The sequence below is a fragment of the Hyperolius riggenbachi genome, chromosome 7 (assembly GCF_040937935.1).
Source record: "Hyperolius riggenbachi isolate aHypRig1 chromosome 7, aHypRig1.pri, whole genome shotgun sequence".
In the NCBI taxonomy this organism is placed as follows: Eukaryota; Metazoa; Chordata; class Amphibia; order Anura; family Hyperoliidae; genus Hyperolius; species Hyperolius riggenbachi.
In genome coordinates, this window is record NC_090652.1 from 294616629 (window position 1) to 294760807 (window position 144179).

Consider the following 144179-nt stretch of genomic DNA (forward strand, 5'->3'; position numbering starts at 1 on the left):
CACAGTGTAGCAGGTATGTTGGGATGCAATAGCATGTGGCATCGTAACACACTGCATGCAGTGCGCTGCCCCAAAAGGCTTGCGTTAAGAGTGACAGTGAAGCATACTTTCTGTTGACTGTATGCTTCACTCTACTTCAGTGTATGCGACACAACTCACGGATAACGTGCGACGCAGCTTTTCCTTTGTGTTGTGTTCCTGCTGCTACAGGGAACACAACGGCCACTTTCAACGTTGCCCTTGGCTGCAGTAGTGTCTAAATCACACCTGAAACAAGCATGCAGCTTATTCAGTCAGATTTTTGTCAGAAATATCTGATCTCCATGCTTGTTCAGGGTCTATGGCTAAAAATATTAGAGGCAGAGGAACAGCAGAACAGCCAGGGAATGTGCATTAATTAAAATGAAATAAACATGTCACCCTCCGTATCCCTTTCACTTCAGGTTCCCTTTACCATACCTTTTTTTTTTACTTTATTTTTACCGAAAGTAGAATTTAAAGAGGAATTTTAACACAAATTGAACATGCATCCCAATCAGTAGCTGATATTCCCTTTCCCATGAGAAATCTATTCCTTTTCTCAAATATATCATCAGGGACATCATTATGGCTGATACTGTTATGAAAATCCCTCCCTCTATGTGATGTCAGGGCCATGGCCCTGACAGTTTCCTGTTTGTGAACCTCATTCATTCCCATTGTGGGAAATAACGTTGTTGTTTTTTCCAGTTGCCAAGCAAGCAGTGTCTCCTTCGGTGCATAGAACTCTCAGTTAACAAACAAAACAACAAACAAACACAGAACATTTATATCGCGCTTTTCTCCTGGCGGACTCAAATCGCCACAGCTGCAGCCACTAGGATGCGCTCTATAGGCGGTAGCAGTGTTTGGGAGACTTGCCCAAGGCCTCCTACTGAATAGGTTCTGGCTTACTGAACAGGCAGAGCCGAGTTTCGAACCCTGGTCTCCTGTGTCAGAGGCAGAGCCCTTAACCACTGCACTATTCAGCCACTAACAAACATTCCGTACAGATCACCTGGCAGAACTAAAGATGTTGCTGCCTAGGATTAATTTTATAATGCAAGTCAGGGAAAGGAAATATTTTACAACGGGCAAACACTGAATAAATAATGTATAAAGGAATATCCTACCTAATAATGATCGAGTGTCCCTGTCCGTGTGTAAGTGCTTTTGTGCTACTCCGCATGTCAAGCACTGACAGCTATTAGGACAGGACGCAGGGCGGATGGCTGAGCGGGCGGGCGAGAAAACGTGCGACCAGCGGGCGTGTGCGCGCATGACCGGCGGGAGCGCGCATGACCGGCGGGAGCGCGCGCGTGCAGAGTGCGATAATGACAGACCTAGAGCCCGTTTTCAAACGGGCTTAGGTCACTAGTTGTAAATAATTAGCAATTTTATTCATTAAATTATTTTCACTACAGTTCCTCTTTAACTTTAAATATAGGACAGACTTCAGAGAGGCAGTGGATGTACATATCTGAGATAAAATGACAGAAACCGCAGACTGCTTAGTAAAGATTTATTTTTGAGGAATGAGCTGGCAAATTTCCCTATAGGGGAAGTTCCACTTTCTTAAGAAAAATTCAATGCATTCAGTATTCTATATTATACTGTATGTATATCAAGGCATGATGGCAATCTTTACTTTAGCTTGCTGATCAACCTAGGCATTTAAAATGAGTAAATCTGCCCAATGAGTTTATTAGCACAACACAAGATAGACAACGCATCTCATGGGTTTCATAATGCTTCCTCGGGTAATTCAAAAATGCAATGGTCAGAAACCCAAAAACCGAATTGGTTGTCCTGTATTGTGCTAATAAATGCATTGTTCCAAGAAACTGGTTGCATGTGCTTGAGAGGTTTGGACAAGTTACTAAAGGGTAGAGATGTCACCTTACTAACACAGATCAAGCTAGTTAAAGCTATGGTCTTCCCAGTAGGTAACATATGGCTGTGAAAGTCGGACTATAAATAAGGTCATGCGTAGAAAAATGTATGCTTTTGAACTGTCGGTGTGGAGTAAGCTGAAAGTTCCCCGGACTGCTAGAAGATCTAATCAGTCAGTACTAAAAGAGCCAAAATTAATATGAGAAATGGAGGAAGCAGGCAAGCACATGCGCAAAACGCTCCAGGTCTTTATTGTGCGCTGTAGGCCGCGTGCACCCGGCCCAGCGCATTTAGGAGGCTCTAAGAGGCAGAATGGAGAACAGGGGGATCGGTGAGCATCAGGACAGCGCACCATACATGCCTGCTCCCCCGTTACTCATATTCATTTTGTCTCTGGTATCCTTGAAAGAGGAACTGTAGTGAAAATAGCAATGAATAAAATTCCTTATTTTTACAATAATAATTTATAGATTATTTAGTCAGTGTTTGCCCATCGTAAAATCTTTCCTCTCCCTGATTTACGTTCTCAACTGTTTCACTGGTGGTGGCATCTTTAGCTCTGCCAGGTGATCTGTAGGGAATGTTCATTACTGAGAGTTTTAAGCACAGAGGGAGATACTGCTTACTTGGCAGTTGGAAAAAGCTGTTATTTCCTACAATGCAACGAGGTTCACAGACAGACCACAGACTATGGTCCTGACATCACACTGTAAGGCCTGGAACCCACTGAAATCCGCAAACGCAAAACGCAACCGCTAGCGTTTTGTCTGAGCGGTTTGCAAGCGGATTCATGCGCGTTTTCGGTCGCGTTTTGCAACAGTGTATTTTTTTGCTCAGCGGTTGTGTAGCGTTTTGCGTTTTTATCCTGATTGGTCCTGTGAATTATTTTTCATTTTGTTACAGTGTGCTGAACCGCAAAACGCTAGCAAAACCGCTCAGTTTAGGTTTTGCTGAGCGTTTCCGCCAGCGGTTCAATACTTTACATTGAAGCGCTAACGCTCCCAAAATGCTGCACGTCCTGCGTTTGCGTTTCTGAGAAACGCAAACGCTCCTGTGGAAGTTGCCCCATCCATTAACATTAGCCCAGCGTTTTGGCAAACTGCTAGCGTATCGCAGCGCTGCCAAAACGCTGCCAAAAGCGCTCCTGTGGGTTCCAGCACTGGGAGAGGATTCACCACAATATCAGCTACACAGACCCCCCCCCCCCCCCCCCCCGATGATCTATTAGAGAAAAGGTAAATATTTCACATGGGAATGGTGGTATCAGCTACTGATTGGGATGACGTTCAATCCTGGGTTAAAGTTCGGCCAGACTGTTCACTAGAAGGGCTGATACTATTAAAACTCAAATACCTTGGTCAGATAATTAGAAGACTGGATTCTTTGAAGAGGTGCATGATGTTTGGAAAAATTGAGCAGAAAAGAAGGACTACAGAGGCTAAGATGGATAGACAGCATGGGCCGTATGCAATTCATTTTTTCTCCTGAGTTTTTACCTGGGTGATAGTTTTAAACTTGTCAATAAAATGCCTTTTAAGCCACCAGAAAGCAAGAAAATACTCAAAATAATTTTGACAGTACCTTTTCACCTACTTTTTAGTACTTTTTTTAGTTGAAAGGGCTGAAAAGTTATTTTAAATCTAAGGCTGCATTTCCACTTGTGCAGTGGGAATCGTTGCGGGAAAAATGTGCATGCTATGCGAATTTCGCATGCAGGTCTATGCGAATTTCCATGCGAATTCGTATGGGTGACGATGTATGCGAATTTAACCATGGCAGTGCTGGTGTGATTTTCCATTGTTTCTATGCGAATTCGCATGAAAATTCACATACCTAAACCACATGCAAATTTCCTATTAAATACATTGTATGCGATTCGCATAGCGGTATGTGGTACGCGAATTCTGATGTCTCTGTCGTGCACAGAAAAATGCAAAGGAATCCTGACAAGTGTAAACAGTCCCATTCACTTGTATTGCTATGCGAATTTGCATACGAAAAACGCATGCGAATTTGCGATAGTGGAAATGGGCCCTTAGATGAAAAATTATCTCCTGGGGGAAAAGTCAGGTGAAAACATGAATTGCATATGGCCAACCAATGGGGAGAAGAATTATGTATCCGGGCACCAGCCAGCAGTAATGCTCAAATCACACCTTTATTACATCCACCTGGAATTCCAATCAAACGGTATATACAGTCAGCCTAACAGCTGTTTCGCAGGAGTACCTGCTTCTTCAGAGGCAACATTGGCCCCATGTGTGACGCTATGGACATGCCTATGCAAACATCTGGCGTGTAAAAGTGCATATGGTCATGAAAAGTTGGAGTCAACTAAACAAGGAGGAGGAGAGCTTTAAAAATAAGCCAACATATACCTCACTTTTTAATCTGCTTTTTTATATTGTTTTAATTGTTTTGGTAGCCTCCTTACATAATTTTTATAGCCTCATGCTTATATTCTATCCAAACTTACTACATTATATTTTGTTCCTGGTTATTCTTTGTGTTTTGTTTTTTTTTTTTTAGTAAGGTCTAAACGCCCTTACCCACAACACGATTTTTCCAATGATTTTCCCGACGACCAGCGATACTTTGAGCGATGGTCTCCACGTTTTCACGATATAGGTACAGGCACGCGATCAAGCAAATGTTGTTTAGTGTTGCACGGCGATAATGACAGTCATGGTGGATCGGATCTTTAAAGTAGATCTTCCGTGTTCTGTTTTTTTTTTTTTTTTTTTAAAAAGTGTTTCACTTACCTGGGGCTTCTACTGGCCCCTTGCAGACATCCTGTCCCACGTTGGTCATCAAGGTTCCTCCGGTCCCCCCGCTGTGGCTCACTTTCACTTCTGCGCCTGCGTGGCCTTGCTCCAGCTCACGCTGCGGGGAGCATCTTGCGCAGGCGCAGGATGAGGTTTTCCAGTACTGCACCTGCGCAGGACGCTCCTGGCCACAGGAGCGCGAAGAAGGATGCACGCGGACAGGGCCACGCAGGCGAATTTGCCGTCGACTTGTAAGTCGGCGGTAACGAAAGTGAGCCGTGGTGGGGGACCAGAGGATCCTTGAGGACCAGAGTGGGACAGGGCAGGGGGCCAATAGAAGTCCCAAGTAATTAAAACTTTTAACAAAAAAAAAAAATTCCACTGAAGATCTATGCCTGACAATTCCGCACAAAGTACCGCAATCGCTTGACTTCCCATTCACACCCATCGTGTGACGCCCATACCCGCCGGCCGGAAGATGGATCGTGGGACACTCATTGACAGGGAGACGTCGCTGGATCCATCTTCCTCTGTCGGGTGGTCCACCAGCCTCTCGGGGAGGGGCGATATGACTTCCAGGAATGGAGGAGAGAGATCTGACTGCTGGTTACCTGCAGTGGAGTAGCTAAGGAGCTATGGGCCCTGGTGCAAGTTTTACATGGGGCCCCCCAAGAACTCTATACATAATTTATATGGCGTACCAAAACCTGCAGACGACAACCACAGTGTCAGAGGTGCAAGAAGGGGATGGGGAACAGTGCGTTAAGGATTATTGCTATTCAAAGCATCTATAGAAGTGACTATTACCAGCACAGGATCAATATAGAGCTAATATTGTGATAGATGGTGGACCCTTTGGGGCCCCTCTGGCTCAAGGGCCCCGATGCGGTCGCTAACTCTGCACCCTCTATTGCTAGGCCACTGGTTACCTGATCGGCGGGTCTTTAGAAATAGGCCCCTAAATGACAGACTTGTCCAGACCAGCAGCACCCATCCAGGTTTATGGCACTGATATAATGAACCTGGACAGAGCTGGGACAAGGTCCTTCAGCACCCAAGGCTGAGACCCCAAAGTGCGCCCCTCCAATCCTGCCACCCCAGCCATCACACGCTGATTGCTATTAGACTAAGAGGCACCACAGGGCCCACAACCTCCTCAACACCTTAATATGTAGTTATCTGGCTTGCAGTCACTGCCATGTATCCCCTTTTCTTATTTCTTTCTGCCTCAAACACAATAAGGAATGACAGCTGAATGAATTCTGCGCCCCCTCTTACACTGCGCCCTGAGGCTGGAGCCTCTCCAGCCTATGCCTCGGCCCGGCCCTGAACCTGGAATTTCCCTTTGAGCGATCTTGCTGTGACACGGCCAAACCACTGAGCTGCAGACAGAATAAACACTGGAGGGGGGCTCCACAGTGCTGTATAGAGATGGTCAATGACATTCTAAGAATTCTGGCTTGCATGCAAATCTACTGAAAATTGTACGCAGCTTGTAAGAGGGCCAATCAGAAACAACAGTAAATGTATTTGATTGGCCTAAATCTGCATAAAGTTTATATTAAATTTGCATAGAAGCCAAAATTATGATCATGCCTTTTGCTATCTCTAGTGCTGTGGAGGCCACAAACAGCTATTGCAGATGCTCTATCATTGACAACCTTAACTGCTTCAGCAGCATGGATGACGCTGCTATAGCCACACAGATGTGTCACATCCGTGCACTGAGCCGGGTGCCGTGCTCGATCGGGCACACTCAGAAGCACGATCCCAGTGGTCCTCAAAGCAGGAAGGATTGGTGGAAGGGGACATGCGTCCCCAGAGCCAATCCAAGCCTGCATTCCACCATAGGCGCCCATGTAAAGTTCACTAATAAATATGGGCGCCAAAGTCACCTGATAGCTGCCGATCGGACAGCCCACTATAGAAAGTGCAGTTATAAATATAAAAATAATGGGCTCCAGGGAACCTGCTATTTATAGCCGCAGTTTCTATAGTGGGCGGTACTGGTGCCTGTTATTTCAGGGGTTTCCCCAGAAATTCTTTCCACCGTGGGTGGCATGAAAAAGTAGCCGGGTGGGGCGAGATAAGAGAATGCAGGACCAGCGCTTCTCTGCACAACTCTGCTCACAGCATAAGAGGAGGTGAGCTGATGACAGCTGGGTGCTCACCAAAACTAGCCGGGTGGAGCACGAAAGAGCCTGGGGACAACACTGTATTTTATTGGGCAACTTCGGCACCCAAATTAACTGTTACAGTCACTATTAGAAGCAGTTTACATGGGCGCCTATGGCAATGCCCATTAGTGTTAGGAATAGATTGGGGAAGTTTAGTGTTAGGAATCTGTGTGCACAAAATAACAGCAATAAAATATCAGTAATTCTCCCGATATTCTATTATTCACAGTGGTAGGATGTCGATAATCTTACCGATGTTGTACTATTACCCACCGATGTTGTACTATTACCCACTATTACCCACTGTCCACCCTAACCCAACCTACCCACCAGCTATTCCTAACACTAACCAGCCCTATCTAAAAGAGCTGCAAAAATGCCATAGGCGCACCTTGAGAATAATGGATTGCTGTGCATCCTCATTTTAATCATAATGAGTTGTAGAATAGATTTCGATGTGTCTTATAGCTTGGGCCACTGTCACATAAAAATTAGGTAAGGACAAACACAATCCATCATTTAAAAAATGTCATTTTCAAAATTATAATCAAACTTAGGAAAATTTCAACAAGACAACATGAGCTGCTAGCTTCAAAACACCCACTTTTGAGTAGCTTTACTTAATGGTGACATTTGTGGCCTTTTTGATATCCTGGCTCTTCTGGGGATGTGCAAACAAAGAATGGCTCTGTAACAATTAATGTAAAAAAAAAATGGACTGCAAAAAAAACATAGGCATACTTTGAGAATCATGGATTGTTGTGTATCTAGTTTGTAATCAAATTACGTATATGTGACCTCATTTTAATCATAAGAGTTGAAGAATAAATTTTGATGTGTCTTATTGGTTGGACCATGAGGGTATATCACTGTTATTTTTGCAAATAAGGGCTTGCAATTATTGCTAGGGTACAATAAGAAGACAAGAATCACAACATAGAAAAATACACCTTTTTTTAAAATTATATATTATACCCATACATTGCACTAGGAACATAATGTTAATACTGGGATAACCAGGATAATGGGGAAAATAAAATCTGTGAGTTTTATGTATAGTAGCATTATTTATTTAAAAAAATATAGTGGACGGAAATGGAGAAATATGCTTTGGGCTCTTTCACATCAGACAATGCGTGCAGGGGCCGTTCTCCTGCACGCGTTGAATAGCCTGCGATGTGTCGTCGGGATGATGCTGTTCGACGTAATCAGCGGCGGTAGCTATTAAATCACCTGACGGGAAAACGCTGGCTCCCAACGATTAAAAGCTCCCGGGTGCGTTGAACCGCAACGCACTGAAACTAAGCGTCGGGTGTGAAAGGTAAAATGAAAGTCTATGGACTTTCATTCTACCTTGGTTAACGCAAAGTTTCGACTTTGCGTCAAAACGCAGGAAACGGGCTCTGGTGTGAAAGAGCCCTTAGAGAATAAAATAATTACTAAAAAAATATTACCCACAAAAAGCCTAATTTGTCCTAAAAAAAACAACAAAAAACAAAAGATCTAGATAACTTAGGTGTGATAAGTAGAGATGTGGAGAACGGTTCCTGAACCGTTCGCCGGCGAACATCTCCAAATCCCTGGGGCTTTTACTACTTCCGGGTCGCACTGACCCGGAGTAGTAAGCCTGCGCTGCTCGGCGGAGGGCGTCCTAGATGCCGGGCACTTTCTGCGCCTGTGCGTGACGTCATGAACGACGTCACGCTCATGCGCAGAGAGTGCCTGGCAACAGGAGCATGATCGAGGACGCGCTCCGCCGGGCAGCGCAGGCGTACTACTCCAGGTCAGTGCGACCTGGAAGTAGTAAAAGCCCCAGGGATGTTCGCCAGGCGAACAGTTCGCCGCATCTCTAGTGATAAGTAGTGATAAAGTTATTGGGGAATGAATGGGGTGAAAACAACCCACAGGCTGAAGTGAATAGAAAGGAATGTTGTGAAAATAATTTAAATTGCTTATTTATTTACAGAATTAATTTATTAGTCAGTGTTTGCCCATTGTAAAAATGTTTAGGCCCCTTTTACACTTAAAGGACCACTATCGCGAAAAAAGTAGGCAGTTAAAATGTCAAAGAATGAAGAAAATCCGCACTTCCAGCTTGTTGCAATGGTGGCATGTGCCTGGAACTAGAGTTGACAGCAAACAATTCTAATCTTGTATGAATAAAGAGGAGTCCGGCACCATCCGCTTGAATGCTCTTTAAAGAGAAACTCCAACCTAGAATTGAACTTTATCCCAATCAGTAGCTGATACCCCCTTTTACATGAGAAAAGTAATGCTTTTCACAAACAGACCATCAGGGGGCGCTGTGTGACTGATTTTGTGCTGAAACCCCTCCCACAAGAAGCTCTGAGTACTGCGGTACTTTTGGCAATTTGTTACAATGTAACAAGGCTCACAGACAGGAATTAGCTGCTTACAGCTGTCCCTCTAACAGCCAAAACAGCTAGGAGCAGCTACATAACCTGCCCACAGTAAAAATGTCACCATGTAATAAATGTCAGAATGTAAATCAGGGAGAGGAAAGATTTTACAATGAGCAAACACTGACTAAATCATTTATACATAATTATGGTAAAAAATGAAGCACTTTTTTTACTACATTATTTTCACTGGAGTTCCTCTTTAAACTTTATTGTAAGATCCGACATCTCAAACAGAGATATCTGACAATAAAGTTTAAAGAGCATTCAAGCGGATGGCAGTTAAAATGTGACAGATGACAAGTTTTGGGCCAGTCCAATCTTTTTAAGGGGGATTCTCAGGGCTTTCTTTGTTTTCAACAGCATTTCCTGAACAACAGTTGCAAAATCTAACTGACATAATAGTGTGCAAGTGATTAGGGAGGCCGGCTGGTATCTTACTATTTTGGCAGTTAAACTGCTGTTCACGAAATGCTGTTGAAAACAAAGCAAACCCTTGAAATACCCTATGAGGAGATGGATTGTCCCAAAACCTGTCGGTTCTGTCAGATTTTAAATGCCTACTTTTTTTCGCGATAGTGGTCCTTCAATCAGTTGGTATGCGTTAGTACGCGTTTTTTCAATAGAAGTGCATTGGGAAGAAGATTTCAGTTAAAACGCGTTAAGTGTGAAAGGTGCCATAGGAAAACATGGGCATTACTTTGAAAATCCGTTTTCTTTCAGTTATAACTGAGAGCAACTGATTAAGTGCAAAAGGGCCCTTACTCTCCTTGATTTACTGAATTGAACTCCTTGATTTAAATTTTCTGAAATTTGTCACAGGTGTTGGCATCTTTATTTCTGTTAGGTGACACTCTGCGGATTGTTTGTTTCTGAGAGTTTGAAGCTAGCCTGGTCTCCCAAAATGCTCTGGGTGGAGAATTCCGCATAGCTAAACAGCCTAGGCAAAGCATCACTGGGAGGGTGGGGTTACATGATTATTATTATTTAATATGTGTATCGTGCCAACATCTTTCACAGTGCTGTACAGAGTATATTGTCCCTCAGAGGGGCTCACACTCTAATCCCTACCATAGTCATACTGTATATCTATGTATGTATCACATAGTGTATGCATCATAGTTTAGGGGGAAACCAATTAATTTTCTGTATGTTTTTGGGACGTGGGAGGAAACCGAGGTGCCCGGAGGACACCCACACAGACCCAGGGAGAACATACAAACTCTGTGCAGATATTTACATATGAATATACAGCATTATACATGGTAGATATAGGAAGTGTTTCTGAGGCTAAAACCAGCATAATTACAGTAAAAGTGGGTATCTCCAATAATTTACTGCATCCTACTTTGTGTCACTACAGGGTCTCTTTAATGAAATGATTAACAATCAGAAGTCAGTTTTGTTGGAAGGAGTTTTGTTGAATGGAGGTGGGGGGGGGGGGGGGGGAGAGGCTACAGGCAACGAAGGAGCAAGCAGCATTAGTGTGCCCATTATTTATAGATTGGCTATGATCAATTGCTAAGCCACACCACTGGGGCAGCTAGGGACACTCTAAAGATGGCCATTCGATCCAATGCAACACTATGGGCCATCGATCTGCCGCCACCAGCCGATCGACCTAGATTTTCCATCCCGACCGATCGAGCAAATCGATAGAAATCGGTCGATCAGTCGATGGATCATGCTTCCTGCTGCATTGACTTCTAGTCGATTCGATCAGAGCGTTCGAATCGGCCCTATATATCGATGGCAGAAATCGACCAGTGTATGGGCCCCTTAAAGGAGTCATCAGGCAGTATTAAAGAAAATAAGTGCTACTTACCGGGGGCTTCCTCCAGCCCCAAGCTCCCAGCACGTCCCTGCGACGGAAGCCCCCGGTAAGTAGCACTTATTTTCTTTAATACTGCCTGATGACTCCTTTAAAGGCTGTTACACACTATGAGCGTTTTGAGTATTTTTCATCGCTAGCATTTTTAAAGTGCTGTAAAAACGCTTGTGTAATGAAACCCTATGTGAGCGATGAGCATTTTTTCCCAATTTCTGGGCGATTGTACTTTAATGCAAGGTTTAGGAAAAATCGCTTTGAAAGCCCTTTAAACAGCAATTTAGTGAGCGTTTTTCAAGCAAAATGAATGCAAAAACACAAATCGGTCTAAAGTTGCCAGGAACCGCTTAACAAAACCGCTCACAAATGCGCCCAGCGCTTGAGATTTATAGTGTGAACTAGGCCTCAACCAGGGCTGCCCATTGCAACGCTTGCAAGCCAAAAAAGTGTGGGCATCTCTACTCTAGATTCTCGTCTGGCATGACAGAGGAATATCTAACATGTGTACAAGACTTTTAGGCTAGTAAAGGGCAGAAATCTGTCTCTGAGGCCCGATGCTGAAAATATGCTGCCATCTGCTTAGTCCAAAGAAAAAAGTATCTGTTTAGGGTTCTTATAGACCTCTTGCAGACACATTATTTGCCCTGCCAATCAATGGCGCAACTGCAATTCATGGGGCCACCTAGAAAAACTTTGATGCCCCCCGTCCCAGGGGTGTAGCTAAGGAAGGGCAAGTGGAGACATTTGTCCCTAGGGCGCAGCGATTTAGGGGCACTCAGCAGCTGCTTGCCCCCGCTCGCTGATCATCTACCATGATTCACAGAATGAACAATTATCCTGCAGCCTTTTCCACCCCGCACCACCTGAGAAACTAGATACAGCAGTGGAGGAGAGCATGCCTGACTGGGAGAAGCCCCACCCCCTGCCCAAAAGATGCCCGCCCCCACCGGAGAAACTGAGCTGAGGATGATGTGTGGCTGGCAGTGAGAGCCGCTGGGAGTGTGGACCGCGCTGTCTACTCATGTAAAGGAAAGCAACTGGGCATGCGGCAGCCATTAGTTCCAGGTCAAAGGTCTTGACTAGACCGTTTGGAGGGCACAGGCGATCAGAGGAGGGCATTACAAGCACCGCAGGCCTAACCATAGGAAGGGGGCGCTAAACCCGTCTTTGTTCCCTGCTACGCCTCTGCCCGCTCTGCAATGTTCCCTTGCCTGGCCTTGGTGCCCTTCACGGCCTTGGGGCCCATCTCACAAAAGGTCATGAAAGAAGTGTGGCCATCATGACAAGTGTAGCCACAAAAACACCTGATCTGAGGAATGGACCCCTGTATTGCTTGGTAGATTAGGCTCCGCACAGCACTGGGCCGCCTGCTATCACAGGAGCTGCTCCCCTCTACCAATGGTGGGTGACCCCATGCTTCTGTATCCCAATACTATAGTTTAAAATGCCCAATAACAATACAATCTCCTGAACAACTGATAGTACGATCAATTGGGTTGGGCAGTGTTGGTGGTGCTGACTGACAACGAACAATCAATCTATCCACCATTTCATCAATTCACTTTTGGTAACGATGCAGCTGATTTGATCAAATTGTTATATTATGGTCCCTGATTGAGTGCATGAACGATCAGTTTTGATCGGATAGGCTCATCAATTCAATTGTTCATGAGATTGTACCATTAATGGGCACCCTTATACAGCTTTTATATAGATCTGACCAATCGGTGACAGGCATTCCTCATCAATGTCACTAATATAAACATGGGTGCTCCAGTACAGGAAGCAGGAGGGGGCGGGGCCACTTCTATTTCCTCTTTGTCTCGCTCCAATGAACAGAGCAAATACTGCCTCTCTACAGATGAGTAATAGCAAATAGTACAGAAATGTGACAAGATTAAATTACATTACGGCACAGATCCTGACACAGCATCGCACAGATTAGTTATGCCCGAATGTCACCGTTTTATGACACAAGATGCAGCTTGCAGCAGCAGCCCAGACAGTGACAGGACAAGGTTTCCCAGCAACAAAGGCTTCTTCTAAATTTTGCCTGCCCCTATATAGGTTGCTGGATGTGCCCCCCGTATTAGGTAGCCCTCCCTATCAAGTATAGGTAGGCAGATGTGCCCCTATTAGGTAGTTGCCCCATTATAGACTGACAGATGTGTCTGTATTAGATAGTTCCCCCTCCATTATAGACAGCCAGATGTGTCCCTATTAGATAGTTCCCTTTCCAGAGATGTCCTTATCAGATAGGTCTTCCCTATTATAGACTGCCAAATGTGTCCGTATTAGATAGGTCCTCCCCATTGTAGACTGACAGATGTGTCCATATTAGATAGGTCCTCCCCATTTATAGACTGCCAGATGTGTCCATATTAGATAGGTCCTCCCCATTGTAGACTGACAGATGTGTCCATATTAGATAGGTCCTCCCCATTGTAGACTGCCATATGTGTCCATATTAGATAGGTCCTCCCCATTTATAGACTGCCAGATGTGTCCGTATTAGATAGGTCCTCCCCTTATAGACTGCCGGATGTGTCCATATTAGATAGGTCCCCCATTATAGACTGCCAGATGTGTACCTATTAGAAAGTTCCCTCTCCATTATAGACTGTCAGATGTGCCCCTATTAGATAGCTCCCCCATTATAGACTGTCAGATGTGTCCATATTAGATATGTCCCCCCCTTATAGACTGCCAGATGTGTCCATATTAGATAGCTCCTCCCCTTATAGACTGCCAGATGTGTCCTTATTAGATAGCTCCCCCTTTATAGACTGCCAGATGTTTCCATATTAGATAGGTCCCCCCCCCCCTTATAGACAGCCAGATGTGTCCTTAGATAGCTCCCCCATTATAGACTACCAGATGTGTCCGTATTAGATAGGTCCCCCATTATAGACAGCCAGATGTGTCCTTATTAGATAGGTCCCCCCCTTATAGACTGCCAGATGTGTCCTTATTAGATAGCTCCCCCTTTATAGACTGCCAGATGTGTCCGTATTAGATAGTTCCCCCATTATAGACTGCCAGATGTGCCATTAGATAGTTCCCCCCGTTTATAGACAGCCAAATGTTGCTCTATTAGATAGTTCCCCCTTCATTACAAACAGCCAGATATGTCCCTATTAGCTCATCCCCATATCACTCACCGTAAGTCGGCCCTACATCTTGCAGCATGTCTGACTGTTTAATGGGAGAATTTTCTGCCTGAAACTGGTCGCATTGTTGGTCGGGCATGCACTTGGCCAAGCTAATTAAAAACACTATATGGGCAGATCGACGAAGAGATAGCTCTCTCTCTGATTGAATCTGGGTGCGCATTTATGTGTATGGAGGAAGGAGCGCAGAGCCAGTGGCAGACTCCGATAGACAAAGTACAGGGTGGGCCATTTATATGGATACACCTTCATAAAATGGGAATGGTTGGTGATATTAACTTCCTGCTTGTGGCACATTAGTATATGTGAGGGGGGAAACTTTTCAAGATGGGTGGTGACCATGGCGGCCATTTTGAAGTCGCCATTTTGATTCCAACTTTTGTTTTTTCAATAGGAAGAGGGTCATGTGACACATAAAACTTATTGGGAGTGTCACAAGAAAAACAATGGTGTGCTTGGTTTTAACGTAACTTTATTCTTTCATGAGTTATTTACAAGTTTCTCTTTGTTTACAGTGTTTGACATGTCGCCGAGATTAACACGTGAGGAGCGGATAGAAATTGTGTTGATGTCTGGTGAACGCAGTAACCAGGTCATTGCAGCAGATTTCAATGCAAGACACCCTACGAGACCACCCATCTCCCATGCTACAGTTAGCAAACTGCTTGCTAACTTTCGTGGAACTGGTTCAGTGTTGGATTTGCTAAAATGTGGACGGATTAAATCTGTCACTAATGAAGAAACATCAGTGGCTGTCCTAGCTTTATTCTGCAAGAGACCACAGCATAGCACTCACGGCATGTTACTGGAGAGTGGCATTAGTCGAACATCCCTTCGGCGGATATTAGCTACTCACAAATGGCACCCTTACAAACTCCAGCTACTGCAGCATCTCAACGAGGATGACCCAGATCGGCGCACTGAATTTGCAGAATGGGCAAAACAAAAATTGGAACAGGACCCTCAGTTTACGCAGAAGGTTTTGTTCAGTGAGGAGGCAAACTTTTATGTGAATGGTGAAGTTAACAAACAAAACCACCGCTATTAGTCTGACACTAACTCACATTGGATAGATCCCTCCAAGACTGTTGGAACAAAAAAAAAATTATGGTATGGTGTGGTATATGGGGTACAAAGATTGTGGGGCTATTATTCATCAATGGAAACCTCAAGGCCACTGGATATGCGAAATTTCTACATGATGATGTGTTTCCCTCTTTATGCACTGAAGCTGGCACGTTCCCTGAGTTTTTCCAGCAAGATGGTGCACCACCACATTATGGGTGTCAGGTCCGAGCATTCCTAGATGAACAGTTTCCTGGAAAGTGGATTGGTCGTTGTGGGCCAGTTGAATGGCCCCCAAGGTCTCCCGATCTGACCTCCTTAGACTTTTATCTTTGGGGTCATCTGAAGGCAATTGTCTATGCTGTGAAGATACGAGATGTGCAGCACCTGAAACTACGGATACTGGAAGCCTGTGCTGGCATTTCTCCTGCGGTATTGCTATCAGTGTATGAAGAGTGGGAAAAGAGGGTTGCATTGACAATCCAACACAATGGGCAGCACATTGAACACATTTTTAAGTGCTCAGAAACTTGTAAATAACCCATGAAAGAATAAAGTTACGTTAAAACCAAGCACACCATTGTTTTTCTTGTGAAATTCCCAATAAGTTTGATGTGTCCCATTGCCCTCTTCCTATTGAAAAAACAAAAGTTGGATTCAAAATGACCGACTTCAAAATGGCCGTCATGGTCACCACCCATCTTGAAAAGTTTCTCCCCTCACATATACTAATGTGCCACAAACAGGAAGTTAATATCACCAACCATTCCCATTTTATTAAGGTGTATCCATATAAATGGCCCACCTGTATACTGCACGGGGCACTAAGGGGAACATTTTACACTAGGGGTGACAGCGCTGGGAGTTCCGTCACTCCTTGGCCCTACATCTTGTAGCATGTCCAATCGATACATGCGCCCAATTTCAGCCTGTAATTGGTCACATCGTCGATCGGGCATGTTTTTTGCGGCACCAATTTTCATCCAATCCGATTAGAATCATCGATGTGGATGGACGATCGGCAGCCAAGTCGCCTGAAGTATGACTACCTTAACATTATTAACACAGCTGAAGGTGTGATAAAAGTCCAATGTCTCATTCCATAATAGGCTGTGTTATCAGTAGCAAAAATATTGTTTTCAGCAATATTTCAAAGTGTGTTACGAGCCGGGGAGACCAGTGTGCAAAGATTAAAAGACAACGAAGGTGACATGTGACATAATGAAATAGATTATGTATGTACAGTGCCAAGAAAACAAATAACTATGCTGTGCTCCTTTTTTTCTTTCTCTGCCTGAAAGAGTTAAAAATCAGCTAAGCAAGTGACAGATTCTGTCCGGGTTGGGACTCTGTCAGACTATAGTATAACCCTCACTGATTAGTAATTACAGCCATAAAATACATTCCTGTCAGTAAATGGCTTCTGAGAGCAGGAAATAAATAAAAAGGGTAAATAATTCATAGATTTGAGCTCTAGCATATGTCAATGAAGGTATCATCGAGCAGAGACAATGAAACAGTAAAAACCTAAAAACTAGATTTAAATATAAAATAAAACTGTGGGATATCTAAAAAAAAGTAATTTTTAAGAAAAGGAGGATGGATACAATTGTTTTTCTCATCAGTTTATTTTCACCTCGGATGTCCTTTAAGGCATTTGCCGCACATACAATGAAAATCAACCGAGCATCGCAAAATTTTGCATGCGTAAAAACGTACTACTTACAGCATACATTCGCACATTGGATGCAAATTCCCACTGACTTTCATTAGCTGTTCTGAAAAATGACCCCAAAAATTTGCATACGAATGCAAATTTTAATGTGAAAAACCGCATACGAAAAAAAGCATCTCATTTAGCCAAGGCTAAACATTTTTCTGGAACCAATTAGAAAAGTGTTAGGCAACGGTTACCGTCATTCCAACATCGTGTCCTGTTTTGAGCCCCGTAGAGGAAACAAAACCGCCAAACGCGACTGCCGCCAGACGCTACATGCAGCTCCTGAAAATTTTAAATCGCCTACAATATTTGCACAATTGCCAGCAAACGACAGTAAAGTCATTGAGATGTACTGATGAGCCGAAATTTCGCGTTTTCAGAATTACGACACAAATTTGTAATTATCAGAAAATATGTAAAATTTATAATTTCATAATACATAATTTTGTGTCTTAATTTGTTGTTTAATTTCATGTTTAATTTTGTGTGTTTTTGCGTAATTTCATAATATCTTGTAAAACAAGAAAATGACAAAATTACAGGTACACAAAATCGTAATTTCGTGTTTTACACGAAAATTCGCCCCAAAAAAATAGTTGAAAATTTTCATTATTCCAAACATTTTGTCATGAAAACGATCATAATTTCGAAACATATCGTAATGATAAAAATTCATATATTTTTATGTGATCACGATTTGTCCATTACAATCGTAATTATGAAAATTACACTAAATCTGAATTAGCACACGACGATCATTGCTAGAACGCCGCTCCCATTCACGCGTTGGTCGGTCAAAGCGGTAAACAACATCCCCAGCGCTGGCAGTCACTCATGTGAACTGGCCCTTAAGCAGGGAACACACTTGCAGGGGTGCTTTTTTTCCTGAAATTCCTGAGTTTCTGACATAGTGCATTAGTGCATAGTAAAAATTGCAAATTGTGCAAAAAAACAAACAAACAAAAAACGTGATTTAAAATCACGGGGGAAAAAAGTGAACGCAAAGGAACGCTAACAAAGTGCGTTTCCCGAGCAGGGCCACTGAATTCAATGGCCAGTGCAGCTGTGATTCCAGCAACTAAACCCTGCCTAAGCACCATACCTTATAACTAATGGGATAGTTTAATTGCTGTTAACATGCTAGAGTTCCTCTTTAAGTATAACCAGACAATTGTTCATAAGAAGAGGGGCTGCTTATAAACCTCCACAACAACATTCAAAGATCCCTCTTCAAAATGTTTCCAAGTGAAATTCGGCCAGTTCTGCAAAAAGAGAACAAAAAATAAATGTTCTGTTTCCCTTCACTGTGGTTTGTTGCAATAAAACTCTATGTAATACAAGTTATTTGAGGGCCACTGGCCAACGAAGTGCAGCCCAGGTGCCTCTGGTGGACTTGTGTGGTCAACAGACCCCTCTACCTGTCTTCAGAGGAGAGCAGAAGAAGGCTGGTCTCTGTGTCAGTCACTGCAGAGAGGGTAATTTGAAGAGGTGGGGAGTCGTAAGGGAAGTGTTACGAGGGTGGATCACACAGGCTCACACAGCAAGAGAGGACACAGTTGTGACAGCTTGTCTGAAACTATTATCCCAACACCAAGCCGACTGACATAGAGCTGCTGTGGACACGGGATCATGACAGTTTACAGGTTCACATGAAGAGTGGGACCTGGGCTTCAAAACAAGACTTGTCCAGAAGAATTTTACAACAAGGAAACAGAGGAGAGAAAGCCGGAGAGTGAAGAACTGTAAGTCTCCAGACAACAAGACAGGGAAGAGGAGGAGGAAGGGACAATCCTAAGAGAGAGATTTTAGATTCTCTTCTTCTGGATGGACACAGGAGACAGGTCGAGGGAAGACCACCAAGTCCAGGAGAGAGCAGTTTGACCAGGATACCAGTTGAGAGGAAGAAGCTTCAGCAGACAGAACAGTGATGAGGTGTAGACTCGGATATTGTTCCTGAACTCTTGGAAGTGTGCAAGGAACGAGGTATTGGACTATCCCGAAGGCTTCAGCCCCCTCAACGGAGGAAGATGAACCTTTGTGGAAGTGATCTGAAGATCAATGAAATTAGGCAACAGGGAAGAGAAGGGTAAAGGGACAAAGGAGGCACCCAGACGGACTAAGAGGCAAGATGGCACAGTGGCACCTTACCGGACTAGTCGCCATCCTGGCTGGACTCCTAATTCTCATCCAGAGGTAACTTTTTCTCATACTTATTGTACTCACATTATACAGAACTGAAACTTTTCCTGCAGTGTCTTGCAGAGAACAATCCTATCATTCTCAACTCCACCCAGAGGGGATTAACTGTCCAAAGCCAGCAGTGAACAGTTGGGTACACAGGTATGACCTGACCGCTGGCAGGGGACTCGGTCTGTCATCTGTACTACTCATGGCTCATCTGAGCTTCCCAATAATAGCTTCAAGGGGGAGGTTTGTGGAGGTACCACCAGCTCCAGCTTATCTGGGGGCATCACAACTGAATAAGGGCATCTGACCTACTCGATTTATTGTTAGATTGACAAATGAGAAAATCCAGGTCAGGCCCGTGTGTGAGGGTACTTTTACCGAATACATGAAAAAAAAAAATCGCAGGGGATTGCTACTAGTAGAATATAGCTAAGATTAGCAATATTCTTCTGCTGGATTTCGATAGTAAAATATCAGTAATCTTTACTGATATTTTACTATGGCTAAACCGAACCCTACTCTCACACAGAATATTTCACTACAGATGACTAAATTCCCCCCCCCCCCCCGCCCCTGGTGAATACCAAACCCTAACCCCCCCAGTGCCTCCTATCCCCCCATTCCCCCCTGGGTGTTACCTAACCCCAACAACCCCCCTTGCGCTTAACCCCCCCCCCGTGGCACCAAACCCTAACCCCCCTAGTGCCTCCTATCCCCCCCATTCCCCCCTTGGTGTTTCCTAACCCCCCTTGCCCTTAACCCCCCCCCCCCAGTGGCACCAAACTCTAACCCTCCTGGTGCCGCCTAACCCTACCCCCCCCCCCCCCATTCCCCCCTGGTGTTACTTAACCCTAACCCCCCTTGCACCTGATCCACCCTGGTGGCACCAAACCCTTACTCCCCTGGTGGCTCCTAACCATTATCCCCCATGTCCCCCATGATGGCCCCTGACCCCCTAGAGGTGCCCAATAGTTGGCACCACCGTGCGCCCAAGTTTCCTTTCCTTGACCCCAATCGCAGCTTTTTTAATATAATATTTTCCGTAAGTGCTCCTGTGCCCTTTTTTCCCCCTGATTTTACATTTACCATCACTAGTGACCCCAGCATGGCACTGGAGACTTATATGCACAGTAGGGCCAATTTTGGGCAAAAGTTTTAGCGACTGTGAGTGGAAGCTAGAGCACCCGAAATATTCTCAACAAACGCAAGGCGAACATATAAACACGCATAATATCCTTGGTGGCAATTAAACTTAAGTTAAGTTCCCTCAGCCACCGGGCTGCAATATACCACGCTGGCATGGCCTATGGCACACTATGCACGTCATATAGGTAGTTTCTGCAAAGGAGCTTGCAATCTAGTGGCTAAACACAAGCCCCAAGTCACAAGAAAAAATGGTAGTGGTGACATTCCAGGTCATGTGTGATTGTAAGGGCAGCGATTGATGACCGCTGTCTGACCCAGAATAAACCTTTCCAACAAAGTGCTGATTAGTGGGACATGCTGCGATCCTCACCCTTACTCAGCCAACGAACGGGAGCAGCACACAGACAGCGAGATCCAATCAGATGCAGCCAATTATAGAATTTCTGCATGTAGTTGTCAGCATCAATCAGTGCGTGTCGTGATTGATTCTAGCCCTATCCTGGTTTATCATAGGTTAAATCTTACATTGGCCATAAACGTTATCACAAAATGTATAACTTACTATACTACTAACGTTAGATTGAGATATATAATTATTTAGTATTTATAAAGTGCCAGCATCTTCCGCAGCGCTATACAGAGTACATAGCCTTGTCACTAACTAATCCCTACTTTAGTCAAAAGTGCATTGCAGTCTAGGGCCAATTTTGGTTGAAGCCCGTTAACTAGTCTTTATGATTTTTGGGATGTGGGAGGAAACCAGAGTGCCAGGAGGAAACCCACGCAGACATAGGGAGAACATACAAACTCCTTGCAGATAGTGCCCTGGCTGGGATTCAAACTGGGGACCCAGCGCTACAAGACAATCTGGAGAATCTGGAATTTACAGCGCCATGGAATATGTTGGCGCTCAGTGGCGTAGCAATAAACGTTGCAGAGGTCTTAACTGCATGGAGGCCCTTGGGCCAGAGGGGCCCCGTAGAGCCCTCTTTCAACTGCAGTATTAGCTCTTTATTTGTCCTGTGGTTGTAATGATCACTTCTATAAATGCTTTGAATGATCATCATTAATATACTGTTCCCCATCCTCTTCCTGCGCCTCTGACACTGTGGTTGCCATTAGCAGGTTTAGGTGCGCCGTATCAATTGTTATGTGTAAAGTGCTAATGGAGGCCTCATGTGACACTTGCACCAAGGCCCACAGCTCCTTAGCTATGCCAGTGTTGGCACTTTATAAATGAATAAACATTTGAATATATATTTTTATTTATGCTTCACCTAAGCAGGATGTTGAGCAGGAAGTCTGGTTGTACAATTCTACATGATGCTCTTTATTCACTGAAAGGGATTGTGATTGTACAATCATAATCTGCATGTTCATGGGGAGGTTGATTTTTACAATTGTTTTCACAGTCATTGTCAGACTGTACAATCCCCCTAGTAGACCCTAATGTTACGGAAGGCACAAAAAAATGGAAAAATCAAAAAAAAGGTTTGTGTGGGAAGGTTGTAACATGTGTAGCAGAAGCCGATTGGTCCAATGGTTGTGGTAGAGAAAAACGCTAGATAAATAACAGCTAACAAAAACACAATATTTTGTTAACACCCCATTCTCTGGCCATATATAAATATGACCGGACTGTTCAATTTCTGTCAGAGTTAATAGTTTTAATGGCATCTGATTTAAACCTATTTCTTGTCTTCAAATCGATGGATAACATTTAACTATTTTTGATTATTTAAAGGACACCTGATGTGAGAGGGTTATGGAGGTTATCAACTTTATTTCCTTTTAAAGGGAAGGTTCAGGGACAGTTGGTAAAAAATAAAAATCCGAATCCACTTACCTGGGGCTTCCTCCAGCCCGTGGCAGGCAGGAGGTGCCCTCGGCGCCGCTCCGCAGGCTCCCGGTGGTCTCCGGTGGCCGACCCGACCTGGCCAGGCCGGCGGCCAGGTCGGGCCTCTTCTGCGCTCCATTGTGCGTTCCACGCCGGCGCGCTGACGTCCTCGGACGTCCTCCGGGCTGTACTGCGCAGGCTCAGAACTACTGAGGGCACCTCCTGCCTGCCACGGGCTGGAGGAAGCCCCAGGTAAGTGGATTCGGATTTTTATTTTTTACCAACTGTCCCTGAACCTTCCCTTTAAGCAATACCAGTTGCCCGGCAGCCCTGCTGATCGTCTGCCTCTAATACGTTTAGCCATAGCCCCTGAACAAGCATGCAGCAGATCAGGTGTTTCTGACATTATTGTCAGATCTGACAAGACTAGCTGCATGCTTGTTTCTGGTGTGATTCAAACACTACTGCAGCCAAATAGATCAACAGGGCTGCCAGGCAACTAGTATTGTTTAAAAGGAAATATTGTACATATGGCAGCCTCCATGTTCTTCTCACTTCAGTTGTCCTTAAAAGTTAAAACCTTTTAAACAATACCAGTTGCTTGACTGTCCTGCTGATCATCTGCCTCCAATACGTTTAATCATAGACCCTGAACAAGCATGCAGATCAGATGTTTCTGACTGAAGTCTGACTGGATTAGCTGCATACTTGTTTCAGGTGTGGGATTCAGATATTATTGCAGATCAGCAGGATACCAGGCAACTGGTATTATTTAATAGGAAATAAATATGGCAGCCTCCATACTCCTCTCAGTTCTGGTGTCCTATAAGTCTGATTAGTGGTTAGTGGGTGACCACTATACACTTAAAATCTCAGAACAGCACTACTAAGGCCTTGAACCCACTACAAAACGCTATCGCTAATCGTAATCGCTAGCGTTTTGTATGAGCGGTTTGTAAGCGATTTGATGAGCGTTTTGGGTATCGATTTTAAAAAGTGTAATCAATCTGCCAGCGGCTGTGTAGACATTAGCGATTAGCTTTTAATTCTGATTGGTCCTTCCAATTAATTATAATTTTGTTACAGTGTGCAGCAATGTAAAAACGCTAGCAAAATCACTGTGTGTAGGTTTTCACGAGCAATTATGCCAGCGTTTATATACTTTACATTGCAGAAACGCTAACGCTAATCGTTAACACTCAAAAATGCTGCATGTCCTGCGTTTGCGATTTTTAGTAATCGCAACCGCTCCAGTGGAATTTGGCCCATCCATTAACATTAGCTGAGCGTTTGGGGAAATCGCTAGCGGTTTGAATCACTCCCTAAACGCTCAGAAAATCACTCTGGTGGGTTCCAGCCCTAACCCAGTATACCACGTGACTGCCCAAAACTTTCATACAATTTAGCACTGCCTATCCAGGGGAGGTTCCCAAAAGAGGCAGAACTTGTAAAATGCTTCTCTGTTAACAAAAATAGCAAACTATTGCTGCTTTTCATGTGGATATTCAGTAGCCTGTTGATAGTATTATAATTCAGCATCATTGTCATTATAGCTTGGAGTTTTGATCCTCAGATTGCTGAGTTTACTCTCATGGTTGCTATGACCGCAGTTTAGCCTTTGCTCCTGCATAATAAACCAGGACAGAGTGATGCACCCCTGGCTTCTCCTCTGAGTGTTATGTTTTGTCTAAACTATTTTCTCTGCTTCTTATGTGCTGCAGCTGTGATAAATCCTCAGAGATAGCTGAAAAAATAGCAGTGAGTTGAGAGAAGGGCATAGTAACTAATATTTCCTAACAGGATGAGTTAATCTAAAAAACAACAACAAATAAAACATAAAAAGCAGTGTAAGCAAGTTATGAATACTTACCTCCTAAGCAAAAACACATGAAAAAGTCAATTTATTTAAATAAGTCAATTTTGTGATCATCAAATTACGTGGTGTGCAATCTCACTTCATCAGGCATAGTGCTGAGAGGCGGAACAAGGAATTTTTAAGTGCTTTTCTAGAAGATAGCAATGTTTTTAAACTATACTTAAGGTGCGTACACACGCGACTATAGTCGTTTGAAAGATCGTTCCCCGATCATTTCGACGAAAAAAAGCAGCCAACGACCATTAAGTCTCACAACGGACGAGCTACATAGTTAAAAACGAACGATCTAGCTTGGCGGATTTTTTCCAATGACGATCGTTTGCAAAAGTAGTACATCGTTGGAAAACGGTTGTTCGTACTAAGTTTGACATTCGCATTTTGCTATTTCTCCATGGAACTTTTCATTTTTATGCGCAAGCGCAATAGTTGCTTTACGTGATGTAATGTTCGTTCTAACGATCAGATCGTTACACACCTTTAAAAGCTAACTTTACTTAGGTCGTTCTTTTGGCAATTAGAAGTTTGTTCGTCCTTCACAACGAACGATCGTTGTTGTATGTGTGTATGCAGCTTAAGACCCTGCAGCTGTGATTTATGGGCACCAGGTATAAGGGCTTAAAGGACAACTGAAAAGAGAGGGATATGGAGGCTGCCATATTTATTTCCTTTTAAGCAATACCAGTTGCCTGGCTATCCTGCTGATCCTCTGCCTCTAACACTTTTAGCTATAGACCCTGAACAAGAATGCAGCAGATCAGATGTTTCTGACATTGTTGTCAGATCTGACAAGATTAGCTGCATGCTTGTTTCTGGTGTGATTTAGACACTACTGAAGCCAAACAGACCAGTAGGGCAACTGGTATTGTTTAAAAGGAAACATATATGGCAGCCTCCATATTCTTCTCACTTCAGCTGCCCTTTAAATCCTAAGCAATAACACATGAAAAAGTTTACTTATTAAGCACCAAAAAATGTGTTTTGTGGGCAACCTCAAGTCATCAGCATGGTGGTATAGTGGTTAGCACTCTCGCCTTGCACCGCTGGGTCCCTGGTTTGAATCCCTGCCAGGGTACTATCTGCACAGAGCCTGTATGTTCTCCCTGTGTCTGTGTGGGTTTCCTCTGGGTATTCTGGTTTCCTCTCACATTCCAGTAACATACAGATAAATTAATTGGCTGCCCCCTAAATTGGCCCTAGACTACAATACATACACTACACGATACATACACAACAGGAAACATATGACTATGGTAGGGATTAGATTGTGAGCCCCTCTGATGGACAGTTAAAGGGACTCCGAGCAGTGCAGTAACTATGGAAACATGCATACCATTTTGAAGCTCTCTTTCTCCTCTTTCCAATGCTATATAAACCGCCACCCTACGCCTTTTAGTTTTCGCGATCGAAATCGCGCCGCCATCTTGGATTCCTTATTCAGCATTGTATTATGCAGGACGACACTTTCCCCAGTGTCAGCAGCTCCATTCAGCGCAATGCAATGAAATACAAGGAACCCAGGGGGATATAATTACAAACATCATGTTGGTAGGTGTGAGGATATAATTAATTAGTTGTGGGTATGCTTAAAGGATACCACAACTGACATGTGACATAATGAGATAGACATGGGTATGTACAGTGCCTAGCACACAAATAACTATGCTGTGTTCCTTTTTTTCTTTCTCTGCCTGAAAGAGGTAAATATCAGGTATGTAAGTGGCTGACTCAGTCCTGACTCAGACAGGAAGTGACTACAGTGTGACCTTCACTGATAAGAAATTCCAACTATAAAACACTTTCCTAGAAGAAAATGGCTTTTGAGAGCAAGAAAGAGATAAAAAAGGGGGAAATTCTTATCAGTGAGGGTCACACTGTAGTCACTTCCTGTCTGAGTCAGGACTGAGTCAGCCACTTACATACCTGATATTTACCTCTTTCAGGCAGAGAAAGAAAAAAAGGAACACAGCATAGTTATTTGTGTGCTAGGCACTGTACATACCCATGTCTATCTCATTATGCCACATGTCAGTTGTGGTATCCTTTAAAGGCATACGCACAGGCACTGCTCGGAGTCCCTTTAAGTGACAAGATACTATACTCTGTACAGCGCTGCGGAAGATGCTAGCACTATATAAATACTAAATAACAATAATCATCAGGTGCTGAATGGCGGTACAACGAGGGTGTCACTAGAAGGTAGACGTAATTTTGATTTTATTTAAAAACTATTTTGGCACTATGTCGTTGTGATTAAGGGGCATCTCAAATAGGATTCACATCTGTATTTGTCTTTGGTCTGCTTCACACTACTTGGGGAAACTGCAATGTGCTTGGTGATCGCCGGCAATTAGCAAAGCGCAGCGGCATCGCGATTTGGATAAAATTGCAATCCTGCTGCATGTAGCATTTTTTGGGAGCCAATCACCTTCAATGGAAATGTAAAAGTGCACATTCCTTCAAAAATCAGTGAGAAAATCGATTTGCAAAAATCACAATCACTAAGCGTTAGTGATTGCATCCCATGGTGTGAACGGAGACTATTGCATTGGGGGAGAAAATCAGAGGTAGGATAAAAATCTGATACGCTCCTGTTACCCATTAAAGGACACGAGAAGCGAGAGGGAGACGGGGGCTGCCATATTTATTTCCTTTAATCGATACCGGTTGCCTGGCGTCGTGACAATCTTGCTGGCTTCAGTAGTGTCTGAATCACACACCTGAAACAAGCAAGCTGCTAATCTTGTCAGATTTTGTCAGAGCACCTGATCTGCTGCATGCTTGCTCAGGGTCTCCGGCTTAGTATAAGGGCCCGTTTCCACGTTGGCGATTTCGCCGGCGATTCTGCAGAGTTTCCCCGCAAATGATTCGCACGGGGAAACTCTGCCATACGGGATGACGGGGCCGCGGCGGAATCGCTTGCGGGAGTGATTCAGCCATAACACCCCGCAGAATTCGCCGCGAAGGCTGCGAAACCCATAGCCGTGCATGGCACGGCTCATGGGATTCGCCTGCGATCCCGCCCACCCGCTCAGTGCCGGCGTGTGTCTACGAGACGCACGCCGCACTAGTGGAAACGAGCCCTTAGAGGCTGAGGATCAGCAGAACGGATAGGCAATGTCTATTGTTTACAAGGAAATAAATGTCAGCCTCCATATCCCTCACACTTCAGGTCTCCTTTAAACAACAAAACATTAAAAATAAAAGTTAAAGAAAATCTTTAAAAAAAAGCAGTTACCTGGGGCTTCCTTCAGCCCCCTGCAGTCATCCTGTGACTGCGCCGTCCCTCCGGGACCCTGCAGCGGCGACCTCTGAAAGCTGGCCGGCCACACACACCCTCATCACGTCTCAGTGCACAGCAGCGTTCTGCGCATGCGCAGTACAGGAAAATTGCAACTGAAGCGTGATCAGGGAGCGCACAGCTCGGGGCCATGCATGCACAGTAGCCTGCGCCTGGCCACAACCGGCCAGCTTTTAAATGGGTCGCCGCTGCAGGATCTCGGAGGCACAGGATGACTGCAGGGGGCTGAAAGAAGACCCAGATAAATTAACTACTTGAAGACCGCCTCACGCCAATGGGCGTGACTGCGGCGGCAGCCCCAGGACCGCCTAACGCCAATTGGAGTCAAGTCCTGGGGCTGCAGTTTCTCAGGGAATGGCCGCACGCATCATTCCCTGCCCGTTCACGGAGCGGAGTTCCGTGATTAGCCTGCTAGCCGCCGATCACACCTAGCAGGCTGCTTGTTAACAAAGGGGAAAGAAATCCCCTTTGTTTACATCCGTACAGCGCTGCGGTCCCCGGCAGCGATGTACGAGATTGGCAATCCGATCCCCGGCCTCTGATTGGCCGGGGATCGCCGTCCTCTCATAGGCTGATGCCTATGAGAGGCGGAACAGGAGGGATCGCCATCCTGTTCAACTCTCTGCACGGAGGGGAGGAGGGAAGGGGAGGGAGGGAGAGGGAGATAAACAGCCTAATACAGGCTGAGAAAAAAATAAATGTGACAGCAGCGATCAGACCCCTCCGGCAGCATGTCCCCATAGGGACAAAAATAGGAGGTGTGTCCGATCGCCATACTTCTTGGCTGGGCTGTGCAGGAGGCTGAAAAGCCTGCACAGCCCAGTGCTGCAAATAACAGCCTGGTCTTTGAGATGGTTTAATACTGCGGTCTTCAAGTGGTTAAACTGCTTTTTTTCAGGCTTACAGTGGTATGGAACTCAGCATTTCCTCTTTGTTCTAAAAGATTATGTACAGCATAAAATCTGCTGCTACCGCCGCCGCCGCTGCTGCTGCTGCTGCTACTACTACTACTACTACTAAAAATTTTAGCAGAACAGCATTCAAACTGTTGAACACAGCACTTTGTTCTTCAGTGGAAAGCTCCTTGCTTCAGAGGAAAGCTTCTGGCCTCATCCAACGAGGTTTTGTTTACATTCCATTGTCAGATACATTTAGTAGACATTGGCAAACTGTGGAAACTGAGCTGTACTGAGCTGAGAAGCAGAAAGAGCTGAAGAGTGATCACTAGATAGATTTTAATATATAAATACAGCAGGTATGCAAGAAAATGCAATGGCAGCTTTCAGAGCAGATAAACTGTAATTTGGGACCTTGTGATTTGTAAACAGACAATATTACTTGTACACAAAAGCAAATATGGTAACTGTATGGGTAATAAAATGAATGTTATGTCAGAGTTTTATCCCACTTTAAGTATCCCTTTAAAGACATGATTCGTGTATGTAGTGATTTTCTGCAGGCATGGATGGACAGCATCATGACTATCATGTAACCAGTGCGGATTCAAGCAATTTCACTAGCTGCCACTTCAAAGCTTTTCAGATACCTTGTTGAATCCAAACCACTAATTGTCCTCAATGACCACTCCAGCCAAAGCAATCCTCCTCCTCCTCGCTGCTCTCTCCCCATTCTTTCCATTGCAGCCTCTCTAGACTGCACATTGTCACAGCTGCAGGACAGGGACTCTCATCTGCGTCATGTGACCCTGTCACCCTAATCAGACTGCAGCATGGGCGGAAGGACTTAAAGCACATCCGTCAGCCTGTGGTAAATACAATTCCATTAAAGAAAAAAAAAAGGAGGTACAGGAAAAACGAGTGATTAAATCACATTTGAGGCGGTGAGCGAGGGAGACATTAAACGCCTTCACTGCCGCCCTGCCAGCGATTAACCTTTTAAACGGTAACATGGGAAACGACTGGCGTGGGAATTATGCCTGGCTGGTTCGTTTAAAGGGACATTCCGCCCAGAAAGGATATTTCAGCTTTTAGGCTGCTTCCACACAGGGACGTTACAGGCGCACGTTAGTGCGCCTGTAACGCTCCCCCAACGCACAGCAATGTAACACAAGTGGGCTGTTCACACTGCCCACGCTGCGTTACATGTAACGCTGCACGTTGTCGGGAAAGTGCAGCATGCTACGGCGTTACAGCGGCTATAGCCGCGTTAGACTGTTTGCACATGCTCAGTGGGGGGGCGAAGAGGAGGCGGGGAGAGCCAGCTACAGTAGCCGCGCACATGGCTACTTAATATGCACTGCCGCCGCTGATTGGCCGGCGGGACCACGTGATGCAGAGTGTCTCGCTCCGCATCACGTGGTCCCGCCGGCCAATCAGCGCCACCCTGGGAGACCTTATGCGGATAGAGCCGCCTAACGCGGCTCACTCTACCGTCTTCTCCCGCACCACCATGCGTTGCGTTAGGGGCACGTTATGCGACCATAACGTCCCCTAAAATGCAACGTCTTGGTGTGTAAGTAGCCTTAGTGGATGCTGATGGGCTGGTACCACTGATAGCCTTCACGTGTATCTTGCTAACTCCAGTGAATACAATTGTGCATCTAAACCCAGATTCATTCAATTCATCTAGTTAAATCTCACTAATATAAGTGCGGAAGTTCAGATGTTAGGATGTTTGTTACTCGATCACGCAGCAATGGCTGAGCGGATTTCAATGAAATTTGGCACACACATAGTACATCACCTGGAATAACATATAGGATACTTTTTATCCCCATAACCAAAAAGTGGATGGAGACAAATACAAATTTCACTGGGAAAATGTAAACTGCAGCCATTCTTACACTGTTAATGGCAGGGTTCTCAAACTTTGCACAATTGGTCGCTGGGTGACTGGGATTCATATTCAGAAAAGTGGGTGGAGCCTACAAAAGTCAATCAAAATTCACCTATTGATTTTCAAGGAGTATTTCATTGCTGCAATTCTTGCACTGTTAATGGAACAGGCCTCAAACCTGGTACAGTTGGTCATTGGGTGACTGGGGTCCAAATTCAGAAAAGGGGGTGGAGTCACAGCAAATCAGATTTGTTTCATTTCAATGCAAATTATTGATGCCAAAGACCGCAAAGCTCATAAACTAGGTCATTGAGTAATTAAATAATTGTGGGTTAGGGTTAGAAAAAGTGGCAGAGCCAAATCCAGCCATATACATACCCGGCAGCTAGTCCATAATAATAATATGGGAGGACATAAGACCAAAGGTAGCCACACACTATAAAATGATCTTAGGCTAATTTCACACCAGGACGTTGCGTTAGAGGGGGCGTTAAGGTCGCATAACGTCCCCCTAACGCAACGCCTGGTGGTGCTGGATCTGGACGTCAGAGTGAGCCGCGTTGTGCAGCTCACTCTGGCGTCAGTGATGCCGTGATGCGCACTCTTGTGCGCATGCGGCATCACGTGGTCCCGCCGGCCAATCGCCGCACAGAGCGGCCGCTCCAGGAAGTAAACACTGCACGTCACGACGTGCAGTGAATATTAATTAGCCATGTGCCTGGCCGCTCGCCGCTCCTCCCCAACATTACAGCGCATGTGCAAGCAGTCTAACGCGGCTCAGCCGCGTATAAAGTACTGCATGCTTGGCTTGTGACGCAGCGTTACTATGTAACGCAACGTGGGCACTGTGAACAGCCCCATTGATTTTTCATTACTGTGCGGTGGGCTGCGTTACAGGCTGCTCTAACGTGCGCCTGTAACGTCCCACTGTGAAACCAGCCTTAGAGCAATTTTATAAGAAACAATTGGTTATACAGGCAAATTGAAAGGTTTTTTTTTTATTTTATTTTTTTATTCATTTGAGAAATCTGATTGAATGCCTCATTCCCCCCCCCCCCCCCCCCCCCGATATAAGGTGATCAGGATTGATGCATTTTTCTGATTCATTTTTATGAAAATTGAATGGTGTAGGGTAGGTTGTCAAATTATTTAAAGACCCAAACTATTTTTTTTAGAGCTTTCAATCATTGATTCTCGTAACTGGGGAAAAATTTAAAACGTGTGTGGTACAATGGACAGATTTTTGAGATGTTATAATCAATCAGAAAAATTGATTGGAATTCTTAAATTGAAAAGAAATTTCAAAAGTTGTATGTTCTGTTGCCACCTTATGGCCATGGTGGGATTAGATTGTGAGCTTCTCACAGTCGGTGACATGTTTATGTACTAAAGTGCTACAGAAGATATCAGTGCTATACAAATACATAATAATAATAATATGGTAGGACATTAGACTATGACTATGGTAGGATTAGAGTGTGAGTTCCTCTGAGGACAGTCAGTGACATGACTATGGCTATCATTCATAAAGCATTCCCGCATGCGGAAATGCGTAATACCGCTGACTTTACCGAGCACTGAGCAAGTTGTGTATTCATAAAGCCTCTTTCTGCATGCGGAGCTGACATTCCCGTGCAGAGTGACAACTACTACTAATTACTGAATCTGAGAGAGCCTAAGCGCTTTGAGTCCTATGGGAGAAAAGCGCTATAGAAATGTTATTGTATTGTATTGTATTGTAACGTACTGCCTTCCGCCTGCCGACACCATTCTCCAGAAAACCTCTGCACTGCTATAGCACCAGGCACAAAGTTTATGAATGACCACCCAGAAGGCTAAACTACCGACGGCAGTATTCTCCCGCACGGGTTCCCCTTACCGACAGCCTGTTCATGAATGATGGCCTTTGTACTCTGTAATGTGCTGCAGAAGATGGCAGTGCTCTATAAATACATAATAATAATATGGTATGACATACTAGGACTATGCTAGGATTAGATTGTGAGCTCCTCCAAGGACAGTCAGTGACATCATTATGTACTCTGTAATGTGCTGCAGAAGATGTCAGTGCTATACAAATACATAATAATAATATGGTAGGACATTAGACTATGACTATGGTAGGATTAGAGTGTGAGTTCCTCCGAGGACAGTCAGTGACATGACTATGTACTCTGTAAAGTGCTGCAGAAGATGTCAGTGCTATATAAATACATAATAATAATATGGTAGGACATTAGACTATGACTATGGTAGGATTAGAGTGTGAGTTCCTCCGAGGACAGTCAGTGACATGACTATGTACTCTGTAAAGTGCTGCAGAAGATGTCAGTGCTATATAAATACATAATAATAATATGGTAGGACATTAGACTATGACTATGGTAGGATTAGAGTGTGAGTTCCTCTGAGGACAGTCAGTGACATGACTATGTACTCTGTAAAGTGCTGCAGAAGCAGGGCTGTGGAGTCAGTACAAAAATCATCCGACTCCGACGCCTCAGTTTATTGAAACCACCAAATTCAGGTACCCAAAATTGCTCTGACTCCAACTCCACATCCCTGTGCAGAAGATGCCAGTGCTATATAAATACATAATAATAATATGGGAGGACATTAGACTATGACTATGGTAGGGTTAGATAGTGAGCTCCTCTAAAGACAGTCAGTGACATGACTATGTACTTCGTAAAGTGCTGCAGTAATTGTCAGTGCTATATAAATACATAATAATAATATGGTAGGACATTATTAGTATTAGATTGTGAGCTCCTCTGGGGACAGTCAGTGACATGACTATGTACTCTGTAATGTGCTGCAGAAGATGTCAGTGCTATATAAATACATCATAATAATAATATGGTAGGACATTAGACTGTGAGTATGGTAGGGATTAGATTGTGAGCTCCTCTGAGGACAGTCAGTGACATGGCTATGTACTCTGTAATGTGCTGCAGAAGATGTCAGTGCTATATAGGCACACAATGATAACAATAACATTTTCCTGAATGGTAAAGTGAGCTAATCAGTAACACGCGGGACTGTGGGGAGTATTCACTAATGTTTACCGTGTGCTGACAGCGCATGTAAACATCAGCGGGCGTCACACGGTTCACATAACACGTCAGTAATGCACGTTATACCCACAACCTATGGCCTACTGACTCTCAGGAGACTCCCCAGTGGGGAGATCATAAGTCATCCAGCAAACCAGGACAGAATATCCGCAAAAAGAAATTCCATGATTAACATAGGGCTCCTTTGCGCACCATAAACATTGCGCATCCTGTAATATAGGAACACAGTGATGTAAAATGGCATCACAGCCTTCCGCGGCAATGTCACCCGTACAGTGCAGCATACAGTGCACTGTCTTTACGCTTGCACCATGTGTGTTACTCGGTTGCGCACTGCAGGCAGTGAGTTGTTTTGTTGGGATTCGTCGCACCGCACAATAAAACTACCAGTGTGAAAGGGCCTGTTAAAATATCATTGTATTGTGTTTTGATGCGATTATATTGTGTGGCGTGATGTAACACAGTGTGCAAGGAGCTAAGTGTTAAAGGACAACTGTAGTTAGAACAATATGGAGGTTACCATGTTTATTTCTTTTCAAACAATACCAGTTTCCTGGCAGCCCTGCTGATCTATCTGGCTGCAGTAGTGTCTGAATCACACCAGAAACAAGTATGCAGCTACTCTTCTCAGCTCTGACAATAATGTCAGAATCACCTGATCTGCTGCATGCTTGTTCAGGGGCTAAGGCTAAATGTCTTAGAGACAGATGATCAGCTGGAAAGCCAGGCAACTGGTATTGCTTAAGCTCTCAGGAGGTACGCAGATGCAGTGGCTGCATCCAGGGAGGGATTTGTTTTAACAAATAATGTTTTCTATTTGTTAGCTAGCACTAGGCTAGCTAAATATGTGTGGCAAGACCCCCGGGACCTCTCTGCCCCACCCCCCCTCGATCACCGCCGGCAATATTTACCCGTCCCCGATCATGCGAGAGCTAAAGCTTCAGCAATTAGCTTCACTGTCACTATGGCGACGATCAGACGTGATGTCATCGACGTCATGCGCAGTCCCGATCCTCCCCATAGCGAAGCCTGGAGCTGATTGGGAGGCTGCGCCATCGCGGGATCCCTGGGGGGTACGTATTGCGGCGGCGATCGGAGGGGACCAGAGGGAATTGCCACACAGTTAGCTAGGGAAGTGCTAGCTTAACAATATAAAACAGTTTTTATAAAAAAAAAATCCTCCCGGGGTGATGTGATCCCCTTCTGCGGCTAGCCTGACACTGTGTCGGGCTTACCGCCAGGGAGGTTAAAGGGAAAGAACTATGGCAGCCTCCATATCCTTTAAAGGACAACTGTAATGAGAACGATATGGAGGCTGCCATATTCCTTTCCTTTTGGTGTGATGTAACACAGTGTGCAAGGAGCTAAGTGTTAAAGGACAGCTGTAGTGAGAAGAATATGGAGGCTGCCATGTTTATTTCTTTTCAAACAATACCAGTTGCCTGGCAGCCCTGCTGCTCTATTTGGCTGCAGTAGTGAACTGAATCACACCAGAAACAAGCATGCAGCTAATCTTGTCAGATCTGACAATGATGTCAGAAACACCTGATCTGCTGCATGTGCGATTTCGCATGTGATATCCACATCCCTGGTAAACACAACAGATTCAAACATGTGTTCTCACTGTCTTGTACAAATTAATGAGGCTATACAGTACTGTACTTCAGCACTTTTCAAGCCCAGAGCATCCAAAAAGAAATATAGTCCTCACTTTTATTATTATTTAGTATTTATATAGTGCTGACATCTTAGCAGCGCTGTACAGAGTATATTGTCACTTAACTGTCCCTCAGAGGGGCTCGCAATCTAATCCCTCCCATAGTCACATGTCTATGTGTATGTATCGTGTAGTGTATGTATTGTAGTCTAGGGCCAATTTAGGGGGAAGCCAATTAACTTATCTGCATGTTTGTTGGGATGTGGGAGGAAACAGGAGTGCCTGGAGGAAACCCACACAGACACGGGGAGAACATACAAACCCCTTGCATATACTGCCCCGGCTGGGATCCAAAACCTGCGTTCAGGATTCTAAAAGTGGATAGGGAAAAAGTGTTTTTCAGTTCAGGACTTCCTTATAAATGTGTCCCTGCGTGTCAGCAGCAGGCGGCTGGCAGGCAGAGCGTGCCCTTTGCGTGTGACACCCTCCATACACACAGAGGTCACAGGAGTTTTACCCCGGTGACAAGTGTGCCCCCCAGTCATACAGAACCTATAATATTCACCAGCAGGGCCCTCCAGCCAGCCTCCCTGGGCAATGTGGAAGATCTCGTCTCACCGGGTATCCCGTCAATAGCAGCAGGCCGTAAAGCTGTCAGGCTGTAATATATAGGCAGAAACCGCCACACATTACTGGTTTCTCCAACCACTTCTTCTTAGAAGACACTGATAGTAGCACAATGCCATAACACAGATTCCAAGAGGCAGATCTAGTAATTACACGTATGCAATTCCTCGCCGGGGCTATATTTAGCAAAACAACAACAAAGAGGCCAACTAGGCACATGCCTAAGGCAACACTAATCAGGGGCAGTATAAAAACATTTTCACAACAATAAGGGCAGGTATCTTTGTTGCTTTCACTACAGGTGTATCACCATTAGAGTCACTGGGATGCTAATAATTCCAGTTTGCAAGCAAATTGCGTTCAGCTAATGATACATACACACTTGAAAGATAAATGAAAGATATCTGGCCAATTTTACCACCTTCCATTTAGTATGAGAGCCATACTCTACACAGTCTATTCTATGGAGCTGCACTCCCCGTCAGATAGAAATCTTTGCAAGATGCTGCACACACAGATGCTGTACACATTCAACAGATCAGTATCTGCAAAAGATCAGTTCCTGCAAAATGCATTCATAGTCTATGATATCTGCATTTTATCATACACACCTTGTTTAACTGACATTCATCTGCAGATCAGACAATCATCTGCAGATCTGAAAATCCATCCTGGTGGATCTGATCTGCAGATGAATGTTAAACAAGGTGTGTATGAGGATCTGCAGATATCATAGACTATGAATGCATTTTGCAAGGATGCATCTTTTGCCAATACTGATCTGTTGAGTGTGTACAGCATCTGTGTGTGCAGCATCTAGTAAAGATTTCTATCTGATGGGGAGTTCAGCTCAATAGAATAGACTGTGTAGAGTATGGCTCTCATACTACATGGAAGGGAGTAAAATTGGCCAGATATCTTTCATTTATCTTTCAGGTGTGTATGTAGCATTAGAATTGGGCTAATGCTACGTACACACATGCGACAACGATCGTTCGTTGTCAACGACGAACGAACTTTTAATTGACGAAAGAACGAACTAAGTAAAGTTAGTTGTAAAATGTGTGTAACGATCACATCGTTAGAACGAACGTTACACCACGTAAAAGCACCTATTGCGCCTGCGCATAAAAATGAAAAGTTCCATGGAGAAATAGTGAAATGCGCATGTCAAGCCTAGTACGAACGATCGTTTCCAACGATGTGCTACTTTTGCAAACGATCGTCGTTGGGAAAAATCCGCCAAGCTAGATCGTTCGTTTTGAACGATCTAGCTCGTCCGTCGTTCGACTTCATGGTCGTTGGCTGCTTTTTTTCAAACGATCGTCATTTGAAATGATCGGGGAACGATCGTTACAAACGACTATAGTCGCATGTGTGTACGCACCTTAACAAAAAGTGCATTTGATTGGCCAGTTGCACATTTCTTGTAATTTGCATGAAATTTCCTCACCATGCAATTTCCCCCACCCAGCTGCACCCACTTGTAAGGAGGCACTGTCTACATTCTGCCATGTGAATTCTGCGTGCAATTCTCTGCATTCTCCGCACGTCCAGTTATGCGTTTTGATATTTTGGGGTGTTTCGTCCATCGATCCGTTGTTGATTTTTCGAAATGGAGTTTTTTCACGCAACTGACATGAGTAAAATTTTCTGTACAATTTGATGGTAAAAATCTGATTGAATGATCATACCTGAGGACAATATTGTACAGTTATTAGGCACCTTAATTGTCAGGGAGCTTATTAATTAGAATCACATGCGTTTTCTGCATTGCACTGCGAAATCACACATAATGTACGTCTATGAGACGTACAAATATCGCATTGATATGCAAAATTAAGCATTTAGGCTGCTTACACACTAAGACGTTACAGGCGCACGTTAGTGCAGCCTGTAACGTTCCCCGAACGCACAGCAATGTAACACAAGTGGGCTGTTCACACTGCCCACGTTGCGTTACATTGTAACACAGCAAAGTGCTGCATGCTGTGCGTTCTCCGCGGCTAAGCCGCGTTAGACTGTGCTCAGTAATGTTGTGGAGGAGCGGAGAGCGGCCGGGCACATGGCTAATTAATATTCACTGCACTCAGTGACGTGCAGTGTTTACTTCCTGGAGCAGCCGCTCTGTGCGGCGATTGGCCGGCAAGACCACGTGATGCCGCATGCGTCCAAGAGTACGCATCACGGCATCATGGACGCCAGAGTGAGCTGCACAACGCGGCTCACTCCGACGTCCACAGAGAGCACCAGGCCTTGCGCTAGGTGCACGTTAAGCAACCTTAACGTAGCACCTAACGCAACGTCTTGGTGCGCAAGTAGCCTTAATGTTAAAGCGGACCTGAACTCAGAACTTTTTCTCTGCTCTAAAAGATAAGCAACAGCATAATAACCTTTAGGCTGCTTACACAGTGAGACGTTACAGGCGCACGTTAGAGCAGCCTTTAACGCAGCCCAACTCACAGTAATTCAACTGCAATGGGCTGTTCACAGTGCCCACGTTGTGTTACATTGTAACGCTGCACGTTGTAGTGAAAGTGCAGCATGCTGTGCGTTATACTGGGCTTTAGCTGCGTTACACTGCTTGCACATGCTCAGTGACTAGCCACATGGTTAATTAATATTCACTGCACTGTGGTGACATAACCTGGACTCGTAGTGTTGTCCGGATCATGAATGAATCGTTCATTTGATCCAGATCTTTTTTGTGAGTCGAATCATCCGGATCATCACAATGAAAGATTCCGTTCACAGGGGATGTCTGTCTGGAAGAAACAGGAACATACAGAATGTACAGTGCAGGAAAAGTCCTGTCCTGCTAGTCATTTCACCCAGTCTGCTTCCCTAGTAAAATGATTCAAATGATTCGGTTCAAAGATCCAGATCTTTTCAATGATCCGATTCGAATCATCCGAATCCTTAAAGGGGAACTTCAGCCTAAACAAACATACTGTCATTAAGTTAGATTAGTTATGTTAATTAGAATAGATAGGTAATTTAATTTTTTACCCACCCGGTTTTAAAAGAACAGGCAAATGTTTGTGATTCATGGGGGCTGCCATCTTTGTCATGGAGGCAGCCATCTTTTTGGTTGAAAGGAGGTGACAAGGAGCAGGAGACACAGTTCCAACTGTCCTGTGTCCTGATAACCCCTCCCAGCTGCACACGCTAGGCTTCAAATGTCAAATTCAAAATGTAAAAAAATTTTTTTGCACCAAAACAGCAGAACGAGAGCAACAACATCAGAAATCCCATCACGCTTTGCACAGCATCAGGGGAAAAAAGCCCGGGCAGTTTTCTTCTGTGCAGCTAAAAATGAGGCTTGGATAAGAGAAACCAAGTCCGGATGCTGTGAAACTGTTAAAGAAACACCAGGCCTTTTCAGTGCTGCTGAGTCGATTTTTAGTCCGGAGGTTCACTTTAAAAAGATCTGGACTTCCCATCACTATCCTGGAGCCGCTGTTCTATCAGTACAGATAGAACCAAAACAGCGCACCAAGAGCCTGACGTCAAACTTCAACACCACCATGCGTTGCGTTAGGGGCACGTTATGCGATCTTAACGTCCCCTAAAACGCAACGTCTTGGTGTGAAAGAGGCCTTAAAGAAAAATATTTATTTGTTACAGAAATACATATGCAGTGTGTCTGCTTCCTGCTTTCATAGAAGCAGACGTAGGGTTAACATCCTATGTTTACAAATTAGCTGCTCTGCCGTGGCAGAGGAAATTCCCGAGCTGACACAGCTGAGAGATCATATTACAACTTGTGATGAGTGACAGATGCGGGGGAATTAGGCTAAACTCTCTAAATACATACAAGCCTTGTTCACATTGCGTTCCGCTCACGTGTCCATCCGCGGTGGGCTTTTTTTGAGGCTTTTTTTTTTTCAATTCCTGGCGCTTGGGTTGGGCGATTCATTTTTGTGGTTAGCGGTTTCCAACACGTTTTTCCCGAGCGTTTTGGTAATTCACTCCCTGACGCAAGTCAGGAAGTGAACTCTTTGATCCGGAAAAGAATAAATACAATGTATTTATTCTTAAAAACTCTAACGCAATTGCTCCACAAAGCCGTTTTGTGAGCGTTTTGCGTTTTCTCTATACCTTGATGGCTCAAGCACCACTTTACAAAGCGGAACGCAAACGAGCCGCTCATATGTGAACTGTCTCATACAGAATCATTGTGTAAGCGCTTTCAGGGCGATTTTGAAAAATCACCTGCGCTTAAAAAATAACAAAACCGCCTGCAGTGTGGACCAGCCCACAGGGTGCATTTCTCGATGTTTATCTTTGGTCCTGTGCAAGAGTTCAGGTCCACTTTAAGAAAGCCATATACAGTATATGTGTCCAGGTAGCATTATTTATCTAAGATGAACCTGTGTCCATGTTACACCTCTCCCTTCCTTCCTTACTAACATGCCTGTCTGCTCGCTGCATTAACACCCTGCTTGGAGAACTGGACCTGTGACTGTCTGTCCGTGGTTTGTCCTGATTCATGTCAGCCAACTGTTGGTTGTAACAGGGAGTTAGTTAAAGCAGAGGGGAGAGTCTGTATGCCTGGCAGTGGTCAGCGCTATTGTGTGTTTTTATGAGCTCTGCTCAGTCATTTTAAGACTTTGGACTTGATTCATCAAGCTGCGCTGCTAAAGCTGTGCAGCTTGAGAGAAGCGCGAAAGGAGCTGCGGTAGTGTAGCGTAACGTGCGCTGGTAACTTACGAACGCTCCTTGTAACTTACGACCGCTCCACTCGTCCCACCCTGAGCCCCGTCTGGTCCAGTGGCTTTCTAGGACATGATTCTGGTGCTTTGTTTGTCTCAACCAACCACTGCCAAGCTTACTCAGAAGTACACACCTAGCCGCTCACTCCGCTCCTCCAATGAACTTCTCCTGACTGCGGCCCCCCCTCGAATCACCCGGTCCCATGCACTCCTCCAGGACTTCTCAAGAGCTCCTCCAACACTATGGAACTTCCTACCTCCCCCCATTAGGGCTGCGCCATCCTTCAACATCTTCAAAAAAAGCCGTCCAAACGCACCTTTTCACTCTGGCCTACCCCCCCCCCCACACACACACACACTGGTGCTCTAAACCCCCAGCTGAACTCTGATCCCCTACCTTTCGTGTCCCCACCTCTCCCTCTAGAGGTCTTTGGCAGGGTCCTCCTTCTTTTGTGTCCTACCTGATCATGCACCTCCATTACCGTACACCCATCCTATGGATCTGAGTGCACTCAACGTGCCTGATCTCCATGCTCCCATCCAGTGACTGACTAAGCATTACCTTGTACTTATACTGTGCTGTGTGATCTGGTCTGCATGTATTCCTGTATTGTCATATTGCTGTATGTCACACCTAAATATTGTCTGTAACCTAATCTAATGTCCAGCACTGTGTATTATGTTGGCGCTTTCTAAATACAATAAATAAATTAAATAATACAGACTCTACCCTCTGCTTTAACTAACTCCCTGTTGCAACCAACAGTTGTCTGACAGTTCCAGTTCTCCAGTTCTAATAAAATACGGAAGGGTGTTAATACAGTGAGTAGTGATGAGCAACGGATGAATTCTGAATAGGTTTTAATCGGAATTCATCCAGGTAATTAGCAAACCTGAGCGGGGCATGGGGGGGTTGCTCGGGAGGGTTAAACTTACCCAGTTGCCTTCTGCTTTAATCCGTCCCACGGCGTGCCCCATGCTGCATCCCAATTCATGGTCACGTGACTACCGCACTTCCTCCTTTCAGGTTGAAGGTTGGATGGATTAAAGCAGAAGGCTCCTGGGTAAGTTTAACCCTCCCGCTCCCTGAATAAAACCTATTCGGAATTCATCCGTTGCTCATCTCTAACAGCGAGCAGACAGGCATGTTAGCTGAGCAAAGTCCTGCGTGTTCCTCAGTACCTCCCTCAGACCACAAGTCACAGTGCCGATAAGTAGCATTTGGAAGGCAGGCCCATACAACTAGCCAAAGCAGAAAGCATCCACATTATAGCAGCCAGTATGCCAGTACCACTCACTTGCGCGGCTCAGCTAGTCCTAATGGAGGCATAAGCTGTGGCCAGCTGTTGGCAGTATGGAAGTATAACCGAGCTCCGTCAGGTGCGCTCAAAGCCAGGTAGTCAAGCTCCGAGCAACAAATGTTCCTGCACTGGGACACATCTCCAAGGATGCACTGACTCCCACCTTTGTGAGTCCTCAGCAACAGAGCAGTAAAGGATGCTGGCAGCGGCAGGCACGCTTACCAGTTTCGCCCACTGCACACGTGGGCTTCCTCAGGGTGGAAGTGATAGGCAGACCTCATTCTCAGTACGCCCACAACAACACCTCTAACTGTGTGATGTGATGGTCTGGTACAACAGCTGCACCAAGACTGGAAAAGAAGTCCTGCAGTGAGTTGTAAAAACAGCACAGGTCATTATCAGACACCTGTCCAGCTGTTTTCCAGGACGTGATCCCAGCGCTTTGATTGGCCCAATAGACTGTCTGTCACTTGACAGGCAGGCGAAAGGGCCAATCAATGTGCGGGGATCACGTCCTATAAAGCAACTGGATTTGACAGAGCTCAGGGCGGGACAAGTGGAGCAAAAGTTGTTACAAGGAGCGCACGTAAGTTACCAGCACATGATATGCTGCTCTACCACAGTATAGCATGCGTTGAGCTCGCGCTCATCTCATTAAGCTGCGCTGCTTTCGCTTTATTTAGAAATTAAGGTGTATTTTTTCCATTATGTGATTTTAAGCCCTTATTTGCAATTTTTTTATTCTAATATTCTTTTTGGCCACTAGATGTCTCCACACATTTTCCTGTCTGGCTAAAATTCAGCTCAAGCTGCAATCCAGCCAACAGGCAATGACAGTTACTGTAATTTAAAATGGAATGATTACTGTTGCTCGTTGCAACAGCAATCATTTCAACTTTAAACACTTAGATTGGGTTTAGGAACATATGTTCCTGTTCCCCAATCTGTGCGCTACCGAGGGGGGGCTGCGTCAGGGTTGCCACCTCATTCCTTTAAATACCGGCACATATGAATTATACATGCCTTGTGGCTAGTTAGATGCAGTTTAGGAACTGATTATGTGTGTGAGTAGCCCCAGAACCTGTATAACTTAGATGTGTTGGTATTTAAAGGGATGAGGTGGCAACCCTGGTCTGCATGTGCGCACATGCAAACAAGGATGGAAGCAAACAGACAGGGATGAGGATCTACGCCCCTGGGAGCTCATTGAGATCTTCAGGGACATAGATGCTCGTCCCAGTGGAGGGGAACTAGTTAATGTAATGCCCCTCTACACCCACATGAGTTCCAGTTGTCTACTAACCATTGTGTTGGTAGGCATCATTGAGTATTGTTTGCAATGGGTACTAGTCGTTTAGGAAGCATTATTGGTGGAAGCTGGTCGTTAGTGATGATCGAAATGTGCTAATTTCAATTACAGGGAATGCCACGTAAAAATTTGCAATCACAGTTACACATCATTACGATTTCAAAATTGAATTAATTTCGCATTATGTATTCTAGTCCAGTAAGAACTGCATCAGAGTTACTTTGGGAAACAGAAATGAGCAGAGAATGTTTTCATCTCGATTGTGAGACTGTCTAAGAGATCCTGCTGGTGAGAAGTTCTGAGAAGTGACTAACATGAGAGGATCAGCCCATGTCTTGTCACTCCTCATCACCCTCTGTGCCTTATGCCTTGTCACTCCTCATCACACTCTGTGCCTTGTCACTCCTCAACACTTTCTGTGCTTTGTCACTCCTCATCACTCTCTGTGCCTCATGCCTTGTCACTCCTCATCACTCTCTGTGCCTCATGCCTTGTCACTCCTCATCACACTCTGTGCCTTGTTACTCCTCATCACTCTCTGTGCCTTGTCACTCCTCATCACTCTCTGTGCCTTATGCCTCGTCACTCCTCATCACTCTCTGTGCCTTGTCACTCCTCATCACTCTCTGTGCCTCGTGCCTTGTCACTCCTCATCACTCTCTGTGCCTTATGCCTTGTCACTCCTCATCACTATCTGCGCCTCATTCCTTGTTACTCCTCATCACTCTCTGTGCCTCATGCCTTGTCACTCCTCATCACTCTCTGCGCCTCATGCCTTGTCACTCCTCATCACTCTCTGTGCCTTATCACTCCTCATCACTCTCTGTGTCTCGTCACTCCTCATCACCCTCTGTGCCTCATGCCTTGTCACTCCTCATCACTCTCTGTCCCTCATGCCTTGTCACTCCTCATCACTCTCTGTGCCGCATGCCTTGTCACTTCTCATCACTCTCTGTCCCTCATGCCTTGTCACTCCTCATCACTCTCTGTCCCTCATGCCTTGTCTCTCCTTATCACTCTCTGTGCCCCATGCCTTGTCATACCTCATCACCCTCTGTGCCTTATCACTCCTCATCACCCTCTGTGCCTTATGCCTTGTCACTCATCACTCTCTGTGCCTTATGCCTTGTCACTCATCACTCTCTGTGCCTTATGTCCTGTCACTCCTCATCACTCTGTGTGGCTTTTTAGACCTCACAGCTCTGTCCCTCATGCCTTGTCACTCCTTATCACTCTCTGTCCCTCTTGCCTTGCTAGACCTCACTATTCTGGTCCTCTTGCTTCATCACTCTTCTATCAGACTGGCAGGTGCAGGAGGACACCTGTTCATATTTTGCAAAGTAGTCTGAAATGATCATGAATGATTGGTTCAGGTGACTTAAGTGCAACTTTACACAACTCCTTCCATCCTGAGCATCTTCTCTCTGACCTGTACAACCATTGGGCATACCTCCCAACTTTTTGAGATGAGAAAGAGGGACACTTTAGGACATGCCCCTGGCACACCTAACCAAACTAGTCCTCTGTATCATCAGTAGTTTATTCTTCACTTTAACATTTGAAAATAAGAAATATATCAATCAATGGGAATAAAGTTTAGAGTCAGTTCAACACATTTATTTAGTTGAAAAGTACATATATTTACATAGATCTGTGCAGCAGTCCTGAAAGAGAGACAGATGGGGAAAAAAGAGGGACAGGGGTACAGGGTTCCCAAAGAGGGACTGTCCCTCTGAATGAGGGACAGTTGGGAGCTATGCCATTGGACACTAATGTCCTAGCTGTGTATAGAAACCACACAGGAATAAACATACATGAAGGTCTGGCGGGAGGCGTCAGAGTTTAATGAATAGGGGGACTCCCATGACCCATAATGTTCTGATCTCCACATTGTCCTCTCCTGGCAACATGATGCTTCAGGAAGGATGGGCAGAGGTAGACGTTACGGGGCACAGAACTGTCATTACGCCACAATAGGGAGTGCAGCCATTTTCAGGATTGTTACATCACAAAGGAAAGGAAGGCGGCGCCAGTTTCTGATACAAACAACAACATCCTTCCTATAATAAATGTATGATCCTCTAGCACTCTTGGCATACATCTACTGGGGCAGCAAGAAGGGCTATTGTATTTCATGGCCATTTCTGTATTACTGAGAGGAGTAAGTCAGCAGCTCATTACTGCCCCCCAGAGGATTCCTTCTGAAGCATAAGCATGTTTTCTCTAAACAGCCAAGAGTAATGATGGACTGCAACCAACCCCAACAGTTTATCTTCAGATGTCTGATTGCCTGCTGGAAACCTATTTGTTCCTTCTATTCACTTATTTGGCACATTCACAGTATTCACAATACTTTATAGGCAGCATTGACTCATTTGTATGCCTTCAAAGTTGATTACACCCACTGGCCACTTGATAGTGGTACAGCCTATTGACCCTTCCCACTTAAAGTGAACCTGAGTTGAAAATAAACTGATGAGATAAACAATTATATTTTTCCTCCTACTCCTAAAAATGACTTTTTTTTATTATTTTAGAGGTTTCTCTTTTATATTTAAACATTTACAAAATGGGTAGATTGTATTACTACATCTAATCAGTGACAGCCTAGTAAGTGTCCCAGACATAAAATACATGAACTACTGACCTTTTTATCTCTCTCCCCTGAGCTCACAAGTTGTATTCTGCCAGAAAAACTTTTATGGCTGTAATTTGCTTATCAGGGATGGTTACTATATTCCCGGCAAGCTACCGACAAGACGGAAACTGTCACTTCCATGCCTAGAAATTACCTCTTCCAGGCATCAAAATAATACACAGAAAACAGCCTGAGTGTTGATATGTTTTGCACTGTACATACAAGTTTATCTCATCATGTCACATATCGCCTCAGGTACACTTTAACATCATCACCCCCTTACATAATGCAGTACTTGGAATGAGTAAAGCAGCCCTTTGTTTATTTAACAAAATACAACTCTAACCTTCTGGGGACCACGAGCGTAAATCCTACACCGCAGTTATGGCTGCCTAACTCTGTAGGATGTAGGAATTATGCCACCTGCTGTTAGAACTCACGACGCGATCGCACCCAGCTATCATGTGACAGCTGACATCTCCCCTCAGTGATGTGGAGGCATCGTGAATCGCTGTCCGATCGTAGTGATCACTTTAAAAAGCAGCGGTCCTAGGGTAAGAAGAAGAGAACTAGGACTCACCTTCCTGACGTTCTCCCGGCGATTTTCGCTCCCTCTCAGCTCTGCCCGGCATCCCTGCTTGCTCTGGCTTTAATGTCGGGTTGATGATGTCATCAAGCCGGGACCTGGAACTTAGCTGCAGTGCGAGCAGAGATGCCGGGCAGAGGGGTGGAGCTGCCCATCGCTGGAGCTTGGAGGGTGAGTAATGGCTGCTGGCTACAAGGGAGACACCTATCTATATGGGGACACCCATACCTAGCTATACTGGGGATACCGCTGCCTGGTTATTTAAATGCCCCTCCCCATGCACGAAATGCTCTGGTCCTTAAGCGTGGTGGAGGCGCCAGTCCCCAGAAGGTTAATATAACATTGTAATTAAACATCTTCAGATGACTTCAGAGAGCTGAGTTAAGGGGCCCGGAGGCACCAATGCACTGTAACCTGGCATGCAGCTTGTAACCGGCCCCCAGCCATGATCGCCCGCTCGGGGATAACTGCATGCCCCACATAAGAGTCACTTGCCGATGAAACCAGATCTGGAGGTGTTTGCACCTGAGGCAAATCCTCTTCACAGAAACCACCAACCTCAACCTTTCCCTTAACCTTCTGGCTGCAATGAGAATAAACAACCGCAGAAAAACAAAAACACGAGGGAGGGAGGGAGCTTTCCACCTCAAGCTTGCTTGCCTAAACTCCTCCTCCACTCTTTTATATCTCTACCCCTCCACCAATCCACTCTCCTAAGAATCCCAGGAAGCTGATCACACTTCCGCCTAACTTTTAACCCTTTCGTTCCCGGGGCTGGCTACCATATCATGGTTGGACCTTTCTTATAACACTGCACTCCCCATTCCAGGCCCCTTCTTTATTAGGTATATCTCGCTAGTATTGGGTTTGACCCCTTCTGTCTTCAGAACGGCCTTAATTCTTTGTTGCATAGACTCAACAAGATGATGGAAACATTCTTTGGGGATTGTTGTCCATATTGACATGATAGCATAAAACGGTTGTCGATATGTCAGCTGCACATCCATGGTGTCAATCCGGTTCCACCACATCCCAAAGGTGCTTTACTGGAATAGATCTGGTGACTGTGGAGGCCATTGTAGCACAGTGACCTCATTGTCATGTTCAGAACACAACTCTGAGATGATATTAGCTTTGTGGCATGGTGCATTATCCCGCTGAGGTCATAAATTTATGGATAAGTCAGCTGTAAGGCTTGGCCAGCAATACTTGCAGTTCAGCTCTTATACCCCAATCTATCCCCACTGTCTACACCTTATGTTTGTCCCCGCTTGAAAAGGAGGTGAGGAAGTAACATCTGCCTGACTACTGTTACACCCAGGCCTTTAAGGGTGCAAAGTATAAGAGCTGAATGTAGAGCAAGTTTATAACCAACCAGAGCCAAAGATAAGTAGTCCAGAACAATCCAAGGTCATTCATGGGTATCAGAAGTATCGTAGTACAGAAGTGTTAGGCAATATCCAGGTCAATAGGGTATCCAAGGTCGGTCCCGGCAGCAAACAGGTGGTCAGGAAACAAGCAAGAGGTTGGTCCAGGCAGCAATAAGGGAAATCCAGGAAACAGGCAAAGGTCTATATCCAGGTAACAATCCACAAAGGTCAGAGATGCACACCCAGCTAGGAGCAAAGCAACAGCTATCACGGGCAATGAGCAGACAGACATTAGGATGTAAATGTCAGATCTGAATCATGGTGGAATGGAAAATGTGGTCTTCAAGTTAATAAGATCAGAATCAGAATCATTTATTTCACCAAGCACAAAGGAGGAGTTGTACTCGGCACTGGTTATGGCTTATACGGGTTTTGGGAGTGGGGGGGTGAATGGTTATGCTAAGGGTGGAAAATGTCCAAAAGCCAAAAGCCGAAGTGGCCATACTGCGGTGCCACCAGTTGCACTTGGCAATCATCAGTTTTCCCTAAGTAAACATCGAAGGGGGGGGGGGGGGGGGGGTTAGGATCCCGATTGCTGGCATCTGGTAGTACTGGCCAGATCAAAAGGTGCTGTATTGTTCATTGTGGTGTTCATCCGGCAGGATTGGTCAAGATAATATGGCTGTCACAGAAATGTCTGACCGCGGTGGCCCTTACTTCCGGATATCAATCTGATCAAGCATGTTTGAATACTAAGTCCGATCCATGAGAGTCCGACCCCCCAGCTTACAGGACACAAAGCATTTTCTATTAATATCTAATGCTAGGTACACACGATGCGTTTTTCCGTTCGATAGATAATTTCCGACATGTCCGATATTACTTCAGATCGTTTTACCACTCGATTTCTCATAGAAGTGAGTGTTAATTGATAAGAAAAGATAAGAGAATCAAGCGGGAAATTGAGCGGAAAAACTAATACAAAATCGATCGAATGGAAATCGACCGTAAAAATGCATCGTGTGTACCTAGCATTAGTATCAGATAACACAGGACACGTTCAGAGGACTTGTAGACTTAGTAGATAAATACATGTATTTTCCCATTTATAGGAGTCCTGAAAGGGGGACAATTGAGGAAGACGAGGTATCTGGTTCCCAAAAACGGACTGTTCCTCTGATAAGGGGACAGATCGGAGCTGAGCTAATGATGATATCATCGTGGTATCCCAAACTCTTTGAGGTATTTGGGAGGACACAGGGCGGCAAGGTGGAGTGAAACGGGGAAGCCTCCGGAGTATCCATAGACTTCCCTCTCCTGAGGAAAGCATTATTATTATTGATTTATAAAGCGCCAACATATTCCGTGGCACTGTACAAAGTAAGAAACAAACATGGGGTACATAATACAGACAATGGTGTACACTAATATACGAGATACATAATTAGTGACAAAATACAAAAAATTATACAAAATACAGAATACGAAATATATTGGTAATGACAGTGATAAAAGTAACATGATGAATAAAATGTATAATGATTTCCAAGACACTAAATGGGGAGAGAGCCCTGCCCTTGCGAGCTTACAATCTAAAGGGAATGGGGGGAAACAGGAGGAGGGGTAGTATACGATAAAATATACAGAGGCAGTGTGTTTTATGATACTTAATAGGAGTGCAATTTGGTCTTAGGACAAAGGGAAGTGGCCTAATGTAGCGCATATGCTTGTCGGAACAAATTAATTTTTAGAGAGCATTTAAAGGTAACAAAGGTTGGTGAGTGACGGATGTGTTGTGGGAGGGCCTTCCAGAGGAGGAGTGAAGCGCGTGCAAAATCTTGTAAACGTGAATGTGAGGAGGTGATTCTAGAGGAGGACAACAGAAGATCATGTGCAGATCTGAGGTTGCGATTGGGTTTGTATCTGAAAATTAGTGAGGATATGTACCGGGGAGAGAGAGATTGTGGAGAGCTTTGTAGGTTAGGGTTAGGAGTTTGAATTGGATCCTCTGGCTAATTGGTAGCCAGTGAAAATCTTGACAGAGAGGGTCAGCAGAGGAGGATCGAGAAGAAAGATGAATGAGACGAGTAGCTGAGTTCAATACTGACTGGAGCGGGGCCAGTTTGTTAGAAGGTAGTCCACAAAGTAGTATGTTGCAGTAGTCCAGACGAGAAATTATAAGAGCATGTATTAACATTTTCGTTGTGTCTTGAATGAGAAAAGGACGGATGCGAGATATGTTTTTGAGTTGGAGATGGCAGGAGCTGGTTATGGATTTAACTTGAGGAATAAAAGAGAGAGATGAGTCGAATATTACCCCCAAGCACCGAGCTTTGGGAACAGAAGTTATGGGAGTGTTATTAACATTTATTGTTACTTCAGGCAGAGAAGTGGGCAGAGGCGGTTTAAAAATTATTAGTTCTGTTTTACTCATATTAAGTTTTAGGAAGCGAGAGAACATGAAGGAGGATATAGCAGGCAAGCAGTCAGGAACACGTTTGAGGAGGGAGTTGAGGTCTGGGTCCGAGAAGTACAATTGTGTATCGTCTGCATACAGGTGGTATTGAAACCCAAATGAGTTGATTAAGTCACCAAGACCGTGCATGTGGATGGAAAAGAGGAGGGGACCAAGGACAGAGCCTTGAGGAACCCTGACAGACAAAGCATGAGGAGAAGAGATCTGATCTGAGTAGGAGACTGTGAAGGACCTTCTAGAGAGGTAGGAAGATAACCATGTGAGAGCGAGGCCCTTTATTCCTACATTTGAAAGTATTTATAAGAGTAAGGTGTAGTCGACAGTATCAAATGCTGATGACAGGTCAAGAAGGATGCGTATGGAAAATTGACCTTTGGATTTAAATGTAAGAAGGTCATTGGTCACTTTGATAAGGGCCATTTCCATGGAGTGGTTAGAGCGAAAGCCAGACTGGAGCTGATCAAGGAGGGAGTTAGCAGATAAACAATGGCTTAATTCAGTATCTGTCTATTTGTTTACAAACCTCACAGGTTTACTTTAAACTGGGCCGGTTCTAGATCACCATGGCCAGTCAAAGGGGGGGGGGGGGGGGGGGAGGTGCTGGCACTTGACCAGCCAATCAGAGTCACCCACTTTTCCTTTGCTAACTGGTGCCGTTGGTCTTGTGGACAGGACCACGGGCCGTCATTGGGCCAGTCACTGCACTTGATCAGTAGCATTGACCTATCAGATGTCACTCCTACTGGCCAAGTGCCAAATCACATGCCATAGCTTCCTCTCTAACTGGCCATGGTGATCTCTCGCCCTATAATGTCACAGGGAAGGACAGCAGGTGCAACTGGTCAAATGAGGACAGTGATTTAGGGATGCGCGGATGAGGGGGGTAGTGCCAGGAAAGTAGGCGGGAGAGCAGAGAGGAGGCAGGCACCAGGTGGCCCAAACTGTTTGTCCAAACACCGCATCACAGCCCCCTAGATTTTGCCATCTGAATCACGTGATTCAGGTGGCTTCATGGTAGGTCCGCCTCTGGCTCTAAACTCCCTGCATTGCTCAGAGCTGACCGGCAATAGTTTCTGTTCCTTTTCAGTCAATAAGTGTAGTTTCTCTCTTGACGTTCGTAAACCGATGAGTCACCTACCCAGAAATAATGGGAGCTTGTGCAATGTGCATCTCTCTCCCACCAGCTGGAGAGTCTGAGACTTGCTGCAACTGCCCGTCGCCTGTAGGAGAAGAGTTCCCCACATCTGTGCCCAGTTATGTTCTGAAGTTACCTCACTGCCATGTCCTCTGAAAGGGAAGTGCCACCGAACATTATACCCAGTTATGTCAAACAAGGCTTGGATTACTATAATATAATGCACACTCATCAGCTCGGCACAGGATGCACACTGACGTTATTTCTTGTCCCGTCTTAAAACTAATTTCTCTCTATCGGCAAGATTTCAGCTGACTTCACTTCCTCTTGCATCACTCGTGACAGGAAGCGAGGCGAAATCGCTCCAGTGTGGCACAGGTGACAAGAAACCTTTTTGGTTGGAGCATCTGCTAGATTTTTACTTGTAAAGGTTCTTTCCCTAAGCAGCATCTCAGAGGGACAGGGCTGGAGACACAGGGCTGTCTATATAACTCAGGGATGTATCTGGGCAATATAGCACCTATGGCAAACACTGACATTGGTAAACATTAGTCCCCAATATTGTTAATCAGAGATAGCCCCCAGGATAGGTCACCAGAGATAACCCCCGAGTATAGTTAGCCAGAAGTAGCCCTCCCAGTATAGGTAGTCAACCAGTTTAAGTTGCCCTCACAGCATAGGTAATGAGATGCGTACCCCCAGTACAAGTAACCCACCCACCACAGTATAGGTTGCTAGCGTTATCCCCGCCAAGTATAAGTAACCAGAGGTAGCACCCTAGTATAAGTAGCCAGAGTTAGTTCAGCCAGTATAGGTAATGAAAGGTGTCCCTCAGTACAAGTAACCCACCCAGTATAGTTGGTGGCAGGTGTCCCCCATTATAAGCAGACCTTCCCCCAATAAAGTTAGTGACAGGTCCAGGTTAGTGACATCCTCCAGTATAATTACCCTCCCCCCCCCAGTATGGTGGTGGCGTACAAGGAAAGAGGTGGCAGCCATGGCACGAGCCATGCCAATGTGATAAAAATGTCAGAATGTAAATCAGGGAGAGGAAAGATTTTACAATGGGCAAACACTAACTAAATCATTTATACATAATTATTGTAAAAATTAAGCACTTTTGTTCATTCAATTATTTTCACTGGAGTTACTGTTTAACTCTTCCTGTATTGGAAACAATATGAGACCCTTTTCTTTGCTACTTATGTTTTATTTCTCAGCTGAACTACACATACAATTACCGTAATTGGCCTCAATTCTGGTAGCTATGTAAGGTAAATATTTGTTGTAGGTAAAATACCTCATGAGGTATTTTCCTCTTTTTTTTTTTTTTTAGCAATTCTGAAAGATTTTTCTCAGTTTCCAAACATGAGGTAAAACATGAGGAAAATGCATAAAGTGAGGTAAAACATGAAGTATTTCAGCAGTAAGCATGCAGTAAATAAATAATAGAAGTCTTTAATTGTCTTCCATAAGTGAGGATAGTCTTTGGAAGATGTTTTTTTTGATGGGGGAAAAGTGTATTTGATTATGTAGCAACCTGTGAAAAGTATATTCCTTATAAAAAAAAATCCTGTAAATATTTGGAGTTTTATTTCTACTATTCTTTTCTATTACACAGCCTGAATAGGAATGACACTAAAACAGCAATAGGAACTCCACTAAAAACTGCATAATGCTTACAAATTGACTTCACCTCCAGGTACAGGCAGGTTGATCGGTATATTATGTGCTAACATGCCTCCTAATTTCCATGAGAATAGCTATTTTTGGTAAATTACCTCATGAATTACCTCATAATTTACCTCATGAGGTAAAACATGACTAAAACCTACCAAAATTGCTAAATGTCATTACCTCATGAGGTAAATTACCTCACATGAGGTAATTTGTTTGATAACCCTACCAGAATTGAGGCCAATTATCTCATAAGTTTATTTTCGCTTCAAAGACTTTAAAAGCAATTTCTCGGCCCCTGCGTTCTGTTTTCGCTGAATGATTTCTTTCTTCAGTGCCTGACAGGGAAGGGTTAAACATGAATCAGGGCAATTGAAACAGGTTTACAAGAGGGGACAGGAGAACGTGTCACGCTGCCCACTTCAAAGGCGAGCCGGCGAACCACAAGGCCGCTCCGCACTTTCATCCTCCGTGCTGCAGACCACAACCCCCCACCCCCTCCACGTGCCGCGCTACAGAATGGGAACTGGCTGCGGATGCGTGAACTTCTGGCCCCGTGCAGAGGGGCCGGGGAAGCCTGAGTGTAAATAAAATATGTCAGGGAATAAATTGGCAGGCAGGAAGTGTATCAGCGGCCGGGCTTTGATCAGGGAACGCAGGACGTGGAGGGATCACTGCCTATTTGCGCCTGGATTCTCATTTCATCTGCCGGGGCATGGACTGGGCTTTGATCTCAGGGCCATGAATGTAATAAAATAAAAAAGCTGGGGGTAAGGGGCGGGGGCACACTTAGGGGGCGCACGCCTGTAACGCGAGAGGCCGGCACATGCTAAACGCGACTCAGGTGCGAAAAGGAAAGAGGATTTCAGGTCACAGCAGAACATGGAACAGCAAGGAAACTGTGACTCTGCAACATAGATTATTATTATCATTTAGTATTTATATAGCACCAACATCTTCCGCAGCGCTGTACAGAGAATATTGTCTTTTCACTTAACAGAGGGGCTCACAATATAATCTCTACCATAGTCATGCATGTGTTGTGGAGTGTATGTATTGTAGTCTACAGCTAAATTATAGTGAAGCCAATTAACTTATCTGTATGATTTTGGGGTGTGGGAGGAAACCGAAGTGACTGGAAAAAACCCACACAGACACAGGGAAAACATACAAACTCAATGCAGTGCCGGTACTCGACCCAGGAAACTAACGCCGCAAGGCGAGAGAGCTGACCACTACGATATCGTGCTGTCCAGAGACACAGGCAGGACTCGATTTCTACAGAAGCTACATCACCTCTGGGGATGCTGTATGGGCGGCGGTGTAGTCATAGATACAGAGCCATGGGCCCCAGTGCAAGTTTTACATTATGCTAGGTACACACAGTGCAATTTCCTGTCATATCAATGGATTGGACCGATCATTTCTGACCTGTCCAATCGGCTCCCGACCAATAATGGGATTGATTTTGAGCAGTAGTGCATTATCGATCAGGAGCAGATCAGACAGGTCAGAAATGATCGGTTCGACTCGTCAATCTGACAGGAAATTGCATGGTGTGTACCTAGCATTAGGCCCCCTCAAACTGTCTATACATAACAACTGATATGCATAACACCTGTTAGACAAGCCTATCATTTGCTATAGGTAGCATTGGAGGCTCACTGCCATATCGCCTAACCCCTGTGTCTTCCTTCCCTAATGTCTCCATCCTACTACCCCTATATTGTAAGCTCACAAGGGCAGGGACCTTCTCCTCCTGTTTCTTATTCTGCTATAGGTTATCATATGAACATGTTCCATTATTGGTAATGTCTCAAACCACACATCAACTATGTATGTACAATATTTGTATTGCTGGATGTCATGATTGTACAGTTTTGAACGTCTCATGTATCTATGCGTCCTACTATTTGTTTTGTACTATATGCAGCATTAAAGTGGCACTTAAAGAGGAACTCCAGTGAAAATTATGTAATAAAAAAGTGCTTCATTTTTTACAATAATTATGTATAAATGATTTCGTCAGTGTTTGCCCATTGTAAAATCTTTTAAATCCCTGATTTACATTCTGACATTTATTACATGGTGACATTTTTACAGAGGATGTAGCTGCTGCATGCTTTTTTGGCAGTTGGAAACAGCTGTGAACAGCTATTTCCCACAATGCATACAGGTTCACAGACAGGAAACTGCCAGGAGTACCATGGTCCTCAGAGTTTCTTGTGGGAGGGGTTTCACCACAATATCAGTCATTCAGCGCCCCCTGATGGTCTGTTTGTGAAAAGGAATAGATTTCTCATGTAAAATCGGGTATCAGCTACTGATTGGGATAAAGTTTAATTCTTAGTCAGAGCTTCTCTTTAAAGCGGACCCAAACCAAACATTTTTTAATTCAAAATATTTAGTTGCACCATTCTGACACATACAAAGATAAATAAACACTCCTTCAAGCCTATGAGTATTTCAGTGCATGCTTTTCACCCTTCTCTTTTCATAGCTAGGGTTATACAGGTGGCAGCCATTAGCAATTCCTCCTTTGCCAGACACCTCCTACTCAACCAGTCTGCCGGATTCTGTCCCAGCAATATGAAAGGAAGGGAGGGGTTCCTCCAATACATGTAAAATATTTTATACATGTCATCATGCAGCTGAAAAAAGGCTGCTATTTATTATTATAATTTAGAAAATAGATTTTATTTCTGAAATCTTGTATTTTTAATTTGGGTCCACTGAAAAAAAAATAAAATAAATAAACAAAAAAAATCAGTTTTACTCACCTGGGGCTTCTATCAGCCCCCTGCAGCTATCCCATGCCCTCCGGTCCCCCGCCACCAGCTACTTTCGTTTCGCCGACAGGCCTGACCACACGTAGTCTTGTTTGCACTCCCGTCCGCAATAGCGTCCTGCGCAGGACGGTATTGCGGATGGGAATGTGAAGTAGGAGACGCTTGGCCAGGCCTCCACAGGGGCAGTAAGCCTGTCAGCCGAAAAAAGGAAGTAGCTGGCGGCGGGGGACGGCTGCAGGGGGCTGGTAGAAGCCCCAGGTGAAAATCAGATTTCTTGTTTTTTTTGCAGGCTTAACCACTTAAAGGGAAGGTTCAGGGACGCTGTGAAAAAAATAAAAATCCAAATCCACTTACCTGGGGCTTCCTCCAGCCCGTGGCAGGCAGGAGGTGCCCTCGTCGCGGCTCCCCAGGCTCCCGGTCTCCTCCGGTGGCGCGCCTGGCCAGACCGGCTGCCAGGTCGGGCTCTTCTGCGCTCCAATGTGCGGCTCACTGGTGCGCGCTGACGTCATCGGACGTCCTCCGGGCTGTACTGCGCAGGCTCAGAACTACTGAGCCTGCGCAGAACAGCCCGGAGGACGTCCGATGACGTCAGCGCGCACCAGTGAGCCGCACATTGGAGCGCAGAAGAGCCCGACCTGGCAGCCGGCCTGGCCAGGTCAGGCGCGCCACCGGAGGAGACCGGGAGCCTGCGGAGCCGCGACAAGGGCACCTCCTGCCTGCCACGGGCTGGAGGAAGCCCCAGGTAAGTGGATTTGGATTTTTGTTTTTTTCACAGCGTCCCTGAACCTTCCCTTTAAGGACCAGGGGATTTTCCTATCATCGGTGCTGCGTGGGCTCTCCAGCTCGCAGCACCGATCAGGATTAAGCCAGGGCGACCAGCCTTCCCCCCTTTTTCCCCACTAGGGGGATGTCCTGCTGGGGGGGGTCTGATCGCCGCCGGCTATTTCTGCTTAGCGGGGGGGGGGGATGTGGGAGGGGCTCCTCAAAACCCCTCTCCGCAGCCATTACCACCCTCTCAGCCCTTACCTGCTTCTCCCGCAGGCTATGGGCTGTCAGCCTATCAGATGCCGGCGATCCCCGGCCAATCAGAGGCTGGCGATCGCCGATCTCCTTTACGGCACTGCTGCACAGCAGCGCCGTATGATGTAAACAGCTGGGATTTCTTCCCCGCGAGTTTACATTTAGCCTGCGAGCCGCGATCGGCGGCTCGCAGACTGTTCACGGAGACACCCTCCGTGAACTGACATGGAACGATCGTTTCGAGCAGCCATTTCCATGGTAACACCACTTCGACCTGCCGACGCCTATCGGCGTTAGGCGGTCATAAAGTGGTTAAAGAGATTCTGTAACAACAAATTTCAGCCTTATTTCTTATATCCTATAAGTTCCTGTACCTGTTCTAATGTGCTCTGGATTACTGCATTACTGCTCTGGATTACTGCAGCCTTTTCTAGTTGCACTGTCTCTGTAATATATCTAATCTTCTTTTCTTTGTCAAGCTTTGTTGACCCAGAGAGGAATGCACTGCCTCTGCTGTGACAGAAGAAGTTATGCACGCCCCCTGCAGGCTCTGTGTGTGCTTTGTTTATGCCTCACAGACAGGTCTCTGCTCTCAATTTCAGCTTGTCTGAGGGGGAGGGAGCTGCCCATGCGGAGAACTGTGAGAATCCATGACTGGAGTGCAGATAATTCACTATGTAATAAAAACTTGTAGTATACATGATATATATATATATATATATATATATATATATATATATATATATATATATATATATATACATACATACATACATACATACATACATACATCACTTCCTGGTTAGCGGGCATGTTTTTAGTTTGCAAACACTGCCTAAAACTGGCGATTAAAAGCCAGGATCACGGTAAGGAGCGGCGGAAACGGCGAGGATGGAACCAGGAGATCACAGTGACTCGATTGGTATGTTTTTTATTGTACAAATCAGACAGTAGAGATTGTCTTCAAGGATCCCTTTAAGTAAAAAGTTGGTACGAATAATAAATATGGAGCACAAAAGTCTGCCAAGAACAGCCACAATCCTTACAGATTGTCGGGAGGCCTCCCTGCTCTAGTGCGAGGATGTAGAGACCCAACCAGCACACACATCCCCACCGCACAGCGCAACAGATAAAGAATATGTGCTGGAGGTGGGGGGCATGGGTGAAAAAAAAATTGAATTGGAAAGTGTACAGTCCATCCGTCCATCTTCTTGCTCTGTATTATATAGCTGACAACCTGCACAGTGCTTGAAATGCGTGGTTTGCACCCAGTGCAGTGGTGGTGCATGTCCAGGGCATCAATCAAAAAAAGGTACACGAAAATTTGGGTGCCCAGTTATGCCGATAGTAAAATATTTGTATTTAATACCGATATTTTACTATTAAAGTGTACCAATATTTTACTATGGCTAAACCTGAGCCTACTCTCACACAGAACCCTCCCCCCTGACAACTAATCCCCCCACTGCACAAACTACCTACCTCACACTTAACTATAATCCCCCCTTCGCACAAACTACCTGCCTGAAGCCTAACCCTAACTCCCCCCTGCACAAATTACATGCCTGACGTCTAACCATACCCCCCCTCCCCCGTACAAACTACCTGCCTGACGCCTAACCCTAACACTCCCTACCTTGCTGCAAAAGCTACCTGCCTGATGCCTAACCCTACCCCCCCCCCAACAAGCTACCTGCCTGAAGCCTAACCCTAAACCCTCCACTACATAAACTACCTGCCTGATGCCTTATCCCCCCCCCCCCCCACTCCACACACACACACACACAAACTACCCACCTGATGCCTAACCTAAGAACCCTGCCAACCCCACCACAAGAAAAAAAAACGTAGGTTCTCGACTGCCATCATAGCTGCTTATAGATATATTGGCATTGAGCTATAATTTAGGTGCCCCCAATACCCGATAAATAGTAATATTTATCGGGCACTTAAATTATGTCTCAATGCCGATATTTCTATAGGCACCTATGGCGGCACCCAAACTCCCAGTGCTAGAGGGCGCACAAATTGCCTGCTTTGGTCCAGGGGGCCTGTCATGGCTCTAATTCCTGCCACCTGTGCTGGTGTGCGCCCAGTGCGGTGGTAGTGCATGTCCAGAGGGCGTGTCATCGCGCTATTACCTGCCACCTGTGCTAGTTTGCACCCAATGCAGTGGTTGCACATGTCCAGGGGGTGTGTCATGGCTCTAATTCCTGCCACCTGTGCTGGTTTGTGCCCAGTGCAGTGGTAGTGCATGTCCGGGGGCGTGTCATGGCTCTAATTCCTGCCACCTGTGCTGGTTTGTGCCCAGTGCAGTGGTAGTGCATGTCCGGGGGCGTGTCATGGCTCTAATTCCTGCCACCTGTGCTGGTTTGTGCCCAGTGCAGTGGTAGTGCATATCCAGGGGGCAAGTTATGTCTCTAATACCTGGCACCTGTGCTAGTTTGCATCCAGTGGAGTGGTAGTGCATGTCTAGGGGTCATGACATCACTCTAATTCCTGCTACCTGTGCTGGTTTGTGCTCAGTGCAGTGGTAGTGCATGTCTAGGGGTCATGACATCACTCTAATTCCTGCTACCTGTGCTGGTTTGTGCTCAGTGCAGTGGTAGTGCATGTCTAGGGGTCACGTCATATCTCTAATTCCTGCTACCTGTGCTGGTTTGCGCCCAGTGCGGTGGTAGTGCATGTCCGGGGGGGAGGGGGGGTGTCATGGCTGTAATTCCTGCCACCTGTGCTGGTTTGTGCCCAGTGCAGTGGTAGTGCAAGTCCAGGGGGCATGTTATGTCTCGAATACCTGGCACCTGTGCTAGTTTGCATCCAGTGCAGTGGTAGTGCATGTCTAGGGGTCACGACATCACTCTAATTCCTGCCACCTGTGCTGGTTTGTGCCCAGTGCAGAGATAGCGCATGTCGAGGGAGGGTGTTATGTCTCTAATACCTGGCACCTGTGCTGGTTTGTGCTCAGTGCAGTGGTAGTGCATGTCTAGGGGTCACGACATCACTCTAATTCCTGCCACCTGTGCTGGTTTGTGCTCAGTGCAGTGGTAGTGCATGTCTAGGGGTCATGACATCACTCTAATTCCTGCCACCTGTGCTGGTTTGCACCCAGTGCGGTGGTAGTGCATGTCCGGGGGCGTGTTATGGCTCTAATTCCTGCCACCTGTGCTGGTTTGTGCCCAGTGCAGAGATAGCGCATGTCAAGGGAGGGTGTTATGTCTCTAATACCTGGCACCTGTGCTGGTTTGCGCCCAGTGCAGTGGTAGCGCATGTCTAGGGGTCACGTCATCACTCTAATACCTGCCACCTGTGCTAGTTTGTGCCCAGTGCAGTGGCAGTGCATGTCCGGGGGCGTGTCATGGCTCTAATTCCTGCCACCTGTGCTAGTTTGCGCCAGGTGCAGTGGTAGTGCATATCCAGGGGGTGTGTCATGACTCTAATTCCTGCCACCTGTGCTGATTTGCGCTCAGTGCAGTGGTAGCGCATGTCTAGGGGTCGTATCATCACTCTAATACCTGCCACCTGTGCTAGTTTGTGCCCAGTGCAGTGGCAGTGCATGTCCGGGGGCGTGTCATGGCTCTAATTCCTGCCACCTGTGCTAGTTTGCGCCAGGTGCAGTGGTAGTGCATATCCAGGGGGCGTGTCATGACTCTAATTCCTGCCACCTGTGCTGATTTGCGCTCAGTGCAGTGGTAGCGTATGTCCAGGGGGCGTGCCATGGCTCTTATTCCAGCCACCTGTGCTGGTTTTCACCCAGTGCAGTGGTAGCGCATGTCAAGGGAGGGTGTTATGTCTCTAATTCCTGCCACCTGTGCTGATTTGCGCCCAGTGCAGTGGTAGCGCATTTCAAGGGGGGTGTTATGTCTCTAATTCCTGCCACCTGCGCTGGCTTGCGCCCAGTGCAGTGATAGTGCATGTCCGGGGGGGCGTGTCATCGATCTTATTCCTGCCACCTGTGCTGGTTTGTGCCCAGTGCAGTGGTAGCGCACGTCCAGGGGGCGTGTCATGGCTCTAATTCCTGCCACTTGCGCTGGTTTGCGCCCAGTGCATGTCCAGGGGGCGTGTCATGGCTCTAATTCCTGCCACCTGCGCTGTTTCAGCCTGCTCTGTGGTACACATCCACCAGCTAAGGAATGATGTCTGAATGTAAGAGAGGGAGAGCGGAGTGTAATTATCCTAATGGGGCAGGCAGGCCTGGAGAGAGCCCCATAGCTGGAGGCCACAGCAGATGAAAGCTGGAGATGTCTGTAAAGCGTCAGGCAGGGACAGGTTGAACTGCAGGAATGACACTAAATTTACTAAACATTCCTGGTGACTGATGGCCTCTCGCCGATGAAACGGGGAAACAGTGACTTGGGCGCGATGACCTCATCCCCGTCCATTCATCCCTCATTTGTCCTCAGTCATATCTGTTGACTGGTACACAATACAACAATTCCCAAAGCCAGGTGCTTGTCTTTATAGCGGATAATAGTGTCAGCTGATGGGGACGTGTTTACCACACACACCTGTCAGTCACTGTAAGGCCCTGTCATGGGATCAGAGACTGTTATATAAACTGCAACGCAACTAGCTCTGCCGTCAGTGTGGCATTGGCACGTTTATGGGTTATGCTGGGAGTTATTTGCTTTTTAAAGAGAACCAGAGATGATCTAAACTAAAGCTTTTATACATACCTGGGGCTTCCTCCAGCCCCATACGCACGGATCGCTCCAACGCCGCCGTCCTCCGCTGCCTGTATCCGCCGGTACCGGGTCCCGTCATTTCCGCCAGTCGGCCGGCAGACGCGCCCAATTGTCCGCATCACAGGGGCTCCCTCCATATACTTACGCATGCGGCTGCCTACTGCGCAGCCGCATTGCGTAATGGTATGGAGGGAGCCCCTGTGATACGGACAATTGGTCGTGTCCGAAGTGACGGGACCCGGGACGGGCGATAGAGGAAGCGGAGGATGGCGGCGTGGGAGCGATCCAGGCTTATGGGGCTGGAAGAAGCCCCAGGTATGTATAAAAGCTTTTTCTATTTTTACTAATCATTCCTCTCTGGTTCCCTTTAATTATTTTTAATTATTTTAATCATGTAAATTGATTTTAGCACAATGCAGAAATGTGGCTCAATATAAACTGTAATAATCACACTAACTTAAAGAGAATGTGGAGTGGAAATAAAAATATAAACATATACTCACCTAAGGAGAGGGAAGGCTCTGGGTCCTATAGAGCCTAGGTTCTCAAAGTGTGGTACGCGTACCCCTGGGGTACTTCTGATGGGTCCAGGGGGTACTCAGGCTTGATATACTTAACCAAGAATAACAAATTTAGAGTTTTAGAAAATGATAAATCTTATTTAAAGAACACCAAATTAGTGTTTTAGCTAATTAAACGCAATAGTAAATGCTTGGAATTTGTTTAGAACCAATAATGTAATACAATTCAATATATATTTGCCAAGGGGTACTTGTGATAATGTTTACTATGCTAGGGGGTACTTGGTGAGTACAGGAATTTAAAAGGGGTACATATCAATAAAAGGGGTACATACTAATAAAATGTTGAGAAACACTGCTATAGAGCAATGGTCCTCAAACTAAGGCCTGCAGGCCGAATGCGGCCCCCTGACACTACATAGGTAAACACAGCCTGCTGCGCATCGACAGCGCGGCAATGATTTATGGGGCATAGCAGAGCGCAGGGGGAACTTAGGGGGGATTGAGATAGCAACAGAGGCTGGGCAGTATAGGCAGACCCAGCCTCTGTGTGCGGATATCATTCTTAGGAAGCCACCTCGGGTTCTCTTTAAACAGGAACTGTAACCCAGGATTGAACTTCATCCCAATCAGTAGCTGATACCCCATTTCCCATGAGAAGTCTTTGACTTTTATCAAATAGATCATCAGGTGGTCTGTATGGCAGTTTCCTGTCAGTGAACCTTGTTGCATTGTGGGAAATAACAGCTGTTTCCAATTGCCAGGCAACCAGTATCTACTTCTGTGCATATGTATATCTATAAAAAAAGAAAGTACTTTTGGCCTATTGCATTGTTAGGGGGGGGGGGGGGGGTGGTTATAGATAATGGCAGTTGGTGCTGTCTGTTTTTTTTCTCATGTCTGCCAGTAGTAAAGAGGATTACCTGCAGGCTGATTGTGGATCAAACAATATTAACAAATTACATGGCAAATATCAATCAGTTCTTTGATCTCTCTTCTATTTTGTAACTTCTCACTTTGCAATGTATTGATTTATATTTTTCCCCCTTTTCGCTAAAGTTTCTCTTTAAGAAAGAATACTTTCATGTTTTGTGTCCCGCAGGTCTCTGACGAATGAGATCCTAGGACTGAAGATACCACCAGAGCCGGTACTGAATGCCAACACTGTGTGCTTGACGCTGCCCGGCTTGACCCGAAACCAGATGGACGTCTGCATGAGACACCCCGACGTGGCAGCCTCGGCCATCCAGGGCATCCAGATCGCCATCCACGAGTGTCAGCACCAGTTTAGGGACCACCGCTGGAACTGCTCCAGCCTGGAGACCAAGAACAAGATCCCGTATGAGAGTGCCGTGTTCAGCAGAGGTGAGAAGGGGTGTCATTAGGGGCATAGCCATAGCTACAGCAGCCATAACTCCAAGAGCAGGTAGGGGCCCAGTTTGTCCACCTCATCCTGTGTCTGCCAGACATTTCCAGTGCTGCGGTTTTTTTTTTTTTTTAATATAATCTTTATTTTGAATAAAAAGGGTGGTACATAGTCTTTACATATCATATAATCCCGCGCAGGGGATCATTAGCTTGATATCAGGTGATTAGCATTAACAATAACCGTCAAGGCATTTATTGATGCTTTTAGCAAATATACTTGTTATGAGCTTGTTTTGCATCATCTTTTTCCATCTTAATCTTCCTTATATTGTATTGTAGGCTCTTCCTTATTATCTATTATGCCTGGTATTTTAGTTTAGGTGTTTCTGATGATGGTGTTGTACCCCCTTAGTATCTTGAGCATATTAATATAACTACTCAACATTCTACATCTACTAACTTGTAACAGAACTGTGGAATCCACTACCCAGGTTGTCATAGTGTTATTCAGTCTAAGTCGAGGTGTTAATTACTACTTAGATTGTCATTGCGCTAAGTTATAATATTCCGGAGACTCTTTGAAATCCAGCCATAGAGCCCATTTAGTGTAGTGCTTTCGGTATTGGTCCCTACTTGTCATGACCGTATCTTCTATCGCCTCTATCTCGTTAACTTTCGTGATCCATTCCCTTACCGAGGGTGGGGTAATAGATTTCCATTTCAGTGCTGCGTTTAAATGTTACTTTCAGATAGGGTGGTAAGGAGTTACCACTTCTTTTGAATTTATTTCTTGATTGTGTCCCCATCTGTGAGAATTTCCATCACTCCCTGTTCAGAAGGGTTGAAGCAGGGCCGGATTGTACTTTTTACCACCCAAGGCCACTATCACCAGCCACCCCCTAGCAAACAGCAAACCTTCACCAGATAAAACCCCCCTTTTAAACTCCATTTATGGGCCAAATTGATGCTTTCCGTTGTTTCATACTTTGGGCTTCCTCCAGCCCCACTCAAACCTTTGGCTCACTTGGCATCCTCCGAGTCGTCTTGATCTCCCGCTAGGGTCCTCTGAAGTTTCTCTGGTCGGGGCATACTGCACACGCGTGTGCCCCCATTGCCGGAAGCTGCACATGCGCCGACTGGCCCCGACTGGAGAAGCTTCAGAGGACCCTAGTGGCGGATCAAGGCAGCCCAAAAGGATAATGAGGGAACCAGACAGAGGTTTGAAAAGGGCTGAAGGAAGCCCCAGGTATGTATGAATTTTCCCCCCATCCCCATCTTAGGTTCACTTTAATGGTTAGAGTAAGGTGTGGATAGGGGGAGGTTAGTGTTAGGCATAGGTGGTAGAGGGTTTATGCAGTGGAGTAGCTAAGGAGCTATGGGCCCAGGTGTAAGTTTTACATGGGGCCCCCACAAGCACTCTGTACATAACAACTGATACGAAAAACCAAAACCTGCCAAGGTCAACCACAGTGTCATTTAAGGCATCTATATAAGTGATTTTTACAAGCACAGGACCAAGAAAGAGCTAAAACTGCAGCTAAGGGAGGGCACTACAGGGCCTCTCTGGACCAAGTGCCCCAGTGCGGTCCAGACCTCTGAAACCCCTATTGCTACGCCACTGGGTTTATATGAGGATTAACAGGTGCCCCTAATAAATCTACCCCCGCTCCGGGCACAGTATAAATGCTTTCAGATAAAAGTTGAACTAACTAATTTGAACTCATTGAAAGGGTTTCCACAGAATGAATTATTTATTGCTGAACAATTATGGTAATGAGAGACATGCTGTTCTTGGCAACCTTTCAAAACATATCATAAGCAAGGGAAAACTATTCAGAGATGAGCTGCTAGATGCGATAGAACTAAGGCGATACTTGTATTTAACACATCTCTGTTAATGTACAGAGATGCACGAGGAACTGAGATACGTGGCACAGGCCTCTGGGTCGGATTGGCATCTGTCCAGCCATCTTGTTTTCCTTCCTGGCCTGAAGAACTGAGATATATATCGTAAAGCTCTCTGGGTCAGCTTGGCATCTGTTCAGCCATCTTGTTTTCATTCCTGGCTTGAGGAACTGTGATGGATCCCACAGGCCTCTGGGTCAGCTTGGCATCTGTTCGGCCATCTTGTTTTCCTTCCTGGCCTGAGAAACTGAGATGTACCGCAAAGGTCTCAGGGTCAGCTTGGCATCTGTTCAGCCCTCTTGTTTTTATTCCTGGCCTGAGGAACTGAGATGCATGGCACAGACCTCTGGGTCAGCTTGGCATCAGTTCAGCCATCTTGTTTTTATTCCTAGCCTCAGCCAAATAACCCGCGGCTTTCCATCCCTGTGCGTTAGTCGGCCTGTGGCTGTCGACTTTGATGCTTCTCCTTCTCATCCTCTCGCCTGTGATCTGACAGTGATGTATGTGATGCTCATGTCAGCACACACAATAACATAGATGTCTGCTAGAAGATAAACGAGAGGCACAGGTAGTTCCCTTATTTACTCCTTAACCCCCCAGGTTAACCTTGACCCTCTGTTAAACAAATATCAGCCGCGTTTTGGGTTCATCACGCAGACTGTAAAATTCTTGGACGTCATTATTGGAAAACTGCTGCTGGGCAGGTTTTTAGGTCAAGACAAACAGGGCCATATCTTGTGAGCTTCAATAATGCTGAACATGTTCAGATCTTCAGCTGATAAATGATGAAAGTGCCGATAATTGCCCATCCTCCGAGCGAACGCTGACAGTTCATTCATAATGTCTCATAATCATCTGCTGTGATCCCCGACTTTCCTAAAGTGAACCTGTAGTCTCAGAATCAGATTATAGTTTGCAGTATGAGCAGGAACCAATGTCGCAGAAACTACCGTACTTTCTACTTTACTGGTGACCAAAACAAACAACGATCTCCAGAAACGACAAGTCTTTCCGACAAAATTTTCCCCTTTCTTGTAATACAGGAATATCATTATATCGTAAATGGGCGGTTCTTCCACAAAGCAATGTCAATCACGTGCTTCAGGGCAGCAACAAACAGAGGGCAGCAAGAGGCGGCTCCCCTCCACAAATCTCCCCCCCCCCCCCCCACCGCACTCCCTGTCTCCCCCTCTCTAGATGCGCGGTGCCGCTTCACTCATCTGCTCTCAGCATTCTGGCAATGGGATCTGCCAGTCAAGTGTCCTGTATCCATGGCTACAGCAGAGCCTCATGTGACCTGTTACATGCTGCTGGGACATTGTGCAACTGTGGCTGACTGCACGATATTTTCCCAACAGTTGTCTGAGAAAAATGCCCGATATCGTTCGCTCGCCGTTGTCATTCGGCTATATTATATTCACTTGATTGTTATGTGATACAGTGAAATCTGTTGTTTGTCAGACATTTCAAACAACTTAAGTTAAGTGTCTGTACTAGGCTTAAAGGAAAGGTCCGATGTGAATAAAAAGAAAAAAATCCACTTACCTGGGGATTCCTCCATCCCCTGGCAGCCGTCCTGTGCCCTCGCCGCAGCTCTGGTGCCTCCCGGTCACCTCCGATGCAGATGCCGACCTTGCCAGGTCACCATGTGGCTCACTGAGTCGCACTGACGTCATCTGGACTGTAATGCGCAGAGCTACTACAGTCCGGATGACATCAGCGCGACTACGTGAGCCGCACGTTGGAACGCAAGTAGGCCTCTGGTACCGAGGGGACTCCGGGCCACCGCTGGGGAGCGGAACTGGGGTGAGGGCACAGGACAGCTGCCAGGGGCTGGAGGAGGCCCCAGGTAAGTGGATTCTTTTCATTTTTAACCCCCACGGATGTGTCTTTTAACACTCAAATGTATAAACAAAGATGTTTGACCAACAAAATAATGGCCTATTAAATCAAATTTCAGTTTATATTGGGGTCACTGCAGCAGATTTTGGAAACTAAGATCCTCTATTTTTGCAACTGAACACAATGTTGCATTCCATCTTGTTTTAAAAGTACAGTACCTTTATCCAGGCCCCCCCTCCCCCTGAAGCCAGGCTCCTGACCACTCTAATCTGGGACCACATACGACGGGTCCTGGACCCTGCCCTGAGACACCGGCAAGGCCAACGGAGGAGAGGATGCCGTGCTGGTGCCCGCGTGAGGCTGGAGAGAAAGGGCCTACGCTCAGCCATTCCCTCAGTCCTCCTGGCAAATGCCCAATCCCTCCCAAACAAACTGGATGAACTGCGCCTCCTCTGTGACAGGAGGGACCTCGTCAGTAATACCCTGGCCCTCTGCCTCACAGAAACATGGCTGCATGAGGACATCCCCGAGAGCGCCCTCCTTCTCTCGGGTTTCAGCATCATAAGAGCAGATCGGGACCCTATCCTCTCAGGGAAAAAGAGAGGGGGCGGCATCTGCTTCTACATCAGCTCCTCATGGTGCCCCCCTCCAACGGTACTCGCTAGGAAGTGCTCTCCAGACCTGGAACTAAGGCTAATCAACTGTAGGCCGCCATACTCACCAAGGGAGTTTTCCTCCTATGTTCTTGCCGGAGTGTACATCCCTCCCGATGCCGATATCAAATCTGCCCTTCTCGTCCTAAGCGAGACCATCTCGCAGTGGGAGACATCCCTCCCGGATTCACTGTTCATCATCGCGGGTGACTTCAACAAGGCCAACCTGCGCCAGGAGATGCCACGCTATCACCAGCATGTAACCTGCCCTACCAGAGGTCCGAACACCCTTGACCACTGCTACACGGCACTGAAGGATGCGTACAAAGCAGTCCCCCGAGCAGCTCTGGGCTCGTCGGACCACTGTCTCATCCACCTTATCCCAACCTACAGGAGACGCCTGGAATCAGCTAAACCGACCATTAAGTCTATCAAGGTCTGGTCGAACGAGGCAAAACTGAAACTACAAGCCTGCTTTGAATGCACCGATTGGAAGGCCCTGGAAGCGCCAAACTTGGATGAATGGGCAGATAACGTTGCCTCATACATCAGTTTCTGCGAGGACTCTTGCGTACCAGCAAAATCATTCAAGCTGTACCCGAACAACAAGCCGTGGTTCACCAACAAGCTGCGGCAGCTGCGGAGTCGCAAGGAGGCTGCGCACAGGTCCGGCAACCGAGAGGACTATAGAAGGGCAAGAAACGACCTCAATCGAGAGATGAGAGCTGCCAAAAAAGAGTATGCTGAAAGAGTGGAACACAACCTGTGCTCAAACAACTCACGTGCCGTATGGAAGGGGCTGAAGGCCGCCACTAACTACAAGCCACAACCCCAGCAGGCGCCACCCAGCCAGACTCTAGCAGAAGAACTCAGCAGATTCTACTGCAGGTTCGAGAACCAGGGAGTACCGGAGGGGAACCCGGCTACTCCACCTCTGTGCCCGACAAACAACAACCTGCCCTCGGTGGTGAGCGAAGCCGAGGTCCTGCGCCTCTTATCAACACTTAATGCCAGGGAAGCCTCCGGCCCCGATGGAGTGTCCCCAGCCTGCCTGAAAACCTGCTGTCGGCAACTTGCTCCCATCCTCTTCGCCATCTTCGCCAAGTCCCTGGAGGAAGGTAAAGTCCCCACTTGCTTTAAGAGGTCTACCATCATACCTGTCCCTAAGAAGCAAGGGGTCTCCGATCTCAACAACTTTAGACCCGCAGCCCTGACGTCCGTAATCATGAAAACCATGGAGCGGGCAGTCCTAGCCTACCTCAAGCTCTCCACTTCACCCGTCCTAGACCCCTACCAGTTTGCCTACAGGGAAAACAGGTCCACCGGTGATGCGATCAATATCTGCTTGGAGCTCATCAATGACCACCTGGACAGGCCGGACACGTATGCTAGAATACTCCTCCTGGACTTCAGTTCGGCCTTCAATACCATCTGCCCACGCATTCTGCAACGGGACCTTGCGGCACTCGGAGTCCACCCAAGCCTACAACTGTGGATCACAGACTTTCTCACCAACAGATCCCAAGTTGTCAGACTAGGCGATATCCATTCTCAAGCAGCAATCACGAACACAGGTGCTCCCCAAGGCTGCGTCCTGTCACCACTGCTGTTCTCCCTCTACACAAACAACTGCAGATCGAGGCAGACTCCGTAAAGGTCATTAAGTTTGCCGATGACACCACCATCATTGGCCTTGTCACCAAGGACAACGACCAGGAGTACCGCCAACAGGTGGAGAGTATTTGCAACTGGAGCAAGGAGAACAGGCTGGTCCTTAACACTGCAAAAACTGTTGAGCTAATCATTGACTTCAGGAAGTCTGCCCCGCCCCCGCCCCCTATTTATATCGACGGCACCGAGGTAGCCAGGGTGCCTTGTGCCCGGCTTCTGGGTACTATAATTTCCAGTGATCTCAGCTGGAAGCCCAACATCTCTGCTACCCAACGAAAAGCCCAGCAGAGACTCTTCTTCCTCCGCCAGCTGAGAAAGTTTGGCATGACTCAAAAAATCCTAACCAGCTTCTACACTGCCACCATTGAGTCAATCCTCTGCTCCTCCATCTTGGTCTGGTATGCTGGGGCCACCGCCAATGGCAAGGACAAACTTCAGAGGGTCATTAGGTCAGCGGAGAGGATCGTTGGGTGCCCCCTCCCCTCTCTTGCCCTGCTACACAACAACAGACTGAAATCCAGGGCTCGGAGGATTGCCAATGATCCTTCCCACCCAGGCCACCACTACTTCAGCCTGCTGCCACTGGGCCGGAGGCTTCGGGCCATCTCCACAAAGACCACGAGACACAGGAACTCGTTCTTCCCCTCGGCGGTCAACCTCCTCAACGCCCTCCACATACTACCATCAATGCAAGCCCCGACGAGCTGCGGGGCGGTCTGTGCCATGGCGGATCGTTCAACCAACCCTCCAGACTAACCATCTCGGTGTCACACTAGGGACTGTGATGCTTAAGGATGTATAGGGAAATGCAATACTACGTATAGTGAAATTCAATTGTATAGAGCAATGCAATGTGTAGTGGAATGCAATGAAATGTAATGCTAACTCACGCTAACCGATGCCTCTACGGCTCTCTGCTATCTATCTATGTCTCTACCTATGTCTTCTCTCTAAGCCAGATGTATTGTGCCAAAAACAATTCCGGGCATGACCCAGTCATGCTTGGCGAAATAAAGTTTTTCTGATTTCTGATTCTGATTTCCTTTGAAACTGGTGCAGGGCATTTTGCTTGAAAGTGGACCTGACCCCAGACCTCCCTCTCTGCTCTAGAAGATAAGGAACAGCATAATAACCTTTAAAAAAAACTGTTTTGTTAACAAACAAACAAACAAACACAGAACATTTATATCGCGCTTTTCTCCTGGCGGACTCAAAGCGCCAGAGCTGCAGACACAAGGACGCGCTCTATAGGCAGTAGCAGTGTTAGGGAGACTTGCCCAAGGTCTCCTACTGAATAGGTGCTGGCTTACTGAACAGGCAGAGCCGAGATTTGAACCCGGGTCTCCTGTGTCAGAGGCAGAGCCCTTAACCATCACACCATCCAGCCACATTACAGCTGATACAAATCCTGCAATAAATCTGCAGTGGGTCTACTTCCTGCTTTCATGGAAGTTGACATAACATGATAACATCCTGTGCTTTCAAATGAGCTTATCTGCCATGGCAGTCAGCTGAGGGATACAAATACAACTTGTGATTAAACACACATACCTCCCAAATTTTGGAGATAAGAAAGAGGGAAATTTAAGCCACGCCCCTGTCACACCCCTAGTCACGCATACCATACGGATTTCATATGAAAAATATGTTGTTTTGCAATTCAAATAACACAGGCCTTTTCTATCCTGTTCTATTTTCTTTCATATTAACATTTGAAAATAAGAAATATATAAATGTAAAAACCGGAAATAAAGTTTAGAGTCAATTAAACACATTTTTCAGTAGATAAAATACATATATTTACATAGATATGTAAATGAGTCCTGAAAGAGGGACAATTGAGGAAGACAGAGGGATTTGGTTCCTAAAGTAGAACTCTCCTTCCCAAAGAGGGACAGTTGGGAGCGATGGACACAGATGAGGGGGGATTAGACAGGCTAAATTCTCTAAATACATACAGGGTGCATTTCTCTGTGTTCTCCTTCTGTCCGGTGCAAGAGTTCAGGTCCACTTTAAGCAATGGCGGCGCTTCGGACAATGCCTCTGCTTGGGTTAGGAGACTGACCGAGCTGTGCAGGAGAAAGGGAGGTGTGAAATAGGCTGGCGTTTGACTTTAACACTCCGCTATCACTTAAGCCAGACACATATTTGTGTTTCTCTGCTAATGGCAGTGAGTGTCTCCGGGGTAAAGTATTGGGCCCGCATCCTCCACCGGTATCCCGGTACAAAGTGTGCTGGTGGGGTCATCAGGCCTAATCGCAAGTGACAAGGCCTCCTCAATATTTAATCTCTTTTTCCCACTTCTTCCCCATCAGCTCAGCCGTGCGTGTGACTTGCTGATGAATTATTTGTGGCGTAGATATTTATACACACAGAAGAGAGTAATTCCTGAGCATTACATGGCCGCGTTACGTTTGTGATCTTAGCGTAGGTCCCTGAAGGGCCCGAGGACATGCTCCCCGGCTATTGCATAATGGCTGCTTCTGTTCTTTTGGTAGGCTAAACAAGAACTTCACGCAGAACCGATTTCATCTCAGTCCCTAAACAAAACTCAATTATCATTTGGGGGGAAAGGTGATTCCGGGCCTCTCGTTACCCAGACAGGAATTTCTACCGTGCTCGGTCACTTCTTGTTCTGTTCTGAACTGATGTCCGTCATCATCACCATGTGATGGAGGCAAGAGACTTATCCCCCCCCCCCCCCCCCATAGCCAGTATCCCCCTCGCTAAGTAGCTATAGATGTACATTAGACCACATTCCTCCTCCAAGTAGTTAGGGACCCCCATTAGGCAGATTCAGAGTGGTCACTGACCCACCCATTGTATATTAATGGGCGGCTGCATTACCTGATGACAATGCACTAAGGATGTGTAGGACCGGATTCACAACACAGCAGCCTATAGGCACAGATGTCCTGGCACCTTAGATTTCACCCTCCATGAACCTACAAACACATGCCGAATCGCACCGCAAGTGTGCTGGCTGGCCCAGCTGTCATCTTCTCTCTTAGTTTCCTTGCCCGTCATAGGTAGCTACAGGTGTCATTTAGCATTAGGTAGCCAGAGCTATCCTCAGTATTAGGTAACTAGAGGTGCCCCTGTCTGAAGGGATATCTCCTCAGTGGAATGCCAAGAGCTGGGTGAGTAACCTCTCAATTACACTCTGCTCATGACTCTGCATAGGTAAGGCAAGAGGGAGGCACCGGGGGATGAGAGGGAGCCGCCTTTCCATTAACAAGCGCCTGTAGACACGTGCCTACATCGCCTTATGCAAAATTCGGCCCTGAGGATGGGAATAAATGCCGAGGTACCCCTGGGAGGAGCTTGAGGTGCACCAGTAAGCCACAGCACCTAGTTTAAGAACCCCTGAACTAAGTGTTAACCTTCAGGCATGCAAGTGACATGGAAGTTTCTCTCTTGTTGGGTAATCATCACTGATAAGGAATTACTGCTATAAAACACTTTCCTAGCAGAGAAGAGGATCTGAATGCAGGGGCTAGATAAAAAGGTCAATAATTTATATATTTTATCTCTGGGAAACTTAATAGACTGCCATTGAGAAGAGACAATAAAACATAAATTCTACTTTGTAAATGTTTAAACATAAAATACAACCTTGGGGGAGCTGAGAAAGTCATTTTTAGGTACAGGAGGATAGATACAATTGTTTATCGCATCAGTTTACTTTCTCGATGTTTACTTTAACATTGACCTCAATAGGAACACTAATAACAGCTGATAAAGTAATTTCTCCAATGAAGCACATGCAGCGATAAAGTGGACTGATTGGCAGAAACCAGAATAAACATTATGCACAAGGAATAAAGCTTGTTAAAATATGTGAACTTATTTACAGCAAAGTCCCTAGTACCCGGCACCAGCAGGGATCCCCTGATGCTAGACACATGCTGCGCTTGCCGGTTGCTTGAGCAACTGGCCGAAAAAGCACAAAACCTCCCCCCCACTAAATAATCACCGAACCCCCAGTGACGTCTTCATAGCCTTCATATTGCTCCAAGTGGTTTTCTGGTGTCCTCCAAGGCACAAAAGCTGATGGATCACCTCCGCATCTGGTCACGTGACATGCCAGGAGCCATGCACAGACTCAGACTGGGCCGACAGAGAGATGGGAAAATCCCCGGTGGTCCCTCTCATATTTTAAAAATGGTGCCGGGGGTCTTTCTCCCCCCCCCCCCCCCCCCCGCAGTGTGTGCACCAAGCAGGAGGGGGTAGCAGCACAGAAAGGGGGAGCTTGCGGGCCCACAGCGGCAGAGAGGGGGACCCAACTCCACCCCTCCCTCACCTGGGTCCCCCCCCCCTTCCGCACTTCCCCCTCCAAAGTTTAGCACTGTATTATTATTATTATTTATTAGATTTATATAGCGCCAACATATTACGCAGCGCTGTACAATAAATAGGATTACAGACACCGATAACAGGGGTGACAGAACAATACAGGTAATAGACAATAGATACAACAATACAGGCAATAGCAATAAGATACGCAACACAATGCAGATAGTAGTACAATGCCAGATCATAAACTGGAGTGGTAGTGGTAAGAATTACAAGTTCCAAATTCTGGGTAAAGTGCACACAGTCAAGTATGATACACAAGGGGAGAGGGCCCTGCCAAAGGCTTACAATCTAGAGGGAGGGGTTGGTTACACGAAAGGAGAGGGTGCAACAAGAAGTTATTGGCAGAAAGGATTAGGACAGTGTTGAGTTGATGTAGGCCTCCTTGAAGAAGTGAGTTTTGAGTGCTTTTTTGAAGGTGTTGAAGGAGGGAGCGAGCCTGATGGGCAGTGGGAGAGAGTTCCACAGGATGGGGGCAGCTCTAGTGAAGTCCTGCAGTCGTGCATGGGAATGCGAGATGCGTGGGGTGGTTAAGAGGAGGTTGTTGGGGGAGCGAAGTGGGCGGCCAGGTATATATCTGCTGACCAGGTCAGAGATGTAGGTTGGGCAGGACTTGTGTATGGATTTGTAGGCCAAACATAGGATCTTGAAGCTAATTCTGAAGTGAATTGGAAGCCAATGAAGAGATTTGCGTAGGGGAGTCGTGGAGACAGAGCGGTGAGAGGAGTAGATGATTCTGGCTTCTGCGTTCATGATGGATTGTAGGGGGGCGATGCGGTTTTGAGGAAGGCCTGACAGGAGGGAGTTGCAGTAGTCCAGGCGGGAGATGATGAGGGCATGGACAAGGAGTTTGGCAGTGTCTGGGGTTAGGAAAGGCCGGATCTTGGAGATGTTGCGTAAGTGGAAATAGCAGGCACTAGCTACGGTTTGGATGTGGGAGGTGAAGGAGAGGGCTGAGTCCAGGGTGACACCCAGGCAGCGGGCTTGTGTGGTTGGTTGGATGAATGATTGTGCCATTGACAGTGACGTAGCAGCAGACGTGTGGGCAGAGAACACTCACCTCTTCCTGGTTTCGGCACTGGAGCTCTGTCACGTCCAGGCTCCCTATACTGGGGGCACCTATAACTTGCTACCTATGCTGGGGGCACCTATAGCTAGCTGCCTATACTGTTGTACTGTTGGGCTGGGCCCAAGGCTGAAACTTTGCTGGTGGGCCCTTAGTGTCCCAGTCCTAACCTGGCCATGCACAGAAACCGGAAGCTGCTAGGAGCCCTCTAGAAGCTACAGGAAGGCTACAAGACATCGCTGGAGCCTCGGTGAGTATATTAATGCCTGCAAACACCCCCCGAAAACCCCCCACAACAAACTCCCCGTTATCACTCGTTAGTTGAGACTTCCATTGCCTGAGTTCTGGATGCCTGAGTGGGGACTCTGCTGTTTACAGATGATTTGATAATAGTGTTATTTTGCGGGAAAGCTGAGACACAATTTATGTTTTTTTCCAGCCCAGTGCATCTCCTCCTTTCCTGATAGACTTTTATAGAGAGCCAGCTTGTATGTACTGAAAATGACATGCTACATTTTCTTTTGCAACCTATCTGAATGAAATAGCATTTAATACAGGTTCAACATATTTCACACCAGACCATTTCCTGGGCAGACAAAAGGTTCCTCGGCGTTGGTAGACAAGTCGGGATACGCGGCTGGGTCTCAGCGAGGCAGGTTCACCTTCAGTTGAGGAGGAGTTTTTAGAGGTGGGGGGAGGGGGGGTGCCGGTGATGGATAGGGGAGGCATGTTTGGGCCGGCCGGCGCTGGAATCAGATGGAAGCCCTTGGCTCCCTCTCTCCAATCATCTTCTGCGCAGGATGGTTAGTAAACAAGAGTCGATAAAGAGGATTAATGTAAAGAATGTATTCTAAAAGAGAGCTGCCAGGATCTGAAAAAACAACAAAATTCTGCTACGCCTGCTATCGAGCGGTAAGACGAGAAGTGCGGCTGGGCCTGCCGTCCCAGAAACAGCCGTAAAAGCAACAGTGAAACACTCATCCAATCTGTCATAAACCGCTGAAAATGACAGACACCAGGAACTCTCAGGAGAACCTGTCCAAACTTGAAGGATGACTGATAGGATCTACAAGTGGAGAATATCACAGGCTCTGCACACTAGCAGCACTGCAGGAACTATATATAGGGTGTTAGGGCCGTTTCACGGCTGGGTGAAAATGAAAAGAATGAGGAGGAAGCCCCCAACTCCAGTGAGTCCTGCGGTCACTCCCCATTACCATAATTTAAAGAGAACCAGAGATGAAGCACAACCTTGTATTTTACCTTAAAGGAGAACTGTAGTGAGAGGTATATGGAGGCTGCCATATTTATTTCCTTTTAAGCAATACCAGTTGCCTGGCTATTCAGCTAATCCTCTGCCTCTAATACTTTCAGCCATAGGCCCTGAACAAGCATGCAGCAGATCAGGTGTTTCTGACAAATTTAGACAGATATGACAAGATTAGCTGCATGCTTATTTCTGGTGTGATTCAGACACTTCTTTAGGCAAATAGACCATCAGGGCTGCCAGGCAACTGGTATTGCTTAAAAGGAAATAAATATGGCAGCCTTCATATCCCTCTCACTACAGTTCTCCTTTAAAAAACAGTGGGAACATGACAGTAAACACCTAATCTGCTCTTTGTTTCATTGTTCTCTGTTTAATCTGACTGTTATCACCTCTGATAAGAATCCCCGACTGAGCACTCAGTCTAGCTTTGCTACGGAAAGATTATAGCTGAGTCTGTCTTCTCTGGTGTCTTTTCAAGCCCAAGCCTGTCCCCTTGTGGCTCTGCTATAATGACTCAGCTATAATTATTCCCTGCAAAGCCAGACTGAATGATCAGTCTGGGATTCTTATCACAGCTGATAACAGACACTTTTAGCAGTGAGGATGAAACGGAGAGCAGGGTAGGTGTTTTCTCTAATGTTCTTACTCATATATATGGTAAAATACACAAGGGTGCTTAGTCTCTGGTTCCCTTTAAGGCGTAACTACTGGCGATGAAGCCTCTACAGCCCAGGCCATGGGGAACCCCAGTTTCTTACCAGAGTAGGATCATCCACTAGGTAACATGGGCAGGTGTCTGGGGCCCAGTGGGTGTCAGGGGGCCAAACTGCCACTTTACCTGAACCTTCTCCTATCTTAGTTTACCAAAAGGACCATAAGGAGGAGCCAAACGAGTAGCCGAGGGCGCTATTTCATCTTTCTCCATCTCTGCCTCTTACACTTCCTCCAGTACAGCTCCCATGCAGAGCAGGTGTTGTGTCCAGAATTGCTATGGATGGCGGAGTCATGGCGGCAGGGGCGTATCTACAGTGGTTTGCAAAAGTATTCGGCCCCCTTGAAGTTTTCCACATTTTGTCACATTACTGCCACAAACTTGAATCATGTGTATTGGAATTCCACTTGAAAGACCAATACAAAGTGGTGTACACGTGAGAAGTGGAACGAAAATCATACGATTCCAAACATTAAAAAAAAACAAAACTGCAAAGTGGGGTGTGCGTAATTATTCAGCCTCCTGAGTCAATACTTTGTAGAACCACCTTTTGCTGCAATCACAGCTGCCAGTCTTTTAGGGTATGTCTCTACCAGCTTTGCACATCTACAAACTGAAATCCTTGCCCATTCTTCTTTGTAAAACAGCTCCAGCTCAGTCAGATTAGCTGGACAGCGTTTGTGAACAGCAGTTTTCAGATCTTGCCACAGATTCTTGATTGGATTTAGATCTGGACTTTGACTGGGCCATTCTAACACATGGATATGTTTTGTTTTAAACCAATCCATTGTTGCCCTGGCTTTATGTTTAGGGTCGTTGTCTTGCTGGAAGGTGAACCTCCGCCGCAGTCTCAAGTCTTTTGCAGACTCCAAGAGGTTTTCTTCCAAGTTTGCCCTATATTTGGCTCCATCCATCATCCCATTAACTCTGACCAGCTTCCCTGTCCCTGCTGAAGAGAAGCACCCCCGAGCATGATGCTGCCACCACCACATTTGACAGTGAGGATGGTGTGTTCAGAGTGATGTGCAGTGTTAGTTTTACGCCACACATAGCGTTTTGTATTTTGGCCAAAAAGTTCCGTTTTGGTCTCATCTGACCAGAGCACCTTCTTCCACATGGTTGCTGTGTCCCCCACATGGCTTGTGGCAAACTGCAAATAGGACTTCTTATGCTTTCTGTTAACAATGGCATTTTTCTTGCCACTCTTCCATAAAGGCCAACTTTGTGCAGTGCACGACTAATAGTTGTCCTATGGCAGATTCCCCCACCTGAGCTGTAGATCTCTGCAGCTCGTCCAGAGCCACCATGGGTCTTTTGACTGCATTTCTGATCAGCGCTCTCACTGTTCGGCCTGTGAGTTTAGGTGGACGGCCTTGTCTTGGTAGGATTACAGTCGTGCCATACTCCTTCCATTTCTGAATGATTGCTTGAACAGTGCTCCGTGGGATGTTCAAGGCTTTGGAAATCTTTTTGTAGCCCAAGCCAGGAGCAAACCCAGGATTTTCAAGGGGGGGGGGGATTCCTGAAAGGTCTCCCTCAGCCACGCACAATACAGTATAATAATATGGTAGGACATCATGCTGGGCACACATAATGCAATTTCCCGTCCAACTGACAGGATCTGACAATTATTTCCTAAATGTCCGATCTGCTCACCGATCGACAACGGGATCAATCAGGAGTAGTTTGGATACTGATAATAATGAGGACAGCCGACATTGCTAATGAAGAGGAAAGTGAAACATTCACACAGCAGGGCACAGGGCTGTGTTCATACCTGGCTCTGTTAAGTTCCCCAGAGCTGCTCCATGCTCTGTCCACACACTACTGCTCCATCCAAAGTCAACTGTAGCAGGGAAAGAAAGGGGGCGATGCTGTGAGCTGCAGGATACCTGGAGATATAGTGGTGTCCTCAGACACTGCACCGGCCCTGGTCTGAGGGGGGATTCTGGGCAGCTGTAATCCTCCCCTGCGTTTGCCTATGCAAGCCTGCTTCAAATTTCTCAATAACTTTATCCCTAACCTGTCTGGTGTGTTCTTTGGACTTCATGGTTTTGTTGCTCCCAATATTCTCTTAGACAACCTCTGAGGCCGTCACAGAGCAGCTGTAATTGTAGTGACATTAGATTACACACAAGTGCACTCTATTTAGTGATTAGCACTCATCAGGCAATGTCTATGTGCAACTGACTGCACTCAGACCAAAGGGGGCCGAATAATTACGCACACCCCACTTTGCAGGTATTTATTTGTAAAAAATGTTTGGAATCATGTATGATTTCCGTTCCACTTCTCACGTGTACACCACTTTGTATTGGTCTTTCACGTGGAATTCCAATAAAATTGATTCATGTTTGTGGCAGTAATGTGACAAAATGTGGAAAACTTCAAGAGGGCTGAATATCTTTGCAAACTACTGTAGACTGGTGCAGTCCCTGCAATTGCAGGGAGGCCCAGAGCTTTGGGAGGCCCCCAACTACGAACTTTCCCTTCCTCCGATACAGGGGACTATGCTTCAGATCATCAATATTGGATCCAATCCAATATAAAAAAAAAAAGTGTGAAAAAAAGCTAAAAAGCCATGAGCAGCACTACTGTCCATAGCAACAAATAAAAAAGTAAAAAATATAATAAACAAGTGCTTTTTTTATATTGTACGCTTGGTAGCAGACACAGACACAGGTAAACACAGGGAGACACGTTTACCTGTGTCACGTTTCTGCAGGGTTTCCTGAGCTGCCATTGGGCAGCTCTCTCCCTGGCTGTGCCCCCCTGCCGCTCCCCCGCCTCCCTGCACGCTGTGAGAGACACACAGTCTCTACTTGCAGTGTCGTGACCCAGTGGTCACCAAAGTGAAAGTGTGCCATTGCAGCCCACGGGAGCGGCGGTTTTTGCAGCTACCTGATCTGCTCAGACGCCCAGATCAGGTAGCCTACTTTTTTTTTTTTGAGCCCACCTTGGTCTCTCTCTTTAAGGAGGATTATATTGAGACTGATGTCATTCTTTATTTGCTGCAGGTTTCCGAGAGAGTGCCTTTGCCTACGCCATCGCTGCAGCTGGAGTGGTCCACGCGGTGTCCAACGCTTGTGCTATGGGGAAGCTGAAGTCATGCGGCTGCGATGAGAAGAGGCGAGGGGATGAAGATGCCTTCAGAGCTAAGCTGCACAGGCTGCAGATGGAGGCCATGAACCGTGGGAAGGGCATGGTACACGGGGTGATGGAAAACATGCCGGTGGAGCCTTCGGGGCCACAGGACTCCTGGGAATGGGGAGGCTGCAGTCCCAATGTGGAATATGGGGAGAGGTTCTCCAAAGAGTTCTTGGACTCCCGGGAACTGTACAGAGACATACATTCTCGTATGAGGCTGCACAACAACAGAGCGGGCAGACAGGTGGGTGCACTACAACCTACTTTCACATGACTTGTATCAGTGTTCTGATTTCTACTCATTGTCTTAAAGCGGGATTGTCAGCCATAAAAGTCAATTTATCCACCGCTCTGTGTTTACTATGCAGTCTACAACCTGACCCTGCATTGCAAGCATTCCAATATAATCATAAGTGTTTCTGATGTAATAAATCCTATCTCAGTCAACCTAGTTTTATTATGGTACATTGCAGAGGAGAAGGAAGCTTGTTATCTACCCTTCCACATTCCTGCTCATGACTGATTGGCTGAGGGCAGTTCAGTGTGACATGAGGCTGAGAAGGGAAATACACCTCACCTCTCTGCAAAAGCTGCTGAAATACAATGTATGCTGTGCTCACGTGTGTTTACAAAGCAAGCTAGATATGACAGTGCAGTTGCTAAAGGAAAAAAAGAGTAAGGGAGGAAATTACATCATGATTGGCTTCAGTCAGAGGCAGTAAAGATGGAAAATGCCTGAAACAGTTTTCTCTTTATTTTCTACATAAAATTCACTGAAATCAAAATGTAGACAGTACAATACATACTGTATACTGTTATGTAAGTAGACCAAGTAGTTATCTACTTATATATTTGTTTTGGTTTTTTCCTGGGATAGTATGGCTGTCTCTGCTCCAGAAGGAAAAGACTATTACAAAGTTACTATTGGGAGATGTTTCCTTTAGGCAGGGTTAAAAATTGCATTTTATGATTTGTTGCACATGTAATGTTTTTCATGGCATTACATTTTATTTGTGATCCTATGCAAATTTTCCTTTGAGATTTTTCTGCATTTAAAGAGACTCCGTAACAAAAATTGCATCCTGTTTTTTATCATCCTACAAGTTCCAAAAGCTATTCTAATGTGTTCTGGCTAACTGCAGCACTTTCTACTATGACAGTCTCTGTAATAAGTCAACTTATCTCTCTCTTGTCCGACTTGTCAGCCTGTGTCTGGAAGGCTGCCAAGTTCTTCAGTGTTGTGGTTCTGTGATGCATCTCCCCCTCCAGGCCCCTCTCTGCACACTGCATGTGTATTATTTAGATTAGGGCAGCTTCTCTCTTCTCTCTTATCTTTTACAAGCTGGATAAATCCTCCTCTGAGCTGGCTGGGCTTTCACATACTGAGGAATTACATACAGGCAGAGCTGTCTACACTCTGCAGGAAGAAACAGCCTAACACTTCAGTAGAAGATAGCTGCAGGGGGAAAGAAACTCACAAATAATCTCTTGAGATTCAAAAGGAAGGGTGTATACAGCCTGCTTGTGTATGGATGTATTTTCTATGTGTGGACATACTGTACACCAACCTACTTCCTGTTTTGGTGGCCATTTTGTTTGTTTATAAACAAACTTTTAAAAACTGTTTTTAACCACTTTTAATGCGGCGAGGAGCGGCGAAATTGTGACAGAGGGTAATAGGAGATGTCCCCTAACGCACTGGTATGTTTACTTTTGTGCGATTTTAACAATACAGATTCTCTTTAAAATGCAGACGGTGGCTCTGTTTTGTTTTTTCTGTGTTATGTGTGATTCGTGGGTTAATGCAAGTCAATAGAAACACAGAAAACGTGCTTGTGATGTGGAAGTTACTTAGATCTATTAGACTGACTTCACTGGCATTCAAGGAAAAGCAACTTTTGTTTTAAACACAAACGCATATAAAAATTGCAAAAATGTGCAGGAATGTTTGTTCAAAAAGGAATGCAAAAATTGCAAACCCAAAATCTTGAATGTGGAAAATTGTGTGCTTGTTCGACAAGGACTAATGTTAACAGCACATTACATTCAGAATATCCAGGAGCCCTGATATTTTCACCTGTGCCAAATATTAACTAACTAACGCACACACACACACACACACACACACAGACACACACACAGACACACACACACACAGACACACACACACACACACACACACACACAGACACACACACACACACACACTGTACACACACACACACACACACACACACACACACACACACACACACACACACACACACACACACTATACCAAAATATGAGCTTTCCATTCCTTTTACACTTTTTGCATTGCATTACCTTTTCTGCATGCAGGGTAACAGAACAGCAAATAAAGTTTATGAGGCCCAGTACACTGAACGCGCCACGTTACACCTGAGGCTTCCGATTCGCCACCGACCTACTGCAAAGTCAACAGCGCATTGCCGTGCGACTTCCGCGGCAATGCAATGCATGATGCAGAAATGCACGGATGTACAGAACTATGCAAATCCAACGTGGAATCCAGCAATACCAGTGACCTACTTCCTGTCCAGCATGGAGTATGTCACTGGGCAAGGGGCGGAGACGAACAGTAAGCAGTGTGCGAGTTGTCAGAGCTCTGCACTGCACTGCAACGCGCTGGCCAGGTATAAAACCGGCCTTAAAGAGACTCAGAGATGAAAAGACCTAAAGATTTGATACTTACCTGGGGCTTGTGGTCTGCTGTTCAGCCCCGGTAACTGGCTCAGTCGGGATCAGTCTGGGTCTTCGGGACATGCACGGACTGGACCTCCTGCACATGTACAGTAGACCCGGACTGACGCGACTGAGCCAGTTACTGCAGGTGAATGGCAGACCGCGGGAGGACGGCGAGGGACTCGCATGTTTATGGGGCTGGAGGAAGCCCCGGGTAAGTATCAAATCTTTAGGTCTTTTCATCTCTGGGTCTCTTTAAGGTGGCCATTAACAATGCAGTTCAGCAAATGATCGACTTCCCGATCTGATCATTAGGATTGGAAGGAAAAAAATATTACTGATCGGATTAATTCAAATTGCGGATCAATGAAACTATCAATAAACTAATTGTTTGTTATCTTTTCATCTGGTGTTCCACACATAAGACGTTTGCCTCCACAGTCCATCATGACTGCCACAGTTAAACTCTGTACACACACTAGATGGAACTGTCTGGAAGTAGAACATGACCCCCTGCGTGTCACTTGTGTCCAGTGTCACTGTGTATGCCTCTTGTGTAGTCTGATTATGTGTCTGCACATACTTGTGCTGCAGGTGGCCACTGTACTATCAGTGAAGGAATGTGCAATTATCGCAAGGTCAGGTGCTCTTTAGCCCTGTCAAATCGCTTGACTGTAATTGCTAAGCAAACACAATGTATGGAGACTCTAAAGTGCTGCACACGTGTTACCTGTAATAGCTGCCTCTGGAATGAACGGGGGCCAGGTTAGGCTGGGGGCGCCATTCTGTGTTCATGTGATAGAATTTTATGATGCGTACAGTGAAAAAAAGGCACATGGAAATTTGGGCGCCCAGTAATCTCGATAGTAAAATATTGGTACTTAATACCGATATCTTTCTATTAAAGTGTAATATATTGGTATTAAATACCGATGTTTTACTATGGCTAAACCTAACCCTACTCTCACACAGAACCCTCCTCCCCATGCTTAAAGTGAACCTCCAGACTAAAAATCTACTCAGCAGCACTGAAAAGGGTTGGTGTTTCTTTAACAGTTTCACAGCATCAGAACTTTGTTTTTCCTACTAAAGTATCATTTTTAGCTGCATTTTTAGCTAAGCTCCACCCCATCAAAGAAAACTGCTCGGGCATTTTTCCCCTGATGCTGTGCAAAGCATTATGGGATTTCTGATGTTGTTGTTCTCGTTGCCTAGCAGCTGCAGTGTTCTCCCCAGAATTTTTTTCCAGCCGGGTGGCATGAAATAGTAGCCGGGTGGCATGAAAAAGTAGCCGGGTGGGTTGAGATGAAAATGCAGGGCAACTCTGCTTACAGCATAGGAGGTGAGCCGATGACAGCCGGGTGGTCACCAAATCTAGCCGGGTGGAGCACCCGGCTAAAAGAGCCTGGGGAGAACACTGCGCTGGGAAGAGTAATCAGGACACAGGACAGTTGGAACTGTGTCTTGTGCTCCCTGTCACCCCCTTTCAACCAAAAAGATGGTTGCCCCCATGGAATCACAACCATTTGCCTGTTCTTTTAAAACAAGTTGGGTAAGATATTATATTACCTATCTATTTTAATTAACATAACTAATGTAACTTAATGACAGTATGTTTGTTTAGGCTGAAGTTCCTCTTTAACCGTAACCACCCCACCGCACATAGACACCCTTCCTACCTGACGCCTAACCATAACCCCCCAAACTTCCTGCTTCCTACCTGACACCTAACCTCCCCCCTTCACAACCCTAAACATACCCTCCCCCCCAAACAGACACCCTACCTGACACCTAATCCTAACAACCCCCCTCCGCACAAACTTCCTACCTGGCTCCTAACCCTAATCTGCCCCCTCCCCGCACAAACTTCCTCCCCGCCTGCAGCTCCAGTATCGGGTCCCGTTACTTCGGCCAGTCGGGGCCAGTCTGCGCAAGAGGAAGTGCGCTCTCTACGTATCTCTCCAGCGACTGCAGCAGCATCCAGATTTATGTATAAATCTTTTATTATTATTTATCTCTGGTAAACTTTAACGGAACGCAGTTACATAAAATCAGACAGTAAATGCATCCTATTTTATCAATAGGATGCATTTACACTGTGCACACGAATGCACAATGCACCCGCCGGACTGCAAATGCAAAATTCTGACCTACTGCATTTTTCTGCGTCCGCAACGCGAAACGCCGACCGCAAGCTCGAATCGGAAGCAATGCAAGCCTATGGGAATAGGCATCCAGCCCCACGAAAAACACTACCTGCCTTGTAGAGATTCAGTGCCGCTGTCCTGGATCGCCCCGCCCCCGCTCATCCTGGTGACCAGCGAGTATAGGGCTTCCTGTTGGTTTGCTAAAATAACAATGGGAAACTCCTGCAACAGATAAAATGTTAATCGGTTCATGTGGACCAATGAGAATTGTCCCTGTTGCAAGGTAGGATCCATATGAGGTTTTTTTTTTCAACCAATAGGAAGCCCCATGCTTCCTGGTTACCAGGCGACCGACGATGAGAAGGGATGGCACGGGCGACAAGTACTGGCTGGTGGGTGACTGCACGAGTGGCAATGCAGCCAGTGTAGACGGCAGAAGCATATCCACTCACATCCTGAGCGGATGCACTTACCGCACCATTTACACATGTGCTGCATCTGCACTATAGTGTGAATCAGGCCTTAAAGAGAGTCTGAAGCCAATTACCTGTTTTTATTCCCCAGTGCTCTTCAGTAGTATGACCAAAGATGATTTGCCGCATCCCCGCGGCAGAACAATGTATTTAACCCCCAAAATCGTGGGACAAAATTCTATGACTCTCCAAGTTGTAGATTTTTCTGCCTGGTGGAGGCAGAGCTTTGCGCAGTAGCTCTGCCTCCAGTAAAGTCAATCTCGGCGGATCTCCGCCTCTTCCCACCCCGCTCAGTGAAAGAAAGAGCTACTGCGCTCAGCGCTGCCTTTTCCAGGAAATAACCAATGATTTTGCCCCGAGGATTTCGTTGGGGTTAATTACATCATTCTGCCACCGGAATGTGGCAAATCATCTTTGTTCATACTACTGAAGAGAACTGAGAAATAAAAACAGGTAATTTTATTGGTTTAAGTTCAGACTCTCTTTAACCACCTGAGGACTGCGGTGTTAAACCACCCTACAGACCAGCCCATTTTTCCCTAATTAGGCCCCTAGAGCTTTAAGGGCTCGCTGCAGGGCTGCATAACTCAGCACACAAGTGATCCCCCCCCCTTTTCTCCCCACCAACACTGCTTTCTGTTGAAGGGGTCAGATCGCCCCCAGGGTTGTTTATTTATTTTTTATAAATATTTATTATGTTTTATTACATTTTTTTTGTTTGTTTGTTTTCTCCCCTCTCTCCATCCCAGAGTCAGCCTATCACAGCGATTGGCTGTGATAGGCTTCAGCCTATCACAGTGGATCGCTCCTGTGTCCCCCAGAGGGACAGCCGAGTCACACGGCTGTCCCCAGTACCCAGCGCTGCCTTAGATCGCAGAGCTGTACAGCCTAATTAGATGTTTTGCCGTCTAACAGTCTCCAAGCGGCAAGCGGAGATGCGCGCATTGGCACGCGCGATCTCCTGCTAGCCCCATAGAAAGGCATTCACGCCAATCGGCATGGAGCATTCCTGGGGCTACCGCCGCGTTTATGCCAATCGGCGTGGAGCATTCCTGGGTCTACTGCCGCGTTTATGCCAATCGGCGTGGAGCATTCCTGGGGCTACTGCCGTGTTTATGCCAGTCGGCGTGGAGCATTCCTGGGGCTACTGCCGCGTTTATGCCAATCGGCGTGGAGCATTCCTGGGGCTACCGCCGCGTTTATGCCAATCGGCGTGGAGCATTCCTGGGGCTACTGCCGCGTTTATGCCAATCGGCGTGGAGCATTCCTGGGGCTACTGCCGCGTTTATGCCAATAGGCGTGGAGCATTCCTGGGGCTACTGCCGCGTTTATGCCAATTGGCGTGGAGCATTCCTGGGGCTACTGCCGCGTTTATGCCAATCGGCGTGGAGCATTCCTGGGGCTACTGCCGCGTTTATGCCAATAGGCGTGGAGCATTCCTGGGGCTACTGCCGCGTTTATGCCAATCGGCGTGGAGCATTCCTGGGGCTACTGCCGCATTTATGCCAATCGGCGTGGAGTATTCCTGGGGCTACTGCCACGTTTATGCCAATCGGCGTGGAGCGGTCAGCTAGTAGTTAAGAGGCACTGCAGTGGCATACAGTACAGTAGAATGCAGTAAATTATTGGGGCATCAGAAACACTTCCTATGTTGGTTATCCGGCACTGATGCCAAATTGTGTGCTTTCTGGTTGCTTGAGACTCAATGTTAAAAAAAATAGGCCTAGCTAATACAGTACTATACATCACTCTATATATAGTACATACCATGAACTCTGCATAATGTAAAGGGAATCTGAAGGGAAAATAAACGTATGAGATAATGATTTGTATGTGTAGTACAGCTAAGAAATAAACCATTAGCAGCAAAGCTATGAGTCTCGTATAGTTCCCAGTACAGGAAGAGTTAAGAAACTTCAGATGTCATCTGTGCAAAAGAGCCTCTCTGAGCTCTCGGAGGACCCAACTTGGGTGGCTGTTTTCTGGAGCACTTATACATCAAAGAAACAGTCAGTGACAGATTTAGATAAGATTTTTACTGCAGGGAAGATGAAAGGGTCATCAGCTCTGCTCTGTTTCATAGTTTAATATACAGAATGTTGTTTTGCAATTGCAAATATAACAGAATTATGCAATGTTATTAAAAAAAAAAAAGCGGTACTTATCCGTTAGCCGGGCGCATCCGGCAGGTGGCGACAAAACTCCACCAGAGTTACATCTTTCCCTACTATCCATGTCGGCCTGGAGGGGGAATAGTAATTAGCGCCACCTGCCGGATGCGCCCGGTTAACGGATCAGTACCAAAAAAGCTATATATCTAAAAATTAAAGTATGAGACTTTTCTTTGGTATGAATGTTCTATTAAATATCCGTACTACACATACAGATCATTACACCATACGTTTTTTTTTCACTTCAGTGTCACTTTACAATACAGTAATTGTAACTATATTAACTGTGGAGGAGCTATGGAATCCAGCCTTTAGGCAGAGCAGAATTCACAAACAGCCTGTGAGTACTTCCGGTGATTTGTGCTGCTTGGTTAAGACTGCTGGTGAGTTGAGTTCTGGATAACTGTGACTCTGTTGTATTATTGTATTGCTGCCCTACCTGTGATGCTTAGTCTAGGCTGATTAGATATGCTGCATTCGCAACCCCAGAATATTCTGGGAGACCTGGTATATTCTGTAATGGTCTCAGAATTCTCAGAAACAAACATTCCGCAGAGATCGCCTGCCAGTACTAAAGAGGCTGCCGCCTTGTGATAGAATTGCACTGGGAAAAAGTACCGTCCCATTTCAGCAGAGCATGTGACACTGCATTGCAGTCACCTCCGATGACCAGCGTTCCAGTTGAAGCAGAATGCGATGCTGGAGTAGGCTTGGGGACGGTGGGCTTTCTCTGCAGACCCTGCAGCTGCGCGATTGCAGCACCTCCAGCGTGTTGTGTCTGAGGATAAATGATGTTGGTGTTTTATCTGATTGTGACCCTTCTAATGCTCAGCTGCAGTCCCCCCTCTCATCTCGGCATCGTGGCTGCGCTCCTGTAGGGTGGGGAAGGTGTTTTTGGGAAGCCTCTGATCTTCTCTGTGTCAGAAGTATTGCCGTTGCTTTGTTGCTCTCTTCTCTGGTGTTTGAAGTTAATGATCGTCATCTGTAATTATCTAAACCACCTGTACAAGCTACTGTTGTAAATCACGGATCAGCAACCACCTGCGGGAAACGACACCCACGGGGGCCGGGGCTCTTGCGGATTCAAAGGGAAATTATTCATGCTGACAAGCTTTCTGCAGGGACAAAGTTTATATAAACTGTCATGCCTTAAAGAAGAACTTTACCGAAATATAGTAGAAGGGGGGAGAAGGGGGGGATATAAATCAAGTCACTGCTAAGTGAGATGTTAAAAAATAGAACACTAAGAAATGATTGATATTTACACTGTAATTGGCTCATGTTGTTTGATCCTCCATGAGCCTGCAGGTCATCATCTTTACTGCTTTACTACAGAAAAGGAAAAAAAAACAGAAAGCACCATCTGCCATTATCTATAAAAACACCCGCTAACAATGTGATAGGCTGAAAGGTTATTTAGGCACAGAGGGAGATACTGGTTGCATGGCAGTCGGAAACAGATGCCATTTTCCACAATGCAACAAGGTTCACAGACAGCAAACTGTCATGACCATGGCTCTGACATCACACTGTGGGAGGGGTTTCACCACAATATGAGCCACACTGACACCCCTGATCATATATTTGAGATAAGTAAAATCAGGCCCGGTCCGTTCATGATGCCAAGTGAGGCGACTTCCTCAGGCGGCGGAAGTCTAGGGGCAGCACCAGGCAGAAACAGGAAGTTAAGAGAGTGCCTGGCCAACCTATACTGGGGGCAACTGTATCTAGCTACCAATACTGGGGCACCTATACCTAGCTACCTACCTATACTGAGGGTATTTTTTTTGGGGGGGGGGGGGGCTCCCTGCAGCTATAACGTGTGGTGCAAACTGTCAGGTGCGGTGCGATCATTCCAATTGGGGGGGGGGGGGATATGCACCCTCACAAGTTTGCCTCAAGCAGCAAAAAGTTTAGAGCCGGCCCTGGGTAAAATATTTGAGATATTTGAGATTTATTAAAGATTTCTCGGGGAATGGGGTACTGATTGGGATAAAATCAATCCTGGGTTAAAGCACATCTTCAAAGCATTAGGCACCTTTTGCACATAACAGAATTCATGTGCGATTTACGTTTGTGTAAATATGCATTCCCCACACATCTAATGCAAGTCAATAGCATCGTATTTCAGTTGTAAGATTTCTCTGCAGAGAAAAAAAAAACGGTACTTATCCGTTAGCCGGGCGCATCCGGCAGGTGGCGCTAATTACTATTCCCCCTCCAGGCCGACATGGATAGTAGGGAAAGATGTAACTCTGGTGGAGTTTTGTCGCCACCTAGAGGATGCGCCCGGCTAACGGATAAGTACCAAAAAAACTCCTACATGTATGCTTTTTTGGGGAAATGGACATGGAATTCTCGTATATGTTGTACTGTATAGACTCGCGTATAAGCCTAATTTTTCAGCATAAAAAATGTGCTAAAAAGTTATCCCCCTCGGCTTATATGCGAGTCAGTGGAACAAAACTGATGGTGGAGCAAGTTTGCTACTGGCAGAGGAGCATAAGGATCGTGCACTAGTGATCCTGCTCTTACCAGCTGCCTCCCTGCTGTGTCCGTGCCCTTCATCCCCTACAACCTGATGTGCAGAGCAATGATTGGGGATTCTTCCTATGTGGCAATCGCTGTGTCTCTATGATGCCATCTAGTGGCTTCTTCAGACACAGATGTATGATCCTGGGGCACATCTGGCTGTGGGGAGGGGGGCTGACTTGTACTGGGGACACATCTGGCTACTGTGGATGGGGTCTATATTGGGGAGGGGGCTTATATACGAGTCAATCACGTTTCCTGGTTTCTAAAGGAAAAGTGGGTACCTCGGCTTATACACGGGTCGGCTTATATGCGAGTATATACTGTAAGTCAATGGAAATTGCAGTTGTTACGTGAAAAATTGCATCAATTAGTTACATTATGTAAATTAACTTTACATAACTTTGCATGCTGGAAACTCGTATAGAAACGTTATCAAACAAAAGAAGAATTGTAACTGAAAAATTGCAAAAAGCAGAATCATAAACAGTACAAAAAATGCAGAAAAACATACATTCCAGTAAAAAAAAAAGTCTTTAACCCCAAAATAATGTCATAAATCTGGCATACTTAAATGAACGGGTCATTGAGCAAAATTAATAAAACAGTTAAAACTTAAAAAGTAGATTTAAGTCATTTTTAGGAGACTTCCGTCTCCTAAAAATGACTTCTTAAGATATTCCACAGTTTTATTTTATGTTCAAAAGTACTTTAGATGCAATTGTTTATTTCATTAGTTTATTTTCACCTCGGGTGTCCTTTAAGATGAAATGGAGCCCTGGGCAAGATAGCACTTTTTGCCCAGCGCTGATGGTCACCTGGCTTTTTTAGCAAGAATTGCTGGGGGCTAGCTTCCACCAAGCCCCTAGACTCTGTCCAGGCCCTAGGCAGCTACCTATGGTTTCCTTGTGGATGATCCGGCTCTGCTAGTACTGGAAGCAGCCATCTTGCACAACAAAGGTTGAAATTTACTATCTGTAAAGCTTCCATGCACTCCCTGCACAGCAGCTCCTTTGCACAGCATGTTACTGTTAATTATACAGACTATGTACCTAGGTAATTTGCATAGCATGCGTTACCCTAGCAACTAGAAATGTTCATCTTTCTATCAGTTGAACTTGTACACAGAAGCTCTCTGATATCAATCAGCCTTTATCCCACAGTCAGAGATCAAACAACAATTTCCCCAGTCTGGAGAGTTCACAGTGGCTCAATGCAGAACACTGATAAGGAGAAAATGAAAGGGAACCCATTAACCCATGCATGGACAAAAAAAAAACATTTGCTGGAACACCTGATGCAACTTCCTGTCTGATCTACAGCAGAGTTCACCTGTAATCTATTCACAGCTCCTGTCAAGAGCTAATTAGAAAATTTGATGTAAATTTTAAATTCTTCAGAAATATGTGGTATAAAGACTTTTCATTGTGTGCTGTGCAAGTGTTCGGGTCTGCTTTAAAGGATACCTTAGCTATTAATTAATTTAAAAACAGCACGTGTAGCAAGCTGTCCTCATGCCCACTGCTACCCCTGTTTTTCTTTGCCCCCCTCCGTTATCATCTAAACAGGGCTGTGGAGTCAGAATTGAGGATTCGAAGTCGGAGAAATTTTGGGTACCTGGAGTCGGTAGTTTCAATAAACTGAGGAGCCTTTGTAAAATTTAGATTAAGGAGTTGGAGTCGAGGAGTCGGAGCAATTTTGGGTACCTGGAGATGGAGGTTTCATAAACTGAGGAGTCGTATGATTTTTGAACCAACTCCACAGCCCTGCGTCTAAAGGCCCCCCGAAGCTACTTGTGGGTCAGCCGGTGAGTCGGTTGGTGAGCAGTCTGCAGGCACGACCCGATGACGTGCATCCTTTATCACGTGCCCATGGAGCACTTTGTGCATGCTCACTACGTAGTCATCATGACTACGTAGTGCACATGCACAGAGAGCTCCTGGCCACAGGTGCGCGATCAAGGATGTGCATTGCCGGTAACGCTCTGCGCATATGCACTATGTAGGACGTGCATGGCCAGAAGCGTTTTGTGCATGTGCTCTACATAGTCGTGACGTAGCTTCAGGGGGCCTTGGTGGGGGACGAAGAAGAACGGGGGCAGCAGCGGGTTTAGTCTTAAGAAGTTCAGAAAGGATAGCATTGCAGTAGTCCAGATGGGAGATGTCCAGAGCAAGAACAAGGAGTTTGGCGGTGTCGGGAGTTAGAAAAACTGATTTGTATGACAATAACTAATAAAGGTATGTAGGCGCCGGTACGTAAAAGGAGAACAATCCCTGCTGCTCTGCCTGCTCAAGCTGTGCCCGAGTTGTGCTCTAAGATAACATTAATACAAGATCGCTGTGCATTCTGAATGCATAGACGATGGCTGACAAATGACTTCCTGGTACACCACGGCATGACAATGGCCCCCTCTTGACGACAAGAAAAACAGTTTGGAAAACATTAGCTGATGCCCTTTGATCTTCTAAACAGTGTCAATCACATGACAAGTGTGTCCATTGTTTTGTAAACAAACGGAGGACGCGGTTCAGCCATTGTTTGGAGGGCGGCTCTGCAGGAAGTGGGTGTTTGTGCGTGCCGAAAAGCCGGAGCCCACAAATAGGAGGCCCACGTTTATTATTCTCTCTTTGGGAGAATCAGTCTCCTGGCGGTTTATCTGTTGTCATGCGGACCTCCTGTTCACTCAGATGGCAAACATCTGCTTTGTTCAAAAGCCTCAAAGTATGCTAGGAAATATAGATGGAATGAAAACCTCATAATACAACTGTCCCGAAAAGGAGAAGAAAATAAAAATCAGAGCCAGAAGCGTAACTGCAGAAAAGCAGCATATGCAACTGCAAGGGTGCCCAAAGAGGTGTAGGTGTGTGTATGTCAACTGCTAACCTTCCCTCCCACCGATTCTCCAGATCAGGTGTTCTTGAGGCTACACATGTTATGGGGGTGAAGATCCGGATGGCCACACTTGTTTCATGACCCCTGTGAGATGGGCCCCCAGGCTGTGAGGGTCACCAATGGGGAGCCAAGGGAAGGCTGTGAGGGTCACCAATGGGGAGCCAAGGGAAGGCTGTGAGGGTCACCAATGGGGAGCCAAGGGAAGGCTGTGAGGGTCACCAATGGGGAGCCAAGGGAAGGCTGTGAGGGTCACCAATGGGGAGCCAAGGGAAGGCTGTGAGGGTCACCAATGGGGAGCCAAGGGAAGGCTGTGAGGGTCACCAATGGGGAGCCAAGGGAAGGCTGTGAGGGTCACCAATGGGGAGCCAAGGGAAGGCTGTGAGGGTCACCAATGGGGAGCCAAGGGAAGGCTGTGAACATTCAAAGTTTTGCTGGGGTGTGCAGATGATTTGCAGTTACACCCCTAAAGCCTTTGTTCAGACTACATACTGTATGTGAACTTGTCTCAGACAGATTGGCTCCGGAGCGGTCAGTCCACTACAGTGTATCAAAAATCGATGTCGACAGTAAAGGTGGCTACACACTTTTTGATGTTACCCGTCGATATCTGTCAGATTAGGTCACTATGATTGAATCTGCTAAAAACTGATACTGCAAACGATGCCCTATTGATTTCTGGCCAAAACGGATGAAATTGGTTGGTCGTGCCGGGAATCCTTAAACATAAGTATTGCGACTGTACTGCAATCCCTGGCCAAAGTGTTGCTTGCTACTGCTCTGTTGATATATATACATTTTTTACTACTGTTAAGAACCATATTTTCTGGTGTATAAGACGACCCCCAACTTTTCCAGTTAAAATATAAATTTTGGCATATACTCGCCGTATAAGACTACCCCTCTTGACTGTTGGACATTTGTATACTGTACTGTATGTACTGGTGCTATACTGTATAAACAGGTACAGGTACTAGTGCTGTACTGTATGTGGTACCCAGTATACAACAACCAGCCAATCACGGCAAGTGATGTGGTGAATTTGGACCCCAGTCACCCAATGACAGACTTGTAACGATTGGTGTCAGCACACAGAGAGAATCTGATTATTGCTGATCTGCAGTATAACCAAGAATACAGATGTATACCTGATTATTGATGATCTGCAGAATCACCAATAATACAAGTATGACTAACCTCTGGACACCTAAAAAAGTGTAAGTGTATTGGTGTAACAGTAAAAGGCTATCTCCCGTGGGGCGGGAGATAAAGACACTACTGCAGCCAGTGGACACCTGAGGAGTAGGTGGCCTCCTGGCTGTGCAGAGACTATCTCTTTAAGAGGAGGAGATGGAGATAGTGAAGCAGCCAGGCATTCCCTGATAGTGTAGGAATCAGACTGTACTGCAGCCAAGGATTCCCTGATGGTTGAGGAATCAGACTGTACTGCAGCCAAAGACTCCCTGATGGTATAGGAATCAGACTGCACTGCAAGAGGGACTCTCTGGAGAACAGAAGGCCCTTGCAGCTAACAGACACTTGGTGGAATAGTGTCAAAGATAATACAGATAGACTGATCACTCGAGGAATGAGTGACAGCCAGAAGGGTCAGACAGGCCAGGTCGGCAACACACGCGCATATGAGGTACAGAGACAGAAGACTGATTCGGAAACCGGGTACAGGCAAGGTTTGGCAACTGGTAGACAGATCGGCAGAGGTACCGAATCAGAAAGCAAGAGAGAGGTCAGGAAAGCCAGAGGTCATAACAGATATTGACAAGTACAATCCTAGTCTGAGGTGTGAGGTCCTAGGTCTCGACACCCAGGAACTAGTCTGATAAATAACACAGTATCCTATGCTTGGGTGTGAGGTCCTTGGTCTCAACACCCTGGAACTGGTCTAAAGTATAACACAGCAATGACACAGTAATCCTAAGCTTGGGTGTGAGGTCCTTGGTCTCAACACCCTGGAACTGGTCTAAAGTATAACACAGCAATGACACAGTAATCCTAAGCTTGGGTGTGAGGTCCTTGGTCTCAACACCCTGGAACTGGTCTAAAGTATAACACAGCAATGACACAGTAATCCTAAGCTTGGGTGTGAGGTCCTTGGTCTCAACACCCTGGAACTGGTCTAAAGTATAACACAGCAATGACACAGTGATCCTAAGCTTGGGTGTGAGGTCCTTGGTCTCAACACCCTGGAACTGGTCTAAAGTATAACACAGAATAATGACAGCGTAATCTGGCTAAGTGTGAATTCCCAGATCCTGCTGGTTCTAACACACTGTATGATCTGACTCAGGTCTGAGTGCTCACACGTAAGTATTCGCAACGGCAGACAACCAGCAACTGACAAGCAAGATCTATATATACTTGCAGTGCTGTGCAGCTTCGCCCGAGCCACTCAGCCAATCCAGAGTCCAGCTGGGATCAGCTAATCGGCCTGATGAGCTGATTCCCATTCTGCTGGTATAAATGTCCTGTCGCCTGGCGCGCGCACGCGTAGCTCTCCATATTTGTGCACTAGAAGGTCCAGACAAGCCAGACATGTGTTGCTGCGCGGAAACCGCCGGTCTGAACGCGGAGATAGCCGCCCTGTCACTAGACCGCGCGGCGGCATCTCCGCTGTTCATTACAAGACTGTAGCAAGTTTGAAGCCTCTGCCATTAACAGTGTAAGAATGGCAGCAGTTTAAATATTCCCCTTAAAAATCAATAGGTGAATTTTAATTGCCTGTTGCAGGCTCCACCCACTTTCCTGAATCTTAATCTCATTCACCCAGTGACCAAGTGTGCCAAGTTTGAAAACCCTGCGATCAACAGTCTAAGAATGGCTGCAGTTTACATTTTCCCATTAAAAATGAATGACTGAAAGTTGATTGGCTGTTTTATGCTCCGCCCACTTTTCCTGGATTTGTAACCTCGGTCACCAAGTGACCACCTGTGCCAAGTGTGGGGACTCTGGCTTGATTACTGTGAGAATGGCAGCCTTTTACATTTTTTCATTGACATGAATGAGTGAAATCTGATTTGCTGCTTATAGCTCCGCCCAGGTGTGCAGGGGGGACGCGAGACCCCCAGAACATATCATCCCAGGTAGTAAGGGATCTATATACCAAGTTTTGTTCAAATCGGTCAAGCCGTTTTCGAGTGATCGCGGCACATACACACATACATACACACATACATTCGGTTTTATATATATAGATTTATTAGATTTGTTTGTTTTTTTAAATCAAAATATGTTTTAATTTATTTATTTATGCTTCCCCCCTCCCTTTTCCTAACAGCCAATCAGGGCGATCTTCTCTCATAGACATTACCCTAAGAGAGGGGATCGCTTTCGGAGCCTCGCCAGGGGATAGCCAAGTGACACGGCTGTCCGCAGTACAGCGCTGCTGTAGATCGCAGCGCTGTACAGTGTAAATCTAACAGTCTGCTATCTAGGAGGCTTATGATGGAGCGGAGCATAAGCGCGCAATCCCCTGCAGAACACTCCCCCAGGACTTGACGCCAATCGCCATTAGGTGGTTCAGGGAAGCCACCTTGTGACCGCCAATAGGTGTTAGGCGGTCACCAGGGGTAGGCAAGGGACCCGGTGTAAGCATTGGGGGGGGGGCATCAAAGTTTGGCTGGAGGGCCCCATGATTTGTAGTTCTGCCCCCTTCTTTAAGGTGAAACATGAAACGTTCCATAAGTAAGCTTTGTGAATCAACCCCACAGTGCTGGGGGCGTGTGCAATTTGTACCGGGATCCATTGCTCTGCAACTACGCCACTGTCCCTGATCACAGCTAATGTACCCCCATGCACCACATTAGAAGCCTAGGAAGTGGGGAAAGCACAAATGTCCCTGATGTCATTGACCTCACCTGTGGCGATTGGGCAGCATGCATCACTGTTGCCCAGTGTAAGAAAACGTGGAAGAGCCGCCGCGAGTACTCAGAGTAAGGCGGCTAATTCCGCGTCCAACATGGCAGCTTGCGCGCATGGGCCTGCATCCACTAGCCTGACGGAGCGCGGAGAAACCGCCGCATGCCCAGTGAACAAGGCGGCGGATTCCGCGTCTGACGTGGCGGTTTGCACGCATGGGCCTACCACTAGCAGTATGGCTGAACGCGGGAAAACCGCCGCATGCTCTGACAGCGGTGTGGCTGGCCCCGCGTTTAAACCAGCAGATACATTACAACACGTCTGGTGTGGCTGGGACTGATAGTCCACACAGGTTCAGAAGGACGCACGCACGCGCGTGGAGAGGCAGAGCCTTTATGACAGTCAGAAGGGTGTCAGCTGATCTAGCCGATCAGCTGACAATTCTATCAGGTTTCATTTCTCTGGTGTCTAGCGTTGCGATCACTACGTGGTAGCATTCAGACCTTGTCAGTATCTGTGATATTATCTGTGTTATTATCTAGACCAGTTCCTGGGTGTTGATGATCAAGGGCCTCACACCTCAGTCTAGGGAAAACTGTATATTATCTGTGTTATTATCTAGACCAGTTCCTGGATGTTGATGATCAAGGACCTCACACCTCAGTCTAGGGAAAACTGTATATTATCTGTGTTATTATTTAGACCAGTTCCTGGGTGTTGATGACCAGGGACCTCACACCTCAGACTAGGAATTAGCTTTACCATCTAGTTGTACTCAGACCAGTTCCAGGGTGTTGATGATCAAGGAGCTCACACCCAAGACTAGGCATTGTTGATTATTTGTTATGACCTTCTGCTTTCCTGACAACTCTTCTGATCTCTGATTAGGTACTTCGCTATATCTGATACTCTGTTGCCAAACTCTGCTTGTCTTAGGACTCCGCATGTGTCTCCTGTCTCTGATCTGTCTGTCTGTTGCCGACCCGGCTTGCCAGACCTCGAGAGCTATCTCCTCAGTCTAGAGATAGCTCACAGACCTGTGGGTGACACCCTTCCTTGGTGTCACTCACACTCTGTCCTTCCTACTCCCAGCCTGACCCCTCCCTCGGGAGAGTCTCAGGCTTGCGGAAGGAACGTGTTACTGTGCAGTACTCCTTACTGCTGTGCACCTGCTCCTCAGGTGCAGTCCTCAAAGTATTACTGTTACACCAAACACTCTTATTACCCAGGTGTCCAGAGGTTAGAGATATATCTGATTATCGGTGATACTGCAGATCATCAATAATCGGGTATATATCTGTATTCTCGGTGATACTGCAGATCACCGGTAATCAGACCCTCTCTGTGTTACACCGATCGTTACACCCAGCCTCTATTATACAGCAAATCATCTGTTCCTCCCCCTCCCCTCTCCATATAACATTACTTTGCTTAGCTGGAAGTCAAGCAGCATGCCTGTACAGCTATCGTTTCTAAACTGTCACCAAGAACTATCACTAAAGGTGGCCACACACGATACAATAAAACAATCCGATTTTACGGCAATTCGATAAAACCGATCGGATCTCCCGAAACAATAGAAAGCTTTTTGTTTTCATTCGACTGAAAAATAGGATCGGATTTCCCGTTTTCTTCGATTTTTATTGATCCGGAATGCCAGATATTTTTCTTCAATCTTTCTAAAGATTGTATGGTGTGTGTTAGATTGTCAATTTATTAATATACACACCCTAGCAATTTTCTCGGAGTTTCCAATCATTTTTATCATAATTGGGGGCAAATTGAACATAGGTGTGTGGTACATTGGTCATATTTTTGAAATGTTACAATCAGTCAGAAAAATTTACTGCAATTCTTAAGCCCCATCTACACGATACGATTCTTTATACGATTCGATTACGATTCTATTTACGATCTGATTAAATCCGACATGTCCGATCGGGATTCGATTCGATTCGATTTGCCATTGTTTTGCAATAGCAAATCGAATTGAATCGAATCGAATCCCGATCGGACATGTTGGATTTAATCAGATCGTAAATAGAATCGTAATCGAATCGTATAAAGAATCGTATCGTGTAGATTGGGCTCTAAATTGAACAGATATTTAAAAGATTGTATGGTGTGTGTGGCCACCTTTAGGATCATTTCTGGCAACAATTATTTGATGTGTCTACATTGACTTTATGATGATTCTGAGTGGACAATCAGTTTTTATAGTTAGGGCTCGTTCAAACTAGAAATCGCAAAACATTAGCAATTACCGCTAGCGTTTTGCGGGTGTGATTTTTCCGCTATAAATGCGGAAAAATCACACAAATTAGTGTTTTGGGAGCGATTGCGATCTATACATGCTAATTCGATTGCTCCAGAATCGCGGCAAACCGATGCAGGTAACGCACTTGCGATTAGCGATAATCGCAAAAGCCCGCGATCATGGCAGTGAGAACACTGCCATAGGCTAGAATAGCGGTTTGCGGTTAGCAGGAATCGCGCGATTACCACTTAGGTGTGGACGGGGCCTAATGCGTTTACCACAAATTCTCTTGACACTTTTTAAAGCACACCTAAACAGAGGGATATGGAGGCTGACATATATATTTCCTTTTAAACAATGCACATTGCCTGGCTGTTCTGATGATCCCATGCCTCTTCATTTAGTCATAGCCCCTGAACAAGCATGCAGATCAGATGTTTCTGACTGGAGTCTGACTGGATTAGCTGCAGTTGCTTCAAGTGTGTGATTCAGACACTACTGCAGCCAAAGAGATCAGTAGGACTGCCAGGCAACTGGTATTCTAAATATGTCAGCCGCCATATCCCTCTCACTTCAGGTGTCCTTAATTTGTTGTTTCATGCTGCGATCGATAAATTGGTGATCGTTGCTTACGATCAATAACGGGAGAGATGCCAGGCTCCCAAAATGCATTCCAACCCTAAAGTTACCCAACTGGCTGCATAACTCCCCTCTGACCTTTCCCCCTTCTCCTCCCCGACCTCGCTGTGACCCCCCAGCTTCACCTGCGGGGCGCGTAAGTCTTGTTAGAAAACAACTTGTCAGAGGAGCTTTGGCTTTCATACCAATTTGCTCCAGGCTTGTTTCCATAAATCTTTAAGCCTTCCCTTTATTTGCCAGGACTTATATTGACAGTTGTTGCAAAAAAATGTTTTTCCTTACCCCTTCGCTCCCGGGAAGAATAGTTCAATAAGCGAAAGTGCGCGGCCGCGTCAACACACCTCATCCACTTTCAAGTTCACTCTGACTTCTCGGAGGAGAAATCCCACATAATCCCAGAAGCCAATAACCTATTATTGGGAAGGAGACTGCGAAACCTATAGACTTCTGTGTTGTTGCTGAAGACCGACCCAACTTCTGCTGACTTCTCATAGCAGTCTTTTTAGGGGTTTGTCTTCTGGAATTTGTGGCACATGCACAAGGGTGGTGGGGGGGGGGGGCATAGGGAGGGATGTCTGACGCAGCTCAGCTACCCATAGACCACCATATAACTTTCTCGCTTTAGGGACCTGGGCACCTGAATTGTAAAGGAATAGAGGGGGAAGTGGCAAGGACGACACTCAGTTTGGTATTGAGTTCAGATACATTGCAGTCAGGGCCAGATTTTTGGAAAGGCCACAAAGGCACGTGCCTTGGGTGGCTGCAGCCCGAGGTGGCACCTGAAAATGAAACAGGGGCTGCTACAAATGAAGGAGGGGGCTACATGGAATGAAAGAGAGGGGTTACAGTACATGGATGATACACATGGAAGAGGGGGCTGCACATGGAATGGGAGGAGTACTGCTGTACATGGATGTTGCACATGGAAGAGGGGGCTGCACATGGAATGGGAGGGGTGCTGCTGTACATGGATGTTACACATGGGGGAGGGGGCTGTACATGGAATGGGAGGGGCTGCTGTACATGGATGATGCACATGGAAGAGGGGGCTGCACATGGAATGGGAGTGGGCTGCTGTACATGGATGTTATACATGGAAGAGGGGGCTGCACATGGAATGGGAGGGGCTGCTGTACATGGATGTTACACATGGGAGAGGGGGCTGTACATGGAATGGGAGGGGGCTGCAGTACATGGATGATGCACATGGAAGAGGGGGCTGCACGTGGAATGGGAGGGGCTGCTATACATGGATGATACACATGGAAGAGGGGGCTGCACATGGAATGGGAGAGGGGCTGCAGCCCATGGATGATACACATGGAAGAGGGGGCTGCACATGGAATGGAAGGGGGCTGCTGTACATGGATGTTATACATGGAAGAGGTGGAAGAGGGGGCTGCACATGGAATGGGAGGGGGCTGCTGTACATGGATGTTACACATGGAAGAGGGGGCTGCACATGGAATGGGAGGGGTGCTGCTGTACATGGAGGATACACCTGGAAGAGGGGGCTGCACATGGAGTGGGAGGGGTTGCAGTACATGGATAATACACATGGAAGAGGGGGCTGCACATGGAATGGGAGGGGCTGCTGTACATGGATGTTACGCATGGAAGAGGGGGCTGCACATGGAAGGGGAGCCACAACATACTTGGCCTGGGGGCACAAAAAGTATAAATCCAACCTGGATTGTAGTCGAACTCATATATCGGCAATGGCAATGAACTAACTGTAATTATGACTTACGGATGTAAAACGTATGTTTCTAAAGAAGCCGTGTAGTGACATATAGTACAATACAGTAAAGTATTCAGGATACCCACTTTTATGCTATTTTTTCTGGTTACAGCATCAGAAATACTTCCTATTTCTATCAATTGCTGTATATTGGTATGTAGCCCCCCCCCCCCCCCTCCCGCCAGTGATGCTTAGCCTAGGCTGTTTAGATGTGTGGAATTATGATCCTCCCAGCCTGGGAGACCAGGTATTATTTGCACTGGCTTTGGAACTCCTGCACCTGACAGGACTAAAGATGTTGTCACCTGTGATAAAATGTCAGAATGTAAATCAGGGAGAGGAAAGATTTTACAATGAGCAAACACTGACTAAATCATTTATAAATTAATATTGTAAAAAAAAATAAAAAAAAAAAAATAAGCAATTTCATTCATTCTGTTATTTTCACTACAGTTACACTGAAGAGGGCAAAAAAAACATATGTATAATGAATTGGTTGTGTAGTACGGGTAATTAATAGAACATTAGCAGCAAAGATATTTTTATTTTCATTTATACAGCTTTTTTTTTATATAACACTGCACCCAGTGGTGTAGCTAGAGATTATGGGGCCCCATAGCAAAACTTTCATGGGGCCTTCAGATGTAGGCGCTCTTTAGCTATGCTACATACTCCTGCCCTATGGATATGAGTGAATTGGCAATTTACATTCTCATGCAATCCACACTGCATATCAGGGGCGTACCTAGAAATCCCTGCCCCCCCCCCCCCCCCCCCACCTCCCTAGGGCCCGCTCAGGGACATTTGTGGGGCAGGAGAGGTTGTAGCATAAGAGGAGAGCGTGGCCGCAGATCGGTGGGGAGGGGGGACATTCCCCCCCCCCCCTCACCTCGGGCTCTCCTCTCAGCGCTTTCCCTCCTGCAATCATTGGTGGCGGCGAATAGCGGCGGCAGGCTGAGCACATACCTCCCATCTCGCCGGTGGTCTTCCGATCTCTAAGTGCTTCATGTAACTTCCTGTGTAAACAGGAAGTAACATGTAGCTCTTAGAGATCGGAAGACCTCCGGCGAGAAGAAGGTATGTGCTCAGCCTGCTGCTGCTGTTCGCCGCCACCAATGATTGCAGGAGGGAAAGCGCTGAGAGGAGAGCCCGAGGTGAGGGGGGGGAATGTCCCCCCTCCCCATCGATTTGCGGCCACGCTCTCCTCTTATGCTACGACCCCTCCTGCCCCACAAAAGTCCCTGACCGCCCCCCCCCCCCCCCCCCGCGGCGGCAGGGGTCGCATTACCTATTGTTACGCCAGTGCTGCATATTGTTTATGGGCACTGATAAAGGGTGGAGGATCACAAGAAAGTTAATAGTGAATACATTGAGTACCACCTGGCCCCCCTCTGCTCCAGGGCCCCAGAGCAGATGCTATTGCTGTTATGGCTATTGCTACGCCCCTGATTGCACTGTTCCCTAATACCATTGCACCATTCTCTAATATCTGCAGTTTGCAAACTACACTCTGCTTTTTAAACTATGAAAAAGAGCAGAACTAATGACTCTTCATCCTTCGACCTTCTTTGCAGTAAAATCTTACCTGAAGTCGCCTTTCATTGTGTCTTTGATGTATAAAAGGTTCAAAAAATAGCACTGCTCTCTGAGCTCACTTAAGCTCTTTTGCATAGATAACAAGTGAAGATTCTTAACTCTTCCTGTCCTGGAAAAAATATGAGACTCATATCTGTGCTAATGTTCTGTTTCTTCGCTATACTACATACACAATTCATATCATAAGTTTATTTTCACTTCAGATTCCCTTTAAATTTCCTTATTTTTTAACACATTCTTCTCCTCTTCCTTCCTCAGGTTGTGTTGGACAACATGAAGCGGAAATGTAAATGCCACGGTACTTCGGGGAGCTGCCAGCTCAAGACGTGTTGGCAAGTCACCCCCGATTTCCGCATGATCGGCTCAGTCTTAAAGGACAGATTCACCATAGCCACCCTCATAAGGCCCCACAACAGGAACAACGGGCAGTTGGGGCAGCTGGACCACACTCAGGCCCCATACCGCCGGCGGGCCAGCATCCATGACTTGGTCTATTTCGAGAAGTCGCCTGACTTCTGTGAACAAGAGCTCCACCTGGACTCCGCGGGAACTCAGGGGCGGATATGCAACAAAACCAGCCCCGGGATGGACAACTGCGAGAGCCTCTGCTGCGGCCGCGGGCACAACATCCTGCGACAGACGCGCAGTGAGCGCTGCAACTGCAAGTTCCACTGGTGCTGCTACGTGGTGTGCGAGGAATGCCGCATCACTGAATGGGTCAGCGTGTGTAAATAATGGGTAAATGAGAACTACGGTAACCCAACGGGCTCAGAAACCTTCATGAGGTTCTCTTGGAGAGAATTATATTCCTTCCACTCACAAAGGGGGCTGTTTGGTGATATTGGTCTTTTAATGGCGGCCAACAACGAGGCTGGATAACACAAAAGCCAACCTGAGGAGATATCGAGGGCTTGGTAAGGTCCAGGAGCCTGGAAGCAACCAATTCCTCTAAACCGATGTCCTCACCTCCCCTCACCACACCTTACCTTAAAAAAACAGGTAGCCATCGGGGGGAACCAAAGCTACTTGAAGGCCAAGAGCACCATTTCACCTCAATCTGTTTCTGGCCAGCACTGGAGGTGACAGGTCCTCCTTTTTAGTACCAGACTAGAGAAAGTGGACTTCATGATCAGTGGACAAATGTGGACTGAAAATGTGGAATCACTCTTGATTCAGCTATGCTAGGACTTCACACTAGAAAAACTCCAAGCTGATGAGAAGAGGAGAAAAAGTGACTTTTGAGGATGAGATAAGATTAATTTAATGCATATTAAATTTAATAAATGAATGTAAATGGTAAGAGAGGCTGACATGGTCTTTAATTTCTCCCACTGTGACGGAAGCTCCAAGAAACAATGGAGTTTCTCATCCTTAAAGTACCTGAGACAATTTATTATTTATTAAGTGTATTTATAAAGCGCCAACATATTACGCAGCGCTGGTCATTGGTTAAGGTTATGGACAATATTTAGGGGTGACATACAGCAATAAGACAATACAGGAATACAAGAAAACCAGATCACACAGCACAGTATGAGTACCAGGTAATGCTTAGTCAGTCACTGGATGGAGCATGGAGATTAGGTAAGTCTAGTTCACTCAAGAGTTCACTTGGATTCATAGCATGGGTGTACAGTAATGGAGGTGTGTGATTAGGTAGGAGACACAAGGAGGAGGACCCTGCCAAAGGCTTACAATATAGAAAGAGAGGTAGGGACTCCGAAGGTAGGGGACCAGAGTTCAGCACCAGTGAGGCGGGGGGGGGGGGGTGCATTTTGCGGGCCTTCTGGGAGATGTTGAAGGAGGGGGCTGCCCTAATGGGGGAGATAGGGATTTCCATAATATTGGAGCAGCTCTTGAGAATGAATGCAGGAGGCGGGGAAGAGGAGGAAATGGGAGATTGATAGGAGGGAACAGCACAGCAAGCCTGCCTCTTCCTGTCAAAAGTAACATTTTTCAAGGGGTGATTACTGGAGGAAGCCCCATATCCTTTAAGGGGGGTGATTGAGGACAACACACAAAGGTATGTGGATCCAGTATGTGCTTACCTTAGGTAGTTTTGCCTGGGGTCAGGTGTGCTTCAAAGGTCATGGTAAGTGCAAGGTACAACAAGACTCAAGTGGCTTGTATCCTTTATTTATTTGCCCCTAATTTAAAGCCTCATTCCTCACACTAGTGTTTTCTCTTGATAAGTGAAGATAATCGGGTGCAGAGCTTGTTTTTATTTCTCTGTAACCTTCATGGTTAACTAAGTGTGAGATACCTGGTCACTTCCTGTGCCATAGACTCCATGTGCTATAGGCTGCAGTCTTCTCAGAGAGATTGTCTGTGCTCCACCCTCTTGTACTCTGAATAGTGAGGATGATGCAATATGAACAGCAATAACCCCACCCACACACCCCTGAAACTGAGTTACTGTACTCTTGCTTTTAGCTACATGATAAAAATGTCAAGACAAGATATTTACGAGCTGCTAAAACCTTATTTTACAAGAAGGTGAACTTGAATTAAAAAAAAAATATAAAAAAATAGATATTTGCATCAGTAAAGGGAAAATCCTGGATAGTCCAGAGGCTTCACAGATTCTCCTGGTGCCAACCGTTCTGTGGGTCCTTCTAAGCATATCCTGTGGCCACACTCCTGTCCATGTAAAAGCATTTTCCAACTGGGTGGGCATGTGTCAGCACAGTCCACACATACCCTGTAGAACCTTTCCCAGTCTGAATGACATCTCTATGCCCTCATTTTCAATCCATGTTACTTGGATCCGCAAAGCAATGTCTTGCTTGCTGTTAGAACCAAGCACGATGTTGTCTATATGAAGAAGGTAGCTGATGGTAGCTCCACTTTTGAACTTGTAGCCATGCACAATCCTTGTGACTATCTAACGGAGAAAGTTCAACTCTATCCAGAAAGTAATGGAGACAGTGCACCATCTTGTTATATGTTGTACTTGATTGACACTTGGATACTGATGCCTAACCCTAAGAACCCCTTCCTAAAGTCTAACCTTAAGCCCCCCCTTCCCGACAACTAGCACTAAGACTCCCTTCCTGACGCCTAACCCTAAAACCCTCCTTCCTGATGCCGAAACCTAAAACCCTCCTTCCTGATGCCTAACCCTAAAACCCCCCTTCCCGACACCTAACCCTTAAACCCCCCTTCCTGATGCCTAACCCAAAAAAACCCTCCTTCCTGACACCTAACCCTAAGACTCCCCTTCCTGACACCTAACCCTAAGACACCCCTTCCTGGCGCCTAACCCTAAGGCCCCCCTTCCTGACACCTAACCCTAAGACCCCCCTTCCTGACACCTAACCCTAAGACACCCCTTCCTGGCGCTTAACCCTAAGACCCCCCTTCCTGACACCTAACCCTAAAACCCCTCCTTCCTGACACCTAACCCTAACCTCCCCCCTCCTGACGCCTAACCCTGAAACCCCTCCTTCCTGACACCTAACCCTAACCTCCCCCCTCCAGACGCCTAACCCTAAAACCCCTCCTTCCTGACACCTAACCCTAACCTCCCCCCTCCTGACGCCTAACCCTAAAACCCCCCTTCCTGACGCCTAACCCTAAAAGTTTCGGTTAGATGGGCCTAGTGCCCGCAATTTATCAGGTGCCCACATTTCTGCTTTTGGTGCCCAACAGCTGATATTTTGCATTACCGCATATGGAGCACCCAAACAGTCCATTAACAGTCCATTAAGTCCAATGAGTTCTGGGTCACCATGAGCTTGCTGGTTAGTCTGTCCCTCTCGGTGTTACAAGCCCTACTCCATAGAGCCAAATTAATCCATGCCATGCACTGATGAGGATCAAACAATCTGAAACAGTCTGTATGCATGTTGGATTATTATGGCTCTGTACAAATTAACAAGCTGACACATCATTGCATTCCAGCGGTTCTGGAGGTGTGTTTAGCTTCTAAGGGTACAATGGTTAATTTGCATATATTCAGCAGTGGTGCTCTGGGAGACATCTCATGCTCACTCTAACCTGAATTATCGCAAATTCTTTCTGTTTTAAGAAAGCAAACTTTTGTTTTTCTTAACATTTTAGTAACGGGGCTTTTAGGACCATTGTAGTCCCTTACACACTCCAATGAGTTCTGGGTCACCATGAGCTTGCTGGTTAGTCAGTCCATTAACCACAGGCAGCCACATTTCCCGTCTTTTTGGTTGCTGTGACTTTTATGTGGATCCATGGCTCACTTTTTTTTGCAGTTATACATCAGTAGAACAGGCCCGTAGCTATACAGAGGCTGCTCTGATCCTCCTGCCTCATTACAGATAGACCTCAGGTCAGAGAGAAAGGGGTGTACAGAGCTCTTCACACCTGCTGGAAGGCCCTAAGGTGTATTGAGCACAGCACTGCGAGTACCTGGAGAGCTGAGTGACACATCGTCTGCCCTGCATACCAGAAATACTTTCAGGATATTACACAGGGCCCTATGCGTGTATACAAGCGCTCATCTATTTACCTTACCGCATAACGTGCTGATTTTGCAGCTGTTGTTGAAGTGGGAGGCTGGCAGGGCATGCTGGGACTTGTAGTTCAGGGTGAAGAGTCTGGACCTGTCGGCTGTGAAGCAGTGATCATCATTCTGATGCTTTTATCATCTTCAGCCTGTGTGCAAAGTGGTAAAAGTTAGTTTCTGTTGAAAACTTTCCACAGATCTGCAGTGGTGGAATTCTTCCATCTCTAGATATGTTTCACAGAAAGATTTCCCACTTAGTGTTCTGGTAGATCCGGGGCAATGAATTTACCCTGAACAAAGCATTCATTAGACTGCTCTGTATAAATTGAAGCATGCTGGGTATATAAAGCAGACATTAACTCTTTCACAGGAGAGATGGAAAACGCAGAGAAACCCACCCTGTGCGTGTTTATAGAGAACAGCCTAATTCTCCCTTCTCGGCAAGTAATGAGCCAGTGTTATTTAAGCTCCAGGCTGTCTGCTGAGTTGTGAGCTATGCAGGCAGAGAAAAAGATGAGAAATGCCGGCACTGTTGTAAACTGCTTGTTTATTCATAACACATGGTGCAACATTGTGGATTCAAATGTATGCATATTGAGAAGTAACATACCGGTTTGCTGGTAAAGCTGTGCGGTGGGTGCTGGGGGATGAGAGCCTTACGCCGTTTCGCGCAGGTGCGCTTCTACGGAGGCTGCCAAGTTGTGAGTTGTGAGCTAATAGCAAAAAGGCAGCTAAACTGAATTAAGTTAAAGAGGAACTCCAGTGAAAATAATGTAATAAAAAAGTGCTTCATTTTTACAATAATTATGTATAAATGATTAAGTCAGTGTTTGCCTATTGTAAAATGTTTTAAATCCTTGATTTATATTCTGACATTTATCACATGGTGACATTTTTACTGCTGGCAAGTGATGTAGCTGCTGCTTGCTGTTTTGGCAGTTGGAAACACCTGTAAACAGCCATTTCCCACAATGCAACAGGGTTCACAGACAGGAATCGGCCAAGAGAATTCTACTCAGAATTTCTTTGTGGGAGGGGTTTCACCACAATATCAGCCATACAGCGCCCCCTGATGGTCTGTTTGTGAAAAGGAATAGATTTCTCATGTAAAAAGGGGTATCAGCTACTGATTGGGATAATGTTCAATTCTTGGTCGGAGTTTCTCTTAAAGAGAACCTGTACTGAGTAAAAATATTTTAAAATAAACACATGAGGTAACTTCAAACGAACATTACATAGTTACCTTGCCATCAGTTCCTCTCAGAAGCTCACCATTTTCTTCTGACAAAAATCCCTTCCAGTTCTGACAATATTTTGTCAGATCTGAAATATATCAGTTGCTGTCAATAAAATATCAGTTGCTGTCAATAAAATATCAGTTGCTGTCAGTTATAGCTGAGAGGAAAACTGATGTACCAGGTAATGTCCATGTTTCCCTATGGCTCAAGTGGGTGATGTTACAGTTTAACTGTGTGCTGACCAGAAATCTGTTATGGGTAATGGCCATTTTCAAAATGGAGGACGGAAAATTCCTTTGATAACAGTGAACAAATAGGACGCGGGACAGGAGAAAGACACTGAGGAGTAGACTACATGGAGGGTAAGTATGACTTGTGTATGCTTATTTTGACTTTTAATTTTCAGTTCAGGTTTTCTTTAAAGCAGTAGCAGTGTTAGGCCTCTTTTCCACAGACAGTTAAACTGTGTGCTCAGCAAGCAGTTACCAGGCAGCAATGAGCAGTTATCAGGCAGCAGCAAGTAGTTGCCAGGCAGCAACAAGCAGTTGTGAGAGACATTTCACTGCTTATCAACTGTCCGTGGAAAAGAGGCCTTAGGGCTCATTCACACTTGAGCGGGAATCACGCGACTCCCGCTCACCGCAAACCGCTAGCGGTTTTTTAAAAAGGCTAGCCATTTAATCCTATAGTGGTGTTAGCATTAACCGCAAACGCGTTACACGCAGCATTTTGCCAGCGATTCCTGAGCGATCGCGATTATCATGTATAGAACCACTAATCGCGCACGCTCCCAAAACGCTACAGTGTTCAGTGATTTTGCGGAAAAATCACTCCCGCAAAACGCTAGAGGTAATCGCTAGCGTTTTGCGATTTTAGATGTGAACGGGGCCTTAGGGAGTCTTGCCCAAGGTGCCGGTTTAATGAATAAGAAGAGCTGAGATTCAAACCCTGGTCTTCTGTGTCAGAGGCAGAGCCCTTAAAGAAAACCTGTAATGAGAAAAAGTTCCCCTGGGGGGTACTCATCTCAGGTGGGGGAAGCCTCCGGATCCTATCGAGGCATCCCCCTCCTCCTGTGTCCCATGGCGGTCTCGCTGTGCCCCTCCGAACAGCGGGATGTAAATATTTACCTTCCCGCCTCCAGCGCAGGGGCAGTATCTGCTCTCCACTCCGAGATAGGTGGAAATAGCCGGTCGCTGTCAGGCCGCTCTACTGTGCAGGCGCAAGTCTCCTGCTCCTGCGTAGTAGAGCGGACCGGAGATCGGCTATTTCTGCCTATCTCCGTGCTGAGAGCCACAATAGCGCCCCCGCTGGAGCCAGGGAAGGTAAATCAGCGCTTGTCAGGCTTGTCGAGGGAGGATTGCCGGAGACTTCGGGGGAGCCAGCGCTGGACTGCCTGCAGCTACAGGGGAGGGGAAGCCTCATTGGGACCCTGAGGCTTCCTCCTCCCGAGGTGAGTACCCCCAGGGGAACTTTTTTGTTACAGAGTCTCTTTAAAGAGACTCTGTAAGAAACAACCCCCCAGGGATACTTACCTCGGGAGGGGGAAGCCTCCTAATAAGGCTCCCACCATCGTCCTATGCCTCAGGAAACCAGCGATGTCTACCCCGAAAATACAGCAGACAGGGATGTTGGATGAAGTGCAGACGCAGTAGCACAGTGTTCTCCCTGGAAATTATTTCCAACCGGGTGGCATGAAAAAGTAGCCGGGTGGGGCAAGATGAGAGAATGCAAGGTTGGTGTTTCTGTGCACAACTCTGCTCACAGCATAAGAGGAGGTGAGTTGATAACAGCCGGGTGGTCACCAAAACTAGCCAGGTGGAGCACACGGCTAAAAGAGCCTGGGGAGAACACTGTAGTGATGGCAATATTTACCTACCGCGATCCTGCTCCGTGTGCTACTGCACCTGCACTGGATCGCAGTAAGTAAATATTTACCTGACCGGTGTTCAGGGGCTGCCAGTGCTGGATCCCGGAGGGTGAGGAGGATCGGGGAAGCCTAATTAGGATCCAAAGCTTCCCTCCACCAGGTAAGTATCCCCCGAGGAGGGGGGTTCCTACAGATTTTCTTTAACCAGTACACTATCCAGCCACTTGAAATCTGTGTACAGTGTGTGGAAGGGTTCGATCATCATTCAGCTCAGATTGATCTGAGAGGGATCTATCTAATGGTGGAATCTAGTAGCCATCTATTAGTTTATGACCCCCTTAAGGGCTTGATTGAATTCCGTTTAGCTGCCTTTTCTCATCATTTATTTAATGATCCCCAGCGATCTTCTATCCCCTGGCTGACAAGCTGGCCGCGCTTCCTGTGTCTCCACCTATCATCATGACCGTTTAGGGCCTCCAGTGTCCTGCCTGGGCCAGGTATGTGGCTTGCATTAGAGATGGGTGTAATTTCACAGAACTCTGCTACATCAAACAGTAATTAGCTGCTTCAAAGGACCTGATGATTAACCCCCCCTCCCAATTCCCTCTTTTCTTCTGGGGATAATCAGCTGGTATTTACAGCCGAGCACCTGGCGTTTCGCTCGTAAGATGCGCTCGCTGGTCCGGCAGGTCTCTGGAGTCAGGCACGCTCCGTGCACCTGTCTATTGATGTCAGAATGCAGCTCATTTCTCCATGATCCCCCCTGTCTTACCCAGGAATAGACCGGCCCTCCCAGCCTCAGCGCTGCTTCATCTTTCTGTTTATCAAATGTAGTCAACAAAAGCATTGTGTAAGTAAGTTGCAGAAATGTTTGATTTTTGCAGTATAGTAAATCAAAGGACCTGCCAAGAGTGTCACTAGAAATCGCTGGGCCCTCCAGCCAAACTCCGGATACAGGATGGAGAGGGGAACTCACTAACCGCAGAGCCTGTGTTGAGGAAAATGTTTTCTGATTTTCCTGTAATGACCTCACCAGATCTCCTTCCGCAAGTACAGTATAATCTCGTCATAGTAAACTCTGATATGGTAAACATACAGGTGTAGTAAACTAAATGTCCAGGTCCCAGCCAAGCACGATTATAAGTACCGTATATGGGAGTAACACCTGGTATGGTAAACCTTGATATAATAGAACTTCTATTATCTATTATAGTAAACCTATTTTTTGGCCCCTGCGGTATTCCGTCTCTAGTGGAAAGGGGGCGGGCGCATGCGTCTTATGTCAGTCGAAGTCCCATGAGCCGTGGTCGGTGCACTGGCTGGCAGCCACTTGGTTTTTTTTTCCAACATTAAATTTTTATTCAAGATTTACATAAGGGAAACAAAAAATACAAGCAGTTGAAGAAAGGAACTTCTAGTCAACAACTGGCAGCCACTTGTTAACTGCTTGCTATCTGCACACTATTTTTGAGCCTGCGTGGATTAACGGAAAAGTACCAGCTGGTGAGACCTATGCTTCCTGTGTAAGCTGCTGTATGATTACTGAGGGAACTGTCAGTGATCTGTGACTTGCTTGTGCATGGCTGCAATGCTACAGTATCATCCAGGCTGCACAGAAATGTGGACAGAGGAGCACACTATCAGTACTGTACTGTACTACAATACTGTGATTGATGCTGTTCAGACACCGGGCATCCTATGCATATGCTCTCATTGCACTGTTTCCGCTTCCGCTGCATATGTGTCAATTTGTGAACCAGCCCTGAAAGGTGAAATAGTTTCTCAGAGTGACCAATCAGAACCCTTGATCCGGACAGCTGCTGCACTCTTGCACTAGTTCTGATCTGGTTTTCTGATAAATCTGCTCCTCTGTGTTTCCTGCCAGTGAGAGGCCCAGTGCACACCAAAAACCTCTAGCAGATCTGCAAATTGCTAGAGGTTTTTGAAGCAGATTTCAGAGCGATTCTAGGCATGTTTAGAGACGTTTTCTAAACATGCTTAGCGTTTTTTGGAGCATTTATGTTAGCAGATTACAAATATTGTTACAGTAAAGCTGTTACTGAATAGCTTCTGTAACAAAAACGCTCTGATCTAGCGTTTTTCAGAGTGGTTTTCCACTTTCCTATACTTTAACATTGAGGCAGAAACACCTCAGAAATAAATCAAAAAATGCTGCAGGACAGGAGTTTGCGTTTGTGGAAAAAACGAACAAGCGGTTTTCCCCCTGCAAGTGTTTAAAAAAAATGCTTCACAACGGCTCTGGTGTGCACCAGCCCAGAGATGGAGATGAACATTTGTGTGTTGCTAATAACAAACAGACTGGGAACGGTTCCCCCCGCCATCCTGCTCTGGCTATACAGTGCTCTTTCCTATCCCCTGAATTGTTGTGTGGCGATGGCCACTCTCTTCTGTCAGCGTCCCCGGGCAGCCTTGTGCCACCCATCCTCCCGGCGTGAGAACCGGGCACCGCTGCCAGGGTGAGCCGACAGGGACATCTTTTCTCACACACAACTATATTGTGCACAGGAAGGAGAAAGGGAAATGCAGTCCGGCCCTCCCATTCTGTGTACTCTGCGGATAGGTGTCCCCCTGCCTGAGTCCTCGTTGTTGCTGAGGAGAGAGAGGAACTCCCATGATGCATTGTGACAAATAGCCCCCTATGTACTGCTATATTCTGATGCAACTTCACCTTTGTGCAGCTTTCATTCCCTCACATTTACCATCTGATAGAGTTGTACATGTACGTGTGATGAAAATTGGTTGAGGTGGCCAATAACAAACTGCCTCAGCCAATAATCAGGTGTGTGAATAGTAGCCACCGACCTGCGATCGCCGCCCTGCAGGTGATCTGCCAGGCAATCAACTAGGCCGAGCAATGGCCGTTCCTTTTGTTCACGCTGCTCCCCCGCATTACACCACGCTCACGCCGCTCTGTCGTCCATCCTCGCATAGCAACAGGGCGTGTCGTCAGCTACACAGCTGACTTTGAATCTGTTGAGCACGGCCCGGCGATGTCGCCCGAGGGATCAAGTACCCACCTAAATGCTGGCCAAACAAACGGAATTTTTTAAAACGGTTTCCATAAAACCTTAGCAACATGTCTATAGCATGAGGGCACTATATTAGAATATAGCTGGATACACACCATGCAGTGGCATAGCTAGAAACTATGGGGAACCATAGCAAAATGTTGATGGGGCCCTCAGAACTAGGTACTCTTGAGCAATGCCACCTGCCCCTTCCCTATGAATATGAGTTAAACACTTAAAGTGAACCTCCAGACTAAAAATCTACTCAGCAGCACTGAAAAGGCTTGGTGTTTCTTTAACAGTTTCACAGCATTAGAACTTTGTTTTTCTTATCCAAGCCTAATGTTTAGCTGCATAGAAGCGAAGCTCCGCCTCATCAAAGAAAACTGCACAGGCCTTTTTCCCCTGATGAGGCAAAGCATGTTCAGATTTCTGATGTTGTTCTAGCAACTGGGAGGGGTGAACAGGACACTGTGTCTCATGCTCCCACCTCCTTTCAACCAAAAAGAAGGTTGCCCTCATGAAATCACAAACATTTGCCTGTTCTTTTAAAACCGGGTGGGTAAGAGATTATATTGCCTATCTATTTTAATTAGCATAACTAATGTAACTTAATGACAGTTTTTTTTTAGGCTGAAGTCCCTCTTTAAGGACCGCAGTGTTAAACCCCCCTAAAGACCAGGTCATTTTTCACTAAATAGGCCACTGCAGCTTCAAGGGCTTGCTGCAGGGCCGCACAACTCAGCACCCAAGTGATCCCCCCTTTTTCTCCCCACCAACAGAGTTCTCTGTTGGTGGGCAATTATCTCTCCCCCAATGATTTTTTCTTTTGTTTTTTTTTTATAAATATGTCCTTTTTGTTTACATTTTTTTTTATAAGCCTGCCCTTCCTCCCCCCGCCAGCCAATCACCGTGATCAGCTGTCATAGGCATCAACCTATGACAGCCGATCACTCCTGTCTCCCTCAGGGGGACAGCCGTGTCAGCGCTGCCTTAGATCGCAGCGCTGTACCTAGTAAATAACAGTCTCCAAGCAGCAATCACCGCTGGGAGATTGATGGCGGAGCTCCGTTATTCCAGCGGGGATGCGCGCACATCGGCGCGCGCGATCCCCTGCAATCCCCGCCGATCGGAGTGGAGTTGTCCTGGGGCTGCAGCCGCATTCGTGCCAATTGCCATGGAGCGGTCGGCAAAATAGGCAAATTACATTCCCATGCAATGTAGCAGGTGTATAGTTCTCGGGTTGAGAGATACAGTCAAAGGGTGGAGAAACAAAAGGAAAGTTAATAGTGAACTCATCAAGTTCAACCTGGGCCCCTTTTGCTCCAGGACCCCATAGCAGCTGCTTTGGCTATTGCTACGCCCCTGACACCATGGAATTTTCAGTTCAGATCTTATTTCTGATCGGGAAAATGATCCAATTTCAATAAAATATATATATATATATATATATATAATTTATTTTTTTTTATATATATATATCATACTGACTGCCAGCGACTGGTCCCAGCTCAAAATCGATCGCTTTCTAAAATCAGAAGCAGATTGGCCATGCTAAAAAATATCGATCATTGTTCTTGTTCGGGGTCTATGACTAAAAGTATTTGAGGCTCTCAAACTATTGTTGTTAAGGCACGTTATTGAGGAAGTGGGAATTAAGCCCACGAAATGTGTTGTCTTTTAGGTGAAATGTATTTCTTACCTTTCTTTTTATCTGTTTAAAGATTTTAAACACTTTGGGCGCCACTCATGCACCGTATTACCATATGTCACACTCCTGCGGAGGGTAAAGGCAGTAGTCTCTATATTGTAGATAGAGTGACAGAGGTCTTGAAAAAAAAAAAAGGGGCCAACACTGCAAATATTGACTCTTTGCATAAACGTAATACAATTGTCAATAAAAGCCTTTGAAACATGTGAAATGCTTGTAATTATCCTTAAATACACCACAGAAATAAAAAAAAAATAAGTGTTGAAAAACACTGAAGCAGTAAACTTTGTAAAAAAAACAGTATGAGGCCTAGTGCACACCAGAGCGGTTCTGCTGCGGTTTGCGATCCGCTTGCGGGTGCGGATCTGCTTGGGTAATGTATCTCAATGGGCTGGTGCACACCAGAGCGGGAGGCATTTTGCAGAAACGCATACTCCCGGGCTGCTGCAAATTTTGGATTGCGGATGCATTTCTGCCTCAATGTTAAGTATAGGAAAAACGCAAACCGCTCTGAAAAACGGCACTTCAGAGCGGTTTTGCAGGCGTTTTTTGTTACAGTAGCTGTTCAGTAACAGCTTTACTGTAACAATACATGAAATCTACTACACCAAAAACGCTTCACAAAGCCACAAAACGCTAGCTGAAACGCTGCAGAAAAAGAAGAAAAGCGTTTCAAAATCTGCTAGCATTTTGCGGATCTGCTAATCTGCTAGCGGTTTTTGGTGTGCACCAGGCCTTTGTGCCATTCTCTGAACTTTTGGCCATGACTGTAGATATAGGTGGGGACAGGGTCCTAACTACAGGGTAGCAGCCAAAGGGGGGCTCAGAGCTGTAAGGGGGCTCCAACTACTACCTCACTCCCCCTGATAAAGGGCTCCATCCATCAGATCAGGTGGTTTTGTGGCTACACTGGTTATGGGTGTGAAGATTACGATGTCCACACTTGTTTTATGGCTTTTGCAAGATGGGATCCCAGGCTGTGAGAGTCACCAGGGGAAAGCAAGTATAAACATTGGGTGGTCCCTTCAAAGTTTTGCTAGGGGCCCCCATGATTTGTAGTCGTTATGCCCCCTGGTGGGGTTTGCCTATGGAATAAGGCAGCTACTTTCCACTAGCGGGACTGCATGGTGCTGCCCATGGGCAGGGCTGACATCAGAATTGTCTGGGCCCCATACTGGGCAAATAAACTGGGCCCCCCTTACTCCCCTGTGCCTTCAAATGTCAAATCACAATCTGATAGGTAGCTTGTAGTGCTAGGTGTATTGTAGTGGCCAATGGGACCTCTTGGTGTAGCAGGCCTCCTCCACCTGCCATAATAGACTCACAAGAGGGCTGGGCCACAGCATTGTAGTCCCCACCCCCTGCATTTCCATGTGTCCTCCAGGGAGAGGGAACATACAGCAGCTGGCATCAACAGTGTTTGACCACACAGCTCATGCCGCGGAAGTGATTGACAGCTGGGCCCAGACTGTCTTGAGGCCCCATACAGCAGTACCTCCTGTACTGCCCTGAAGTCGGCTCTGCCCACGGGAGCGGAGGCTCATGGGAATGGAAAAATACTGCTGCACATAGGGCATTGCAAATGGAATGCAGGAATTTAGTCTTTATACAAGAGGCAGTGAAAAAAAAACACCTTGTCAAGATGATCCTCAGCGAAACACAACATGTCACACCGCTTTGTACAATGCGAAACCGCCGAGTTGGCAGAGGCGCCCAGCTCCTGGTTTCACCATGAGAAGTCGGCCTATCGGGTTTCTCTGCTCTATTGTTAGCAGGTTGGCAGCGGTGCACCTATGCAGGACGTCCCTCAGATGCCATGGAAACGTGCCCCGCACAAAAGGGCCCGCACCTTGCCTCAACATCTTTCTCACAGGCCCAGCGGCTGAACGGTGATGTGTGTCACTATTTGCAGAGCGCTCTAACTCAAGGATCGCACGCTTCCCGATACAAAGGGAGACATTGTGCTCCTTTCTCAGGGTGTTACAGGGAACGTGTATCCGCAGCTTTCATCCCAAAGAGCCGCGGCAAAGAATAAGGAGTGTCACTCATTGACAAAACCTAATTATCAATGAGATTTTACAGGGATTTACTGCCAAGTGTTCCACTGAACTTGCCGTGTGCCGCAGAGCCATAGAGGATCAAAGGCAGACGTATAACCGCAGGCCGCCCCGTCACTACCACTGCTACCAGGGAGGCTTTTACTGCAGCTCTCCTGACTTTTACTACATCTATAAACATGACACTTTCTATAGGACTACACAGTGTAACGTTATCATACTAGCGGTTCTGGCGCACATCACTAGCTCACAATGGGAAAGAGGGACAACATTTAAAGAGACTCTGAAGCGAGTCTCAATTCTCTTTTTTAACCTATTATTTCTCAGTTTTCAGCCATTATAGTAAAAAAAAAAAAAAAAAAAAGTGCTACTGTAGATAAAACCCACACATTTGCTCATTTGTCCCGGTTGCTACAACATTTAAAATATGTCCCTATCACAATGTATGGTGACAAGATTTTATTTGGAAATAAAGGCGTATTTTTTCAGTTTTGCATCCGTCACCAGTGGTGATCGTAATCAGGTACCGTAATTACGATTAAGAAAATGTTTGTGTCAATTTTCGCAATTTCGCCAATACGTAATTACGATTTGTACATTTAATTGTCTTCATATAGTCATTCGTAATTTCGCAATTTCGTGCCGATTTGGCAGTGAATCGCAAAGCATGCTACTGACACCAAAATAGCTACAAAAGTTAAGGAGAATAGAGGGTACAGGTCAAAAAAGAATTTTTCAAAAAGACCTTGGCCTCGATTCACAAAGCGGTGATAACCCAGTTATCACGCCTAAAAGACTTTAGGCGTGATGACCTTTTCACCACTGAGTTATCACCGATTTTTCCTGCTCTTCGCGCGAAGTTACCGCGCGTAAGCGCGTCCGCGCGTTCGGCGCGTGAGAGCGCGCGCAAAGTCCCATAGGGCTTAATGGGAGCTTCGCGCGAAGCGTCGGGTGTTGCGCGCGCACTTACGCGCGTACGTACGCGCGGCAACTTCGCGCGAGTTTCTACTTATCATGCCTAAAGTGACTTTAGGCGTGATAAGGGCCTTTTCACCACGGTGCTAACACTTTGCACCGCTTGGTGAATCGAGCCCCTTGTAGTTTTTGAGAAAACCGATATTAAAAATGCAAAGAAAAAATGTTTTTTAAACTCAGAAAAATGACAGTTTAAAAAACATTTTTCCTTTGCATTTTTAAAATCAATTTTCTCAAAAACTACAAGGTCTTTTTGGAAAAAAAATGTTGACCTGTAACCACTATTCTCCTTAACATATGTAGCAATTGTGGTAGCAATAGCATGTGTGGGGGCGTTGCTATTAACCACTAAAGTTGCCACAAAATGATGTGAACTTTCGTTAAAATGACGCAAAAAATGATGCGAAATTATGAAATATTACTATTACAAATGAAGTTAATTACGATTTTCCCTAAAAGTTTGCATTACGATTATGATGCGTAATTGCAAATTTTGATGCAAAATTTCGGCCCACCACTGTCTGTCACTAATTACAAGCCCTTATTTGCAAAAATAACAGTAATATAGCCTCATGACATACATATTACAAAAAAGAGTCCCTAACGTAACTGTTATTTTTTTAATAGTCTTTTTTATTTTTTAAATATGTATACAAATGTATTTTTTTTTACCACACAAAACAGACATCGCAGTACCACCACACTAACATTGGGGCCAGGGGTATAACTACAATTCAGGGGGCCCCCTGGCAAAACTTTGATAGGGCCCCCAATGTCCTTGGTGACCTTCACAGCTTGGGGGCCCATATTACAAGGGACATGAAACAAGTGTGGCCATCATAACCTTTGCATCCATAACAAGTGTAGCCACAGTGACTCCTGTTCTGAAGGATGGATCCCGTTTTGAAGGAAGGGGAGGTTACTAGTTGGGCCCCTCCCCCTCACAGCTCTGGGTCCCCCTGCCCATGCAGGGGCTGCTCCCCTGTAGTTACCGCTCTGATTGGGGCCCAATGGGGGTTGACAATGCAGCTTCTTGAACCTGAAGGTGTAACACTAGTGTGAATCAAGGCCAACTGGCTGAATGTATACTTATTTTGCCCTTATGCCAAGTATATTGTGGCTTCCCTTCCATGTACAGCAGCCCCTCCCATTCCATGTGCAGCCCCCTCTTCCATGTGTAACATCCATGTACAGCAGCCCCCTTCCATTCCATGTGCAGCCCCCTCTTCCATGTGTAACATCCATGTACAGCCCCCCTCCCATTCCATGTGCAGCCCCCTCTTCCATGTGTATAATCCATGTACTGCAGCCCCTACCATGCCATGTGCAGCCCCCTTTCATGCGTAACATCCATGTACAGCAGCCCTCCTCCCATTCCATGTGCAGCCCCCTCTTCCATGTGTATCATCCATGTACAGCAGCCACTCCCATTCCATGTGCAGCCCCCTCTTCCATGTGTATCATCCATGTACTGCAGCCCCTACCATGCCATATGCAGCCCCCTCTTCCATGTGTATCATCCATGTACAGCAGCCCCCTCCCATTCCATGTGCAGCCCACTCTTCCATGTGTATAATCCATGTACTGCAGCCCCTACCATGCCATATGCAGCCCCCTCTTCCATGTGTATCATCCATGTACAGCAGCCCCCTCCCATTCCATGTGCAGCCCCCTCTTCCATGTGCATCTTCCATGTACAGCAGCCCCCTCCCATTCCATGTGCAGCCCCCTCTTCCATGTGTATCACCCATGTACAGCAGCCCCTCCCATTCCATGTGCAGCCCCCTCTTCCATGTGTATCATCCATGTACAGCAGCCCCCTTCCATTCCATGTGCTGCCCCCTCTTCCATGTGTATCATCCATGTACAGCAGCACCTCCAATTCCATGTGAAGCCCCCTCTTCCATGTGTAACATCCATGTACAGCAGCCCTCCTCCCATTCCATGTGCAGCACTCCTCTTACATGTGTATCATTCATGTACAGCAGCCCTCTCCCATTCCATGTGCAGCCCCCTCTTCCATGTATAACAGCCATGTACAGTAGCCCCTCCCATTCCTTGTGTAGCCCCCTCATGTGTAACATTCATGTACAGCAGCCCCTCCCATTCCTCGTGCAGCCCCCTCTTCCATGTGTATCATCCATGTACTGCAGCCCCTCCCATTCCATGTGCAGCCCCCTCTTCCATGTGTATCATCCATGTACAGCAGCCCCTCCCATTCCATGTGCAGCCCCCTCTTCCATGTGTATCATCCATGTACATCAGCCCCTCCCATTCCATGTGCAGCAGCCCCCTCTTCCATGTGTAACATCCATGTACAGAAGCTCATTGGGCATCAGTTTCCCTTTTTCACGTGTTGCTCCCCCTTTTTAGCCTCCTCTTTCATATAAACCAGCCCCTTTTTTATGATCAGGGGCCCCTTTGTACTGCAGCCGCCCAAGGTCCGGGCCTTCGTGGCCTTTCCAAAAATCTGGCCCTGATAACAATGAAATATCCGGCAAGGAAATAAACACAGAAATAATGAGAATATGAGTGAATAAGAAGAGGTGGAAAGAGAGGATCCCGAGCCGGCCGAGGGGAACGCCTGCGCAGCAGCGAGAGAGACGTGTGCAGCCTGTAATTGTCCTGCCTCACAACCCAGCTTGTCATTACAAGCTGGCAGCATGACAGGTCCTCCCTGATCAGAGCCAGCGGCACAGGGGACTTTCCAGCAACAATAATAATTATGGCAGAAAGAGGCACCTTTAATCATGCTGGATAGAATCGGGTTTAGGAAACACACGAGGAGCGGCCAGAGATCTGTACAAAGCAGGTGTATGACTAAACGCGGGCAGGATAATACTACAAAGAGGGAGCTCCCACAATGCACTGCTGGACCAGCTCAAGCTGAGACTTGTAGTTCTTTCTCACAAACACAAACTAAATGTCAGAGCAGCCAGACGTGCAATAATTGTCTTCAGAAATCGGTATACAGACTGTGAGATTGGGTTCAGACACATCGGGAGAGATGATGCAGATTCACAAAACGTAAAAATCGCTTGGGCGCCTTGTACACTTATTTTTGCGTTGTGTTACCCTTTCTGCCTGCAGGGTAACGCAGAAGCAAAGAAAGTGTATGGGGCCCATTATACTAAATGCTTCTGATTTGCTGCCGACCTGCCGCAAAGTCAATAACGGGTTACTGTGTGACTTCTGCAGCGACGCAGTGGTGGCAGAATGCACGACGCAGAAATGTTACTTTTGCTGGTGGCTGCACTGCGGCGCACAACGCCACAAATACGACGGGAAAGCCGGGAATCCTAGTGATGTTCTTCCTGTCCAGCACTCCCTGTGCAAGCGTTCAGGTCCAAGGAACAATGATGGATCTTATCGTGACCTTGAGACTGTACTGCATGTACTCCTATTTGTTATTGCATGAAGAAACAGGAATATACCTGCGAAACGCGTTGCATGGTTGTCTGGAGTATATAAATAAACCTGTTGTTGTTAAAAAGCTGACAGTATCTTGTCTACTCCAAGGAGGCAAGTCCACCACCACCTCCTGAGGAATTTTAAACTTTTTAGTTCCTTTTATCCTGCTGGCACCTCTGTTCACTCTTATATGGATCTGTAAGAGATGGATAGTATATGACTTAAATGAGCCCTATCTAGGACAGAGCTGAAATCCTGGGGGGGCTTTGCAGAGCACGAGTTGGATGGACGATCCCGCCTTGTTTAGCGTCTCCAGGAAGGCTGCTGGTTCTGGTACATGGCAGCCCCATGGTAACTGGTTTATGTGCTATAATGATCCTTTTTTACGGGACTGTCTTAGGAAAGTGTGAAGTCAGTTTGTGGCGCCTCTCCCAGCAACTTTGCTGAGGCAGAAATACACAGTCCTTAATGGGCTGGAACTCTCCTGTGTGGATAGGAGCCCCAGAGGTCACTGCCAGCCTCTCCTGACACGGCTCATAGCACAGGGCCACAGACTACACCTGCCAGATAGATGAGCAGTGCAAGCAGAGTGTGCAGGGAAAGGATGTCTATGGAAATGTAATCTCCAACGACAACCGCATGTTCAACTATCAGAAACGCGAGAATAACAAAGTGCTGAAGTAACATGCAAAGCTGGACCGGAGAGGAGAGACACATTGGGCTGTGCATTGCAGGCATTGGCGCTACGCTTACCTCCCTCTGTTTCCTCCAGGATAGCATCTCCTCCCTGCTGGCCCGCATCATCTGATCCCCAGGATGCCGGGTATGTGTTGCACCTCCTCCCATAGCATCTCCTCCCTGCTGTCCCGCAGCATCTGATCCCCAGGATGCCGGGTATGTGCTGCCCCTCCTCCCATAGCATCTCCTCCCTGCTGGCCTGCAGCATCTGATCTTCAGGATGCCGGGTATGTGCTGCACCTCCTCCCATAGCATCTCCTCCCTGCTGGCCCGCAGCATCTGATCTCCAGGATGCCGGGTATGTGCTGCACCTCCTCCCATAGCATCTCCTCCCTGCTAGCCCGCAGCATCTGATCTCCCGGATGCCGGGTATGTGCTGCACCTCCTCCCATAGCATCTCCCCCCTGCTGGCCCGCAGCATCTGATCCCCAGGATGCCGGGTATGTGCTGCACCTCCTCCCATAGCATCTCCTCCCTGCTGGCTCGCAGCATCTGATCCCCAGGATGCCGGGTATGTGCTGCACCTCCTCCCATAGCATCTCCTCCCTGCTGGCCTGCAGTATCTGATCCCCAGGATGCCGGGTATGTGCTGAACCTCCTCCCATAGCATCTCCTCCCTGCTGGCTCGCAGCGTCTGATCCCCAGGATGCCGGGTATGTGCTGAACCTCCTCCCATAGCATCTCCTCCCTGCTGGCCTGCAGCATCTGATCCCCAGGATGCCTGGTATGTGCTGCACCTCCTCCCATAGCATCTCCTCCCTGCTGGCCCGCATCATCTAATCCCCAGGATGCCGGGTATGTGCTGCACCTCCTCCCATAGCATCTCCTCCCTGCTGGCCCGCAGCATCTGATCCCCTGGATGCCGGGTATGTGCTGCACCTCCTCCCATAGCATCTCCTCCCTGCTGCCCCGCAGCATCTGATCCCCAGGATGCCGGGTATGTGTTGCACCTCCTCCCATAGCATCTCCTCCCTGCTGGCCCGCAGCATCTGATCTCCAGGATGCCGGGTATGTGCTGCACCTCCTCCCATAGCATCCCCTCCCTGCTGGCCTGCAGCATCTGATCCCCAGGATGCCAGGTATGTGCTGCACCTCCTCCCATAGCATCTCCTCCCTGCTGGCCCACAGCATCTGATCCCCAGGATGCCGGGTATGTGCTGCACCTCCTCCCATAGCATCTCCTCCCTGCTGGCCCGCAGCATCTGATCCCCAGGATGCTGGGTATGTGCTGCACCTCCTCCCATAGCATCTCCTCCCTGCTGGCCCGCAGCATCTGATCCCCAGGATGCCGGGTATGTGCTGCACCTCCTCCCACAGCATCTCCCCCCTGCTGGCCCGCAGCATCTGATCCCCAGGATGCCGGGTATGTGCTGCACCTCCTCCCATAGCATCTCCTCCCTGCTGGCCCGCAGCAGCTGATCCCCAGGATGCCGGGTATGTGCTGTACCTCCTCCCATAGCATCTCCTCCCTGTTGGCCCACAGCATCTGATCCCCAGGATGCCGGGTATGTGTTGCACTTCCTCCCATAGCATCTCCTCCCTGCTGGCCTGCAGCATCTGATCTCCAGGATGCCGGGTATGTGCTGCACCTCCTCCCATAGCATCTCCTCCCTGCTGGCCCGCATCATCTGATCCCCAGGATGCCGGGTATGTGTTGCACTTCCTCCCATAGCATCTCCTCCCTGCTGGCCTGCAGCATCTGATCTTCAGGATGCCGGGTATGTGTTGCACCTCCTCCCATAGCATCTCCCCCCTGCTGGCCCGCAGCATCTGACCCCCAGGATGCCGGGTATGTGCTGCACCTCCTCCCATAGCATCTCCTCCCTGCTGGCCTGCAGCATCTGATCCCCAGGATGCCGGGTATGTGCTGCACTTCCTCCCATAGCATCTCCTCCCTGCTGGCCTGCAGCATCTGATCCCCAGGATGCAGTGTATGTGCTGCACCTCCTCCCATAGCATCTCCTCCCTGCTGGCCCGCAGCATCTGATCCCCAGGATGCCGGGTATGTGCTGCACCTCCTCCCAATAGCATCTCCTCCCTGCTGGCCCGCAGTATCTGATCCTCAGGATGCCGGGTATGTGCTGCACCTCCTCCCATAGCATCTCCTCCCTGCTGGCCTGCAGCATCTGATCCTCAGGATGCCGGGTCTGTGCTGCACCTCCTCCCATAGCATCTCCTCCCTGCTGGCCCGCAGTATCTGATCCTCAGGATGCCGGGTATGTGCTGCACCTCCTCCCATAGCATCTCCTCCCTGCTGGCCTGCAGCATCTGATCCCCAGGATGCCGGGTCTGTGCTGCACCTCCTCCCATAGCATCTCCTCCCTGCTGGCCCGCAGCATCTGATCTCCAGGATGCCGGGTATGTGCTGCACCTTCTCCCATAGCATCTCCCCCCTGCTGACCTGCAGCATCTGATCCCCAGGATGCCGGGTATGTGCTGCACCTCCTCCCATAGCATCTCCTCCCTGCTGGCCCGCAGCATCTGATCTCCAGGATGCCAGGTATGTGCTGCACCTCCTCCCATAGCATCTCCTCCCTGCTGATCCCCAAGATGCCGGGTATGTGCTGCACCTCCTCCCATAGCATCTCCTCCCTGCTGGCCCGCAGCATCTGATCTCCAGGATGCCGGGTATGTGCTGCACCTCCTCCCATAACATCTCCTCCCTGCTGGCCCGCAGCATTTGATCTCCAGGATGCCAGGTATGTGCTGCACCTCATCCCATAGCATCTCCTCCCTGCTGATCCCCAGGATGCCGGTTATGTGCTGCACCTCCTCCCATAGCATCTCCTCCCTGCTGGCCACAGCATCTGATCCGCAGGATGCCGGGTATGTGCTGCACCTCCTCCTATAGCATCTCCTCCCTGCTGGCTCGCAGCATCTGATCCCCAGGATGCCGGGTATGTGCTGCACCTCCTCCCATAGCATCTCCTCCCTGCTGGCTCGCAGCATCTGATCCCCAGGATGCCGGGTATGTGCTGCACCTCCTCCCATAGCATCTCTTCCCTGCTGGCCCGCAGCTTCTGATCCCCAGGATGCCGGGTATGTGCTGCACCTCCTCCCATAGCATCTCCTCCCTGCTGGCCCGCAGCATCTGATCCCCAGAATGCCGGGTATGTGCTGCACCTCCTCCCATAGCATCTCCTCCCTGCTGGCTCGCAGCATCTGATCCCCAGGATGCCGGGTATGTGCTGCACCTCCTCCCATAGCATCTCTTCCCTGCTGGCCCGCAGCTTCTGATCCCCAGGATGCCGGGTATGTGCTGCACCTCCTCCCATAGCATCTCCTCCCTGCTGGCCCGCAGCATCTGATCCCCAGAATGCCGGGTATGTGCTGCACCTCCTCCCATAGCATCTCCTCCCTGCTGGCCCGCAGTATCTGATCCTCAGGATGCCGGGTATGTGCTGCACCTCCTCCCATAGCATCTCCTCCCTGCTGGCCTGCAGCATCTGATCCCCAGGATGCCGGGTCTGTGCTGCACCTCCTCCCATAGCATCTCCTCCCTGCTGGCCCGCAGCATCTGATCTCCAGGATGCCGGGTATGTGCTGCACCTTCTCCCATAGCATCTCCCCCCTGCTGACCTGCAGCATCTGATCCCCAGGATGCCGGGTATGTGCTGCACCTCCTCCCATAGCATCTCCTCCCTGCTGGCCCGCAGCATCTGATCTCCAGGATGCCAGGTATGTGCTGCACCTCCTCCCATAGCATCTCCTCCCTGCTGATCCCCAAGATGCCGGGTATGTGCTGCACCTCCTCCCATAGCATCTCCTCCCTGCTGGCCCGCAGCATCTGATCTCCAGGATGCCGGGTATGTGCTGCACCTCCTCCCATAACATCTCCTCCCTGCTGGCCCGCAGCATTTGATCTCCAGGATGCCAGGTATGTGCTGCACCTCATCCCATAGCATCTCCCCCCTGCTGGCCCGCAGCATCTGATCCCCAGGATGCCGGGTATGTGCTGCACCTCCTCCCATAGCATCTCCTCCCTGCTGGCCCCAGCATCTGATCCCCAGGATGCAGAGTATGTGCTGCACCTCCTCCCATAGCATCTCCTCCCTGCTGATCCCCAGGATGCCGGTTATGTGCTGCACCTCCTCCCATAGCATCTCCTCCCTGCTGGCCACAGCATCTGATCCGCAGGATGCCGGGTATGTGTTGCACTTCCTCCCATAGCATCTCCTCCCTGCTGGCCTGCAGCATCTGATCTTCAGGATGCCGGGTATGTGTTGCACCTCCTCCCATAGCATCTCCCCCCTGCTGGCCCGCAGCATCTGACCCCCAGGATGCCGGGTATGTGCTGCACCTCCTCCCATAGCATCTCCTCCCTGCTGGCCTGCAGCATCTGATCCCCAGGATGCCGGGTATGTGCTGCACCTCCTCCCATAGCATCTCTTTCCTGCTGGCCCGCAGCATCTGATCCCCAGGATGCCGGGTATGTGCTGCACCTCCTCCCATAGCATCTCTTTCCTGCTGGCCCGCAGCATCTGATCCCCAGGATGCCGGGTATGTGCTGCACCTCCTCCCATAGCATCTCCTCCCTGCTGTCCCGCAGCATCTGATACCCAGGATGCCGGGTATGTGCTGCACCCTCTCCCATAGCATCTCCTCCCTGCTGGCCTGCAGCATCTGATCCCCAGGATGCCGGGTATGTGCTGCACCTCCTCCCATAGCATCTTCTCCCTGCTGTCCCGCAGCATCTGATACCCAGGATGCCGGGTATGTGCTGCACCCTCTCCCATAGCATCTCCTCTCTGCTGATCCCCAGGATGCCGGGTATGTGCTGCACCTCCTCCCATAGCATCTCCTCCCTGCTGGCCCGCAGCATCTGATCCCCAGGATGCCGAGTATGTGCTGCACCTCCTCCCATAGCATCTCCTCCATGCTGACCCGCAGCTTCTGATCCCCAGGATGCCGGGTATGTGCTGCACAAGTCCTGCTTCCTCTCTGACTGCAGCGGCGCCTCATGTGACCCGGTAGAACGTAACAGGTCACATGAGACACCACTGTAGCCATGGAGATCACATCACTAGAACGCTGAAAGCAGGTGAGTGAAGCGGCGCCACGCATCTAGGGAGGGAGAAACGGGTAGTGCGAGGAGGGGGACATTTGGGGAGGGCAGCCACCTCTTGCTGCCCTCTAACTGTTGCCACCCTGAAGCACATGATTTACATTGCTTCATGGAAAAACCACCCCTGCAGGTGGCAACATCTTTAGTCCTGTCAGGTGCAGCTCTGCGAAATGTTTTTTTTTTCCTGAGAATTCTGAAGCCAGTACAAAATATACCTGGTCTCCCAGTATGCTGTGGGAGGAGCATTCAGCACAGCTAAACAGCCTAAGCTAAATATCATTGAGGGCGGGGCTACATACCCATATACAGCAATATAATGATAATAATAATACTAACATTTGTATAGAGCTTTTCTCCTGTCAGACTCAAAGCGCTTGAGAGCTGCACCCACTAAGGGCGTGCTGAATAAGTCACCCAGCAGGGTTAGGGAGTCATTATATAGCTTTAGAAAGTGTTTCTGAAGCTGAAAGCAGGAAAATTACTGTAAAAATGGGTATCCTGAATAATTTACTGCATTCTACTATATGTCACTACAGGGCCTCTTTACTGCATTCTACTATATGTCACTACAGCGCCTCTTTAATTCGCCTTCCTTTTTATTATTTTCAGTTGCCTGCACAGATTGATTTACTAAGGATGGATGGTGACTAAGCTACTCACACTCTCACCTTCATAGACACTGTAAAGGCTGAACAAGAGCGCAGGCTCAAATCATTACATAATTCAGGCGGCAAAATCTAGGGGGCAGAGATTGGACAAACAGTTTGGGCCACATGATGCCTGCCTCTGCTCCACTTTCCTGTGTGCCTTCCTTGCACACACACTACCCTCCTCATCCACGCATCCCTCAATGCCTATCCTCATTCGATCTGTGACACCTGCTGCCCTTCCCTATGACCTCATAAGCAGGTGAGGTGTCAATATGTGCCTTTTATCAAGGCATGCCACGATAAAACCCCATTACCGGTGAGAAATCACAATGGACAGTCAGACAGGAAGCTTTGGCACGCGACCAATCGGGGTGGCATCAGACTGGCCAACCACAGCTGCCCACTGCTCCATTTCTCAACTGTTGCCGATGGTCTAGCACAGTGATGGCTAACCTTGGCACTCCAGCTGTGACAAAACTACATGTTTGCAATGCCTCATGGGACTTGTAGTTCCCCCACAGCTTCGAGTGCCACGGTTAGCCATCACTGGTCTAGCAGGTGGGACCATGGTACCGTTATTAGGCCGGTCACTACACTTGATCAGTAGCGGCGATATCGCATAGGTCACATGGCCGGAGAGGGGCGTATCCTCCTACGTTTGCTTCAGGCAGAGGAAAGTCTAAAACCGGCCCTGCCTGTAGTGCTAGTATGGGCGACCCCACAGGGCTCACATAGGGGTGCTACAGAGCCACAATCAGCATTAAGGTCAGAAGTGAACATTGGAAAGCTTTGACATGTCACTTGGTCACAGTATTTGTTTAGGGATATGCAGCTCGCGGTTCACTGACCAGCGAGTAACCAGCTGTCATAGTGGCTGGCAGGTGAAGTCAATATTATGCTGAACTGCCAGCTATAAGTCATAGCTGCCATAGCTGACAATGCTGGGCCCAGCGCCGCCTTCCCCAGAGAGCAACAATCATCTCCCTCTGTAAACAGGAATCCAGCCACCAGCCAAATGAAGCCTTGGATTTATAGATCTGGATATGATTACAGCCCAACGGCAGGCGTACATTTCCCCCGTCCTGCGCAGGCGGTCGGCGGCAGAGATTGTTTCGATTCATGTTCCTGGACTCACTGATGTCACATATTTCACTTTGAAAGGGAACCCGTTTCCAAATTCTAAAGCTGCGTCCAAAAGTAACACCGACTAATGTAAAACATTATTTAGGGCTCTGTTATCTGAAGCAAAAAAAACCCAAAACGTATGATATAATGAATTGTATGTGCAGTACGGATAATTCATACAACATAAGTAGCAAAAGAATATTTTTATTTTCAGATATATAGCTTTTTTTTTCTTTTTAAATAACATTGCATCATTCTGTCATAGTTGCAGTTTAGAAACCACACTCTGGGCTTGATTCACAAAGCGGTGCTAACTGTTAGCACGCCTGTGAAAACCCCCTTAGCACGTCTAAAGAAGCTTTTCGCGCATAAAACTTTATGCGCGCAAAACTTTATGCGCGTAAAACTTTACGCGCGTACTGCACAGAGCACAGGGCGCACCGCGCGAAGTGCCCATTAAAGCCTATGGGACTTAGCGCGCGTAAAGCTTTGCGCGCGTAAAACTTTACGTGCGCAAAGTTAGCGCTCGATCTGATTGAGAAATCCAGTGCTAACCTACTTAGCACCCTGGTTAGCGCGTCTAAAGACTTTAGACGTGCTAAGTAGGTTAGCACCGCTTTGTGAATCAAGCCCTCTGTCTTTTAAACTATAAAACAAAGCAGAAATAATGGCCCTTTGAACTCCCCTGCAGTAAAACCATATCTCAAGCTGTCTCTTAAGGCCCGTTTCCACTAGGAGCGGCGCGATGCGGCTAAATAGCCGCATTGCACCACAGGTGTCCTGAAACACATGCACGGCAATGGAAGCGTTTCCACTGCGTGCATGTTGTGCAGAGCGGTGCGGAGTGATCCGAATATCTGCACCATGCTTTGATTCTCGCACGGCCGCGACCGCCTGCCGCCGCGTCCCATCTCTTCAATATACTTCCGCATCGGGAAATGCGGAAGTGACGCGGGCGGCAGCGGAAGTGATGTGGCTAGGTAGCTGCATTCGCATCACATTGCAGTGGAAACCGGCCCTCACTGTTTCTTGGCTGTTTCAGAGAACAGCACTGTAGCCACCCAAGTTGGATTGAATAGCTTAGAGAAGCTCTTTTGCATTGATAACAACTGAAGTTTCTTAACTCTTCTTGTACTGGAAAACACTTTGTTACTATTGTTCTATTTATTATGTGTACAACACATACAATTCATTATTACTTACATTTCAGGTTTTCTTTCAAGGAAACCAGAGCTCAGTAAAAGAAAAAGATTTATACATACCTGGGGCTTTCTTCAGCCCCACCCGCCGTCTCCAATGTCTGCAGCTCCGATACCGGGTCGCCGCACTTCCGTCAGTCGGAGCCGGTCTATGCAGGAGAAGTGCTCTCTTTGCGTATCTCTCCAGCAGCTGCTGGAGAGACACATAGAGGCCGCACTTCTCTTACGTCAGACAGGTGTTCCAACATTTTAGCATACCCGACAGAATAGCATACAAATACTACTGAGCATGTGCAAAGTCATGCAGGGCATACATTAACCCCATAATACCCATCAGCAGCATTAACCTTTTCAACCCCAGTTAGCTGTCTGTGTGCTGATGTGCAATCTCCACTATCCAAGTGGACATAGAGTTAGAATAAAAAGTTGTCCGAGCGAAGCGAGGACCGACCCCGCAGCCCAGCGAGCGAAGCGAGCGGGCAAGGGGACACTGATTCTACTAACAAGGGGTATATCACTTTAAATGTATGCTGTTTTGTCAATGTATGCTAGTTAGTTGGTACACCGGCTCCGACTGACGGAAGTGGGGGGACCCGGTACCAGAGCTGCAGACATTGGAGGACGGCGGGTGGGAGCTAATCCAGTCAGACTTCAGTAAGGGCCTGTTTCCACTACACGTAGATTGGATGCAGAAAAACTGGCTCTAATGAAAGCCTATAGGCCTGTCTCCACTAAACGCGATTTTTCTGATGCAGATTTCCCATAGGCATTCATTGTAGTCACTTTTTCTGCAGGCCCTAAGAGACACCTGATCAGCTGCATGCTTGTTCTATGGCTAAAAGTATTAGAGGCAGAGGATCAGCAGGAATGCCAGGCAACTAGAATTATTTAAAGTAAAGCTGAGGTGGCAGAGTGGAAAAAAATATACATACCTGGGGTTTCCTCCAGGCAAACCGCTCCCTTGCCGTCCTTCTGCGCTGTCTGGGTGGTCCACAATTCGCCCCACAAAGTCCTCCCGTTTGTGGCATACCGCGCAAGTGTAGAACCCTCCCAGCTATGGGAGCGCGACGGTGGACCATGCATGACCAGACGGAGCTTGCCCCCAACCAGGGCTGTGGAGTCAGTCCAAAAATCCACCGACTCCGACTCCTCAGTTTAGGATTCCACCGACTCCGACTCCACGACTCCGACTCCTCTAATTTGCATATTACAATTTTGTTGATTAAAAGTATGTAACATGAAATTCGTCTCTTAACTGCCAACGCTTAGGAATTTTACAAGACAACTGAAGTGAGAAGGATATGTAGACTACTATATTTATTCCCTTTAGACTAAAACTAGTCCTTGGTAAGAGTACTTGTAAAAGGTACAAACCGGAACAAAGAACATCTATCAGGCCCTAGGCAATGTAAGTGTGGGTACATGTAAGAATGATGTGCAGGTACTCTGCAGGGGAATGAGGAGATTCTTCCTCTATTACACATTCTTCATGCACAATCTGAACAAGGTTTATGGGTGACAGACAACACCTCTGTGTTCAATGTGCACAGCATTCTCAGTGGATTCCCTGCAGCTCTGTGGGGAGTGCATATGTAGAGTATAGTACTACTGTGTAACAAAGTAAACCTGAGACAGATGAAATTAAAGTTTTATACATACCTGGGGCTTCCTCCAGCCGCCTTCAGGATAATCAGTCCCTCTATGTCCTCCTCCACCACCTGGATCTTCTGCTATGGGTCCAGGTACTTGAGCCAGTCAGGCGTAGTGCGCATGCACACACTCCGCCACCAGGAGCGTACTACACCTGCGCAGCACTATTGCGCAGGTGCAGAATGTTCCTGGCTGTGGGAGCGGCATGCGGCCGGACAGCGCTGACTGGCTGAATTACCAGGACTCATAGCAGAAGATCTGGGTGGTGGAGGACAGTGAGGGACTGATTAGCCTGAAGGGGGCTGGAGGAAGCCCCAGGTATGTAAAAAAACGTTACTTTTCATCCGTCTCCGTTACCCTTTAATTTGTAGTCACCAAACCAAATTTTAATAGCATATCAAATTATTTGATTTCATCAGCAAAGGGAGTGCATACATTTGCATAAATCAGCATCAATGCAGAATTATTTCCATCTCGTTGACCATCTCTATTAGTGACACGGCTACACATCAGGCTTTATTCTTACAGCATAGATGTTATTTAGTGTATATAAGAGATTCCTGTGTACACATCATATATACAGTCACAATCAGATATGTATATCTGACCTTAAAAATACGGGGACTGCTTTATTGAAGCAGCACAAGTAACTAATTTTGATTGGTTTATTTCATTTTTGTGGACTAAGCACAGCTATTACTGTATATATACTGTATATATACATTATATTTAATGACTATTATCTGAGAAATAGAACATTTTATCATATTTTCTATTTTAATTACAGTTACAAATTCATTAGGAGTCGGAGTCGGTGCATTTTTTCCCGACTCCGACTCCAGGCACCCAAAATTGCCCGACTCCACGACTCCGACTCCACGACTCCGACTCCACAGCCCTGCCCCCAACTGGAGAATTTTTTGCGGGGGCCAATGGCGGACTATCCAGGCAGCGCAGAAGGACAGCGAAGGAGCAATCGGTCTGGAGGGGGCTGAAGGAAGCCCCTAGTATATAATCCCCTCCCCCCCCCCCCCCACACACACACACCATCTGGTACTTATCCGTTAGCCGGGCGCATCCTCTAGGTGGCGATAATTACTTTTCCCCCTCCAGGCCGCCATGGATAGTAGGGAAAGATGTAACTCTGCTGGAGTTCTATCGCCACCTAGAGGATGCACCCGGCTAACGGATAAGAACCCACCATCTTATATACCCTGTAAAAGGAAATAAATATAGCAGCCACCATATCCCTCTCACTTCAGATGTCATTTAAAAAAAAAGTTACAGGTTCACTTTAATGTCTGAGTCTATCACACTGGGCTTTATTCATAAAAAATTTGTGGCGAAAAAACTCTTGGAGGGAAAATACCACAGCGGTATTTTAGACTTCTGGGTGGTAATTCATAAAAATATTGCCAACTGCGATGCAAGTGCGGAGATCTCCCGCTGAAGGCTGTCGGTAAGCTGTCGGAAGGCATGCGGAAACACTTCAGCTGGCAGAGTCCCTCCGTGCACTGCTCTCTCTGGGAGGTCTGTCCCATTCACTTGTATGTAATCCACAAAATCAGAGGAAGTGGTATTTCCCGTCCACATACCGCTTCCTCTAAACTTTATGAATGGCCATTTTGTTACTTTTTTCTAGATAAATCTAAAAAAACACTGCAGAAGGCAAGAATGTCTCGCTCTGCTGGGGGATTGTAGATTTTCATGCGGGAACAGCTTTTATGAATGCCCACTTTGCTAAATGGACGGGAAAAGCCGCTGTTTTTAGCGGAAAACTTGCAGTAACGTTTTATGAATAGAGCCCTTTAATGTCTGAATGTAATTTTAATTTCCTCCAGCATTGCCTTCTATCATGTGTATATGGAGTGAGACTTGAGCCCTAATCTGTGCCTACTCCTTCCTTGCCTCACTACATACATACACACTAGCCTATGGAAGGTTTGAAAATTATTAATATAGATTATGTATGGCCAACACTGATTTTGCTGTCCTGAAAATATCCCCTCACCTCTCTGCTCACCCTTCACTGCTGCCATCTCTGTCTGAGAGCTGTACTCACATATCTCAGACATACAGTCTGGCCTGTCCATGCTTCTGTGACTATCACTTCCTTCTTCCTGCCCAGGAAGGAGGCGGGGCATTCACAGGAAGTACATGGTAGCCAGAGAGCCATGAGCAGGTGTGACCTATAGATGACAGGTAAATCCACTAAGCTTTCTCATAAAGATATTAGAGCTTCTGTACAGACTCACTTGTCCAGTGATCCAACATCCTAGCATAGGTTTTAAAGCAGCATACATTTACAGGGTTATTAGTTGCCCACCAAGGGAGGAGGTTATTAGTTTACTCGGAGAGGGGGTTATTACATACATGATACATCCCAACTTTTTGAGATGAGAAAGAGGGACACTTAAACCACACCCCTGATCACGCCCCCAACACACCCCTAGTCACGCATAGCATAAAGATTTCATAATAAAAATATGCTGTTTTATAATTCAAACCACACTGGTCCTTTCTATCCTGGTTCCTTTTCATTCATATTAACATTTTAAAATTAGTAATATATCAATTTAAAAGATGGGAATAAAGTAGAGTCAATAAAACACATTTTTTAGTAGAGAAATATATATATTTACACAAAAAGAGGGACAAATGAGGAGGAAAGAGGGACAGTTGGGAGCTATGTAATTAGGTCATACTAGTAAACATGTATGCTACTTTGATGATACATCCTAGTTTGTTGGAACACGGGCACGGCACAGATGGAGTTCAGCTGATAGGTTGACACCTCATCCATTTCAATTCCTCTACATATGAATTATACATTCCTTGTGGCTAGATAGATGCAGTTTAGGCACTGATTATGTGTGAGCAGCCCCAGAACCTGCATAACTTACATGTGTTGGTATTTAAAGGGAGGAGGTTGCAAACCTGGCTGATACCAGATATGTGTACAGTGACCAGATCTTTCAGGGCCCAACCTGGGAATGGTGGGGGGGAGGGGGGCTGCATACCAAGATACATTATACTTATTGTTGAAAAAAAAAAAGTTAAAAAAATGACACATCGATACCTTATAGGAACCTAAAGTGAGAAGCATATGGAGGCTGCCATATTTATTTTCTTTTTAAACAATACCAGCCGCCTGGTGTCCTGCTGGCCTGTTCGGCTGCAGTAGCGTCTGAATAACACCAGAAACAAGCATGCAGCTAATTGTCAGATCTGACAATAATGTCAAACACCTGATCTGCAGCATGCTTGTTCATGGGCTATGGCTAAAAGTATTAGAGGCAGAGATTCAGCAAGATATCCAGGCAATTGGTATTGCTTAAAAGGAAATAAATATGACAGTCTCCACATTCCTCTCACTTCAAGTGTCCTTTAAAAAACTACATATAGGTTAAAGGGATACTGTAGGGGGGTCAGGGGAAAATGAATTGAACTTACCCGGGGCTTCTAATGGTCCCCCGCAGACATCCTGTGTTGGCGCAGCCACTCACCGATGCTCCGGCCCCGCCTACGGTTCACTTCTGGAATTTCAGACTTTAAAGTCTGAAAACCACTGCGCCTGCGTTGCCGTGTCCTCGATCCCGCTGATGTCATCAAGAGCGCACAGCGCAGGCCCAGTATGGTCTGTGTCTGCGCAGTACACTCCTGGTGACATCAGCGGGAGCGAGGACACGGGCGTGCAGGCGTAGTGGTTTTCTGACTTTAAAGTCAGAAATTCCAGAAGCGAACTGGAGGCGGGGCCGGAGCATCGGTGAGTGGCTGCGCCAACACAGGATGTCTGCGGGGGACCATTAGAAGCTCCGGGTAAGTTCAGCTCATTTTCCCCCGACCCCCCTACAGTATCCCTTTAAGTAGGCAGTCACCCAAAAAGCAATATGAGCAGGAGAGTTGCCAAAACCACAGAAGTAAGCATCGTTGCATAACTTTCAATTTCAAATAAGAATGGGTTTTGCAGCTAAGATCCCGTTCCCAATCACTGAGCTCAGAGTTCTGAGTTCACGGGCAGCATGGTGGCATAGTGGTTAGCGCCCTCACCTTGCAGCGTTGGGTCTCTGGTTTGAATCCCAGCCAGGTCAACATCTGCAAGAAATGTGTATGTTCTCCCCGTGTCTGTGTGGGTTTCCTCCGGGCACTCAGTTTTCCTCCCACACCCCAAAAACACACAGATAAGTTAATTGGCTATAGACTACAATACATACATACATAGACCTATGCCTATGGTAGGGATTCGATTGTAAGCCCCTCTGAGGGACAGTTAGTGAGAATACAATATATACTCTGTACAGAGCTGTGTAAGATGTCGGCACTATATAAATACAAAATAATAATAATAATATACCTAAAGGGGGCTCACAAGTATATTCAAGAACGGACCTTCAGCTGCAAAGTTAGGGCATGACATGCAGCGATTCTCTCTGCTGTAATGGCTTGCCGTCCAGGTGGCACTGCGGTGTGAATCTGGACGGCATGGCACGGCTAGGATATTTCGGCTGCAGCTTTGGCCAACATCGCACACGCAAGCAGAATGCTGGAGCCTTTGCATGCACTCCACCTCGCACCCCCCTAGCCTCCAAGCTTGCTGCTGCCACCCCCTAAGTCGGCAGCATGCATACCTCCCAACTTTTTGAAATGAGAAATAGGGACACTTAAGCTACACCCCCGATCAGGCCCCCAACACACCCCTAGTCACGCATACCATAAAGATTTAATAAGAAAAATATGTTGTTTTATAATTCAAACCACACTGGTCCTTTCTATCCTGCTTCATTTTCCTTCATATTAACATTTTAAAATTAGTAATATATCAATTTAAAGAATGGGAATTAAGTTTAGAGTCAATCAAACACATTTTTTAGTAAATATATATATATATATATATATATATATATATATATATATATATATGTATATATATACACAGGTAGTGCAGAATTATTAGGCAAGTTGTATTTTTGAGGAATAATTTTATTATTGAACAACAACCATGTTCTCAATGAACTAAAAAAACTCATTAATATCAAAGCTGAATATTTTTGAAAGTAGTTTTTAGTTTGTTTTTAGTTTTAGCTAATTTAGGGGGATATCTGTGTGTGCAGGTGACTATTACTGTGCATAATTATTAGGCAACTTGACAAAAAACAAATATATACCCATTTCAATTATTTATTTTTACCAGTGAAACCAATATAACATCTCAACATTCACAAATATACATTTCTGACATTCAAAAACAAAACAAAAACAAATCAGTGACCAATATAGCCACCTTTCTTTGCAAGGACACTCAAAAGCCTGCCATCCATGGATTCTGTCAGTGTTTTGATCTGTTCACCATCAACATTGCGTGCAGCAGCAACCACAGCCTCCCAGACACTGTTCAGAGAGGTGTACTGTTTTCCCTCCTTGTAAATCTCACATTTTATGATGGACCACAGGTTCTCAATGGGGTTCAGATCTGGTGAACAAGGAGGCCATGTCAATAGTTTTTCTTCTTTTATACCCTTTCTTGCCAGCCACGCTATGGAGTACTTGGACATGTGTGATGGAGCAGTGTCCTGCATGAAAATCATGTGTTCTTGAAGGATGCAGACTTCTTCCTGTACCAATGCTTGAAGAAGGTGTCTTCCAGAAACTGGCAGTAGGACTGGGAGTTGAGCTTGACTCCATCCTCAACCCGAAAAGGCCCCACAAGCTCATCTTTGATTATACCAGCCCAAACCAGTACTCCACCTCCACCTTGCTGGCGTCTGAGTCGGACTGGAGCTCTCTGCCCTTTACCAATCCAGCCTCGGGCCCATCCATCTGGCCCATCAAGACTCACTCTCATTTCATCAGTCCATAAAACCTTAGAAAAATCAGTCTTGAGATATTTCTTGGCCCAGTCTTGACGTTTCAGCTTGTGTGTCTTGTTCAGTGGTGGTCATCTTTCAGCCTTTCTTACCTTGGCCATGTCTCTGAGTATTGCACACCTTGTGCTTTTGGGCACTCCAGTGATGTTGCAGCTCTGAAATATGGCCAAACTGGTGGCAAGTGGCATCTTGGCAGCTGTACGCTTGACTTTTCTCAGTTAATGGGCAGTTATTTTGCGCCTTGGTTTTTCCACACGCTTCTTGCGACCCTGTTGACTATTTTGAATGAAACGCTTGATTGTTCGATGATCACGCTTCAGAAGCTTTGCAATTTTAAGAGTGCTGCATCCCTTTGCAAGATATCTCACTATTTTTGACTTTTCTGAGCCTGTCAAGTCCTTCTTTTGACCCATTTTGCCAAAGGAAAGGAAGTTGCCTAATAATTATGCACACCTGATATAGGGTGTTGATGTCATTAGACCACACCCCCTTCTCATTACAGAGATGCACATCACCTAATATGCTTAATTGGTAGTAGGCTTTCGAGCCTATACAGCTTGGAGTAAGACAACATGCATAAAGAGGATGATGTGGTCAAAATACTCATTTGCCTAATAATTCTGCACTCCCTGTATATATATATATGTACATAGAAAGCAGGACAAAGTCCTAAAAGAGAGACAAATGAGGAAGAAAGGGGGAGAGGGCTCCCAAATTAGTTGAGGAAGGTTCTGTGTGAGAATAGGGTTAGTTTGGGTTGCATTTTCTGATACAAATACATTGAAATCAATGGTTAGGAAACCTTCTGATTGCTATCAGTATAAATTATTGCAACCGGTTGCAAAATATTATAAAGTTGCAAACGTTTTCACCACACCGGCCCTGCTCAAAAACTGCCCTCCAGGATTAACTTTAACCTGCCTGGCGTTCTATTAAGATCGCCAGGGAGGCTGCGGGAGGGGTTTTTTTTAATAAAAAAAAAACTATTTCATGCAGCCAACTGAAAGTTGGCTGCATGAAAGCCCACTAGAGGGCGCTCCGGAGGCGTTCTTCCGATCGCCTCCGGCGCCCAGAATAAACAAGGAAGGCCGCAATGAACAGCCTTCCTTGTTTTGCTTCCCTCGTCGCCATAGCGACGAGCGGAGTGACGTCATGGATGTCAGCCGACGTCCTGACGTCAGCCGCCTCCGATCCAGCCCTTAGCGCTGGCCGGAACTTTTTGTTCCGGCTACGCTGGGCTCAGGCGGCTGGGGGGACCCTCTTTCGCCGCTGCTCGCGGCGGATCGCCGCAGAGCGGCGGCGATCAGGCAGCACACGCGGCTGGCAAAGTGCCGGCTGCGTGTGCTGCTTTTTACTTGAGCCAAATCGGCCCAGCAGGGCCTGAGCGGCAGGCTCCGGCGGTACTGGACGAGCTGAGCTCGTCCAGACCGCCCAGCAGGTTAATATGATGTTTATAGTGTTCTAGAACCAAAAGATGGACGTTCTCTTCAAGGCCCATAAGAAGACCAGTCCCTTCTAGCTGAAGGCAGTTTAAGAGGAACATAATGAATAACATTTTTTTTTTAATACAATATTTGTTATAGATTATTTAGCCAATGTTTGCCTACTGTAAAATCTTTCCTCTCCCTGATTTACATTCTGAAGTGTATCACTGGTGGTGACATCTTTAGTTCTGTCAGGTGACCTGTACGAAATGTTCGTTACTGCGAGTTCTAAGCACAGAGGGAGATGTTGCTCGACATTTGGAAAAATATGTTATTCCCCACAATGCAATGAGGTTCACAGACAGAAAACTGTCAATACCATGGTCATGACATCACACTGTGGGAGGGGTTTCACCACAATATCAGCCACATAGCCCCCACCCCTCCCCCCATGATCTATTAGAGAAAAAAGATTTCTGGAGGGAAAGAGGGTATCAGCTACTGATTGAGATGAGGTTAAATCCTTGGTTACAGTTCCTCTTTAAAAGGGATATAATTAATAACAGTCACTTGATAATTAGCCATCCCTGACCCTTATGTTGGGCCCATTAGACAGGTGCTGTTTTCATCTGAGCCATAACGGTGGTTGTTGTACCTGCTCAACCTGCTAACCAGAGAGCAAATGTTAGAAAGCAACAATTTTGCAGGTAGCTAATGACAGGCTGCACAGAGCAGACCATAAAGCAGACCTTAATTACACATATTCACATCACAGCACAACACAAAGTTTTTTTGACTCTATCTAGTGGCCAATAATATTAATTACATGACACGCAACTTCAGCGGCTAATAAGGCGGTGCAAAGATCAAAGATAGCAGAGCAAAAGTCCGTTATGCTAATTGCGACCAATTATACATCAGCTTAGTGTACAGAGATCGTGGGGAGAAATGTTTCTTATTGGTTGTTATGAGTTATGGATATCTGGCTTGGTAAAAGGCTTGGCCCATTCACGGTGTGTGTGTTATTTTAATGCAGCATTTATGTATGACTGTTCACTGTCCATGTCAAAGTATGGGTAGTCCCCGGTTAATAAACGAGATAGGTGTAATTTGTCTTCTTAAAACAGAAGGAAATTTGCAATAATTCAGTTATAAGTGAACATATGTGGTTACCCACAATGCTCTACTAAATATGCAAATTATCCCTTTTCGCCCTTGTAAGCCAAGCAAGCATCCAGAACCGCTGGTGTATAGAAAGCCTATAGCTTTAAGTTTTACACAGCCTTATCAAACCCACATGTAGACAGCCTGTTTCTGACTTTTGGTCCTCATCAGTACATGGCAGGGATTGATAAAGCTGTATAAAATAAATAAGATAGGGGACTGTGGGTTCGTTCTTAACCTAAATCTGTCCATAAGTCAAAAAACTGTGCCATCTCTGTCCCCTGTACCCCTTTATGCCCCCCTGTTCCCCCATATCCCCCCTCTGTGTCATCTCTGTTCCCCCATGCCCTCAGTGTTCCCCCTCTGTGCCACCTCTGTCCCCCCATGTCACTTCTGTCCCCTGTACCCCTCTATGCCCCCCTGTGCCCTCATATCCCCCCTCTGTTTTACCTCTGTTCCCCATTCCTTTAGTGTCCCCCTCTGTCCCCAACCCCCCGGTGTCAGCCCTTTTCCCTCAGTGTCCCCCTCTGTGCCACCTCTGCCCCCTCCTTGTCACCTCTGTTCCCGCATACCTTCAGCTTCCCCCTCTGTGCCACCTGTGCCCTCCCCTCTTTGTCACCTCTGTTTTTTTGTGCCTGCAGTGTCCGCCTCTGTCCCCTCACTGTGTCATCTCTGACCCCCTGTGCCCTCAGCGTACTGCAGCAAAATGTCATTTTACCAGTCCAAAACACCATCTTTTCTTTGATATTTTTTTAAACTCATTTTCTCAGAAACTACAGTTGTTTTGAAAAAAAAAATGTTTTTGACTTGTTCCCACAGAATCAAATTATGCATTTTGGGGCCGTTTGTATCTGTGGGTCGTTTGTAAGTCGGGTGACCGCAAGTCAGGGTCTATCTGTATACCTGAACTATATACCAACCTCAGTAGTGGGAAGGCTTTGGATCCAGAGCGTTTCAGTTACTCCTTTAGCCAACCGATCTATTGTAGGGATCCTCTCTAGCTGTTAAACTTACGGTAAGTCACATAGGTTGCTTCGGCTGCGCTCCTGACCACGGAGGAATGCATCTGTCCTGGGCATGCGCAAGTAAACTATTACAAGTGTCATTTTTACCTTTGTTGTTTTTGGTAGCTATATAGCACATCATCCGAGAGCAGGATTTACCATAATGCACTGTAGGCACGTGCCTACAGGCGCCTGATGATGGAAAGGCGGCTCACTCTCCTCCCCTAGTGCCTCCATTCATCCTTCCCTATGCAGAGTCCTGATGAGAGTGTAAATGAGAGGTTACTCACCCAGCTCTCTGCATTGCACTGCTGAGAATTCCCTTCAGTCTGGAGCACCTCTAGCGACTTAATACTGATGTTCCTCTAGCTACCCAATACTTGGGTTCTCCTCTAGCTACTTAATACTGAGTGTACCTCTGGCTACCTAATACTAAGGGGCACCTGTAACTATGACAGGCAAGGGAAGTAAGGGAGAAGTGACAGCTGGGCCAGGCAGAACACTTGCAGTGCAGTTCGGCAGGTGTTTGTAGGTTCAGGGAGGGGCGGAGTCTAGGGTGCCAGGACATCTGTGCCTATAGGCTCCTGTGATGTAAATCCGGGCCTGCATCATCCTCAGTGCTTTACGGAGCATCTGCTGCAAAAGATTGCTGAAAATTAGATTTTAGCCCTCCTTGTGGTCGATTCACTAAAAAAGGTTGATCTTAACCACTTGAGGACCGGGCCAATTCTGATGGATCTGTGCTGCGTGGGCTCTCCAGCCCACAGCACAGATCCTGTTGCAGCCAGGGCGACCAGACTTCCCCCCTCCTTTTTCCCCACTAGGGGGGTGTCCTGCTGGGGGGTCTGATCGCCGCTGGCTACTTGTGGTTAGCGGGGGGGGGGCTCATCAAAGCCCCCCTCTGCAGCGATTTCCGCTCTCACTCTCTTTGCCTACCTCCTCTCCTTCCCCTGGGCGGCGCAGGACAGATATCCGTCCTGCGCCGCCTCCGATAGGCTTCAGCCTATCAGATGCCGGCGATCCCCAGTCAATCAGAGGCCGGGGATCACCGATCTCCTTTACGGCGATGCTGCGCAGCAGTGCTGTATGATGTAAACACTGGGGATTTCTTCCCCGCGTGTTTACAATTAGCCTATGAGCCGCGATCGGATGCTCGTAGGCTGTTCACAGAGACACCCTCCGTGAACTGACATGGAAAGGACGCTCGAACGAGCGGCCGTTTCCATGTCAGACCACTAACGACCTGCCGAAGCCTATCGGCGTTAGGGGGTCATTAAGTGTTAACATGTATACAGATAGCACGTTAGGATTACCAGCAGTATCGGCATTATTGCCATGTTACCGAAGCAATGTGAGTGATGCATGTATATAGCATGTTACACAGTCTGTATAACGTGGGGGGAATAGAACACTGTGGCATTACTGTTTGCCAAATGAAACTTTCACCAGGGAGCCTTGTGCTGTATCATTAAGCCACACTGCCCTCTGCTGGTTCGAGACCATAAAAAAATAGGCAGCAGATCGGGACAATCATTGATATGCTAATAATCCCAGTTTTTATTTTTAACCGCTTTTGAACTAATTGAAAACTAGTCTACGGCTCTCGTTGTTTAAATGCTGGAACCCCAGTAGTGCAATTACCAACTGTACCAGGTTTGAGTCTTGTGCCATTAACAGTGTAAGAATGGCAGCAATTAAATATTCCCCTTGAAAATCAATAGGTGAATTTTGATTGGCTTTTGTAGACTCCACTCACGTTTCTGAATATTAATCCCAGTCACCCAGTCACCAACTATGCAAAGTTTGAGAACCCTGCCATTAACAGTGCAAGAATGGCTGCAGTTTACATTTTCCAAGTGAAATTTGTATTTGTCTCCGCCCACTTTTTGGTTATGGGGATAAAAACTATCCTATATGTTATTCCAGGTAGTGTACTATGTGTGTGCCAAATTTCATTCAAATACGTTCAGCCATTGGTGCGTGATCGAGTAACAAACATCCGAACTTTCCCATTTATAATATTAGTGAGATATATATAGCATTGTTTCACCGGCAGATGGGGGGGTCACATCCTCACAAGTTTGCTTCACGCAGCAAGAAGTCTACAACCGGCCTTGTCAGTGGTCTTCTGTAAGATGGCTCCTGGCCCTCTGTGCTGCCTGGTGTGGCTGTTGTGCCGGTGTAATGTCTGATTGCGCTGCCCGGAAGCTCCCTTCCACACTGAGTAGCGCGCATGCTCAGTGTGAAGTTAATGATGCTGCTGGAGGTAAAATACTAAATATCTCCACTCTCACACCTTACACTCCCCAAATTTTCAGGGTAGGGAGGGGACCCCCCGAACGACCTCTATGCCAAATTGCAGCCCCCGAGCCCCGCTGGTCCCCGAGATAGGTTACTGTAATCTATCTCCTGAACCAGCGGGGCTCGGGGGCTGCAATTTGGTATAAAGGTAGTTCGGGGGGTCCCCTCCCTACCCTGAAAATGTGGGGAGTGTAAGAGGTGTGGGAGCGGAGATATTGAGTATTTTACGTCCAGCAGCATCATTCTATAGGAAATGTGGCCGCACAGTCTCCTACTGCGCATGCGGGGCAGCGCAAATCCACAGGCAGCGTAATCAGACACAACACCGGCCGGCTCCTGTGCTGCTGTGTTGGCTGGCTTCTGCCTGGCTGGGCTTGCTGGCTGGCTTAGCTGCTGTGCTGTATGGCTCCTAGTCTCCTGTCCTCGCAGGCCTGACTGCT

At 46.7% G+C, this 144179-nt stretch overlaps 1 protein-coding gene across 4 annotated transcripts; it reads left to right on the forward strand.

Moving 5' to 3' along the window:
* The first annotated feature begins 18584 nt into the window (after positions 1 to 18584).
* Positions 18585 to 104087, forward strand: WNT10A (Wnt family member 10A). Of its 4 annotated transcripts, none has more exons than XM_068245982.1 (4): positions 18585 to 19249; positions 62879 to 63141; positions 79637 to 80010; positions 103046 to 104087. In XM_068245982.1, the coding sequence occupies exons 1-4, from the start codon at positions 19185 to 19187 to the stop codon at positions 103520 to 103522; spliced, it is 1179 nt and encodes a 392-aa protein (XP_068102083.1). In that variant the 5' UTR covers positions 18585 to 19184; the 3' UTR covers positions 103523 to 104087. The 4 variants fall into 4 exon arrangements, with proteins under 4 accessions (XP_068102083.1, XP_068102084.1, XP_068102085.1 ...); XM_068245983.1 differs by lacking the exon at positions 18585 to 19249 and adding an exon at positions 62543 to 62567; XM_068245984.1 differs by lacking the exon at positions 18585 to 19249 and adding an exon at positions 62649 to 62742.
* Positions 104088 to 144179: the final 40092 nt, after the last annotated feature.

What these genes read in the sequence shown, in the direction of transcription:
- WNT10A (XM_068245982.1), top strand. Translation starts at nt 19,185, where the DNA reads ATGGCACAGTGGCACCTTACCGGACTAGTCGCCATCCTGGCTGGACTC. An exon ending in CTCCTAATTCTCATCCAGAG is followed by an intron (nt 19,250 to 62,878) that starts GTAACTTTTTCT and finishes TGTGTCCCGCAG; the next exon opens with GTCTCTGACGAATGAGATCC. An exon ending in ACAACAGAGCGGGCAGACAG is followed by an intron (nt 80,011 to 103,045) that starts GTGGGTGCACTA and finishes TTCCTTCCTCAG; the next exon opens with GTTGTGTTGGACAACATGAA.